At 48.3% G+C, this 122,085-nt stretch overlaps 1 protein-coding gene and 2 pseudogenes across 1 annotated transcript; 2 read left to right on the plus strand and 1 right to left on the minus strand.

Moving 5' to 3' along the window:
* The first annotated feature begins 10,868 nt into the window (after positions 1-10,868).
* On the plus strand, positions 10,869-12,700 carry LOC114710551 (annotated as a pseudogene).
* A 2,189-nt stretch (positions 12,701-14,889) lies between these two features.
* On the minus strand, positions 14,890-118,161 carry LOC114710533 (annotated as a pseudogene).
* On the plus strand, positions 66,045-77,704 carry LOC114710522 (heparin cofactor 2-like). Its single transcript, XM_028894692.2, is given in 7 exon segments — positions 66,045-66,182; positions 71,153-71,330; positions 71,333-71,999; positions 74,395-74,668; positions 76,477-76,523; positions 76,526-76,620; positions 76,979-77,704. Coding segments are annotated over 6 exon segments (1,437 nt in total). The 5' UTR covers positions 66,045-66,182; positions 71,153-71,168; the 3' UTR covers positions 77,171-77,704.
* Positions 118,162-122,085: the final 3,924 nt, after the last annotated feature.

Consider the following 122,085-nt stretch of genomic DNA (forward strand, 5'->3'; position numbering starts at 1 on the left):
GCGGGGATCGCACTCCTGTACTGGTCACCGCTGTTGCCACTCATCACATTAAGTTTACTTCCCTAGAGTCTGGATGGATGCATTCAGGTCCGAGCTGCAGCTGTGCAGCTCTCCAGTGTCAGTGATTTATCCACGACTGATCTCTCCATTCAAAAGCGTGCAGTCTTAATGTACAGTGATGAGAAACTGTTATTTTATGATCTTTTCATTAAAAGCTTGATTGAAAACTGTGGTGTCTGTCTTGTGACTCTACCCTCCAGCAGAGTGACAAGGTCTTAAGAGAGAGCAGGATCTGGGGCGAAAGGATGGGGGGGTGGGGGTGAAGGGGGGGATTGCCTTTAGATGTGAGCATGGTCAGAACAACAATGGCTCAAGTTATTTGAGGCTGTCCAGAAAGGTTGGTGGAGATGGCCGGATGGTGGCTACCAGGGCTGGAGCACAGTTTGTAAAAGAAAGGGTCTGGGAGAGACTGAGGTGGGTTGCCTCGATCTGAGTGAAGACTTGACTAAGGGCTGGGTTGTGGGCGGGCAGTTATCGCACGCACGTCGCAGGACTCCAGAAAAAACGTGAATTTTAGAAAGGACCCAAAAAAGGTAGGTGTTCGCCACGTAGGAGCCCAGGCGGTGGTGGATTCTCAGAGGCACAGGGAGGATGGAGTTCAAGTAGCCTGGACTGAGGTGATTGCAGGACAGGCTCCAATAGCTACACAGAAACTTTTAATTATGGGGCTGGAGGATGGTTAAGAGCCACGGCTGTTCTTCAAGGCCCAAGGTTCTACAGCCAGTAGCAGCTAAAATAATTGTAGTTCCTCACCTCATCACACACATAATGTAGGCAAAAACCAATGCACATAAAATAAGAATCATTTAAAAAAATTTAAAAAAGAAAAAAATACTAATTTGTTCTGTGTGTTTGGTGCTTCTGTTAGTGCCATGGTGTGTGTGTAGAGTGTGTTAAGCACTCTGCTGGATGAATTATAACCTTTTTTTTTTTTTCCCGAGACGAGGATTTTTTCTGTGTAGTTTTGGTGCTTGTCCGGATCTCGTTCTGACCAGGCTGGCCTCTCAGATCTGGCTGCTCCCTCCCGAGTGCTGGGATTAAAGGCGTGTGTTGCTGCCACCGCCTGGCATATCCTAATTTCTAACTGATTCCTTCATCCCAAGCATGTGGTTATTTTAAATTCCCGAGGTGTTCTCTCCTCTCCCATCCCCTCTGTTCTTGAGGTACAGCTCAATGTAGCCATCTCTGCCCTGGAACTCAATCTCTTGTAGTGATAATTGTGTTAAATGTTGTGCACCAATTAATAATCTGGGTCAGAGAGAGAAGAGCCACTAGATATAGAAGTCAGAGAATGGTGGCACTCACACCTTTAATCCTAGCATTCCAGGTAGAGATCCACCTGGATCTCTGAGTTCAAGGCCACACTGGAAACAGCCAGGCATGGTGCACGCCTTTAATCCCAGGAAGTGATGGCAGGAAGCAGAAAGGTTTAGGCATGAGGATGAGGTACTAGGCTGGTAAGCTTTTAGGCTTTTGAGCAGCACAGTTCAGCTGATATTCATTCTGGATGAGGACTAGCTAAGAGGCTTCCAGTCTGAGGAAATAAGACCAGCTGAGGAACTGGTGAGGTGAGGAAGCTGTGGCTTGTTCTGCTTCTCTGATCTTCTAGCATTCACTCCAATACCTGGCATCAGGTTTGATTTTATTAATAAGACCTTTTAAGATTCCTGCTACACTCCTGCCTTTGCTCCCCATTGTTGTGATTAAACGACCATTTCCCAATGTCTATTTCTTTAAAAAATTTAGAGATTTGTTTATGTATTTGTATATGATGTGCTCTGTTATACATAACTCTTCTGTCATATACATACACTCCTGCAGGCCAGAAGAGGGCACCAGATCTCATTACAGATGGTCATGAGCCACCCATGTGGTTGCTGGGAATTGAGCTCAGAACCTCTGGAAAAGGCCATTGCTCAAACCCTAGAAATTAAATTTTGATGACCAGCTCAACTATCTTGCATGGCTTAAAGGCATTACCACCACCCAAGGCCTGGTCTTAGCTGGTTTCTGTCTAGGTTCCCTTTACAATTTCCTTTGGCAGTGCTGGAGGAGTGTACAGCATGCTACTGTGCACAGTCTAACCGGTACTGAGCTGTGCACAGTCCCCAGGCCCTGAGTTTAAAGCACCTCCTTCCCAGAGCTGTTTGAAGAAGCTTTTGACAGCTGGCTCCGGCACCTAAGGGGACTCTTTAGTGAGGATGGCTCAAGTCAGGACAGGCTGGTTTCCATTTACAGTGTCAATACCCATGGGGTCTGGCCTGGCACAGAGTCATCTGGTAACAGGAAGTGCCTCCTGGGTCGGACTGCACTGGTGATGGAGAACCCCTTTTTTTGTTGAGACTCACTGTATAACCTGGCTGTCCTCGAAGAGAACTGACTGCTCCTGCCTCCTGAGTGCTGGGATTAAAGGTTTGTGCCACCATCCCTGCAGAGGATCACTCTGCTTCTTAGGATCCCATATCACTCAGGCTAGTCTCTTACTCCATAGTTTAGGACAGCAGAATTCTGATCCCATCTGCACCTCCTGAGCGCTGGGGTGGTGTGTGTGTGTGTGTGTGTGTGTGTGTGTGTGTTGTGTGGCTGCTGTGTGCTGTGTACACTAGACTGGCTTCTAGGGATTCCTCCCGATTTCTCATAGGAATCCTGGGACTTGAGACAAATGCTACAATGTCTGGCTTTATGTGGGTTCTGGGGATTTGGACTTGAATCCTCACACTTCTCTACTTCCTGTTTCCCTAACCCCGAAAGGGAACTTTTGATGTCTTGTTCCCAGTGTCTAGCGCAAACCAGGCGGTGTTGGCGCCATCTTGGACTGTTAAAATTGACAGGAATGGCTGCTCCCCTTCACGGGCTGTTAGGTCATGTGTGGTGGTCCAGAGCCTGAGCAGGAATGTGTGGGCACATGTGAGACTTGAACTCCCATGGCCTGGGCAACTTCAGGCCTTTGAACCTCTTTCCAACTGTGGCCCGCGGGAGACAGGAGCCCCTGGAGCCAGGTGGAGCTTGGGTGTGTGGTCAGGCTGAGCAGGGCAGATGCACGCAGGGACAGCATTCAGGCTCAGGACAGATGAGTGCTGACCTATGGAAACCAGACGAGTTGGGTGTAGGGGAGGGAGGCTGGTTCTTCTGGATAGCGTAGGAATCCAGAAGGCACTGTTCTGTGCATGAACCTGGCCTGGGGCTGTAGTCCCCTGAAAATACGGAAAGCTTGTGAGGAAACCCTGAGTGACACTGAGTTCTACCCTGGCGATGGCTGAGCCGCTGGCCGGCAATTGAGAACAATAGCATTCAGGCCAGCACCAAGGAGCCATCAGGAAACAGGGCATGTAAGCTAGCCCAGAGGAGCCCAGGACACTTGCTCCTCCTCTGCTTGGGCTTCGCTTCTGGACGGGCAGCCGGGCAGAGAGATCAAAGCAGCTCCGGAGACCCAAGCTGCCGCCGGCCTCCTGTACAAAGCTCTGTGTATACTCTTCCCAGGGAATTCACTACCTTAGCCCGTGCTGTTGAGTCACAAGTGTCTCAGAGACACCATGACCCCAGCAACTCTTAGAAAGGAAAACATTTAATTGGGTCTGGCTTTATGGTTCAGAGGTTTAGTCTGTCTCATTATGGCAGAACATGGGGGTGCTGGAGAGGTACCCGAGAGTTCTACATCTTGATCCACAGGCCTAGTGAACTCTCCCCTAGTGGGCAAGCTAGAGGATAGGATTCCTCAGACCCACCTTCAAGGACAGACGCACTTCCTCCAAGGCCACACCTACTCCAACAAAGCCACATCTCAAATAGTGCCACTCCCTATAGGCCAAGCATTCAAATACATTCTGTGTATTTTTTTTTTTTTTTTTTTTTGAGACAGGGTTTCTCTGTGTAGCTTTGTGCCTTTTCCCTGGAACTCACTTGGTAGTCCAGGCTGGCCCCGAACTCACAGAGATCCGCCTGGCTCTGCCTCCGAGTGCTGGGATTAAAGGCATGCGCCACCACCGCCCGGCTGAGTCTATGTATTTTAAAACCACACAGCAAGCAGTGTGGGGCTCCACATGTTTTGAGCTCTCTTACAATACACTTGGCAGCCGGGACGATTTACCTGCACAATCTCTGTTTACCTGTTTATCTCTGAACAATGCACCTAGCAAGCTGTTAGCAGCTAGGACCCCTCCAGTGATGGTGTCTCCTTCTAAGACTATGAAACTTAGATTCTGTGCAGTCATATCAAGCGTTCTGTTGTTGAGACGGGCTAGCCTGGAACTCACTGTAGTCCTGCAGGGGTGAAAAGCACCTGGCCCGTATCTAGGAGGTCAGTGGGCCTGAGTTAGTTTTGAGTTCATGTCCAATATGGCAAATTGTGTCTTAAAGTGAACTTTTAGAGGAAAGTACCTTATTTAACATCTTAGCCCTAAGTTGTGTATTTGCATTTAAAATTAAAATAAGATGCATTATGGGAAGGTACATGTACACAAAGAAATGATTATATAACTTAACCTGTCAATCAAAATAGAGAACCGCCAAACTGTACCCCTTAGCCCCACTATGCAGACCCCATAAGCCTCCCAGGTTCCTGTCCTTGAAACTTTTCCCTCATCCAGCTGACCGTGAACATCAGATTCCTCTCCACTCTGTCACTTCACTGTGAATGGTGTTTGTGTCATTTTCTTAATTCATTCTGAGTAGGATGCTGAGACCCTGACCACCCAAAACAGGGTGGAGTCTCATATGTCACTCTGTAGCCAGGCTGGCCTCGAACTCACAGAGATCCGCCTGGCTCTGCTCCTGAGTGCTGGGATTAAAGGCGTGCGCCACCACCGCCCGGCTTTGTTGTTGTTTTTTCTGGTGTCACTATAGTATTAATGGGACTCAGAGTTGCCCCTTAGACAGATGTGGGACCAGTTGGGTTGGTGTCCTGGGCAAAGGACATTGTGTGCAAAGAATGGGGGTCGTTATCTAGCACTTGCTAGAATTTAGGGTGGTGTATGGGGCAGACACCAGCTGGCTCACGAAGTACTTTAAAAGCCAAATCACACCAATCACAGACTGGTGAGATGGCTCAGTGTGTGTGTGCCTTGCCACACCTTAGCTTGATCATTGGGCCTCACATGATGGAAGGAGAGAACAGATTTCCTGCAAGTTTGTGGACTGTGGACTGTGGATTGTGCATATCACACACACTTAAACACACGAATGATGTCAGGCTCGATTTTGGTAATCAAAGTGCCAAGTGTACACACACACACACACACACACACACCGCCATCATCATGATGTCCTCAAAGACCCGCCCACAGACGATGGCTGAGTGGCCGCTGTAGGCAGGTCTGGGGTTCAGTGTGAACAGATGTGACCCAGGATCCAGTGCACAGGATCATGGGTAGGTCATCCAGGCGTACGGCGGGCACCAAGTGCTGGCCTCCTGGCCTACAGCGGGATTCTTTAGGTATGGTGGGGTGCTGAAGAAGCAGGTCAGAGGAGTCGACCCCTCCCTCCAGTCTACCTTCAGCAATCCCTGCCTCGCCTCCATGACCTGCTCATGGGGTGGGGGCCAGGCCTTGTCAGTCAGCCCCCCGGGGGGGGGGGCTGTAACCGGCCTCTGGCCCTGGGTAGGAGGAGGGGAGCACTGAGGAGGGTGTGGAGTGGAGAAGGCGACAACTGCCTGAGGGACCTCACCTGCCTTTCAGCCAGCGGCCTGGTGGCCTTACAGATGCCAAGATGCATCAGTTAGGGGCAGCAAAAGGAAGCCGAGGAACACCGCTGATTGGTCGAGTTGGAATCCTGAGAGCCCGCATCTGCCTGGCTTTGGAATACAGCTTCTCCCTACAGGAAGGAGCCTGTGTCCTTGGTCACCATGCCAGGTTTCTGTAGCAGAAGCTTTCTGTACAAACAATGCCTTCTTACGTCCTGGACACAGTTCTAAGTGTCAGTAGATGCCTAGGGCTGAGCCCCAAGGACACAGTGACAACATTGGGCAGCATGGGTTGTATTTGGGGTGCCGGGGAGAGGGGGGAGCAGGGGCCTCTGGCAGGTAAGCCTGAGGAGCAACAGGTGGCCGCTTTGTGTGCCTTGCAGCCAGCGAGGACTGATTTGAACTTGTGTTTTGTGAAGTCAGCCATGGAGGGTTTAAGGTTTAGTAAGAGATGGGCAGGGGAAGTGGACCTTGGGGAGTTTGGAGTCATCCAGTCGGAAGCTGTGGAGGTGAAGGTGGTCAGAGTGGGTGGCACAAGACAGCCTTTCTCCCCCAGGGTACAGTGGGTGGCACTGTCTTCAAGACCATGTCCCCAGACCTCCTGCCTCCTCCTCGTTCATGGGGCCAAGTGGATCTCTCCGTGTTGGGCAAACAGTAGCCAAGTCACGCTGGGCCGAGGCAGGGGGCTTCCCAGTCTTAACCGACAAGTCCGGGAGATAGGTCTCTCGTGTGGACCTGGAATTGGGGACAGGCTAGTGTAAAGGCTGCGCATGAAGCTTGGAGGCATCAGAACAGGACCAGCAAAGGGAGGCCTGGGGCTGTGCAGGATCTGCAGAAGCTGTCCTGGGGATCCTCGTGAACTGAACAGTGAGATGGACAGGTTCAAAATGTTTGTCATGGTGGAGAGAGAGTTTTGGACCTTGGGTGAGGGGTAGAGGGCATGAAAAGCTCCAAGGGAATGTCCAGAGAGCAAATAGGTGCGTGTCCCGTTAGAGGTAAGCACTGGCCATTTCTTGGCAACGATAGCCTGGTGCATAGTACTCACTGGGGCACTGACCCCACCCCTCCCAGGCAGGAGATGGTCCTGGGTAGCACAGAGAAACCCTTAGGTCATCATAACTGTGGAGCCATCTCCCAGACCCCCAAAATGTTTGGTAAAACCTCAAGTCCCCTTTACACTGAGCTTGGTTGGATTCCCAGCACTCACAGCTCAAACATCTGTAACTCATTTTAGGAGATCTGATGCCCTCTTCTGGCCATCCTTCACCCTCTCCAGCTGAGCCTAGGACCAGGAGATCTGGCCGGCAAAGAGCAGTATTTTACAGCCTGTTTCTGTCCCTGAGTATAAAGTGTCTGTGTCCTGAGTCTGCAGCCAGGGAGAGGCCAAGATTTCCTAAGTTGTGGGCAAAGGTCAGCCAGGCAAGCCCTTAGGTAGCTGATGTCTTCTTGCATAGCTTTTGTCAAGGGAGTGAGGATGAGGAACCACTTCTCTGTCACGGAGTCTCAGGAGTCGCCATTCAGCTTTTAGGGAGCTCAGGCCATACATAGACTCTGGAATTTGACACAGAAAAGTATTGCAAGATTGCTCAGTGCAAAGTGGGCTTGAGGTTTCACTAAACGTTTTGGGGCTGGGGAGATGGATGCCCGGCAGTTATGAGCCCTTTCCCAGAGGAGTTGGATTCCCAGCACCCACAGCTCAAAACAACCTGTAACTCATTTTAAGAGAGCTGATGCCTCTTCTGGCCTCCACGGGTACTGCATGCACATGGTGCTGGTAAAACACGCACACAACATTTAAAAATAACACTGTTGTGTGTTGTCTGACATGTGAGCACAGCTTGTTGCAGTGCCTCACGGGACAACTCAGCATGCTTTCCTTTCACTGCGGTCAATAGATTGAACCCAGTTGCTGGGCTTGTCTGATGATTATGTCACTAGCCTCAATATTAGACGCAAGCATGAGGGGTAGACATGGCGAGATGCTCAGAAAGAAATGGCTCCCCCAGAGCACAGATGTGGACTCCTCAAGAAGCAAGACAATAACCAAGTTGTGGATGTAGGAGTCTCTGCGCGGGACTTATTCTGGAGATGAGAACAAGTCTTCTGACCAGAGATAGGAAAACTGATGACCACTACAGACGGTACACACACCAAAGAGAAAGGCGCTGAAGCAGTGATTGGAGTCAAATGCTTTTATTTGGGTTAACCCCCACCCTCCCAGAGCCAGACACCTGCACGTCTGCAGGCACTGCACAGTTGGCAGGGTTCAAGGAGGGTTAGTCAGAACTATTCATTCAGAGTCAGAACCTCTCTGTCTCCCAGGAAGATTTCGAGCCTGGTCAGCCGGGGACTTCCTGAGGCTTCTTGTTTTGTTTTTCTCGAGACAGGGTTTCTCTGTGTAGTTTTGCGCCTTTCCTGGAGCTCACTTGGTAGTCTGGCAGGCTCACAGAGATCAGACCTGGCTCTGCTCTCCCAAGTGTGGATTTAAAGGCGTGGGCCACTACGGCTTTGCTCTTAAAGTGGAGTTGAATGTTACTCTTTCCTGTCACGGCAAGACTGAAGCTGATCTCTCAAAGGCTGGCCCAGGAGCCTGAGATGAGAGCTCACAGGGAGGTCTCAGAGGGACCCATCGGATTACTGCTAAAACAGGGATGCAAAGGTTAATACATGTGTTGAGTCTCAGAGTGCGTCGCGCGCCTCTCTCTGTTGTGTGTGGGTGTCTGGTGCTGTGTGTGTGGTGAGAATACACAGGTCAACACATTCAGGCTTAAGCCTGTTTCATTGCATGTTAGCATCCAGTGTCTGTAGACGACATGTCACACCAAATGTTGACGCTGGTAAGAGACTCCAGACGGGGGTGGAGGCCCTTTCCTTCCCATGTCCTAATTTTGTTTATCTTGCTTGACTTTCACCTTTTAACATAGTACAGTGCTTTTCTTCTGTTTTTAGCCAGGGATGGTGGTACAAGCCTTTGGATACAAAACAAGGATTGACAGTTTGGAGGTCAACTAGGGCTACAGACAAGCCAAGGTTACTTAGCAAGAAATTATTATTATCATTATTATTTTTGGGTTTTTTTGTTTGTTTGTTTGTTTTGGTTTTTGTTTTTCCGGAGACAGGGTGCTTCGAAAAGCTTGGAGCCTTTCCTGGATCTCGCTCTGTAGACCAGGCTGGCCTTGAACTCACAAAGATCCACCTGGCTCTGCTCCTGTGCTGGATTAAAGGTGTGCACCCCGTCGCTAAGAATTAGATTAAATATTATAGAAAGCAACAAATACTGACCACAAGAGCACAGAGGTTCCGGCAAGAGGGGCAGTGCGTGGGAGGCTTGGGCAGTTCCATGGGAGAGGGTTGAAGTTTGAAGCTACACAGGACTGTATGACACCCTGTAAGAGAATAAAAGAGAACAAAGAGGACGACCTCAAGTCGGATAGTCAGTGAGACTCAGGTGTAGCTGCTGAGAGATGGCTTGCTGAGAGCCTGACTGAGGAAAGAGGAGGAAGTGAGAGGAATGGCTGACGTGTGCAGAAGGAGGAGTCTCACGGAGAGGCACTAAAGTAGGGTCTCAGAGGGAGAACACAGCAGGCTGCCGGCTCTTCAACACTTTCTACAAAAACAAGGTTCAAACACTTGGTTGGGGCCATGCCTATTGTATATTGTATAGACCCTCTCCTGGAAATCTGACATGTGCTGATGGTACTGAAGGTTTTGGATTTCTAGGCAGGCACATTGCAGACAGCAAGAGAGTTCCAGGTTAGCCAGGGCTATCAAATAGCACAGCCCCCCTTTAAAATAAATAATTGATGTGTGTGTGTGTGTGTGTGTGTGTGTGTGTGTGTGTGTGTGTGACTGAGGAATGGACCTAACTCCTTGTGTATGCAAAGGTTCTACCAACCAAGCAGTATCCCCAGCCCACTTAAAAAAAAAAAAAGAGAAAAGAAAGAAAAGAAAGAAACAGAAAGAAAGAAAGAAAGACAGAAAGAAAAATCTATTCATTGTTAGGTTTTGTTTGAGCCTTTGTAGTCGAAGTCCAGGCTGGCTTCAAATTTGCAGCCAAGTCCCTCCCTCAGCCTTCCTAATGAGGCTATGATGCTTCATTAAATATTCATTACAGCATCAGGAATGTCTAGCCTCCAAATTAATAAAGAAATTAGCTTCTTAAAATCTCCGTAAAGAACTGGATCACCGTAGAATGCGAAAAGCCACAGTGTTCAGTTAAGAGCACTTTGCTGCTCTTCCAGGCCCTGAATTTAGTTCCCAGCACCCAACTAGGCTCACAACTACCTCAAACTCTAGCTCCAGAGGATCCGAGGCTTCTGGGCTCCTGCACACGTGGTACATAAAGCACACGACATAAACGTAAGTAAAGACAAATTGGAGGAAAAAACTTGTATTGAACTGAGTGTAACAGTACCAGGGAGATGGAGGCAGGGGGATAGGCTTGAGTTCCAGACCAGGCTGGATACAGTGTGAGTGAGACCCAGACAGAACCAGAACACTCGATCATCCTTCCCTACCAGACACTCAAAGCCCGATCAATATGGGGTTTCTAGAGCTAAAAACATGGAGAAAAGAGAAATGCTGGCATTCTAGCATCTCAGACGCCGTTCCCTTCACTGTCAGGCAGACCTGTGAGCAGTCCGACCACCGAGACTGAGACCACATCAAGTCATCATTGTTCCAACAGGGGGTTGGGAATTAAGGAACTTAATTACAGTTACGGTGGGTTCATTTTTTTGTCAGTCAGGATCTTCTTGCTGTGTAGCTATGCTGACCTTCAACCTAGGATGACCCTGTTGGCCTCGGACTTGTGGGATGACAGGCATGAACTCAAGTTGGTCTTTCCTTAGAATTTTATCAACTTGTTATCGATCCGATCGTGATTTGATATTTTGTGTGTGTATTTTGAGACAGGTCCACATGTAGCCTTGCCTCAATTCGATATGTAGCAAAGGATGACCTTCAACTTCTGATCTCTGTAGACTGGGCCACACAAAGTCCCGCAGTGATAAAATGTCTATACCTGAATTGATTGGCCTGACCCCTCTCGGGTCGGGTCTGGCGCGCCCTGCTGCCCATTGACGCGCGGCCACCGGACCGCCCAGGCGGCGGAGGCCCAGAGGCTGCAGCTATGGCTGAGCCGCAGGAGCAGCTGCTGCAGCTGCAGAAGGACAACCGCGATGGCCGATTGCGGCAGGAGCTGAGGAGCTGGCGTGGGTGGAGGCCGAGAGCGAGAGCCTCACCGGGCGCCTGGACGAGCGCGCGAGCGTGAGCGCAGGTGCGAGGGCACCGAGGCCCGGGGGCAGGCTGGTGGGCAGGCTCGGCCCCGGGCGGTGCGAGCTCAGCCTGGAACTCTCAGGCTGGCGGGGGATCCCAGAGGATCCTGCGCCCGACTTTCATCATTGGCCAATTCGCCCGCCCGGCAGCCTGCAGCGGAGACGAAGCCAAGCGTCGCGGGCTATGCGAGGGGAGGCGCGCGAGGCGGCGCGGGAGCGCGCGGAGCGGCTCGTGGGCTGCTGGAGGCGGCGGAGCAGCACCGGCTGGACCTGGTGCGGGCAGGAGCAGGAGGCGGGGCCGGGGTGGCGAGGCGGGCGGAGAGGCATAGACAGCCTGGACCCTGTCCGCAGGAGCAACACAATCGGCAGCTGCAGGAACAGTGGGAGGAGCTGTCCAGCCAGGTACGTACAGAGGGTCTCAGGTCACGTCCTCGCCCCCAAGTCCCATAAGCCAGGCACTCACACGCTCCGTTCCCAGCTCTTCTACTATGGAGGAGAACAGCTGAGTCAACAGCGAGCAGATCAGCAACTGGGGACTCAGCTTATGGCCCTGCAGGTACTGGGGCGGGGCTGTGGGCGGGGCCTGGCTGTGGGCGGGGCGCGCTGGCGTGGGTGGAGCATCGGACCCGAAGGCTAGGGACCAAGCCTCGGGCACAGCGGTGTGCGAGGCTTGCAGGTTCTTGACTTCACTTGGATCCTCCCGAAGAAACACCTGGAGCTGGCAGAGGCCAAATTCACCATGCAGGCAGAGGGCCTGCGACAGGTGCGAACGGCGCTGGCCTCTGAGGGGAGGGCTCGTGGGAGAGCGTGTCCTGGTGATGCTTATCCAAGGGGTCCCCACCCTCTGCCGGCTTCTAGAGCGCGCAGCGTACGGAAGAGGCCTGGGCCAGCTTCCAGGAGCAGAGTGGAGTCCTGCAGGTGCGGCCCCGCGGTTCTGAGAACCGGCCACTCCCGAATGCCCCGCGGCCTCATCCTCCGCCCTGAGTCCCTGTTGCCCCCTCCAGGAGCTGCAGGGGAAGGTGATGGAGGCCGCGGCTGCGCTGGATGCTACGAGGAGGTGGCTCGGAACCGTAAGGGCTGAGATTAGGGGGGACGGCAGGGCAGCGCCGAGCCGGCCGGTGGCCCATCTCCGTGCCTGTCCTGCAGGTGGAACTTGCAGCCTCGTCCGGTGCAGGACTGCGCGGTCACTCATGGAGGAGGTGGCCAGGGCTGATTGTGTGAGCGCGGGTCGGGGCGGGCTGGAGCTGGAACCCACCGCTAGGGGGGACCCGCTCTCTTGGGGAGAGACTAGACTTGGCTAGAGCCTGGCCGCGGCCCTTTCTCTGCAGGAAAAGCGGCTGTTCCGCGGTGCGGGCGCGGGAGCATCAGGTGAGTGGCTAGCGGGGGGTCCGGCGGTCCGGGTTCGGGGTCTCGGAGCCAGCACCCACGCGTGCGTTGCTGGTTCCTCAGGCTATGGGCGCTGAGCGCACTGCAGACGCTGTTGCTGCTCCCGCTGGGCTTCCTGGCGCTGCCGCTGCTCTACGTGGCGCTGGCAAAGCCCGACTCCGTGGGCCCGGGGCTGTCCAGCGGTCTTGGCTCGGACGCGGTCTTCCGGCGGCTGCGCTACACGCTGTCGCCTTTGCTTGAATTGCGCCCACGCGGACTGCTGCCAGCCTAGAGCGAGCATCACGCTGGCTTCGGCCGCCTACCTCTGTCTCCCTTGTGGTTTCTGGGGTGCCTGCCTGTGTGAAAGGGGGCGGGGTGGGGCTCGTGTGTTCCTATGGCCCAGCGACCCCTTGTCACCCGGGAGCGGGGGTACCTGTCCGCAGCGGGGCTGCTCGGGTGCCCAGGCTGTCCTTTCTCACAGCCCTCGCTGCCAAGCGCCAGCCTCATCCCCTAGGGAGTCGTTTGCTACCGTGAGCCTGAACTTTGGGCAGGATGGATGGTGGCCTGTCAGGTCCCCTCCGTGTGTGTGGATTATTTTCCCGGGGTGCGCATTTATCCCAGATCCCCCAACATTGGGGTTCCTCTGGGCAGGTTCGAGTTCGCCAAACCCAAACTTCCTCACAGCATCTAAGCTCACTGATGGTGCTAGCAGTATACGAGGGATGTCCTGCTTAGCGGGAACGAATCTGGGTTGAACTTTGACCCTAGGCATATAAGCTTCAAACTACTTATTTGGAGGTGGGGTCTCACAGTAGGCGTCCCGGCTTTGAACTCAGTGTAGCTGAGTGATCTTGAACTACTCCTCTTCCTACCTCCACCTCGCCAGTGTGTGGATTGCAGCCATGAGCCACCCACCAGGTGTCGTTGATTCTGTCCTGGGGACTGGACTAAGCATTTGTGAGTGCTGAGCTATCACCATGGCATTTAAATAAACACCTTTTCTGATAAGTTTTTTGGCAACTCGCTTAATGGCCGACAAAATAGTCTATAAAGATGAACACAGAGAAAGCACTTGCTGTAGTTAAGGTTAACCACATCCAGCAGCCTATTAGTTCTATCCATTGGAGTCTTCAGCTCCTTGGCTGGGGCAATGGCTGTCTTGATCCCAAGAACCCATGTAAAAAAGCTGGATGTGGTGGTGGTGTCCGTGACCCTAGTGCTGGGGAGGTAGAGATGGGCATGTGAGTGAGCTCCAGAAATCGGGAGACTGTCTCAGGAAACTAAGCGGGGTGGCTGGAGAGAGGGTTAATGGTTGAGGGCATTTTGCTGCTCTTTTTTTCTTTAAATTTTTAAAATTTATTTTTATGTGCATTGGTGTTCTGCTGCATGTGTGTCTGTGTGAGGGTGTCAGATCTGGTAGTTAAAGACAGTTGTGAGCTGCCATATGGGTGTTAGGAATTGAACCCGGGTCCTCTGGAAGAACAGTCAGTGCTCTTAACCACTGAGCCATCTCTCCAGCCCCCATTTTCTGCACTGGGTTCAGTTTCCAGTATTCAGGAAAAAACACAGTTGTTTGACAACATCCTGTAACTGTTCTGGGGATCTGATGCCCTCTTCCGGACTCCTCACCGAGCACCAGGTATGGCCACGGTGCACAAACTACATGCAGATACTCATACACATAAATAATCTTACAAAAAAACAAAACCAGCAGGCGGTGGCGCACGCCTTTAATCCCAGCACTCGGAGGCAGAGGCCAGCCTGGTCTACAGAGAGAGATCTATGAACACAGAGAAACCCTGTCTAGAAAAACAAAACCAAAACCAAACAAAAAGCAAGCCTGGGAGTGGCCGGGTCACAGGCCCGGGCTGCTACTCTTTTTTTTTTTTAAAGATTTATTTATTTATTTATTATGTACACAGTGTTCTGCCTGCACATATCCTGCAGGCCAGAAGAGGGCGCCAGATCTCATTACAGATGGTTGTGAGCCATCATGTGGGTGCTGGGAATTGAACTCAGGACCTCTGGAAGAACAGCCAGTGCTCTTAACCTCTGAGCCATCTCTCCAGTCCTGGGCTACCACTCTTAGGCTCACTTTTATTTCTCAGTTTCATTCTTGCCCTACAAAGTCCGTTCCCATCTACTGATTGACACTTTCATTTTGGGGGCTGTTGGAGATGGGCCTAGTGCATGTCAGGCAAGAACTTGAACCACCAGACTACAGAGATGTGGAGACACAGGCCAGCCTAGTTAAGTCTCCCCTTGGAGATGCCTGAGGCATTAGTCCTGGTGGTCACAGCCTGGGGTTGTACAACTAGGGTGCGGTGTTTGCCCATGCACAGGCCCTGGGTTTGATCCCCAGCACCCAAGCCAGACTCCTCAAGTTAGGTGTGACTTGAAGGATCAGGAAGTCAAGAGCAGCTTCAACCACAGGCCAGACTTGAGGCTAGCTGACCAAGCAATGCAGCACATTTGGGATTTTTATTTTCTCCAGTTTACACAAGAAAATACTTCATGTACCTATGTAGTAAGACAGGCGAACAAGTAAGGATGTGTCCAGTGCAAACAAGACTCACACCTGTGCACACAGCACCACCACACGCGTGTCAGGCTCCGGAACCGAAGCTGCAGGTGGCGGTCCAGCCCCGTGCCCAGGCTGTGCTAACAGTACGAGCTGCTGGGCAGCCGAGGCGTCAGCTGCCGGCCCATCAGTAGGGGATGTCGTTCTGGTAGTACTGGATCATGTCGTAGGTCCGGCTCCTGAAAGGCCAAGTGAGGGAGTGAAGACCACCTCCTGGGAGCCCCGTCCCACATGCGCGCCCTCGGGAAGGCTCAGGAATGGCGGGTGACTTGCCTGTTGCTGAGGAAACAGCTCTGGATGACCTTCATGATAAAGTTCGCCGCTTCTCGCTCTGTCATGTTAGGGCTGAACCTGTGTCTGGGAGAGATGAAAGGGCATTTGTGGCAATCTGTTCCGCCAGGTCCCTTCTGGTGTGGCCTAGTGTGGTCCCTGACCCTTTCCAGAAACTGGTAGGCCACTTGGGGAGCTCAAGGCCATCTTGCTATCCAGGAGCCCTGTCTGCTTTGTGGTTCTAAGCGTCCATAAAAGGTTTCTAGGTGGGGCCCCAGCACATGGACGGCCCTTCCCCAATGGCACCTACTTCAAAAGCTTGATTGTCTGGCCTCGGAAACAGGGCAAGCCTGTGTCCAACATGAGCGTGACCAGGGAGACGACTGCATCCATGTAAGGCCTGTGGAGACAGCAAGCGGGGGAAAAGGCCAGCTTGAGCTGGGACCGGCTCAGTCTTGTGACCCACCTGTCACTTGCCCCCAGGCTGCCCACCGCCCTCAGCCAAGCTCACGCAGTCCTTCCCGTCCCCAGCACTCCAGGCTTCCAGCTGTGGTTTCAAGGATGCTGTTTGGTGTTAACCACAGTAGCATGTGGGATGTGGCAAAGTAATACTCCATCAACACCTAGTTGGTGCCAATCTCTACCATGTAGCTTTGGAGGTGTGGGCTATGGTGAAGGGGTGGCCAGGAAGTCGGGGGGCCAGGCTGAAGGGTGCTGGCAGATGATGATGTCAGCTATGGGGGACTACAGAATGTGGCTGGCACGTCAGACTGGAAGTCGCTCACAAATGTAGGTGACCAGAAGGCACCTTCTAAAGATTTATCACCAGGCAGTGGTGGCGCACGCCTTTAGTCCCAGCACTCGGGAGGCAGAGGCAGGTGGATCTCTGTGAGTTTGAGGGCAGCCTGGTCTAAAAGTGAGTTCCAGGACAGCCAGTGCTGTTACACAGAGAAACCCTGCTTGAAGAACAAACAAAAGCTGGGCAGTTGTGGCGCATGCCTTTAATCACAGGCAGATCTCTGTGAGTTCGAGGCCAGCCTGGTTTACAAAGCAAGTTCCAGGAAAGGTGCAAAGCTACACAGAGAAACCCTGTCTCGAGAAAAAAAAAAAAAAAAAAAAAAAGAAAAAAAAAAACAAACAAAAAAGTTTTGGTTGTGAATCTTGCCTTATTAAAGAGATGGCTGAGCCATCTCTACAGCCTGAGCTACACAGTGAGGCCATGCATGTCTCCAAACACAATTCATGTGTGTCCTGTGTTTGAGTGTATGCATGGATGTGCAGGTGCCTCAAGAGGCCGGAGTGGGCAGCGGGTCCTGGAGCTGGAGTCACAGGTGTCCGTCAGCCACCTGATTCTCTCCAGGGCGCATGGATCTTCTTTCCCACCTTGATGCCCCCCACATTGCCCACGGGCTCACCGCACAGCCAGGTAACCTCGGACACACATCTCCATGAACCACTTGAAGGGTGTGGCTTCCATCTTGCCCCCCATAATCATCACCATCTCATCTGTCAGCTTGATGTCGGGTTCCCAGCCAAGGTTGCCGCCCGGTGAACTCTCAAACATGAAGCCAAAGTCTGCAAAATCCCAAAAGGCTGCCTGGAACTGGGGCCCGAGTGAGGTCGGGTGGGTTAGTTCCTGCAGAGGAGGGCTCGGCCACACATGGCCAGAAGTGGGCGAGGAAGGAAGCAGAGCCACCCCGCCGGCGGGCTTTCCCGTCCACCAACAGCGTGGCTCCGTTCCAGTCCCCGGCTCCGAGGGCTGGCTACTCTACAGCACTCTAACGGGGCTCTGGGCACCCGTGCGCTCTAAGTGGGGAAGGGAGAGTGGTGTGGCGCAGCCGGCTGACCGATGTGGATGATGTGGCCCTTCTTGTCCAGCATGATGTTGCCATTGTGCCTGTCCTTGATCTGCAGCAGGAAGAGCAGGAGGCTGTAGGCGGCCATGCTTCGGATGAAGTTGTAGCGGGCCTGTGTGGAGAGGGCTGTGGTCTCACTCTGCGCCCCACCTTGGAGGCGGGGCCACAGCAGTGGCCCCGCTGTGGAGCAGGCAGCAGCCTCCCTGCACCCTGTGGCTCTAGGAGAAAGCTGTGGGGGCTGATGGGCTCCTAACAGAGGAAGACAGAGGCAGACAGTGAGCTGAGGCCAGGGGCCAGCTACCTGCTGGAAGGCTAGGGTGGACTCGTCCCATACTGGCGTGTGAAGTAGTCATACATGCCGAAGTCAGTCTGGCGGCCCAGCTGGTCTCGGGAGGTGCAGTCCGGTATGCACTCAATCACCACACTAGGAAGGGGAGGGGAGGGTCAGTTAGGTGGGAACTGTGGCGTGGCTGGTGACCTCTTTGCCTGTCATGCTCCAGGAACTCACCCCAGGGCAGTGGCTACCACCCGGTAAGGAAACACGAAGAGGTCCAGGCCAACCAGCTGGAAGATGTTCTTGAAGAGGTCGATGATCTGCAGGGCTAACATGTCCTGGACCGGAGAAGACACAGGATGCAGTCAGGGTCCTCCCCTCAGCCCCGGACCACTCAGGGACTGGTGGCCCTTGAGGCTCACACAGCAAGGGAGGGGCAGGCTGCAGTCTCACTGCCCACCGGGTTGGGCTGTCACAGATTGCCCAGAGGACGTGTGAGTGAGGCCCTCCTTTGGCACTAATGGCGCAGGGTGGCCCTGGGAGGAGGGTTCTGGGTCTGCTCTAAGGGCGCCACAGCACCTGAGTCGTAAAGTGAAGACGAGGGTCACGTTTCACAGCATGGGGCTCTTTGGTGTCACTAGGGAGAGCGCCTAAATAAGAGAGGCCCTGACAGCGTCAATAAGGCCAGCCCTGTCACCTGTCGGCAGTCATCCCCCACTTTGAAGATGGCTGCCTGCCAGCAGATCTTCTTGCCGTCAGCCTCCTGCCCACGGCACTCATCCTCAGCATCTGAGCGGCACTGCAGACCTGTGGTGGGGGAGGGGTGCTGTCTGTTAGCAGAGGGCAATGACGAGGTCCCTGGGGCCCGAGAGGACTAGGATCTTGAGAATCGCTTCTGCAAAGCGCTAAGGGACTCCAAGAACATGCTGTCACAGAACCACAGGGCCAGGAGTTTCCTAAGAACGTAAGGTTTACAAGGAACGGAAACAGAGCCCCCTGCAGGCCAAGCTGAGTACTCAGGGCTGAAACAGCCAGGCCACTGAAGACATACCCACATTGGCCTGTGTCCCCAGAGTTCATACCCCAAATCACAGCTGGGATCTCATTTGGAATAATTGAAGATTATAATAATTGAAGATGCAATCATGTTAAAAAGAGTCATACTAGATGACAAGTGTCCCTTTTTTTGGTTTTTTGGGTTTCTTGGGCCACCACCGCCTGGCGACAAGTGTCCTTTTAAGAGAGACTTGTAAGACCACACGAGACAGGCAGAGATGGAGTGACGCTAAGTAGCACCCCCCCCCCCCCCCATGGATTGCTACAACCACAGGAGGGATGAGCCGGAGAAGCCCGCCCAGAACGTCCCTCACTGGAGCACGCCCTTCACATGCCAATGTCAGCCTCTGGATCTGTGGGCTGCACACCTCTCTGGGTGTCACTCAGACTACGCTCTTCTGTACGAGCCTGGAGCAACTAGTGGGCCCTACAAAGCTCAGTGACGGCTCAGGATGGGACTTCTGGACTCCAGTGATGGGCAGCAGATGCACGGCAGCCATCTTTTATAGGATGCTCGTAACATGCCAGCACCAGTGAGCAGGGACACCCTCTACTGCAAGGGGCTCCTCACTGACCTTCCTTTTCAAGCTCGCTCACTCCACATCGCTTCACCTTAAACTTGGCCAGATACGGTGCTTTGGCAGCACTGAAAGAGAATGTAGACGTGAAACAGAGCCGGTGGAGGCTTCCTAGGGGGGTGGGCAGAGTGCGGGGCAGGCGGGCACTCACCTCTGCATCGGGGTTCCCGACTTATAGTCAATGTCTAACACAATTGCTTCAGGGTTGCTGGGCAGGTAGCAGCCTGGGTGGGAGCAGAAGAGAGGTACAGGGAGCCACACGTCACCACACATCACCACACGTCACCACACGTCACCACAAATAGTCCCCAACATAGGCTTCACGTGCAGAGCAGCCTTATGAGGACGCTGACGTGTCCTGTGCTCACTGTAGGTCTGCCCTTCATGACTCAGACACTTTCATGATCCATCGAGTCAGCTATCAAAGAACCCGTCTCCTCCCAGGAGGTACTTTTCCAGAAGGTTCTGGACCTTAGCTTTGTGGCAAGTGCCCTGGCTGCTGCCTGGTCAAGTCTCAATGGAGACTCCCAGAATGCTCTCAACACACTCCTCCTCCCCTGTGTGCTGTGCAGTCAGGTACTCCCTTTCCTCGGTGTGGTGTTTGAATAGGAACGGCCCCCACAGACTCATCTGTTTGAATGCTTGGTCACTGGAGTGGGATATTAGGAGGTGTGGCCTTGTTGGAGGAAGTGTGTCACTGTGGGGTGGGCTTTGAGTCTCAGAAGCTCAAGCCAGGCCTAGTGGTTCACGGTTCTCTTTCTGCTACCTCTCCAGCACCATGTCTGCCTGCACGCCACCATGCTTTTTACCATTACAGTAACAGACTGAACCTCTGAACTGTAAGCCAGCCCCAATTAAATGTTTTCTTTATGAGTTGCTGCGGTCATGGTCTCTCTTCACAGCACTCAGACACTCAGTAAATGTGTCCATGAAGCAGACAAGAGGAAGTTCATCCTCTGGGGTCTGATGATGGAGGCCCTAAGTGTGTGATGTGGCCGGTCAAGCCCTGTTTCCACACCAGCCCCACCAGGGAGGACGCCGCCCTCTTGCCTCACTGGCCCCCACCGCCAGCTTACCAGGCTGCACTTTCACCTCAGACAGAGCTGACAGACAAGCCTTTTTTCTTTCGTCCCCTTTAGGGTAGGGCCTGAGAAACAAGACAGAAAGACTCTGGACATGCTGGCACACAGCCGTGACCCCAGAGAGCCCAGGGTGCTGCTGCTGCTTCACTGACGCCCACCACATCTGGCTCCACCAGGCTCAGCAAACCTCCATAGCAACGCCTGCCCGCCCTGCATTCCTCGGAGAAGCCACATGGCCTGAGGGTGGTGGGGCTGAAGCGGAGCCCCCACGTTTGCGGGGTGTGTGCTGCTGCTGAGGCACTGAGAGCAGGTGGCTGTGGGGCGCCCTACCCAGTACTGGGCTGAAAAGGCCACCTCTTTTCTTTTCTTCTTCTTCTCTTTTTTTTTTTTTTTTTTTGGTTTTTCGAGACAGGGTTTCTCTGTGTAGCTTTGCGCCTTTCCTGGAACTCACTTGGTAGACCAGACTGGCCTCGAACTCACAGAGATCCGCCTGGCTCTGCCTCCCGAGTGCTGGGATTAAAGGCGTGCTCCACCGCTGCCGGCTGAAAAGCCATTCCTATAACTTACTGTCTGACCTTTGCTGGTAAGCCCCTGGGACCTGGCTCAGCTAGGGTGAGGTTGAGGTAACTGCAACTTTGTTATCAGGTCATGATTGCCCTGGAAATGCACCTCTCTGCAGAGTTGAATCTGGGAGTGTTCCCCAGAGGCCCACATGCTAAGGACAGTTCCTCACCTTTAACTCCCCAGTAGGGCAGGCATGGTGGCACACGCCGTTAGTCCCAGCACCCAGGAGGCAGAGGCAGGAGGATCTCTGTGAATTTGAGGCCAGCCTGGGCTACAGAGTGAGTTCCAGGACAGTCAGGACTGTATAGAAAGATCCTATCTCACCCCCCCACCTCCAAGAAAGAAAAAACCTCTCCAGTGAGTTTTAGGTCACTGGGGCCGCAGCTTTGCAGGGGCTTATGGGAGAAAGAGCTTACTCATTCTCTGTCTCTGCTACAGCTGTCGAGTGCGCTTAGCACACTATCACAAAGAAGACATCATATTGTTCCCCACTTCCCCTTGTGTGTGTGTGTGTGTGTGTGTGTGTGTGTGTGTGTGTGTGTGTGTTGTCTTTTGTTTTTATGTTGCTCTGACTGTCTGGGAAATCACCATGTAGGTCAGGCTGGCCCCAAACTCACAGAGATGCACCTGCCTCTGTCTCCCAGGTGCTGGGATTAAAAGTGTGCGCCACCATGCCCGGTTCCATTGGTCCTCTTACACTGATTGTCTCGGTGCTGTAAGTGACCTGCTTCCCCACCTTCTGTGTGTGGGTCAGGGGCCTCAGGGAACGCGGCAGGGAACAGCCCGCACACACCGAGGGCAGGTTAGGGAGTGGAGGGAGCCGGGAAGAACTGTGCCCAGTGCTCTTTTCCCTAGGTCACCTTGGGCAAATGTCAAATGCCAATGATAGTCTGCCTGTCTCATGCTAATAGGTAATGCCCCGAAAGCCACCAGAGTGGAGACCCTCGGCTAACACGGCCGGGGTAGGAGGGGGATGAAGACAAACATCTCAGAAGCTGTCTCTCAGCACTTACTTGATGATATAGCTGAGACGTTGGTGATCTTGTTGAAGAAATCAAATTCCCGTTGATAGAAATCTTTGCTGGCCCGAAAGGGACCCTGTGATTTCTTCTACTAACTGCTCCAGAAGGTCACCGATGTCAGCTGAGGAGACAGAGACGAGTTTTGAAAGAAAACCCTCAGCCAGGTAGTGGTGGCACACGCCTTTAATCCCAGCACTCAGGTGGCTATCTGAGTTCGAGGCCAGCCTGGTCTACAGAGTTCTAGGACAGAGAAACCCTGTCTTGAAAAAACCAAACCAAATAAACAAGAGCCCTTAAGTATTAAAGATGTTTGTTTGCTAGACAGTCCGGCTTGGGGCCCTCCAACCGTGGTGAAGGCCACAGCATGCCATCCTCTCCCCTCACTGTTGACACTGGCCATGCTGGCCCCTCGGCAAAGCTCAGGGTAGGGCCTGTGTGACTAGTTCCCAAAGCCCCAGGTAAAGCCATACCAACTGTTTGTTTGGAATAGGGTTGAGAGTAGGTCGGCCTTGCACTTGTGACCCCTGTGCCTCCACGGCTCAGTGCTGTCTACAGATGTGAGCCACACTCTCAACATACTTGCTGCTGGGATTTGCTCCTGCTGGCAAGCATTCCATCAACAGAACACATTCCCAGCCTGAATTACTTGTTCTTGTTTCCAGACGGGGTCCGGACAGCACTCAAGCTGCCCAGGAAGTCACGATCCTCTTGTCCTAGCACTGGGTGCTGGGATTACAGGCATGCACCACATCTGGTTACAGTTATTGCTTTATTTATACTCTACCTTGAAAGCATGCCTTTTCAGTATCGTGTGTGAGCAAACAGAACGTTCATGCAGGCCACTGGCACATGTGAAGACCCCACGGTTCTGAGAAGCAGCTGGCCTTCTGTGAGATGATCCTTCGTATGTGGGTTATTTATGCATGCACATGGGGCAGAGGTCAGCCTTAGCCTTGTCTGTTTTGGTTTCTGAGTCTCTCACTTAAGGTTTGGTGAAGAATCTAGGCTGGCTGGCTAGCAGCCCCAGGGACCTGGTGTGTCTTAGCATTCTCAGCTCAGGAATGCAAATCTCTGTCCCACTCCTGGTGTTCATTTGCATACAGGGGTGCCCACAGGCCATGGCACTTGTGTGGGTCAGAGGACAGTTTGCAGGTTTGCAGGAGCTGGCTTTCTCCTTCAACCTGGGAACCAAATCGAGGTCAGGTGTACTGGCTTTTACCCACTGGGTCATCTGGATGGATTGGTTGATTATTGATGTACTTGAGACAGTCTCAGTTTTCTAGGTTGGAGCTGAGGGTGACCTTGAACCCTTGATCTCCCTGCTTCTACCTCCTGAGTGAGAATGCTGTGACTACATGTATGTCCCTCCATGTTTGGCTTCATGGCTTTCTATTTTGTACTTTATATTTTTCTTTCTTTAAAAAACAAGCAAACAACAACAACCATGGAGCCCAGACTACACCACATGCTACGCAGAGGCCAGCTAACGCTTGTGGTTTGTTTCACGGAGCCCAGACTACACTACGTGCTACGCAGCTTGAAACCCCCGTTCTTCACGTTCGCCTCCGAATGCTAGGTCACAGGCACATCCACACCTGGCTTTTCGGATGGCAGGGTCTCAGCTCTCGCAAGGTGACTTTGCAGCTCTGCTCCTTCAGTCTCTACCTATTAAGTGCCAGGATGACAGATGCACACCGCCCCATCTTCTAGGGTCAGGTGGTGAGGACTGACTCTCAGGCCTGTGCACATTAGGCGGACATTCTATCCTAAGTCCCTTCTTAAAAGGCAGGTGTCGTGTGGTTAAGGCCGGCCTGAACTACTCAGATGCTGGGATTATAGGCGTGTGTCACCACACTCAGCTCTTTTTTTTTTTTTTTTTTTGTTTTGTTTTTGTTTTTCAAGACAGGGTTTCTCTGTGTAGCTTTGCGCCTGTCCTGGAACTCACTTGGTAGCCCAGGCTGGCCTTGAACTCACAGATATCCGCCTGGCTCTGCCTCCTGAGTGCTGGGATTAAAGGCGGTGCGCGCCCACCACCGCCCGGCGCTCAGCTCTTTTTTAAAGACGGAGTTTACTCTACAGTTCCTGCTGGCCTGGAACTCACTGGCATCAGTCTGCCTCTGGCTTCTGAGTGCTGGTATTAAAGGCCGTGCGCCACCAACGCCCGGCTTCTTTTCTTTTTTCAAGACAGGCTTTAGTCTCAGCACTTGGAGGCAGAGGAAAGCAGACCCCTGAGTTCAAGTCTACCCTGGTCTACAGAGCGAGTTCTAAGAGCCAGGGCCGTACACTGGACCCTGCTGGGGAGGCTGGTGTCAGTCTCCTGGTGTCAGGCTGGCCTCGAACTTGCCTTAGTATTGGGATTAAAGGACTGTGCCATCAGGCTGGCTAGAGTGATAGGAATTCAAACAAAACAAACAAACAAACAAACAAACAACTATAGGCCCAGACTGAACTTGAGCTGGAAGAGGCTAGTCTAGTCTCAAAATAGGTGTGGCTCTGGCCACTAGGAGGATGGACGGAGGCAGGCCACGATCCAAAGGAATCAGAGTCATTGAGGAAGCTGTTTACTGGTAGCCTGAGCTTTGAACCACAGATGACAGCTTAGAGAACATCCTGAGAAATGACAGCGTGGAATGAGAGACCTCAACAAAATGCCCAGGGTTTTAGTTTAAGAGACTTAAAAATCCTGTGCTGCAGAGGAGGATGTGGTTGGTGGGTGTGCAATGGAGCCAAAGGAAGTCTATCCAGAGAGGACTGGTAAAGCCTGGCGCCCACTTAACAGGGAACAAAGTGTTGTTGGTGGCCTCGAGGAGACACAGAAGGACATAATCTGAGAGGCCACTTTGAAAAGTGTGGCAAGTTCATTCATCAGGCAGAGGCAGGCAGATCTCTGAGTTCAAAGCCAGCCCTGGTCTACACAGCGAGTTAGTTCTAGGGCACAGAGAAAGCCTGTCTTGATGAAATTGTTCAGAATACTTTACTATTAATGGCATAATTGTGAAGTGCAGAAAGGCCCTTTCTAAACAAGACGTGCAGTCTGTGGATGCAGTCTGAGAAGATCTGGTCATTTTATGTGTCACAGAGGGAACTCCGGATGTGCCGGAAACTTCGGTGGAAGAGGAGGCTGTGGTGGTGTCCTGGCTATGGCAGCAGAGGAGGCTGTTGTGGCAGTGGACCCGGATATAGAAATGAAGGTGGAGGAAATGGTCACAGGAGATAAAGGGGGACATTTTGGTGGAGGTGACTGTCGTGGAAATCACAGTGACGACAGGAATCACTTCGGCCCAGTGAAAGGGCAGTGCCGGCGGATGACGCCCGTCTCCCTGTGCTGGTGCTCAGACCTGGTGCTGTACGAGGTGGATACAGAAGGTTTTGTTTTGAGACAGGCGTCTGTGTGGTAGCCTTAGCTGGCCTGAACTTGCTTCTTAGACCAGGCTGCCTCGAAGTCACCGAGATTCACCTGCCTCTGCCTCCTGAGTACTGCGATTAAAGGCGTGCACCAGCGTGTTCAGCTCTTTATTTATTTGTGTGTGGACAGACACACACTATGGCACACATGCTGAGGCCAGAGGACAACTTGCAGGAGTCTGTTGTTTCCTTCCTCCAGGTGTGTTCCAGGACTTCAGTTCATTTTACAGTTTTAATGGCAAGTGCCTTTATCTGCTTAGCCAGGTCTGGAGCAGAGGGCAGGAGAATCAGACTAAGTTCTAGGGCACAGCAAAGTCCTGTCACAAATGAGCAAGTGCACAAGCAAACCACAGAGCAGACGTGGGAGGGCTCACAGGTTCTTCTGTTTGGGCACGGCGGCCCGAGTCGGCCCTCTTTACTCAGTCCCAGCCCGTGACTGGACAGGTGCCTGGCCAGCAGGGAGTCCTCATACCCCCCAGGAGCTGCAAATACCATCTTATTCTAGCAAAGGTTCTACGAAGGAAGTCCCAATGCTCTGTATGTTAAGGGGAGAGGTGCCATGAAAGGACAGGACATGGGTGGTCCCCAGGCTGGGGCAGCACCCACACTGGGCCTGAGAAAGCCAGTGGTGATGGGGAGAGACCAAAGTACTCACGGTCTTTCTGGTTGCCCTTCTTCATCGAGGTAGATGTTTAGTTTTCATATTCCAGATAAACTGGTGTGCCAGAAGCTGGGACTTGGCCGCCGCCCAAAGAATGTATTCACGCACATAGCCCATCTGTAGGGAGGCCGAGACCAGTCAGCCTTTGCTCCTGGAAGAAACTCTTCCTAGCCTAGTGCGAGAGGTAACTCCCACCACGTGGCTGTGTGCTGCTCAGTTATGTAGATGTACCTGTTAGGGTCAGGGCTAAGTCTAGCCGAGGGGCCAGGCCAGCAGCCGGGGCTGGCCGCTCATGGGTCAGGGCTCAAGGCATGAAGTCCACAATACAGGCCTGGGTCTCCTGTGGGGTTCCCTTGTATGAAGAACAATGACCCTCAATTTCTACTGCTGTCAAATACAAGAAACACAGAGGCTAACTCTGAGATACCACCTTACACTGTCAGAATGGCCATGATCAAAAACACTAATGACAGTCAATGTTGGAGAGGATGTGGAGCAAGGGGAACACTCCTCCACTGTTGGTGGGAGTGTAAACTTGTACAACCACTGTGGAAATCAGTATGACGGTTTCTCAGAAAATTGGAAATCGATCTACCTCAAGACCCAGCCATCCCACTCTTGGGCATATACCCAAGGAATGCTGATTCATACCATAAAGCTACATGCTTAACTATGTTCATAGCAGCACTATTCATAATAGCCAGAACCTGGAAACAACCTAGATGCCAGTCAACTGAAGAACAGATTAAGAAAATGTAGTACATATACACAGTGGAGTACTACTCAGCAAAGAAAAACTGACAGCATGAAATTTGCAGGCAAATGGATGGAACTGGAAAATATTATCCTGAGTGAGGTAACCCAGACTCAGAAGAACAAACATGGTATGTACTCACTCATAAATGGTACTAGATATAAAGCAAAGGACAATCAGACTGCAACCCACAGATCCAGGGAGGCTACCTAGCAGAGGGGACCCTAGGATGACTGTGGCTTATAATAAGTTTTGGTTTTACCCAATCACTGGGCAAGCTTTAGCGAAACATTTCACTATTAGGGTAAGAATTTATACTGTATCAAGCTGATGAAAGAAAAAGCTGACCGTGGGGCTGGTGAGGTGGCTCAGAGGTTAAGAGCACTAGCTGCTCTTCCAGAGGTCCTGAGTTCAATTCCCAGCAGCCACATGGTGGCTCCCAACCATTGATAATGAGATCTGGTGCCCTCTTCTGGCCTGCAGGCAACATGCAGGAGGAATACTGTATACATAATAATCTTAAAAAAAGAAAGAAAGAAAGAAAGAAAACGCTGGCCATACTTTCAGGAGGGGAGGCTAAAACTTGTTAGATTATGGATTAGCCTATAGAAAAATGTCGGCTGTAAATCAAACAGTGAAGGGGAAGATGAATAGGAATCTCCTTACACAACTTAGTAAAACATAGCTCTCTGAACAGATAAAGATAGGTTTCTTCTGTATCCCAGAATCTAATCAATATTTATATGTATAATTCAGCTATCACTTGGCTTAAAAGGGCTTATTGGGAAATGTTATCATTTATACCATTTTCTACAGAGAAAATATTTTACTGTTTAAAAAAAAAAAAGAAAGAAAAACATTCCAAAACATCAACAACAACACAGAGGCTAGGGTACCAAAAGCTCATTTAGAAGGCTGTCTCCGTTCCACAGTGACAGGATCCAGAAGGCTCTGAGGGTGCACAGAGTAGCATGTAGCCAGCACACTGATGGCTACCATCTTACGGATCTCTTCTCTCTTTCCATGTCAGTGTTCCCTACCTCAATCCCCTCCACCTTAGTGTTGGAGATATGGTCTCTTAGCAACCAAAAGCTTGCTGATTTGGCTGGACTGGCTGGCTGGTCCCAGGAAGCCTCGCACTCCTGCCTCCCCAGCTCCAGGTCTACAGGGGATGCTATGCCTGCCTTTCACATGGATGCCAAGTTTGAATTCGGGTCCTGTGCATACCTGGCCATTGTTTACCTAAGCCTCTCCACATTCCTAGTAACCTCTAGTTTTAATGACCGTGTCTTAGGTTAAAGAGTGACCTGGGACTAGAGAGATGGCTCATCAGATAAGAACAGAGGTGTTCTTGGAGAAGACTGGAGTTCAGCCCTTATCACCACAGCAGGCTGCTCATAACGCCTGCAACTCCAGGTCTAGGGGATCCAAGATCTCTGGACTCCACAAGGACCCGAACACACACATACACATGACTGAAAAGAACAATAATAAAAATAAAACTTTAAAAAAATGTAAGCTGAAGGGGGGTAGTAGCTCATATCTGTAATCTCAGCACTTGTAAAGCAGGATGCACGTTTGAAGCCACCCTGGGCTAGAGAGAGAGAGAGAGAGAGAGAGAGAGAGAGAGAGAGAGAGAGAGAGAGAGAGAGAGAGAGAGGGAGAGGAGAGGGAGAGGGAGAGGGAGAGGGAGAGGGAGAGGGGAGGGGGAGAGAGAGAGAGAATGTTTAAAAAAAAAGTCTCCCAAATTTAAAAAAAAAAGGAAAGGCAAAGAGCAATAATAGCATTAATATGAGAAATGGCAGAACTTTTTCCAGAACTGCCCTGCCCTGTATAGTCCTTCACCTTTCTCACTGCCGTAGCTCTGTGCCCCAGCCTCCTGCAGTGGCCTGTCTCCAGTTCAGCACCTTAAAAACCTCAGTCTAAACCGGTAAGGCCCCTTACCTGGTGGTGAGTGGGCAGACAAGCCTGTAGGTGTTACTGACCCTGGCTAATTAATGCGAGGGACAGTCTCCATGAACATCCTGCTTTGAAAGGACTTAAGAGAACCAGTCTGATGTCTTGGGCCTGAAGACCAGGTAGAGGGAACAGGAAAGTGGAGAGCCAGAGTATATTAGGCCACTCTACAGCCTAGCTTGGCTGTCTTAGAAACTGTCTCTGTAGACTGTAGTACAATATTATTGTAAGGTGTGTTACTTTTGTTAATGTTGCATTTGTTTAATTCTGTGAAGCTGTGTTACATTGCCTGTCTAAAACACCTGATGTCTAATAAAGAGCTGAATGGCCAATAGCAAGGCAGGAGAAAGGATAGGCGGGGCTGGTGGGCAGAGAGACTACATAGAGGGAGAAATCTGGGGAGAAGAGGAGAGATGGAGAACTGAACAGGAGAGGAGACAGCCACCCAGCTACACAGCAAGCTGTAGAGTAAGAAACAAGGAAAGGTATGCAGGAATAGGAAGGAAAAAGCCCAGAGGCTAAAGGCAGATGGGATAATCTAAAGTATAGAAGCCAAGCTAAGGCCGGGCATTCATAATTAAGAAAAAGCCTCCATGTGTAGATTTATTTGGGAAGCTGGGTGGTGGGCCCCCTAAAAGAGCAAAAACAAACCAACAATAGTAGACCACACTGGCCTCTAACTCAGAGATTCACCTGCCTCTCTCCCAAGAACTGGGACTACAGGTGTGTACCACCAGGCCCAGCTCGGTGAGAGTCTTAGCTGTGGAGGTGGAAATGAGAGGTTCTACATTAGAGGTTCTCAGACTTCATAATATGACCCTTTGTACAGTTCCTCATACTGTGGGGACCCCAACCACAAAATCATGTTTGTTGCTACTTCATAACTGTGATTTTGCTACTGTTATGAATTGTAATGTAAATATCTGTGTTTTCTGATGGTCTTAAGTGACTTCTCTGAAAGGGTCGTTCAACCCCAAAGGGTCTCAATCCACAGGTTAAGAAACAGCTGATCTAGGAATTTAAGTCCAGTCTTGGCTCATGGTTCAAGGCCAAGTTTGAGCTACAAAACACCTTGTCTCAATAAACAAAAACAAAAATGTAATTAGAACAAATTAAGTTGTCCAAATTCACAAATTTGTTTTTGTTTTTTTTTTCTTTTTTTGAGACAGGATTTCTCTGTGTATCCCTGGCTGTCCTGGAACTCACTCTGTAGACCAGACTGCGCTTCAAACTCAGAGGTCTACCTGCCTCTGCCTTCCTGAGTGTTGGGATAAAAGGCGTGGGCCACCATCTGTCAGTAAACAGAATTTTACTGGGTAAAGCTGGGTATGGATCACATTTATAATTCCAACACTTGGGAGGCAGGTAGACTGTTATGAGCTTGAGGCTAGTCTGGATTACATGGCAAGACTCTGTTTCAACAGCTACCCTTCCAACAACAAAACACACGCAGCCTACTTGCTGTCCTGGCGCTGACATACAGTGGCGCCCCACTCACAGCTGACTGTAGCTGCCGAGTCCCCACGGCATAGGAAGTATGGTTACTGCCTACAGGTCACTACCCAGAACACGGGTGCCTGGGCAGCGGGCTCCTGCCCCCCTGCCCCTTCCTCAGCTCAGGCCCTTCTGCTGGGCCCACATGGAGTAGGAGCGCTAACCAGGCAGGACAGGGGGAAGGAAACAAGCTTCTGGAGAAGAGAGTCCTCACAGTAGTTCCAGAAACAACGAACGGCAATGAACGCTAAGTGCTGGCTTGCTGGCTGTTGGCTCTGTGTGCTACCAATGTGGTATCTATATGGTCCCACCACTCAAGAGTCGGGAGGTTGCTAGGTCTCTAGTTAGGACTCAGTTTTCAAGACAGTTTGCCGATGTTCCGAAGCACCTATCTGAAGACTACAGATCATGGCAGCCTGTGGGGAAGAAGGCGCCTGGGACAGCCAGCCACAGGGGCTAATGGAGCACAGAGGGCCGAGTCAGGACTCAGATCATCTAGATCATCATGTTGCGCTCACTTGTGGCTGTAAGTGGCTGAACTATCTCCCAAATTCACGTGTGGAAGCACCTCAGCATTGTGATATAAAGAGGTCACAGGATAGGTCCTGGTCTAGACTAAGGGAAGAATGGGCGAAGACAGGGCAGAAATACCGCACGCCCACTGAGGGAGAAGGCCAGGAAGCAGACCAGCCGGAGCCTCAATGCTGGAGCGCCATCCTCCAGACTTTAGTTACAACTATGTGTTACGGGTGTTTTGCCCTACATGCATGTCTCGTGCACCATGTTGTGTGTCTGGTGTCCACGGATGGTCAGAAGTGGGGTTGACTCCCCTGGAGCTGGAGTTCCATATGGATAGTTGCCAGCCATCATGTGGGTGGTGGGAACTGAACCTGGTTCTCTGCAAGAGCCAGCAGCAGGCCCTTAAACCACTGAGCCACATCCTCTCCAGTCCCAGGATTTATTTATTTTATTGTATTATTTGAGATAGAATCTTCTCTATGTAGTCCTGGATCCTGGAATTGTTTTGTAGACCCAGGCTGCCTCAAAGTCAAAGGTGAACCTGCCTCTGCCTCCCAAGTGCTGGGATTAAACGGCGTGCGCCACCACAGCTGATAAAATGATAGAACTTTTTTAAAAATTTTTATTTATTATTTCGTGTTGGTGTGAGTGCCACAGTGTGCATGTGGAGATCAGAGGACAACTCTACAGTTGGTCCTCTCTTCCCATCATGGGATCCGGATTGGACTCTGGGGTCAGGTTTCTGTGGCAAGCACTTTTATCCTGGGCACATCTGGCCTCCAAATTTATGTGAAAGTAAATGTCTTTTTTTCTTTTTCTTTTTCTTTTTTTTTTTTTTTGAGGACAGGGTTTCTCTGTGTAGTTTTGGTGTCTGTCCTGGATCTCGCTTCTGTAGCCCAGGCTGGCCTCAAAACTCACAGAGATCCGCCTGGCTCTGCCTCCCGAGTGCTGGGATTTAAAGGCGTTTACACCACCACGGCCCTGCGTAAATGTCTTGTTTAAGTCACCTGGTTGTTTTGCCACTTTTCTGGTCATGTGATTTCCTGCGCCCTGACCCAGAAAAGAGGCTCCTAGAACAGGCTGCCCACCCATAGGAAAACAGCTAGACGGTGCATCAAGCCCGCCCTCTCTGCAGTGAGGGGTCCAGTCTGAGGGAGCCCAGAGGGCGCCTGCTGGAGCTGTGGACTAGGGGCTGCGTGGCGGCTACACAGGCAGTTCCTGGCGAGGAAAGTGGAAAGCTGTGCCAGTACGTACCTTGTCATATATCTCAGGGCCTTGCACAATCTGGGGGATGTTAGAACAGAATTGGCATCCTGCAGAAGGAGGAAGGACGGAGGACTTTAGAGGTTCTAACAAGTTTAGAACAGTAATGAGCGCTGGACCTGCACACAGGACGCTGCCTCCTGCTGGAGCCTGGGGAAGGTGCAGGGGATCACAAGGGAAAGCGTCCAAGGCTTTGCGACACACATCGGTGAAAATAAACACGCAGAGGAGCCTGCCCGAGGTAAACAGGCTGAAGTTACTAAGACTTGCTGGTGCCGATGCTGTAGGAAGCAGAGCTCTAGAACATTCTACAGGCCCTCCATCATGGCTACAACATAGGATGTCCCCAAGAGTTTGCTGTTGGGGTAAGAGGCATGGGTTACACTGCTCACCTCTCATAGGAGGCCCAAACTCAGAGTAAACTTTCTCTTTAACCAAAAGATTCCAATTTAAAGCTAAAAAAGAAAAAAAAAAGCCACAAACTAGGAACACATATGAATTACAACTGATTTTTTTTTTTTTTTTTTTTTTTTTTTTGAGAAAGGGTCTCACTGTGTAGCCCTAGCTGGCCTAGAACTCAGAGATGTGCCTTGCCTCTGCTTCCCTGGTGTTTGCTATTAAAGGCGTAGGCGTGTGCCTCCACAGCCCAAATTCATCTTCTGCAACTACAGAAGCCACTAAGACATATTCTAGATGAGCCACACAGTGGGATGCATCCCAGGGCGATCTGTCTCACATCTGCCCACCTAACCATGCTGGGAAGCTGCACCCTCGGCTGCCCAGCAGGGCTCTGACTCACCGGGAGGGAAGGACCGCAGGACTTTCACCCCATACTGTTGCAGTGAGAGGGTGTGGCGGATACATGCTGGAGAAGTAGGAGAGGCCTGTGGGTGGTCGGTCGTGGGTGCCCAGCACAGGACATGGCTGAGCTCCGGGGCATCGGCGTCAATGGTGTGCCAGGTGACCAGGAACTAGGAGAGAGGTGGAGACAGGGTTGCCGTGGTCCTTTCAGCCACGGCCTGTTCAAGAACGGCCAGAGCAAAGGGCAATAGGGCGGGTGTGGTATGCATGTCTTTAATCCCAGCACTCATGAGGCAGAGAGGCAGATCTGTGAGTTCAAGTCCAGCCTGGGCTACATGGCAAGGTCTAGGCCCAAAAAAGAAAAGAAAAAGAAAAAAGTGACAGTAAAAAAACACTTATGATAAAACGGAAAATGTTTCTGACATGTATACAAAGTAGCATCATCATCATCATCATCATTATTTTGGTTTTTCGAGACAGGGTTTCTCTGTGTAGTTTGGAGCCTGTTCTGGAACTTGCTTTGTAGCCCAGGCTGGCCTCGAACTCACAGAGATCCACCTGCCTCTGCCTCCCGAGTGCTGGGATTAAAGGCTGCCACCTGGCCGATATTTTATTTATTTTTATGTGTATGAGTGCTTGCCTAAGTGCACATCTGTTGTTACCATGTGTGTGCACGGCCTGCTGAGAACGGGACAGGCTCGATCCCCTGGACAGGAGTTGCACACAGTTGTGAGCCGCCGTGTGGGTGCTGGAATTGAAACCCGGCCTTCTGAAGAACAGCCAGTGCTTAACCACTGAGCCATCTCTCCAGCCCCGCTTCTTCCTCCTTCTCTCTGAGACACAGTTCCACTCTGTGGACCAGACAGGGCTGGAACTTTGACCCTCCTGCTTCAGTCTCCAAGTAGCCAGGACTGCAGACCTGTACTGGTGACCAGGCTCAGCAGTGATGGTTAAAACCAACTTCATTGGTTTGAGAAATACCTAGGTTAATAAAGTACACCTTTGAGTATGTCTGTGAGGGTCCAAAGAGGACTGGATCCTGAGGGCTCTGACCTGATGAATAGAGGAATAGATTAATCTTTCTTTTTTTTTTTTTTTTTTCAAGATAAGGTTTCTCTGTGTCTTGGAACTAGCTCTGTAGACCTCTGTAGTCTCTGCCCTCCGAGTGCTGGGATTAAAGGCGTGCGCCACCACCACCACCACCCGGCTCAGATTAATTTTTTGAAGAATTCATACTATGGTGGCATTATTTTGCGGTGGGGCCTAGTGGAGGAAATGTGTCATTGGAACCATGTGTCTGATCTGTTTTCTCAGGATGTGAACAGCCTCCTGCACCTGCTCTGCCGCCACGGTGCTCTCTCAACCATATGAGGCCGATCCCTCTGAGACTGAGTCAGAATAACCCTTTCCTTCCTGAGTGTTCTGTGAGGTGTTTGGCCATAGTCATGAGAGTAACCAGGCCTTTCTGGAAGACGTTCTAGATGTAGTTGAACTTGAACTGTTGTGTGGGGGCTGTACTACCTTGATGGCTTCAGGGACATCACTAACAGCTCCTGGGTCCAATCGAACGAGACGGGTCACTTCGTTTCCAATGGCTTCTGTATTCTTGAACCTACAGTGCACAAAGGTTTGGGTTCCTTCACTGCCACAGAAGCGCCAGCAGGAACCACTCAGCTGGAGGGATTTAGTCATCAACACTGTATGACAGATCTCTAAATGTTGTAGGCAAGTAATAATAAATACATTGAAGTCTGAAAGGGACCCTTTGAAAAAATTACACCATTACAGCACTCACGAGGAGGTGACGGGTGAAGACACAGAACCCTTTCTCTGTAAGATGACTTAGTGACAAAGGCTGATGCCAACCTTGATGACCCAAGCTCACTTCCTAGTCCCACACAGTGGAAAGAGGACCGAGTGAGGCAAGCTGGCTTCTGATCACACACACAGACACACACACACAGACACACAAACACACACACAGACACACACACACACACACACACACACACACACACACACACACACACACACGAAATTCCTCCAAAACAAAAAAACCAACCAACCAAAACGAAAGGGAAGGACAAGAGAAAAGCCACAGCATTACTATGCTGTGAGGAAGTGGCTGGACTCTCTTCAGAACTGCCCCACCCTCTATGACCAGCCACCCTTCTCCTGTAGCTCTGTGCCTAGCCTCTGCAGTGGCCTGTCTCCGGTTCAGCACCTTAAAAAACCTCAGTCTAACCCGGTAAGGCCCCTTACTGGCGGTGAGTGGGCAGACAAGCCTGTAGGTGTTACTGACCCTGGCTAATGCGAGGGACAGTCTCCATGAACATTCTGCTTTGAAGGGACTTAAGAGCACCAGTCTGTTGTCTTGGGCCGAGGACCAGGTAGAGGGAACAGGAAAGTGGCCCAGCTTGGCTCGGGAGAAGGCTGAGAGGCCATTGTTGGCCACGGGGCCTCTGCAGCTCACCTTGCCCACGGCTGCCAGTGTGAGACTCACCTCGAGAGGCTTACGGTACGCTGGGCAGACAGCCACAGCCAGAGTGTCTGCTCTTAGCTTGAGCTCAAAGATGAAGTCACTCAAACACAAACACAATCCAAACTCTCCCAAATTGTTTCTGTGGACTCCCTCCCAGGAAGGAAGCCTTTACAAATTACACTGTGACTGTCCTTTTTTTTTCTTAAACAGTGCCAGGGATTGAACCAGGGTCTTGTGCGGTGCTAGCTAAGGGTTCTACCACTGGGCTACACTCCCTAGTCATACACGTGGTGCCGAATTCATCCAGACATTCCTTTCCTGGGCTGGGTGTTGTGGCACCTAGGAGGGGCTGACACAGTCACAAGGGTCACTGTGTGACCTCTGAACAGACCAGGTGAGAACCCCGAGTGTTCCTACAGGACCCATGTTAGAGACGGACAGACGGACGGAGGGAGGGAGGGAGGGAGGGAGGAAGGGAGGGAGGCTGGGCTGCCCGAGGCGCACCTGGCCGGCAGCTGCACAGCGAGGTAGGGAGAGATGCCCCAGGCGAGGTTCACGTTGTCCTTCCACTGCTTCTCACTCAGGCTGATGTATTTGGACCTCCAGTTGGCCACACTGCTCTCCCCCGCCTGGTCCAGCTCCAGCTCTGGGGCTGACAGCGGGTTGTACCAGGTGATGAGACGCTCAATTTCAGTGGCCTGGTGAGACCAAACAACGTCCAGTGTATCTTGCTGCGGCGTCCCCATGCGGCTCCCCCCACCCCACCCCACCCCCCCCACCCCACCCCCCACCCCACCCCGCTGCACACAGGGGAGCCGCGCGTGTGGCCTGAGTCTCACCAGCAGTGACAGCAGCAGCGTCCTGCGCTTCATGTAGTACTTGTGCAGCTGGGAACCCCGGTTGGTTTTCTTAGACATGCCTAGGAGCAAAGACGAACCACGGTCGCTGTCTTCGAGGCCACTATCTGCCCTGCCTTTTCCTTTGGTGGTGTGTTGGTGACTGAACCAAAAAACCTGGGCCACGTTTTAGAACTAGAAGAAGCTGCCTTCTGATGTTCTGTTCTGCCATTGAAGTGAGTGTCCACCACACCACCAGGATGGGAACTCAAGACTGGACAGAGGATGTAGGAGTCAGGCCTTGACCGACCTGACTTTTTGGAGATGGTAGACATGCCACTGGAGAGGGGTAAGTGTTGATCCAGCCCTGTGCGGCCTGCTGTCGAGAGCCCACGGTCACATCCAGGTTGCTCCGGGTGTCTTGGTTATCTGCGGAGAGACACATTGTAGACTTGGGTGAGGTGGCTCAGGACACCACAAGGAAGACAGCTCCGTAAGTCTTGCTTCGCCAGCACAGATACCTAAGGTTGACCTCCCTAGAACCTCCATTAATAACTTGGGTGTTGTGGCGCATCTTCCTGATGCTGGATAGTGGCCAGCAAACCCAGCTTACTTGCAAGTTCCAGGCCAGCGAAAGACCTTGTCCAGAAAAAAAGAAAGACAATATAGAGCTGGTGTGGTGGTGCACACCTTTTTAATCCCAACTCAGGAGCAGAGGCAGGATGATCTCTGTGAGTTCGAGGTCAGCCTGGCCTACAGAGTGAGTTCCAGGACAGCTAAGCTGCACAGAGAAACCCTGTCTCGAAAAGCCAAAAATAGAATAAAATAAAACCATCAGTTTTAAAAAAATCTTAGGTGTAAGAACGTTTTGCCTGTATGTGTGTACAGGTGCTCATGGAGAACGGAGAACAGTGTTGCATCTCCTGTTACAGATGCTGTGAGCCACCATGTGGATGCCAAGAATTGAACCCAGGTCCTCTGGAAGAACAGAGCTCTAACCACTGAAGCAGCTTCTCCAGCCTGTCACTGGTTTTTGATAAGCAAAGGCAGTTACTTGCTTACTGGCACTGTGGGGCAGGAACCTGAGCATCCGGGGGGCAAACTACACAAGCTGTCGGCCCTGCTCGCTGTGGAAGCGGAAGGAAATCTGGCTTTAATGCTTCTTTCCTCTTCCTGGAGAGACCTGCTACAGGAACAAACCTCTCAGGGAGCGTTCAGCAGCTCTCTGTTCAGGAGCGGGAACCTCCTTCTGTCTGCTGCTGCTGCTGCTGCCACGTCTGTGTCCTGGAGTGTTCTCTTTGCCTTGGGAAAGCTACTGGTTCCAGCATACGATGGCTGGCTGCACGTATGTCTGCACGCATGTTTGTATATGTATGTACACACCCATATACAGATATACTCTGCTTCCTTTCAGGCTCAGCTCAGAGGTCACTGTTTACAGAAAAACTTTCTTCAATGCCAATCTACCCTGGTTGGGCCGTGCGCCAGTCTGGAGGAGAGCTCCTTGAATCCCTCTACTGAAGTGATCTGACTGCCCTTATCAGATGACAATGGGTTATGATGAATTCATCTGGGTATACTGGCCTTCCCCTACTCAGTGGGCATCTGGGAAGTGAGCCGGTCCAGCAGAGTTGTAAGGAAGAGTGCCCTGTGCTTGCCATATGCATCAGCGAGGTTGGAGGAGAGGCAGCTGGCAGGCACAGTACTGGGTTTTTCAACACTGTAAGGCAGAGCCAAGGTCAGGGCTCACCTGGGCCCTGACTGTTTCTCGTCCTGCCTTCCCAGAACCATTCACAAAGCACCCCAACCCCCGTGCCTGCTCTCCACCCTCCCCTCCCAGGTTCGTCCGTCTGCTCTCCACACCCAGCAGCTGCTGTGCTGCTGAGGGCAGTGCTTACCTGGGGTTACAAGCTGGCTGGCGGTCAAGTACTTCTTATCCGAGAACATGGCAGTCCAAAATTTAATCATTATGCTTATGTCTTCACGAAGTCTCTTTTCTCCTTGGGTAGGAACTTTGGTGGACAACTACAAACGTTCACAAGACAGAAAGAGCTGAGCGTCTGCAGTCAGAGCCTAGGAAGCATTCATGAGGCAGCAAGAGCAGACATAAAAGTTCACTTTCTTCTTTGGGGGTTACCCTAATCATTAGCAAGGATGACCTCACTAACTCCCATGGGAAGTGTGGGTGTCCTGACAGCCTATGTACTCTGTTCAGCTTTACCACCCAGGTATCATTACATAGCTCAGACTGCCTGTAACTCCAGACACACACACATATACATATATATCCCTATATATTGCAAGGTGGCCTTGATCAATGATTTCCTAGATCCGTCAGACCGTAGGCATGTGCCACCATGCCTGGTTCCTATTGACAGCCTCTGTGGAAGTAGTGCGCTGTGGCAGATGGTAATTTAGCTATCTGCATACAAACACACAGCCTACATTTGCAAAGACTCATGCAGATATTTGCAGGATTTTGTGTAGCAATCATTTATATTACAGAAATAGTAAATGTATGCAATTTAATCTCCCTCTCTTTTATTATTATTTTTTTTTCTTGAGACAGGGTTTCTCTGTGTAACCCTGGCTGTCCCAGAACTTGATCTGTAGACCAGGCTGGCCTTGAACTCTGAGATCTGATTGCTTCTGCTTCCTGAGTGCTGGGATTAAAGTCGCATGCCACTACTCCGGCTTAAGTGCATTCTTATAGATTTTTTATTCTTGAAGATCCCAGACACGTATGCAGTATGTCTTGATCACACGCACCCTTTCCTCTCTCCGACCTGCCCCTTCAGCACTTCTCCCTAGATCAACGACTTGCCCCCTTTGGACAGGTCTCTCTATGTAGGCTTGGAACATGCTACGCAGACCAGGCTGGTCGAGAACTCAGAGATCGCCTGAGTGCTGGGGTAAAGGTGTGTGCCACCACACCTAGCTCCTCTTCCCGTTCCTATCACCACTGAATTCAATTAGTGCTGTCCACATATGCTGTCCACATATGCGGAGGTGTGTAGGGTCATTCATGGTTTTGTCTTTGATTCTCAAGTGCTCCTCTTGCATCCGGCTTCACAAATGGACTGCAGGTGTATGCCACTGTGCCTGGATGCTCTTAATTTAGACAAATAAAAACTTGGACTAAAATCTAGAGTTAGAGATTACTGTCACCTGAAATGGTGGCGGGAACTGAACTCAGAACCTTTGGGAAATAGCAAGTGTTCTTGACTACTGAGCCATCTCTCCAGGTTTGCTCCCAGCTCCTGCTTCGTGCTGTTAAATCTTGTTTTGACACAGTGAGTTTAGTTACAAAACCACTAAAGAAAAACACCTCGCCAGGAGGTGGTGGCGCACGCCTTTAATCCCAGCACTCGGTGAGGCAGAGGCAGGCGGACCTCTGTGAGTTCGAGGCCAGCCTGGGCTACAGAGTTCCAGGACAGGCTCCAAAGCCACACAGAGAAACCCTGTCTCGAAGAAACAAAACAAAACAATAAAAACAAAAAAACAAAAAAGAAAATATCTCTGTGTCTTCCAGAACTATTAACTACCTACCTGTAGAGCCCAGGATCAGGCCCTGTGAGCCCCTGCCCCAATCAAATGAACTGAACTTCAGGGACAATCTGCAAATACTCCATTGGGCACCTGGCTCTGAGCGCACACAGCTGAGGAGACTCCAGTCTAGTCATGCAAGGGCTAACGAATGAGGTTGTGAGCATGAGCCAGGCAAACTACATCCTATATAAGCAGCTTCCTGGGGAACAAGGGCGTTCTAGGCTGGACTGCAGCCATGTCTGGACATGTGCACAACACAGCTTCAAGTAATACCTGAAATAGTCAAAGGCCGTTGAGTAGATCTTCTCTCGAAGCACGTTTCGAATGGTTGCATTTGGAACCACATCCGCATGCAGAAGGGACAACCCCAGGGTGAGCAGTCTGCGAGAAAGCCACAGGTTGAAATCCTAGCCAAGGCTGAGCCTCAAGGGGTGTCTAAGCAAACAGACCAGACTCTCTGAATACAGAGAGCCCAGAAACATTACCAGTAGGGGTTTCATCACTTAGTTGTGTTTTCTCTCTCTCTCTCTCTCTCTCTCTCTCTCTCTCTCTCTCTCTCTCTCTCTCTCTCTCAGACAAAGTCTCAGATATTCCAAGCTGGCCTTCAGTTCTCTTTTGGAGTGTGAAGATAAACCTGAATTTCTGATCTCCTTACCCACATCTTTTAGGTGCCAAGATTAGTGTTAAAAATTAAATAAATAAAAATGATGATGGCGCACGCCTTTAGTCCCAGCACTCAGGATCTCCTGAGTTCCAGGCCAGCTTAGTCTACAGAGCTAGTTCTAGGACAGCCAAAGCTACACAGAGAAGCCCTGTCTCAAAACAAACAAACAAACAAACGAAAGAAACTAAACAGAAATCGTTCTATGGATGGGTAAAGGTTACTGTAGGCCCTACAGTTAAAAGAATTCATTTAGTTAACTAAAGTAAAGGTTTTTCCTGCACTAAGACAGCTCTTAGTCTAGCACCTGTGCAGCAGTGAGGCCCTGTACCACATAAAACCTGACACATTCTCTGTAAAAGCCTCCGAGTGAGTGGGTTTGGGATGTAGCTCAGTTTGTAGAGTGCATGCCTTATGCTGAGGTCCATCCCTAACACTGCATCAAGTAGGTATGGGAAGACTTTTTTTTTCTTCCTGAGACAGGGTTTCTTTATATAGCCCTGGCTGTCCTGGGACTCACAGAAATTTGCCTGCCTCTGCCTCCCAAGTTAGGACTAAAGGTGTGTACCACTGCCACCACCACCTGGCTGAAAGACCAAAAAATAAACAAACAAAAATGAAAAACTTCTTCATTTTTGTTGAGGAAAAGCAAATCATCTCTATGCTATTCTGACTGGGCTAAAAGTTCCAGTCTCATAAACAATCTGTAGCTTAGTCCTTGTTGGGACAGCGCTATGAAGGGGGAACATTTAATTCAATCCCGAGGGGTGGAGGGATTGTTTCCCTAGTGCGTGGGGTCTGCTGACCAAGCTCTGAGCGGGTGCTGTGGGCACAGGTGGGGCACCATTCTGCCAGTCTGCCGGGAGCTTAGAACCCTGGGGTGGGGATCAGGAGTTAAGCTGGTGGGTAAGACACAAGATCTCTGCACAGCGAAAAGCCACAAAATCCCACAAGCAGATCAGGTTGCATTAGGGTCCTTCTCAAGGGACAGACCCCAGCTACAGCCTGACAGTGATATGGGCCCTTTGGAGCAAACATCTTCACGGGTAGCAACCAGGGTAAGAGGCTCTAGAGGCCCAGCGAGGGGTGCAGGGGCATCATGGGCAGTTAGCTGGGCCTAAGGGGTGCTGCAAGATGATCAGAGTGTAGCACAGCCGCCCCAGAGGCAGGGCACTACCCTACGCTGCCAAGGAGCCCTAGGGGATGGCCTTGGTGGGAAGAGAGAAGCAGACAGGCCCTTATCTACTCCAAGTAGATAAAGAGGTCAGACCCACCATCCGAGGGAACCAGTCTCTGTATGTGGCTACAGGGATGGCAGAAGAAAGAAGGACAAACTGCCAGTGGCGACTTTTCTGATTGCATCTATGAGGCCGCTGATCCTGCGGGTGAAGGCTGCTCCAGTGGGTGGTACAGACAGACAGGGGGTCTGCTCCTGTCTATGACAGCTGCCCACTACTGGACAGGACCCAGGGACCACCTTCTAGTGTGGGTCAGTGGCAGACGGGACACTAGCAATAGGACTGGCTTCTCTCTGTATCTGGTTTGAGGAGTGAGTTCTAATGCGTGGTCAGTGGTGATGAGGTGACGGTCTGGAGTTCAGGGAAGAGGAAGACACAGAGCCTCTACCAGGCCTGGGAAGACAAACACATGGGTACTGGCCACAGGCCCCTCATAGCAGAGTCCATGTCCCAGTGAGAAAGACTGGACTAGGGGAACAGGGGCTAGAGAGGCTTTTAGCCAGCCAGAGGCCCATGCTCTCACGTTCTGCACGTTCTTCCTGATAACAGTACCCTAAGGATTTACTCTACATTGCACAGAAGCATCACAGGACACACGCACCCATACCATGATTCACATGTTACACACATGCCCCACATGTCAGTAACAGGACACCCAGATGCTCCAGAGGAAGAGAGCCCTTACTTGAAACGTGGCCCGATGGCTGCCACATGCCTGTTCATGCTCCCCTTAGCTCCACCGATGTTCAGGGACATGGAGCGCTGCAGCAGACTTGAGAAGATCTCCACCTGGTCAGAGCTACAGTACTTGGCGATCTCAAACCGCCTGTACCAGGAACTGGGTAAGAAGGCAAGCAAGCTGTTAAGTTGGGGCGGGCCAGTCTCATCCCGGTGCTAGCGAGCACAGCTCGTAAGAGGGGATCTGGGTGACAGGCAGGCAGGGAGAACCAGAGAGGAGTCTATGGGGCACCCATCCTCTCAGGCCAGGGCCCCCGGGCTGGCGGTGTGCCAGCCCACTGCAGGTGTCCCCGCGAGGCTGACCGGACAAAGCCCAGCAGAGCTTGGGAGGCACGCACATCGATCCAGATGTAGTGGGGTGTCACTTCGGGGGGGCAGGGCCTGGGCTGACTTGCTTCTGACGCTGCCAGGGGGTCTGCTTCCCTGGTTTCAGCAGAAAAGAGGCCGGACTTCTGCTCCACTGTCATGTGCCAGGCGCCCGCCATCTCCCGCATGAACTGCAGGCGGAAAGAAAAGTGTCAGCGCCTCCAGCAAGCACCAGGGCGGCTCAGTGTGATGGCTTGTGCCTGTGGTCCCAGCACTCAGGATCCTGAGGCAGGAGGACTGTAATGAGTTCAGGTTTGGCTGGACTACAGAGTGAGTTTCAGAACAACTAGTGCTACAGAATGAGGTGCCTTCTTAAAAAACAAACACAAAACAAACAATACTGGATAAATCTAGAAAGGTATGAAATAGTATCACATAACCCCATGTCCTGGGGCAGCTCCTATGTGTTTGGTGCATGTCCTTCAGTCTTTTCCCCAGACTGACCGTCACCCCAACCCACGGGCCCAGAAGGGCAGAGTGTAGGACGAGGCACATCTGTGATGTACCTAGCGCAGCGTAGGCCCTGTCCTGGTCCATCTTGGAAACAATTCTGAAACTATCTGTGCTAGGAGGGTAAGTACCGTATGCAGTCTTTCCAAGCCACAAAGGCAGGCCTTCATTAGCTTGTCAGATCTGGGAGTGGCTTTGGAAATCCAAGGGAGGCAGGCTGCAGTTGCCAGGGCTGAGTAGTCCCTTGGCCTAGCCACACTGATCCAGGGTCCTTTCTGCCTGGAGGTAGGAGGGCTGTCCAGGGAAAGCAGAGCAGTGGCCTGGAAGGAGTGGGCACTAAACAGAGGACTGGATCCATCTGACCCGGGGAAGCACCGGCAATGTGTGGGCTACACCAGGCACGGGTGAGGCGGACGCTCTAGCTCCCTTTCCAGCACCGATATTTACCATCTTGCAAGATGCAGTCCAGAGGCTGTGGATTCTGCAGTAGAATGCTTGCCTCATATTTGCAAGGTCATGGATTCAAGCTCCAGTTCCAACCACACACACACACACACACACACACACACACACACCACACACACACACACACACACACCATGTGGCCCTCAGGATGGCCCAGTGGCTAGTCACTGTTGTGGAATATTTATTTACACTGAAAAGACATGTCTCTGCCTAAGGCATCTTCTGATTGGTTTAATAAAGAGCTAAATAGCCAATAGCTAGGCAGGAGGAATAAGGTGGGACTTCCGGGGAGAGGGAGAACTGGAAAGGAGAGGTGGGGTGCAGCAAAACATACCTTACAGAGGACAGGTAGCAGAGCCACATAGTAGAACATAGATTAATAGACACATGTTAATTAGTTATAAGAGCTAGTAGGGAAAAAGTCTAAGCTGAGGCCAAGCTCTTCATAATTATGTCTTCATGTCATTATTTGTGAGCTGGTGGTCCACACGAGAAACTACTCCTACCAGTCACAGGGATTTTCACTCCTGCGCCTTGGGCTGACTGCTGGGTTCTCATGAGCACTGAAGAGCAAGATGGGGGCCAACCAGGCCAGGCTCGGGAAAAGCCCAGGTATGCTTTCTAAAATGGCATCTCAGTTCTCTTTCCCTCCTGCTGCCCGGAGCAGAGATGGCCATGAGGGTTGAAGACGACAAAGGCCACCTGTGCTGCGGACGGCACTGTCATAGGTGGGAACCAAGAACGCCAAGAACTACACCTGCCAGTGGCTTCTCCTGGAGTCCAGCCTCGGCCTACTGTTAGCACAGGGAGTCCAGGGCTGACGGGGGCCGAGGGAGCCACGCAGAGGCCAGACCCGCTCATCTAAGAGCCACTTCTGTGCTAGGGCCTCCCAGACTCTGGGGACAAACAAATGCACATGGTCAAGAAGTAGGCAAGAGACAGAGGATGCTAAGCTTGAGAAAGAAGCATGTGGAGCGTGGAGGGAGGATGCTCTAGGCAGGGAACACCAACTCAAATCCCGGAGACGCCAGCAGTGACATAGCCATCCAGGGAAGGGGACGACAGGCAGGTAGGCGGGGACCTAGCGCTCTGCCGCAGAGCAGCGGGAGACAGAGTCTGTCTGTCTAGATGGTGGAGAGCAGCAAGGGTCCGGGGACCAGAGACTCAAGCAGGGCGGGCTTTCCTGGCGCTCCTGCGGCACACGGGAGGACGGGGCAGGGCGCTCACCGGTGGTTTGAAGATGTGCCCAGAAGTCCTGGGCACTTGAACACTTGGCCCCGGTTAGCTGTTTGGGAGGGTACAGGAGGGGTGGCCTTGCTAGAGGAAGCCTATCACTGCAGGAAGGAAGAGGCCGTCTGTCTCCTGCCTGTGGTTTGAGATGTGAGCTCCCAGCTGCTTCAGCGGCCTCCTGCCTACTGCCCACACTCTGCCATCATGAACTCTAACCCTATGGAACCATGAGCCCCAAATAAACTCTTTCTTTTCTATGTTGCCTTAGCCATGGCGTTTTATCACAGCAACAGAAAAGTAACTAATTCGCTGGTATGGTGGTTTAAGGAGAGTGTCCCCAGTCTCAGGTATTTGAACACTTCGTCTCCAGTGGGTAGCACTGTTTAGGGATGTTATGGAACCATTACGGCGTGTGGCCTTGCTGGAGGAAGCACAGCACTGAGGGGGGGGCTTGAGTTTACAGCCTTGTTTCACTTCCGGTTCACTCACTGCCTTGTGTTTGAGAAGTCAGCCCTGAGCTCTCAGCTGCCTGCTCGGACGCCCAGCTGCCATGACTGTCATTTACAATTTACAGACTCACCCTCGGGAAGCACAGCCAAAATAAAGTCCTTCTTCCATAAGTTGTTACGTCACAGTCTGAGAAAAATAACACAACAATGGGGCTGCCTGAAGGTCAGGGGAGAGACAAAGGAGGCCGGGCCACAAGGGTAGCTGGAATGCAGGGTTGTGACCAAGTTCTGGATCTGTGTAAAGCTAGCAGGACATGGGGGGGCCATTTGTAGGAAGTGTGGAAAGGAAGTAAGATGCGGGGAGGAGTCTGGTCTACACAGAGAGAAGCAGGTATGCTATTGACCATAATGAGGCGTCCAAACAGGGAGCAACTGGGACTCAGCAGCCCAGGCTTTTTGTGCGACTGGAGGTTGAACCCAAGACCTCACATATACCAGGTAAGTGCTCTTCCACTGAGCTATATACATAAAGCTGGTGTTGGTTTTTTTTCCGGCTAAATAAAAAAAAAAAGATGTGTGTGTGAGTGCTTTGCCTACGTGTGTGTATGGGTGCCATGTGCATGTGGATTCTGGAATCTGAATGCAAGTCCTCTGTAAGAACATCAAGTGCTCTTAACTGCTGAGCCATCTCTCCAGCCCCCTTTCTCCAACTTTGGAGACAGGGTATCAGTAAATTTGTCAGGTGGGGCTTGAATTTTGGATATTCCTGGTTCAGCTTCTTGAACAGCTAGCTAGATTATGAACTTGGGCCTGTAGCTGACCCTGACTCTGTCAGCTGGGGCGCTCATCCGCTAACCGGGTGGCACTTGGTGGCAGGTGACTAGCATACACGGAGGCTGTGGTGCCAGGAATGGAGCTGCTGGCAGTTCTGAAGGCGACGCTGTGCTGGCAGGGAAAGGGATGTGGGGTGTGTATGCTGAGTGGTCCCTGCCAGCCCCTCACCTGCCCCCATCTCCTTCTTTCTCTTTTTAAAGACACGATTTCACTGTGTAGCTCTGGCTGGCCTAGAACTTGTTATGTAGACCAGGCTGGCCTTGAACTCACAGAGATCCACCTGTCTCTGCCTCTGCCTCCCGAGGGCTGGGAACAAGGGTGTGCACCCCCTCCCCCCCAGCCATGAAGCTTCTCTGGGAAGGAGTCTCTGGGAGAACAGTCAGGACTCACGGCCTGGGACGGGTATTATGTGAGGTCTGTGCTCTGCCACGTGAGACACTAAGGCTCCTTAGGTGCTCACAAAAAGGCGCCCTTAAGACAGACTGCAGGTTCAGACAATCGAGATGCACGGGAGGGCTGACAACAGTGGTCAGAACACTGCTCTGCCCTGTGACGCTGAATCAGTGCAGTTCTCTGCCTTTAGAATCTGTGCGAGGGGTGTGGTTCTACAAACCAGCGGGAGCCAGGACTCAGCAGGGAAGAGACCACGCCTCAAAGCCAAGTAGGTACATTAAAAACAATGCATGGGGGTAGGCCGGAGAGATGCTGGGGTTAAGAGCACTCGGTCCTACTGGAGAGGACCTGGGCTCTGTTCCATGTACCACGTTAGCTCCCAGCCATCTCTAACTTCAATTCCAAGGGACTCGATGCCCTGTTCTGACCTCCTCGAGGTTCTAGGCATACATGAGGTGCACAGACACGTGCAGACAGAACAAATTATACACACAAAATAAATAAGCAGATTTATAAAAATAGTGTATAAAAAATTTCTTCAGGCTACATAAGATATATACACGAACATGTACCTTGCATATGGGACTTGTGTTTCATAACATATATTTTATTATCCACATGCAAAATATTCTGAAATCTGAAGAAAAAAAAAAAATCCAAAATCTGAAACAGCTTCTGTAACAAGCATTTCAGAAAAGGCATACTCAACATGTATAATCTCACCTGGAGGCTTCATGAAGTAGTAAATCTAGAAATATGTGGCAGAATATTATTTCAAGGTTGTGTTATTTTTGTTTATGCTCTGGAACATTTGTTTAATGAAAGATGTGTTTGATTAAATAAAAATTCACCTGCGGTCAGGAGGCGGAGTCAGCAGCTGGCTGACAGGAAGTGGTAGGGAGGAGCCAGGTGAGAAAGGGTTTATCAGGCGGGGCGAGGAGACGCACAGGGGCTTTTTAGAGGATGGGAGCAAGGACAGGAGGTGAGCTACTTGCTATTCAGCCTCTGGAGAGCAGAATTCCACCTGAACCTTTGAATCCTGACTTCTTTAAGCGGGACAGAGGTTTAGTTAAGTTAAAGAGTCAGAGCCTGAGGGAAACAGAACTCCCTGGGCCAAGGCTCTGCAGCCTGCCTGCTGGTACTGGCAGGGCTGCAGTTGCTGCCGACAGCTGTGGCTTAAAAGGCAGCAGCAAAGAAGGGGACAGCAGACCTCGGGAGAGGGGTCTGATCCCACACTTAGGAAGTCAAGAAAGCAGTTGCTCGCAGTTGGATCTGGCATCAATGGGCACGCGGCAGACAGCCTGCTGGTCTCACCAACTGCTTTCCACCTGAGTCTCACCCTCCGTCATCACACCTTTCACACACACAACGCTCTTTCTGGAGACCAAGGACGTGGAGGGCTTGTCCTGGTGGCAGAGCCAGGGCGGCCTCTCCACCCTCACCCCCCACCCCCCACCCGCAGAGCTGCGCTGGGCTCCGTCTCTTACAGGCACTTCAATTCCACTCTTGCCAGCCAGCAGCCACTCCCAGCAGGCCAGTGCGTCTCCATGCCATGCTCATTGAACATCCGGAGGGGACCCCAACACAGATGATGGAGGAGCTGCGGGTCACAATCTGGAACCAAACACAAATTAGTCAAAGGCTCCTGATTCTGGCTGGGCCTGAATATGACTTCGTTAGGCTGACATGAGAGCCGGCATTAGCCGGGGCCAACAGGACCTTTTATTTACTGCTGGCTCATGAGAGAGGAAACAGATTTCTACTAGCAGAGCTCCAGCTCTTTCTTGGACAGGATTCCAGGTTATCAAGGATTTCTAAGCAAACACTCACTTAGAAACAAACCCAGAATCCCATGGAACTTCTGTGTGTTACCTTTGCTGCTAATGATCATTGCAGTCAGCTTGAACATGGCCTGTGTGTAGTGCTGAGGATTACTGTGGTCCAAAGCTGTAATCAGATCCTGAACCATCATTTTGTTCAGGTCAGATATCTGGCCTGTGGCTCCCGAGAACCGGATCATACCGTGTACCTGTGAAGAGGTGTGTTTGTTAGCAGCCTTGCCCATAAGCAAAAAAGTGGAGACTGCTCATCACTGCACACAGGGCTAACCTTGGCCAGCGCACAGGACATAAGCTAGATAAATAAAGTTCCTTCAGGTTCAATATGACTCAAACTACAAAGCCAGCTACACCTTTTTTTTTCTTACATAATTTTTTCCCCAGGAAAGCGTTACTTTATTACTCATATACCTGGCTATATAGGAGATAGGACTCTTTACAAAAAATAAACCTATGCCCTAAAGACAAACTTCCTGCTGTCACAACATCATTCAAAAGGACCTGGACTAAGCTCTCTCAGCAATTCTCAGCATGTGACCAGCACATGCTGAGTATAACATAGGATCTCTGCCAGGGCTCACTGGAGAAGAGCAGCCACTGGGTTAAGCAAGAAGCAGAGTATGGGGGGGTGTCAGGGGGGGAGGCAACTCTCAGAGACTACTCTGGTAAAGCCTGTGAGATGCCAGTCTCCACCTTCAGCATTACCCTGGGAAACCGTGGTTGAGTGGAGGCCACCGGTGGAGCCAGCAGACATGGTTCCCGAGCCTGCTTTTTGGCAAGTTATTTAATTCAGAAACCTGTTTCTTTACCTGTAAGACTAGAATATTGGTGCATCAATCTTAGCACATGTCCAGGAGAATGCATGACGCTCGGCACATGTTTGCTACCACTTAACAGAAGGCCTTGGAGTGCCTGAGTGTGTCCACATGACAACCACTTTCTGCAGAGTGCTAAGTAATTTCATCAATGACCAGAATGTGCCACTGATTTTGCTCAGACCCAGGTTCCTCAAGTCGCTGACATAAGTAAATTCCACATCATACAGATGCCTCATTCATGTTCCACTGTGAATAGCCAAACGGCATAAAACCAAGATGCTCGGAACAGCCTCGGACATAGGGAAGAAGGTACCTCGCCTGCCCATAGCGGTTGCGCAAATTCAAGGATGCCATGAAGTTGGAGTAATCTTTCTTCACACAGGCTGGCCGTTCAGTTAGCTGAGTTGCCTACAGACAAGTATAGAGAATTACTTTAGAAAGGCAAAACATCCATCTTTTTCTTATATTTAACTTGGTAAACCAAAGTCCAAGTAGGAAGTCAAGCTCTAACGCAAAGACATTCAGTCTTCAGCGCTGGCAAGATAATGTGACAAAACATTCACGAGCACTCTCTAGGAACTATATTGCCTCATGGAAAAACTAAAAAAAACACAATTTTTTTTTTTTTTTTGGTTTTTAAGACAGAGTTTCTTGTGTAGCTCTGGCTGTCCTTGCACTTGCTCTGTAGACAGGCTGGCCTTGAACTCAGAGATCTGCCTGCCTCTGCCTCCAGAGTGCTGGATTAAAGGCGTGCAGACCACCACCTGGGAATAACCATTTGAATTTTTAAAAACGTATTTTTCCAGTTTCCATGCAATATATATTTTGTATGTTGAACATCCTGTCTCCTCCTCCTTCCTGCTGCTCTCCTCCCATGAGTCCCTTGGCTCCCCTAGACAGCTCTACTTCCATGTGGTATCACACACACAGTTTCACGTGTTTATATCTTATCCTGGTGTTTTGTCTTTCTGATGCTACTCCATCTTGTCGGTGTGACCATTTCCTGTGGCATCAAACTCCTGTCCAATGCTATGGCTTCACTTGACTGAGCTACGGACAATGGCGCAGCCGCTGAAGTGTCTTGCCACGCAAGCACCAGGCCTCAGGATTCTGAGCTCATATAGAAGGCTGTGTGTTTGTGGCCTGTGGTCCCAGTGCTGGGCAGGCGAGACAGAAGCATCCTTGGCTTGTTGGCTGCGTGCCAGCTGAGCTTGAGGTTAAGTGACAGACCCGGTCTTGAAAAGTGAGGTGGGGCTGAAGAATGGTTCGGCACGCAAGAGCTAGCTGCTCTTTCGAAGGACCGGGATTCAATTCCAAGCACCAAAAAGATGGCTCACAACTGTCTGTAACTCTAGTTACAGGGTATCTGATGCCCTCTTCTGGCCTCTGCAGACACTGCACATATGTGGTGCACAGATACACATGTAGGTAAAACACTCAAACACATAAATAATAAATAATCCTTTAAAAATTATTTTTCAAGACAAGGTTTCTCTGTGCAGTCTTTGGCTGCTCTGGAACTCACTCTATAGACCAGGCTGGCCTCGAACTCACAGAGATCTGCCTGCCTCTGCTCCAGAAGTGCTGGGATTAAAGGTGTGCGCTACCACCAGCCAGCACATAAATAAGGTGAAGAGTGAATAAGTGAGACAACCTATGTTGGCCTCTCCACATATGTGTATGATGAGAGATGTCACTGAGAATGTGGAGTTGGGGACTACAGTCTGCTTTCACAAGACAGGCACCGTTAGTTAGGATCTCAAGCACAACCAACACACACAGATCGGAAGCATCTTTTTTCTATTTTATCTGGAGTCCACTCAGCTGGACGTGGTGTTGTGCTCGCCTTTAATCCCAGAACATGAGAGCCAGAGACAGGTGGGATCTCTTTTGAGGCCAGCCTGGTCTACAGAGGAGTTCCTACCAGCTTCATGAGACATTCTACAAAACAAGCCGCACCACCACCACCACCAACAACAACAACAAAATCCCAAGAGTCTTCTTACTTGTAACCTATAACTTTCTTTGAGAAACAAAGATGAAACTCTTTCACGCAAAACAGATCCATTGCAAGCTGGCTGGCTAGTGCCTAGAAAGAGCACTCAGCTTGTTAAGTCCTGCCCTCTGCCCACATGTGTTCTCAAGTGCCACGTGGAGAGCCAAGATAGATAGACTCTTGGGGACATGAGGAGGGAAGAAGCCCTTACCCTGGGAACTGGATGAAGTCAACAGAGCAAGGATTCCAGTGTGGTGTGTAAACAACCGCTTGAGGCTCTTCTTTCTAGCCGTGAACCTGTAACTTCCCAAGATTCCACCAGAGACCACCAGCCCTAGAAGCTCCTGGTTGACTTTTACCACCATGATCCCACTCAAGGCGTCTCTGGAGCCATCTCACCCGCCCCACTTATCCAGAGAGAGAAAAGGAGAAAAAGGAATCTTGAGATACTGTAAGCAGTGAGGGAGTCACCAGGATGCTCATGCCTGTGGAGTCTGTGGTGCCTGTGCCCCACACCTGGATGTGCCTTGCTTTCTTCCGAGAGCTGCTCTTCGTCCATTTTTTAATACCCAGAGCTACACAGTGAGACCCTCCTTTCTTCCTGGGGATGAAGACCGTGGCGCGTTACCTCTGTACCTCCACATAGCACATTCCACAGCCCATGCAGAGGGCTGAGCATCAGCAGCACATCTGTCAATAGTCTGGGTGCAGAGTGACTAAGTGTCGGGGAGGGTTAGAGTGAAACAGCCACAGTGCTGCAAGGCCATCATCACCAGGTACAGTTATCTGTCTGGTCCTGATTTAACTCTGAAACTACGGCTTTTGAATCTAAATTAATCTTAAAAAAAAATAAATAAACCAGCCAGCGGTAGTGGAGCACGCCTTTAATCCCAGCACTTGGGAGGCAGAGGCAGGCGGATCTCTGTGAGTTCGAGGCCAGCTGGTCTACAAAGTGAGTTCCAGGAAAGGTGCAAAACTACACAGAAAAACCCTGTCTCAAAAAACAAAAAACAAAAACCAAAAACAAAAAAAAACCAAAAAACAAAAAAAAACCCAAAAACCAAAAATCAAAGTGAAGCTAGGCACGTGTGTGTATTTGAACACCTGCAGGAAACGGAGGAAGTCCAGCGAATGGTCCAGATAAACAGTTCTCAACCTGTGAGTCACGGCCCCTCTAGGGCCAACACATATCAGATATCCTGTGCATCAGATATTTACATTATGATACATAATAGTAGCAGAAAGATAATTTTTGTAGTTGGGTCACCACAACATGAGAAAGTGTTTTAAAAGGTTGCAGCCTTAGGAAGGCTGAGAACCACTGCTCCAGACAAATATGACTATGATGTAATGCTGTGCGTGTCTTAGAGGCCAGTTTCTCTCTCTTTCTGGACACTAGAAAGTCAGATTTCATCAATTGAATCAAGTTTTACCTTCAAAATAATATATATTTCGGGGCTGGAGAGATGGCTCAGAGGTTAAGAGCACTGACTGCTCTTCCAGAGGTCCTGAGTTCAATTCCCAGCAACCACATGGTGCCTCACAACCATCTGTAATGAGATCTGGCGCCCTCTTCTGTGTACATAATAAATAAAATATATATATATATATATATATATATATATATTTTCAAGCTAGGTGGTGGTGATGCACGCCTTTTTAAATTTATTTATTTATTTGAATTTTTTCGAGAAAGGCTTTCTTTGTATAGTTTTTGGTGACTGTCCTGGATCTCACTCTGTAGCCCAGGCTGGCCTCGAACTCACTGAGATACACCTGGCTCTGCCTCTCGAGTGCTGGAATTAAAAGAGTGCGCCACCACCACCCATGATACACGCCTTTAATCCAGCACTTGGGAGACAGAGGCAGGCTGATCTCGGTGAGTTTGAGGCCAGCCTGGTCTACAGAGGGAGTTCCAGGACAGCTAGGGCTACACAGAGAAACCCTGTCTCAACTTCCCTCCTCCTCCACCCCCAGCTCCAAATATATATATATATTTAAAACTTAATCATGATAGGGAAATGTCTGTATGGACGGCTCCCCTTTTGGACCTCATTAAACTCCCATCATCAATAGATATCCTATGTACCCCACAAAATGTGTGGGTATGAGTGCCGGGGATCTTTCATGAAAGTCTATATATAGGCTGAGTCCTTCACCCTATGATATTGCTCTCCCAATTCACAGGATGTTTGCACATACTCCAAGAGTCGTGTTCTGCTTGTTGTAGCCGGCAAAGTGAAGGATGCTCTCCGTGGCCATGGCCAAGCCTGTGTGCTGGGACAGTCCTGACACCCAGTTCTGATGTTTGCTCAGATACCCTGAAATGGAGAAAACAAGTTACTTCACTTAACAGAAAAGTAAAACTCTAAAGTATAAAGCGGCGGGTCAGACTCCAGCTTCAGTGCCGATCCTGCCCTGCCCTGCTGGCTGAGGGACCTGGCGTCGGTAAGTCCAGCCTTTTCTGACTAAGGATGAGGCCCTGATCTCTGAGTGGCTGTCACACGGTTGGCAGGGTATGTCATTATCTACATGAAATCTGCCAGCTGCTAGAGGAGAAGCTGCATGGCCTCCACTGCTGTGAACATGCGGACCGCATGGAGGCCACGTGCAGCTCTCGGTTCTGCTACTGTAGTACGCCGCTCCTGAGCAATGAGTGTAGCAGACACTGGGATCCCAGAACAAGTATGTGAGCATGTCTGCTGGTGAGCAGGAGGGCACTGGGCAAAGAGATCCAAGCAGAGCAAGAGCTAAAAGGAAGGTTTTCACTCTTGGGACAGCATGGCCTCGTAACTACAGGGCAGGAACAGAAGCATGCATATTAACACACACAATACTGTCAATTGTGGTAGGGATTTCTGTAGCTGGGGAAATCCATCTGGACCAGACTCTATGGTGATGGGGACTGAGTAATGGTTACATTTAAAGACAAATCAGGTTTGCCACTAAGACTGCGACCACTGTGGCGGACACTGAGGGAAGACTTGAGAGGCTGAGGCTGGGGATGGGAGGGGCAGGCAGTGAAGCTGGCCAATGAGCATTGCATGAAGTCAGGGGCTCGGAAGGGATGGAAGAGACTGGGTGGCACTGCTGCTGGCTTGTGGCACTGTCCCTGCCCCCATATCGCCCCAACTCACCTTCCAAGTAGCCACAAGCCCTCCCACAGCACTAACACCTTACCTAGTGTAGTGGTCAGACCCAAGCCCACTAACTTGACAAGCATACTCAGCCCACAAGCTGCGCCCAACAGAAAGATCCCTGAGCACCCAACTACTCTCAGGCTTTACACTGACGTTCTTGGTCTCTGTCTATCCACACTAGTGTTGTTTACACTCTGACTGTGTTTTGATATTTGGAGAAAGGTACCTGTAGGTGGGACTTGGTGACCGTGGGTGCCCACTTCATGGCTTCCTGCAGGATCATCCACAGCGTGCGGCAAAGTCCTTCACGATGCTCTACAAGTGGAACAACCGAAGTCAGCCTATCTAGGTTGTTGTGACTGTCACGGGCTGAACTGAGGAAATCTCAGAAGGAGGCCGCACTTGGAGACAGGCTTTGAGAGGCGATCACATTAAAAGGCCTAATGCAGCTGGTGTACTTACACACCGAAGAAATGTGGAGATATGAGGGGTACGCCCTCAGAGGGAGGGCCAAGGACAGTGACCTCAGAAGACTCCCCTGTTAACACTTCATTCTTAGACTTTTTATCCTCGTAACTGTGAGGAAATAAATCTCTTTCTTAAGCCACACAGTATATGGCAATGGATACGGATGCTCTAGCAGAGAGCTTGCACTAACACCAGAGCTCCAGGAACAGGAATTGTGACCAGACTATGGACCATAGTTCTTGCATAAGGCCGTGTGGCAGAACCTACAACATCAACAGTGTATCTTTAGGGCCACTCTGCAACATGTCCCAACTCAGTGACTAAAGGGAAAGACATGTTCCAGGTGGAAAAAAATCTCCACAGGTGCTATTTCACTATGTCTGGGTTCTCACTACAGACAGCTCGTCCAGCCGGGGAGGCCAAGTCAGGGCAGGAACCTGCTGGGCTGGAGGAGTGCTGAGTCTGGCCCCTGTTCAGTCCTCTGCAGCAGGGGCTCCAAGTCGGACTCAGTGGGGAGAGGAGCATCTTCCGGGACAGCTTCCTCGTCTGGGGCTATTTATTCTACCCATTTGCCAAGGGCAAGGCAAAGCTGGAGTCGGACATTCAGTTCTACAGTGAAAGAGTTGGCATGCCTCAGAGGGCTGAGCTCGGAAAGCCATGCTTGCTCAACGCATTTCTGAGGGCTAGCAGCTGACTCGCAGCTGGAAATGCCTTTGGCAGCTAAGGCAGGAATGAATGTTACAGAGTCTGGATGGCCAAGAGGAAGCACAGGCCTGGAACACAGACAGGCTTGGGAATTCAGGTGCCCTTCCTGCAGTGGACAGCGCCAAAACCCATCATACCACTAAATGCTGGGGACTTGGGGACCTAAGGTATGTTGAGCACCTGTCTTGACATTCCCAGGGAACCCCTCGTTCTAGAGGACGAGGCGGGACTTACCTCTCGGGCTTCATATGTGTCAGGAACTGTGATCCGATATGGGGCATCAGGAATGTCGTAGTAAGGTTGGTCCTTGTGAATATCCTGGAAACACACAGACCCCTAAGCCACGGAGGCTGCGTCTGCCTAGTATGGGGCATAGGCAACAGTGTGTTTACTACCCCTGCCCATCACATGCCCCACATGGACTCAAAATCTGCTGCAGCCTAGCGGGAGACATTAGGGAAGAGTGTGGGCACCCACTCCATTTCCCACGGTAGCCTAGGTGAGGCTCGGGTATTACGGGAGGAAACACGTCAGTACGACATGTCGTGGACGGACAGCTCGTGTGTCCGGCAGCTCCAGGTCACTGGGACACTCACGGCACTCAGTGACAGTGACAAGGTCTGCAGGATGTCCAGCATGGTCTTCAGCACAGTCCCGCTCCAGAGCAGGTGTGAAACCTACAACAGGAGGAGGCTCTCAGGGCTAAGGAAATGAACTTTCTAGGAAGGTACACTGTCCACCTCCGTGCCTCCCCTGCACCAACAGGAGTCCACTGAGACACGGCACCTATCTGCCTCGGGTTTTTCACAGTGACGACGTGTATGGAGACTGGTCAGAAATGTTCTCAGGCCCAGTCCGTTCTACTCCTGAGGCCAAATACAGGCTACACGTCCTCCTTTCCAAAGCAGTTCTTAGTTTTTGATGCTAGCTGCCCAGTATTTCTCACATTATGGCACCAACAGAAAACAAGAACACTGGATGAAGTAAAGCAGTTGCCTGGTCCTAAAAGGAATAGGTCACGGGTTGATGGCCCTAGGATTGGAAGGGCTCTACCTGTGTGCAGTGCTCATCTTACATGTGGCTCACTGTTCAAGAGGCCTGACTGAGATGCATGCTATAACGTGTAAGGCTTGTTCTCATAGTCCCTGGCTGCCTCTTGCCCTATCCTCAGATTCTGCAACTGATTAGACCAGGCACATAGCCCCTGTGACAGGCTCTGGAAGCCCTGGGCATTCTTGGGAAGCTGAAGCAGGCTGTGTGTGTGTGTGTGTGTGTGTGTGTGTGTGTGTGTGTGTGTGTCCCAGCTTACCGTGTAAAGGTCTCAGTACACTGTCATGTTCTAAACCTGTGTTGTCTCTCAGCATGAGCAGTAGGGAAATGCTCATGTTCTGAGAAGCCCATAGGATCCTTATTCTACCTGGGACTTCTAGCTAGATCCCGGATTAGGAGATGGTAAATTCAGTCTTATCTGATTATTTTAGGTAATACCAATGGCCCAGAATGAGTATGCTTCTAGGCTAACTCACTGACATTCTTGGGGAGGCTGCATCAGCATTGAGGTTTTTTTTCTGCTTTGTTATTTTCTGGGCTGATGATGTAACGATGTTTTTCTCTGTGCTCCAAACTACTAACATTTACACAGAAAGCCTTAGAGGGAAATCAGACTCACTTATCCACCAGACCAGACAGGTATTTATCAGCCACTCTCCTTATCCTCTTGTGAATGTGGTTGAAGTTCACCAGTAGAAACTGGGCATGGCGCTCCAGCTCCTCTTCGTTCTCCTTGGTCTTAGCCTAGACAGAGAAGACAGGTACTGTAGGCTTTCCCGTGTGCCTCAGCAGGCATGCATAGCACTCTGGTGAGGCTTACCTTATCTGCCATCATGTTCAGGAAGGCATCAAACACTTTGTCAGCAACAGCAATGACACACTGCATCATCCCTGAATGAGACGGTGGTTCCCAGGGGTTAGGTATAGTCACAAAAATTACCAATAACCTCAAACTCACAGAACTGCAGAGTAGTACAGTTCTTTTGTACTTTCCTTGGCTTCCTGGGATACTAACATCTGTCATAACAAGTCTGCATTTGTCAAAACTTGGAAATGGACAACTGGTTCAACATCACCACCTGAAACTTCAGCATTTCCAAGGGTTTCCCAACTCATGTCCCTTTCTGTTCCTGGAGCTAATGCTGGACACCACACAGAATTTTCTCATATCTCTTGGTTTCAATCTATTCCTGGACTTCATGACCTTGGTATGTTAAGGATACAGTAATTTATAGACGGTCCCTCAATTTAGCTATCAGATGTTTGTGTCATTTAGGGTAGGATTTGGGAGACTGAGAAGGAATACAGAGGTAATATGCTTTCCTTTTCTGGGTTTCTTTTCTTTTTTAAAAATAACTTATTTATTTTATATGCACTGGTGGTCTGCCAGTGTCTATGTGAGGGTGTCAGATCTTGTAAGTTACAGACAGTTGTGAGCTGCCATGTGGGTGCTGGGAACTGAATTCATGACTCTGGAAGAGTAGTCAGTGCTCTTAACCACTGAGCCACCTCTCCAGTCCCTCTTCTGGTTTCTTCTTGAGACATGGTTTGACTGGCTTGCTACTCAATGTGTAGCCCAGGCTAGACTTGAACCCAGGGCAATAAATACTCTTACCTCAGACTTCCCGGGGCTGGATTATAGGTGTGTGCCACCGTGCCTGGCTGTCTGTTTTTCTTATCTCATCCTATCAGGGGCTGTGGTATCTCTTATCATTTCTGAAGTGAATTGTCATCACATGATCTGAGTGACTTCTCCCCCTTTCTACATTTATAAAACTTACACTCTGACCTGAGGAACTAAGTGATACTCTGGAAGAGGAGTGGTGAGCTAGTTAGTCTGTCCCACAGATAACACATCTTTGGGGAGAAACTTGCAATTATGTAGCTATCTAATTTCTCTTTCAAGTTTTGCCATCTTCAACGATTCTCCTGTAGTAAGTACCGTGGCTGCCATGAGGATTTTTCTCCATCTCCATTTCTTCTACTTTCCAGTAATGGAGTTCTTTAAGAAAGAGTTTGCATCTCTTTCCCTATTTTGTATTTATTCAATAATTAGTATGGACTCATATCTTTATTATATATATATATATTTAAGGGGCTGGAGAGATGGCTTAGAGGTTAAGGGCACTGGCTGCCCTTTCAGAGGACCCAGGTTCAATTCCCAGCACCCACAGGCAGCTCACAACTGTCTGTAACTCCAGTTTCAGGGGATCTGACATCTCCACACCAAAGCACATGAATTAAATAAATTATTTAAAATATATTTTTAAATATATATTAATATATATATATGAAATGCAAGCTGAGGATGGTATCTCTGTGGTTAGAAATATTTGCCTAGTATGTGTGAGGCTTTGGGTTTGATCCTCAGCACCATCAAAAAAAGTCAAAATGTGAAATGCTCCAAAACTGGAAACTTAAAAATTGTTTTTGTAAAAATGATTTACTTATGGGCATGTCTCTGTGTCTATGGCACGTGTCTGCACAGGTCCCTGGAGTGCAGATACACAGATGTGCTGATGTGGGCGCGGGCTCTGAACTCCAGCTCTTTAAGGAGCAGCAGGCTCTCCTAACTGCTGACCGTCACTCTAGCCCCCAACTGAAAGCCTTTCAAGGGCTGCCCTGATGTTCCAGGACTTTGGGGAATTAGAGCCGTCATGGCAGACCCTCCTTAGGCAGGGTCACAAGCTGAAACTCAGCCCTGTGTGACATGGCAGTTCACTGCCATCCATAATTTCAGTCCAGGGGATCTGACACCTTCACACAAGCATAATGCAGGCAAAAACACCAATGCATGGAAAATAAAAAAATAAATAAATAATTATTTAAAAAAAAGAAGAAGGGCCAGGCGGTGGTGGTGCACGCCTTTGATCCCAGCCCTTGGGAGGCAGAGGCAGGTGGAATCTCTGTGAGTTCCAGGATAGCCAGGGCTACACAGAAAAACCCTGTCTTTGAAAACCAAAAATAAATTAATTAGAGTTAAAAAAAAAAAAAACAAAAAACTTCCTTCTTCCCACTGCGTAGGTTCCAGTGACGGAGCTCATGCGGTCACGACTGGAAGCAAGTGCTTTGAACCTGCCGAGTCATTTTTTTTCCTTCTCTATTTTTGGTTTTTTGAGATAGGGTTTCTCTGTGTGTGCCCCTGACAGGCTGGCCTTGAAACTCAGAAGATTCTGCCTGTCTCTCTCTGCCTGAGTGCTTGGGATTAGAGGCGTGTGCCGCCATCACCCAGCTACTTCGAGCCATCTTGATGGTCCACCTTGCAGTATTTTTTTAATGTTATATTATTTATGAAGATGTTTCCAATAGAGAATGTAACTTCATAAAAACTGTTTTTCTCTATGTGAATAGAAATATGAAATATTCTTTCTTTTTCCTACTCAATTTATCATGAGAAGTACCATAAAATAATAAGCTTAACCAGATTTGTCTTTCTGAATAGACTTTATCCTCAAGTAGCAGAACATTACCTGGAAGCGATCAGGATCTGTAGACCGCAGCACCCTAACGAGAAGAACAGCTGTGAACACAGTTCAGAACCTGACCCTCCAGCAGAGACCTCGCACTATCCTGGTTTGGCTCAAAAGACAGCACCTCTGTCTGTTGTACCGGAGCACGACTCCTGAACTTTCTGCAGGGTGACCTGTACCATCTAGTATCACATTCTCTTATCTTTTTCAATCCAGCAGTTACACCACTAGGGACATATCTTGAGGTCACAAGAACCAAGACCCTTAATAAACGCTGCATTACCCAAGACAGAGCTAATCTGAACTCCTCATCACCAAGGAGGTGGGGGAAGTAAACTGAAACACACCTACTTAAGGACACATCATCACCTGCCAAAAGCAGAGGCAGCTTCACACACACCGTGGCCGAAACATGCCCACAATCTACTGTTAAGTGAGAAGAATAACATGTATGGAACAGGGGCTGTACAACCCACCGACAGGTTTTCTAAAGGCTGATTTGGTGTACGTGGTGTGTTGTGTACACGTGTGTGTGTGTGTGTGTGTGTGTGTGTGTGTGTGTGTGTGTGTAACACGTGTTGTCTGTGCAGGGGACACTGAGGGGAGTGAGCAAGTTAACACGGCATCTCTGAACAGCAGGAATGAGGGAATTGGGGCTAAGAAAGTAAGACCTGATTCTTTTTCTAAAAGACTGGGTCTCACTATGTAGCCCTGGCTTGTCCAGAAATTACTATGGCTGGCCTCAAACTTATAGAAATCCAACTATTTCTGCCGCCTAAGTGCTGGGGATTAGTCATGTGCCACCATTGCCCAACCTGAGACCTGCATTCTCTTTTTTCTTTACCTTTGGTACATTCTGCCATTTTGGGGTTGACTTGTTTTTTTTTTTTTTTTTCTTTTTAAAAAACGTTTCATTTACATTTATATGCATCTGTATGCCATGTGTGTGTGGGTGCCTGCAAGGCAGAAGAGGGCTTTGGGTCACCTGAGCTACAGGCGATTGTAAGCTACCTGACGTGGGTGCTGGGACTTGAAACCCGGGTCCTCTGGAAAAGCAGTCAGTGCTCTCACAGCAGAGCCATCTCTCCGGCTCTTTTTCATTTTTTTGAAGACAGGGTCTCAAAGTAGCGCAGGCTAGTCTAAATTCATACCAACCCTCTGCCTTGGCTCCACAAGTACTGGGATCTTACTTTGTGATAAAAGAAACCCGTCTGGGCCAGCCAGATGGTTCAGTGGGTAAAGGGACCCGCTTCGTCGTCTGCCAACCTGGTGTGGCCCCTGGTCCTGATGGTAGAAGAAGAGCACTGCTTTGGTACGACACTTTTGGGTTTTGTTTTTCTGTTTTTTTGAGACAGGGTTTTTTTTCTCTGTGTACTTTGTGCCTTCCTGGAACTCACTTTGTAGCCCAGGCTGGCCTCGAACTCACAGAGATCCGCCTGGCTCTGCCTCCAGAGTGCTGGGATTAAAGGCGTGTGTCACTGCCCACCTCTTTCTTTTTTTTTAAAGGCCAAGATGTCTCACACGCGTGTGACGAGAACTCTGCTACTGAGCGACATCCTCAGCTCTGGCTTGTTTTTCTGGAAGAAGGGAGGAGCTACAGGCACACACTACAGGAGGTGGTGATGGGTAGTGAGCTGATCGTTGTCTTTGCCACTAACCATTTTATTTTATTCTTTAGATCTATCGGTGTGTGTGGAGGTGAGGACAGCTTTCAGGGACTGGTTTTCTCTTCCCCCTCATGCAGTCCAGACTGAGCTCACAGTACCACGCTCCTTTTGTCCACGGAGCCATCTTGCCAGTCTTGTTTGGTTTTTATTCTTATTTCCTATTTATTTATTTTGAGACAGGGGTTCTCTATTACATAGCTCTAGCTGTCCTGGAACTCACAAAAGATCCACCTGTTTCTCGAGTGCTGGGGTTAAAGGCATTCGCCTTTCCCAGCAGCTGTCTGTTTTTTAAATGCTTTAGGTCTTGAAAGGAGTTGAAAAAGCCCCATGTCTATCAAGACACAAAAGTTAAAAATGTGCTTCAGTGTGTGTGAGGTGAAGGCTCATGTACCTCATGTATTCCAGCCGATACACCAGACAAGAGATAGGTAGACATGGCAAAGTCCAACTTGTTGATGAGGGCAGAGACCTCAGGCGGGGGTCCAGCAAGTTGATGATGGTGCTCCGGAGCTCACTCAGCTCAGCCTGGAGGGAAGGAAACACTCGGAGGCTCATGAGGGCGCCCCCCAGAAGGAAGCCAATGGTTAGTAAGGACTGGAAGGATCTGCTCTAATCTCTTTCTGGACAGTCTAACGAGCGTGAGAAGAGAGTGCTCACGGGGGTGACTGTGTCATTTTTCATGGCTGAGTTGTACTGCAGGACCGATCGAAGAGGCTCTTTGCTGGGAAAGGTGAGCAGAGGTGACTTGGTGGCTATTTCAACAGACGCCCTCATACCATTCTTCCGGCCAAAGTCCTGCAGGAGAGTGGGCGTGAGTGAGATAAGGGCAGGCGCAGACCAGGAGGCCACCTGACCGACACTCTGGAGCGAGGCCACTTTCTAGCATGGGGTAGGTGGGGGGAGAGAGAAGAGAGAGAGAGAAGGAGGGGGAGGGGAGAGGAGAGGAGAGGAGAGGAGGCGGGAGGGAAAGAGAGAGAGGAGAGGAATATATGAGACTATGGGGTACCTAGTCGAGGAGGTCTTACATCGGCACTGACTCTGGAACCTCTGGAGTCCCGGGTCCCCTGAGACAAACCATCCCCACAATGAGACACAGAGACAAGTCTGCCCCCAGCTTTCTACGGTCACGCGGCACACTCAGTGGAGGTGTGATGCTTTGAAGTACAAGTGGGAACGAGCAGCTACATTTAGGCTCAGGACTCTGGGTGGATGAGTCTGACCGTAGCTGCTCCTACTGCGCACCCAGCCTTCCCTGGGGAGAGACGGCTCCCACCTGAGCCCTCCACAGCGAATCCCATCAGTACAGAGTAGAGCCAGAAGTCCCGGAAAAGCTTCTGTAGCCGAGGTTTAGCTTCTTTGATGGGCGGCAACCGTCGGGTGAGCTGACGGAAGGAAGGGAGAAAGGTTAATTTATTTTTATTTTTTTTTTGTTGTTGTTTTGTTTTTCTAGACAGGGTTTCTCTGTGTAGCTTTGGAGCCTGTCTTGGAACTCACTCTGTAGCCCAGGCTGGCCTCGAACTCACAGAGATCTGCTGCCTCTGCCTCCTGAGTGCTGGGATTAAAGGCGTGCACCACCCTTCCCGGCCCGAGGAAGGTTATTTGTTAGTAAAACTCTAAGTGTAAAATCAAGCACACATTCTCCAAGAGTCCATCCAGACTTAGCCAGTCAGATGGGTGCAAACTGAGCAGTGGCTGATGCTCCCAATTATTTTACCCATCAGCAGGTTCTCTCACGGGGCTAGGCACCGTGCTTGGAGCTCACTCAGGGCGAGCTGTCTGACTGGGAGGAAACAACTGCAGTGGACAGAGTTCCTGGAAGGGTGTCGTGGGTCTTCACAGAAAGCTTGGCCAGGCGGAGAACAGAGAGCAAGCCTCAGGTGCTGTAAGAAGCCTCAGACCCCAAGGCTGGGCCTGGGAGGGCCCTCCGAGAAGGTAACACAATTGGAGTGGCAGACTGAGCAATCTTACGGACAGAGTACAAGCAGCAGCTTTCAAATCCTTTCCACACACACTCTCTCAAACGGCAATCTTGGGCAGGCTCTTGACATGCAGTAAAAGCAAACTGGTTTGAGTGCAGGCATGAGAAGTCAAACCCCGACCCCGCTGGGAAGGCAGCCTGCTGCTCTAAGGCCTGCGGCTGCAGGGCGTTCTATGAAATGGCTCACTCTGTACAGACCACTCCACTGAGCACACTGGTCCTCACAAGAACCTTGGGCGACACAGCTCCTCTACAGTGATGAGATCTGGTCCCGTATTCCTGCAGTGTGGGGCTTTGCCACCCGCACACTAGCGGCTTGCGGGGCACGGGTGCTGAGCCAGGAGTAGAGCGGGAGAGATGACACCAAATGCCAGGAACAGGGCACAGGCATCCTGCAGGAGGTGGACCGGTGTAACGCTTACTGGGGAGGGGGTGGCAGTGTGCACTAAACACCAAGGGAGTGTGATGAAGCACACCTGTAATCCAGCACACAGGAGGTGGAGGCAGGAGGATCAGGAATTCAAACTCATCCTTGGCCACACAGTGAGCTTAAAGCCAACATGAGCTACAATAAGATCTATCTTGAAAAAAGAATCTTATTTTCAGTGATCATCTGTTAGTATAGGTAGAACTCAAAATGTCAAGTAAAATATGCAAAATATACAAATGCATATTTCAATATACATTTTATATACGCTATATATTTTCAGTATACATATATTTCAAATATATTTCCATGTAAATGTATAAGTACAGAACAAAGATAGGAAAAAACCCCAGGTGCCTAACAGCAATTACTTCTGAGCAGTTGAGTAGTCAAGGACTTCTGCTCTCCTCTCTGAGACTGTATTTTCCGGAATTCTGTTGGAGACATCTCTTGGCAGGTGCAGGGAGAGAACAGGGGCCGGTCTGGAGCTTAGCAGCTGGTGTGGCAGGTGGTCTGGCCCCCCCCTTTAGAACTGCCAGGGTACTGTGGCCTGGGGAGAGTTGGCTCGGGCAGACTTTGGAGGTGGTAAGGAGACAGGGTGCAGCAGTGGACGGAGGAGCGCAGCACAGAAAGCCCAAATGCTGCAACACCAGCACCAAGGACCAGCGACAACTTTGTGCTTCCGGTCTGACCAGTGGCCAGGGTGGTGGGCTGAAGTGGCTGGGGGGGGGAGCCCAAAGGGACAGCAGACTTCAAGGTGAATGTTGCTAAGATGGTCTGGTGACAGGCGGATCTCTGTGAGTTTGAGGCCAGCCTGGTCTACATAGCGAGTTCTGGACCAGCCAGAGCTAAACAGTGAGACCGTGTCTTCCAACCAACCAACCAACCAACCAACCAACCAACCAACCAACCAACCAACCTTTAGGGGCAGAGAAGTGCAACAGTTTTTGACAGGCAAGAGAAAGCAGTCACACCTTCTGTGGTTTGGGACCCTGCTCTTCACCCTGGACCTCCCCCCCCCCGCCCCCTCCTAAGGGCTGGGCTCCCCCCTCTCACTGCTCCTGCCCACCAGGATGCCTAGGAAGGGAAGATGGAGGCAGCTGAGGAAAGGAAGCAGCAGGTCTTTGATACGTTCTAAGATAAAGACAAGGCACCATGGCAGGTTAGGGCAGGGCAATACTCCATTCTTCAAGAAAGATGGGGAGAAGCTGGGACATCCCAGAGAAGGGCCCCTAACACCGGACAGGCAAAGGCTACTAGGCAGAAGACCTGCTTATGCTTAAAAAGAAATCAAAATCCTAGGACAAGTGGGAGAGACAGATCAAGGAGTCTAGAGTCACGACAGACAAATGCAAAAATGGTTGGACCACTTTCAGGTGCTTCTCCCTGTTTCCCACCTCCACAGGAGAGCTGGGATTACAGATGTGTGAGCCAGTTCCAGAGGCTGAAACTGGAGGCTCAGGCTGGAGGAGACAGTGCTGTTCACTGAGACATCCTCTTCCCACTCTTTAAACTAAGGCTTTAGGGGCTGGAGAGAGTTCTGCAGTTAGGAGCACTTGCTGCTCTTCCAAAGGAGCTGGACTTCATTTCCAGCACCAATTTGGCAGCACATGTCAGTAACTCCAGTCCAGAGGAAATCTGATGCCCTCTTCTGGTCTCCATGGACATTGCATGCATGTGGTACACACATACTATATATATATATTCCAGAATTGAGGACCGAACCCAGGGCCTTGTGCTTGCTAGGCAAGCGCTCTACCACTGAGCTAAATCCCCAACCCCCACCAAATTTTTTTTTTTTAAAATAAAGAAGCCGGATGGTGGTGGTGCATGCCTTTGATCCAGCACTTGGGAGGCAGAGTCAGGAGGATCTCTGTGAGTTCAAGGCCAGTCTGGTCTACAGAGCGAGATCCAGGAGAAGCACCAAAACTACACAGCGAAACCCTGTCTTGAAAAACCAAAAAAGAAAAAAAAAAAAAAAAAAAAAAGAAAAGAAAAGCTTTAAGAGTCATTTCAAAAGATTTGTTTATATTTATATATGGACCTGCATTAGTTTAAATGCACCATGTGCATGCATGTACCTGTGGAGGCCACAGGGTATTGTACCCTCTAAGCAACCCTGCTCCTAGATACACTGAAGAGTGCCTCAGACATGCTTAGCTTCAGCTGCAGACAAGCTGACCGTAACATCCAAAACTTCAGCGACAGAGGGCTGCAGTTTGGAAGCAGCTTGTCACCACACAGTGATCAAAGACACAGCTGAAAGGCTTTCTGCTGACAAAGCTGGCTGGGTGGCGTCTGAGTTGGGACATGTTTGCTTTGGAAGGTACACACAGCCCAGCAACAAAGTTCACACCGAAACCCTGCTGGTGGCCCTTTCTGATTTCATCTCTGTAACGCCAATGCTCAGAGGCACACAGGTAAGTTTGGTTTCTAACATTTTTTGTCAATTGTAAGTTTCTGTTTTTAATGTTTTGAGGTAGGCAATTGGTTCCTTTATTGAAGTACAAACTGAGAAAAAGAAAATGCTATTCCTTTTAAAGTCCAGCATGCAACTCTACCAGCTGCACTAGCGGACAGCTGACAGAAGTGGAGTTAGAAGAGACAAGAGTATTGAATCTTTGATACTGTAACTGGAAATCCAGCCCTGGAGGGGCTGAGACCAGAGGATGGGCTTATAGCCCCTGTGCACCTATCACTCAAGGGCAAAAAAACATTTTCTTTTCAAATTAGATAACTGTCTAATGTATGAGAATAACCTTGTTCTTAGGAAGTTTTCCCTAAGCATTATTATGAAAGGTTAGAGGAATGTAAGAGATCTACCTCAAAAGGCTTAGAAAATATTTGTACATGTTGATATATATACAGGCACACACACCCCACCCCCACCCCCCCAACACACTCACACACACACAAATACACACATACCCACACCTCTACCACATACCACCCTCCCAACCTCCCCCACACCACATCTCCCCACACACCCCCACAAACACACACACAGTCCACACACATCCCATACCACAACACACACTCCACCCCCCATCCCCACCCCCCCCCCCTACAGAAATGTAAAATCAATGACAGTAAAAAAAAGGCACATCAGCTGCTCCACTATTCTGTAAGTTTGAAGTTATTTCAACATGAAAAGGTTTTCCAGCACTTGGGAGGCAGAGGCAGATGGATCTCTGTGAGTGTGAGGCTAGCCTGGTCTACAGAGCAAGTTTCAGGACAGCCAGAGCTGTTACACAGAGAAACCCTGTCTCGACACCCCCCCCCAAAAAAAAAGTTTCCATATTACTGGCAACTACTTCTCTTCTTCCTGCTCTGGTCTGGATTGATCTAGAGACATCAAGGCAGGAGAGAGTGTTCTCTATGACACATGACCAAAAAGGCCAATTCTACTCTATGCAACCCATAAGAACATGCTAGATGATGTTCCCATGAAAACAAAGTTTTGATGATTTATCTTAAAATTATAGTCCTTCAATTCAAAGATAGCAACTTGAATGTATATACAACTTAGAGGTGTTTTTAAATGCCTTAATGAAGATGAACAGAAAAATAGAAAGATTTACCGAGACAGGATTTCTCTGTGCAGTTTTGGTGCCTGTCCTGGATCTCACTCTGTAGACCAGGTTGGCCTCACAGAGATCCACCTGGATCAGCCTCCTGAGTGTTGGGATTAAAGGCGTGCGCCACCGCCTAGCTAGAGCTCCAATTTTTTAATGCATTAAAAATACCTTTACATTTTCTCCTTTCTCTAGTAAGAGAATAATGAAAATTATGGCTTACAGCTTTTGAACATACAATGCAGAAATAGGGTATATGATGTTTAACCCCCCTAAAACCAAACCAGCTTCCAAGAATACTGAGTGCCAGGAGAGGCTGAAGAAGATCTTTACTACGTGGCTCAGCCTTGTCTCCTGAGCCGCATGAGTTGAAGTTGGCTTCTGTTTTATTCTTTAACATTATTATTACTAACTACTGTGTTAGCTGAGGATAGTTTAAGTGTGATCATACAAAACACTTCCATTAAGTTGCTTCTGTGTGTTTCATCAAGATTTATTTATTTGTTTGTTTGTGTGTGTGTGTGTGTGTGTGTGTGTGTGTGTGTGCATTTGTCTGTGTATAAGCACTGGTGTGTGCCACATGCATGCAGATGCCCAGAGGATGTCAAAATTCCTTGGAGCTGGAGTTAGAGATGGGTGTGATCACCCGACTTGAGTTCCTATGAAAAGCAGGAGACACCGCTGGGCCACCTCCCTAGCCCTGTTCTTTTCTTTAATTGTAACATCAATGATTCTCATGCCTGATTCCATCTTGAAACTAGGTCCAACTCTACTTGCAGCTACATACATTAGACACCATTTCTAGAAATTATTCCACATGTGAAGACCACATGGCCACCAATCTCAGCAAAATGCTGAAGCGGGTCAGAAAAGATGACAGACATATTCCAAGTCAGAAACCATGTGACTCTTTCTCCAGAATAAGCAATTCAGAAGTCTCTCAGTGAGCTGAGATGTCACTCAGTTGGTAGACTGTTGGACTAGCACTGACAAGTCCTGGTTCATCCCAGCACCGTACACAACAGGTATGGTGGTACAGGCCTGTAACTAAGGAGGCAGAGGCAAAAGCATCAGAAATTGAAGGTCACCCTTGGCTAAACAGGGTTTTCAGCTAGCCTGAGATACACAATGCCTTTTAAAAAGTTCCTCAGTTATGACAAAAAATGTTGGAAATGCTAATTTTAACCATATTCTAGGGGACAGGCCCTAAGGACAAAGGCTGGCAGCAGCCATTGCCAAGCGTGGGTAGTTGTGAGTGTCCTGGCACTCTAAGGCAAGCAAGGCAGAACACCTTAACCAGCTCAAGTCTAGTCATTCAGTCATTAGGTCAAGTGAGCATGCAGCACAGTCAGTGGTGCCTGAGCCCTAGTGTGCAGCTGTGTCCCTAACTCAAACCATTGTGTCTCTCAGTAGCAGCGAAGGAAGGCTACCTCTCACCACAGGTTGAAATGGAGGAGTATTTCAAGTTGGGCATCCACACAGCTGGTCCCTAACTGTCCTCAGGCTTACCAAGTACAAATACTTAGACAGGAGCCAGGGACTCTGATCTGATCTAGACTGGCAACAGATCTTCTTCTTCTTTTTTTTTTTGGTTTTTTTGAGACAGGGTTTCTCTGTGTAGCTTTGCGCCTTTCCTGGAGCTCACTTGGTAGCCCAGGCTGGCCTCGAACTTACAGAGATCCGCCTGGCTCTGCCTCCCGAGTGCTGGGATTAAAGGCGTGCGCCACCAACGCCCGGCACAACAGATCTTCTAAGCACAGAAAGAGGCCTGTTACAGCACCGGTTCTTACACCAGCGTAGGATGCCAAACTTGATGAGAATCTGATAAGAATAAACACACAGCTAGTTAGTTCTGTGTGTTTCATGGATCTCCTGGGATCCGTGAGCCCCTAGACCAGTGGTTTTCAACCTTCCTAATGCTGCCACCCTTTAATAGAGTTCCTCAGGTTGTGGTGACCCAACCATAAGATTATTTCACTGATACTTCATAACTGTAATTTTGCTATTGCTATGAATCATAAATATCTGATATGCAGAATCTCTAATATGCAACCCCAAGGGGGTTTGCAACCTACAAGTTGAGAACCATTGCACTAAATAAAATTTTTTTTTAGATTTTTTTGTATTTATTTATTTGTATGGGTGGACAGGTTTGCCATGTTACATGTGTGGCGGTCATAGGACAACTTGTAAGAGTCACTCCTTCCACCATGTGGGTCCCAGGAATTGAACTCAGGTAGTCAGCTTTGGCAACAGGCACCTTTACCTGATGAACCATCTCATCAGCCCAATTTTTTTTATTATTGTGTGTCTACACACAGACACACAGACACACAGACAGACAGACAGACAGACAGACACACACACACACACACACACACACACACACAGAGTCAGATGTTTGGGTGGAGATAGTTCTCTCCTTCCACCTTTATGTGAGTTCTGGAAATCAACCTGGTAGTCATGCTTGTGTGACAAGCACCTTTACCTGCTGAGCTGAGGAGAGTCCTGACCTGAGAATCCATTTTTTTTTAATTTTGTTTTTTTGTTTTGTTTTGTTTTGTTTTTTCAAGACAGGGTTTCTCTGTGTAGCTTTGCGCCTTTCCTGGAACTCGCTTTGGAGACCAGGCTGGCCTTGAACTCACAGAGATCCACCTGCCTCTGCCTCCAGAGTGCTGGGATTAAAGGCGTGTGCCACCACCGCCTGGCAAGAATCCCTTCTTTAATGGAGTGAAGAAGAGGGAACTTGGAGAGTCTTAGAGTTCTTTTTTCATTTATTCACTAAACGCCATCACCTGTCTCCAGAAAACATATCTGGCACTAACGGCACTGAGGTTTTCCTACTGAAGGACTCATGGGACAGACAGGAAGTGAATTCAATGTGTTTTCAAAACAGTACTGTCCAGTGTGGGGCAGGAGAGGAGGGCGAGAGTAGAGGTACCCAGAAAGTTAAAGAGGTTTCGTAGACATGAGCTTGAATGAGTACCTGAGACAGGAGAGGAATTTCCAGTGGAAGGAGTGAGCCCCTACCTGTAAGCCCAGACCCCTGCTCAGCTGGGAGAAGGAGGTGTTATGAACGTTCATGAGCCAGACTTCTAGAAACGTATCTTGGATGGCTGTGCTCTGTGCAGTCATTTGGGGTTAATCTGTTTAAGATTTGGAACCTAGCAAGATTCTCTTAGACCTGCTGAAGGAGTGTGGCTGGGCGGCCTGTGTCTCCTGGCACTCTCAGAGGCTAATGGGTTATATGACTTGCTATAGGAGAACTCTGCTGTCAGAAGAAAGAAATCTTTCTACTTCCTGCTTCCAATCTCACTGTGCAGGCAGGGTCTGTGGGAGGTCAGAGGCTCACCCTTTATAAAGGTCTGTAGACAGTTAGGGACCAGCCGTGTGGATGCCCAACTTGAAATACTCCTCCATTTCAACCTGTGGTGAGAGGTAGCCTTCCTTCGCTGCTACTGAGAGATGGCGGTGGTTTGAGTTAGGGACATAGCTGATATTAACTACTCTCACCCACACTGCATGGACCAGGGCTCAGTCCCTAGCACCAAAATGTAGGGACTGATGAGTGGTGGGTAATGACAACTAGATGTGAATGACTAGACTTGAGCTGGTTAAGCCCCAGCTCCCTGATGTCAAGTGTTCTGCCTTGCTTGCCTTAGAGTGCCAGGACACTCACAACTACCCACGCTTGCAATGGCTGCTGCCAGCCTTTGTCCTTAGGGCCTGTCCCCTAGAATATGGAGATCCCATTGTCTGGATGTTTCAGCGGATGGAGCCAGGCTGCCTCTCACTGGTGTCTGTTTCTGTACCAGCTTTAGCTCTGCAAGCATGAAGCATCCACTCCACCCTCTTCTTCTTCCCGTCCTCCTGTCTGTGTGTGTTGGGAGCAATGGCCTTGCTGAGCAGCCAGCTAATGAAAACTTGAGCATGTCCTTCCTGCCTGCCAACTTCCACAAAGAAAACACAGTCACCAATGACTGGATTCCAGAGGGGGCGAGGAGGAGGAGGACTATCTGGACCTGGAGAAGCTATTCAGTGAAGATGATGACTACATTTACATCATTGATGCAGTTTCCCCGATAGATGCAGAATCAAGCGCTGGGAACATCCTGCAGCTTTTCCAAGGCAAGAGCCGGATCCAGCGTCTTAATATCCTCAATGCAAAGTTTGCCTTCAACCTTTACCGAGCCCTGAAGGACCAGGTTCCCACTTCTGAAAACATCTTCCTAGCACCTGTTGGCATTTCTACTGCCATGGGGATGATTTCCTTAGGCTTGAGGGGAGAGACCCATGAGGAAGTACACTCAGTTCTACACTTTAAAGATTTTGTCAATGCTAGCAGCAAGTATGAGATTACCACCATTCATAATCTCTTTCGAAAGTTGACCCATCGCCTATTCAGGAGGAACTTTGGGTACACGCTCCAGTCAGTTAATGACCTTTACATTCAGAAGCAGTTTCCCATTCGAGAGGACTTCAAAGCTGACATGAGGGAGTTTTACTTTGCTGAGGCCCAGGTAGGTGACTTCTCAGATCCCGCCTTCATATCGAAGGCAAACCAGCACATTTTGAAGCTCACCAAAGGCCTCATAAAAGAAGCTCTGGAGAATATAGATCCTGCTACTCAGATGATGATCCTGAACTGCATCTACTTCAAAGGTAAGAATTGGTTTTACGATCCCAAAGGAAACTCACAATACACCCGTCTGGTATACAAAAAGACAATGCTAAGAACTGTATTGTAGCTGTAATTTATGAAGGAAAATAAGACGCTAGGTCAACGCGGACACAGAAGAACACAATGAGATGGTAGCTACTAAACCTATCATTTTACACTCACTGGATTTCCATGTGATAGGTATCACGGTGTAGTTATCAGGATCCTTGTTTTACAGACAAATTCACCAAAGCAGAGAGGCAAGATGCCCTAAGGGAGCTGGGTGGTAGTAGCTCACACCTTTAATCCAGCACTCAGGAAGCAGAGGCGGATCTCTGTGAGTTTGAGACCAGCCTGGTCTACAAAGTAAGTTCCAGGATAGCCAGAGCCACACAGAGAAACCCTGTCTTAAAAATCCAACACCCCCCCCCTAAAAAAAAAAGATGCCTCAAGAGTAAAGACTAGTGTTCAGGATGGATCTAAGCTACTCCAATTTTTTTGATTTTGTTTTAATTTTTTCGAGACAGGGTTTCTCTGTGTAATTTTGGTGCCTGTCCTGGATCTCACTCTGTAGATCAGGCTGGCCTCGAACTCACAGAGACCCACCTGCTGGGATTAAAGGCATGCACCACCACTGCCCGGCCCTCTAATGGTTTATTAATTGGAAGAAATAATATAAGCTCCCCCCCCTCCACCTTTTTAAAATTATTTGGCCAGCGTGGATTAGGATTTCATTTCTCTTCCCAATTATCAGTGAGTAGAAATGTGCACAAAAAGCTAAAGAAGTTCTTCTGGAAACTGCTCTCAGCTACAGTGATTATTAGAAACACAACTTCTCAGGGTACTTCTTTTTTTTGAGACAGGGTCCCCCACGTAGCCTTGGCTAGTCTAGAGCTTGCTATGCAGAGAACTGAAGAGAGCGCTGTAAACAGTGAGCACATGAACTGAAGAAGCGTATATAATATAGTTCAGTATGACAGGAAGTGTGTGTGATATCGCAGGTAACATTTACTTTCATAAGCAATCAGGCTATGCTTGGGAATGGCTTCAGAACAGGCTGGTGGAGGACCACCAAAGCCCTCGGTGTTCAGTCTGCTGGTTGCCCACAGCCTCTACATCAGTCATACTTGAAATTCTGAACCAAGAGGCTCTTCTGTCCGCACTGGAGCAGGAGGGACACAGAACAGACTAGACGTGCTCACACTGTCTCTTCACTGCAGTGCCCACGTTACACTGAGGTGCCGGAGCGCCTTCCTGCTGTGCTGGACACTGACTGGACTCAGTGCTGGGAACCACAAGGCCACCTTCTTGTTCATGTGTTTGTTTTCTGAGACAGGGGTCTCACTATGTAGCCCTGGCTGTCCTGGAACTCACTCTGTAGACCAGGCTAGCCTCCAACTCACAGAGATCTGCCTGCCTCTGCCTCTGGAGTGTTGGAATTAAAGGCATGTGCCACCATCGCCTGGCTGAGAAGGATGTACCTTAAAGGTTAGAAAAATTTTTAAGTACAATTTAGTTTCTAATTCCCAAATCTCTGTCACTAACTTAACTCTATGAGTTATAACTGCTTTGTTAGAGCCTCTTCACATCATTGCTGGAAGAGCAGGGATTTCCAGAGCGTCTGAAGCAGATGTCTGTAGGCACTAGCAACTATTACAGCTTAAGCTGCTGCCAAGCTGGGAGGGCCTAAGAATGCTGTGAAAGCCTCACGGAGCACACAGTCCCCACACTGCAGCCAACTGTCTGGGTTAGAAACTCGGGGCGGGGCTGACTTAGAGTCAGCCAGAGCTGTCTGGTGTCTAATCGTCCTCCAAAGACCCCCCGCTCTTCTCATCTCAGCTGCTCTGTGTACCAGATGGAAACCTCGAACAAGTTACCTTACTTCATCGTGTCTGTTACTTTATCCAAAAAGTATGGATGAAAATTAAAAGCATCTATTTCATATAGCTTCTAGGAGCTGAACATGAGATAATACAAGAAAGGTGCTTATGCCTGGCACATGGCCTGTTGGCAACTAGTTATCAACATTATAATGATGAGTATCTTAGAGCTAAGATTGATTCCTGAACAATAGCTCTATACCCAACCAACATGGAAGGTTCCGAGGATACCACATATCAGATACGTGTCCTGCCAAATGCTAGAGAACCGCAGTGTGGGGCTCAAAGGGCCGCTCGCTTTACAGATAATTAGAGGCCCAGGCAAATCAGGTATCTGTCAGGGACAATTCATAAGCAGTGTCAGAATCTAATCCATAATGCCATGTGGTTTTTTACATTGCTCTTGTTAAGACCCTGGGAACTAGTCCTAGAGAGCCCTCCGAGGGCAGATGTTCAGGAGCAAAGGTCACATTCTAAAGGACTTTCTACCAACTGCCTGCTTCTTTTGACTTTACAGGAACTTGGATGAATAAATTCCCAGTAGAAATGACACACAGCCACAACTTCCGGCTCAATGAGCGAGAGGTAGTTAAAGTCTCCATGATGCAGACTAAAGGGAATTTCCTCGCAGCAAGTGACCAGGAGCTGGACTGTGACATTCTGCAGCTGGAGTATGTAGGAGGCATCAGCATGTTAATTGTGATCCCACGCAAGCTGTCGGGAATGAAGACTCTGGAGGCGCAGCTGACGCCCCAGGTCGTAGAGAGATGGCAGAAGAGCATGACGAACAGGTACTTAAGGACATCGCTTCTTCTCGTTCTTGGGCTGGGTATCTAACAGTACTGAAGCCATGGCTGATTTCTGCCCCTTCCTCCCTCCCGAGTCAGGGTCTCACTCTGTAGCCCAGACTGGCCTGGAACTCATTCTGTAGTGCAGATAGTGACCCACCCTCCTCCTGTCAGCCCGACTAGGGTCAGCCACCTGACTCAGTTCCACCAGTTTTTGTTTTGTTTAAAGGGGGACGTATGCAAAAGGACCGAGAATTGCCACCTAGGCCACACTTGTTTATTTCAGCCTGGATTTCTTGTTCGGGGGAGCACTGATGAGCAAGCCATCCCTCCACAAAGCTGTTTCAAAGGCAGGGAGAGGTAGCTTCAGCCCTCTTTAGGAATAACCTCCATCTACTTCCTCTACCACACTTGGTGGCTCCGAGCCCCGTTCAATCGACCCCAAGGTGAGAATACATAGAACAGGTGGGCTGACTGTTCCCACCCAGCTCCCCTACTCCCAGTGCTGGAATGTAAGAGGCTCTCACAAAGATAGCTCTCCTTCCCTGCCAGGAAATCCCAAGTTCCTTTTTTAACTCACTGAAGACTTGTCACTCATGATTTTCCTTGATTATTATTTACAGTTGAAACTGCTGATGTTAAACATTTGCTGAAGTTATGACTGGACCACAGCAGGAAGAACAGAGAAATGGGATAGATTTCTGTGTACTAGATAATTACTGTTAGGCTCATAATGGGAGGTGAAAGCTGTTGGACAATAAATACAAAAAGATGCAACAAAACTGAAAAATACTGCTGGTATAGTAGTGCACACCTGTAATCCCAGCACTGGGGAAACTGAGGCAGGAAATCCTGAGTACAGGGCCAGTCTAGGAAGAGTGAGACCCTGTTTCCAAAAACACAAAACACAGGCCAGCAAGATGGCTCAACAGGTACCGTACTTCTGCCAAGCCTATGTGCTGAGTTCAATCCCCGGGACCCACGTGGTGGAGGAGAGAAGACTCCTGAAAGTCGTCCTTTATCTGACCTCTACACACATACCACATACCCTGGGCAATATGCATGCATGCATAAAATACATAAATAAGTATAATACAAATGAAAACAAAATAAAAACCCTAAATATGAAACCTTAGAAGCAGATTTTTAGAGGAAGGTGGATTTCGCAGGTATGATGGTATTAAGGCCTGTGGATTTGTTACTTCTTGTATCACCCCTCATGGGTGCTGGAGTCAGTGAGGCCAAATCAACCCTGAGTTCTGTCCTGGTCCAGCACGCACTCCCATGCCCTCACCCTCCTCCTCCCTGTGGACTCCCAACATGAGGAGCCTGGCCAGCTTCTAGCTGGTTCCGAGTTTGCCTGGTTTTTCCCTCCCTTGGTCCTTCCCTTCGTGCTCTAGTCAGATCCAAGGCCTTCACGTTCCTTGTATATACAGCAGCCTAACACTTAGGTCTATCCTATGCACATTCCCCCACAGACCGTAAGTCAAACACACTGAATACCTGGGGAATATTGTCCTGCTACACCGCTCACAGGACGACGAGAAAAAAAGCTGTACATGCGCAGAGGCACTCTTCCTGGACGGTGGCTGATGACACTCATTGATATAAGGGCTGTGACTGGACTTACGGTGGATGGCTTTTCCAAAACCCTCACCGACAGTGCCAATACACACATTTTAAATGTCAAGAAATGCTAAGTCAGTTCCATGGTAAATGCAACCCACTGCAGGCCATGTAAATTTAGCAGGAGAAATGTAATTGTTCTGTCATTTGTATCCATAAAATTGGCTCCCTTCTTCTCCAACTAGAACTCGAGAGGTACTTCTGCCCAAATTTAAGCTTGAGAAGAACTACAACTGGTGGAGGTCCTCAAGTCCATGGGAATCACAAAGCTGTTCGACAAAAACGGCAACATGTCAGGCATCTCCGAGCAATGGATCACCGTTGACCTGGTAATGGCTCCCCTTGTGTGTCGGTCCCCAGACCCTGTGGGCACTGTTGCTGCCTCTTCCCCAATCTCCTGGTGGGCCTGGGACCAGCTTTAAGGATACGGGGCTGGGCGGCTGTTTTGGCTCCCAAGGCCTCTCAGACTATGGACATGGTCAACAGTGAATGTAGTTCTAGTGTTTAAAGGTGAGTGTATGTGATATGACAGACTCTAATCACAGCCACCAAATGGTCAAAGGTCATGCAAGGGCCACTTTGACTAGGTGTGACCTTTGTCTTCTGTAAGGTCTCTGGAACTCCCCTCCCCCTCCCTGCCCCATGACAGCCGACACAACTGTCACCTTCCCTTTCCGCTTTCAACAGTTTAAGCACCGAAGCACCATCACGGTGGATGAAGAGGGCACACAAGCCGCAGCGGTGACCACGGTGGGGTTCATGCCGCTGTCTACCCAAGTCCGCTTCACTGTCGACCGTCCTTTCCTGTTTCTAGTGTATGAGCACCGAACCAGCTGCCTGCTCTTCATGGGGAGAGTGGCCAACCCCACCAGGTCTTAACGGTGGCAGTCTGGGCACCTGCTGTAGTTTGGGGGACACTCTGTAATTCTGTTCTCAGTCTAACAAAGAGGACAGAGATATTTTGATATGATAACTTATGTGGTTTATGATAATATCTGAATTTAAGGCCCACATAGGAGACAAAAGTTACCAAGGCCTAAGAAGCTGGCACAGTAAACAGGGCCACAAGACCACAGAAGTTAATGCACTAACTCTAGCACAGCCATTCCCCAGAAGGTCCTGGCAACATGCAGACTGCCTCAGCCCCTAGTTCTTGCCCCTAAGAGCTAACCACAGAGTGTATGTGACCCTCTCTGTGGGCAGCCTCATCAGCTTTATTATTCAAGGCTTGTTCTCCCACAGTCCCCACTGAAGGCTGCTCAGGCTTCCCCCTCCCAGGGAGGATGCCCAAGCAGCATAGTTCCCGCCAAACACACCCGAGATGCTGGGACCGTCTCCTCTCCTGCTGCCTAGGTGTGACACAGGCTACAGATCCTATTCTAGAGATAAATAAACAACTATATTTACTGTGTATCTGTTAATTCTCTTTTTTTTAAAAAGGGGGTTTCACTATGTAGCCTTGGTTGGACTGGAAGTTGCTAGATAGACCAAGCTGGCCTTGAACTCAGAGTTCTGCCTACTTCTGACTCCCGAGTGCTGGGATCCCTAAAGGCACATGCCACAACACCCAGCATAATTCTATTTTTTTTTTTTTTTTTTTTTAGTTCAAACAACGAAGGGCAAGCTGAAAAACACCCTTAAGAAATAAAAGATGACAGAAAGTCACTCAAGTGCTGTGCAGTGACTAACACATTAAACAAGGCAGACTCAGGGTAAAGACGAGGTGTGAGTCCTAGGTACCAGTCTGATGAGATGGAATTCCTGAGACAAGTGCTCCAGTGTTACGAGCCAGAAACTCAGTCTTTTGTGAGCTGCACGCTTTAACTTTCATCTCTCAGATGTGGCCCTGTAGGAGGTCTAGTCCTATAAAGCTGGCAACATCCAACGAGTATGGTTTGGGATCATTCACAAGGCTCCAAGGGCTGCTCAGAAGGCATGGGCCAAGATGTGCCCTTAGTGGGGAGACTGGCGGCTGTAATAGGAACAGCAGCCATGAGCTCTGTGCATGCAGGCTCACTCACTGTAATCCCCATACCTTAGAGGAAGAAGCTTTATTTCCCAACAATGCAAGAGCTGGAAGGGTTCTAAAACATGCACAAAATACAGCTGCCAGGTGGGCTGGGGACCAAGGCCAGGCTTGCTGGACATGAGGGTCTTGTAGGGAGTTCAGTTACAGATGACTCGGACCACTTGAAGCAATACCAGCAATGGGAACAGCTGAGAAAGGCATGCTATCTCTAGTGCAACAAACGCACATGGACATGCATGATGGGTATGCTGCTGGCTTTGGAGGTCACACTCATACCTCCTCTTGACAGCCGAGGAAGTAAGGGCAACTTACAGAAGGGGAGTAACCTGACAGACCTAGATCCCAGGTAGGTAGGCTCCAGGATCCATACTCCTTGCTAACTATCTTCTATCTGCACCAGCACTCTATTGAGAAAAGACAGTAAAGGACTGAGGCAAAGTCTCCCCATTACACCTTTTCAGCTTCTTAGAAAGCCTGAATAATGATGGCCCATCACTTTCTCCCTCCAATTTGTTTGAACACTGTTCTTTTCTGGTGTTGTTGGCAATTTTTCTTGCTCCTTACATTTCTAAATGTAGTCATCTCAAACTTGTGTCCTAAAAAGCTGGATGGATATGTCCCTGTAATCCCAGTTATTGCAGAGGCTGAGGTTAGGATTAGTTGAGCCTACAGTTAGAGTCTGGACTGGAGGTGAAGTCCTGTCTCTAAACAAAGGCCTCCCCCGCCCCATCCTTAGCCCTCTGTCATGTCACTTCCAATCCCCAGCCCAGCCACAGCAGCCAGGCTGCTCCAGGTCCTGCACAGGCCAGGCCCCTCTCCCCTCCACGATCCCTGCTTACTTACATCTACTTGGAATCCATGGGCCCCTCTTACAGAGACTAGCTACCATTTCTCAAAGCAGTAGAGGATTAACTCACAGTACAGGCTCTGGGCCAAGCTTCCTGGACTCAAATCCGATGCCTAGTAGCTATGAGATGTTGAGCAGGTTTTATACCTCACTATGCTTATCTGTAAAATGGAAATAAAAGCAGCAGTGGTCTTGCAGTGCTGTTGTGAGGTAGTAATACCTGGACAAGGTCTAGACCAGGGGTAAACCCTTCTTGTTCTAGTCTAAGAAAGCACTTTACCAAGGAGCTCCTAACTTAGAGGCCCTGGTCAGTTTTTTCATAAGACACATTGTGAACAAAGATGTATTTCTTTCCTTCTTTTCTTTCTTTTTGGTTTTTTGAGACAGGGTTTCTCTGTGGTAACTTTGGAGTCTGTCCTGGAACTGGCTTTGTAGACCAGGCTGGCCTCTAACTCACAGAGATCCGCCTGCCTCAGCCTCCCGAGTGTTGGGATTAAAGGCTGCACCACCACCACCGCTCAGCTCAAAGATGTACTTCTGTGGAACAGAGGTACAAAGCTTGCAAAAGTGTCTCTGATCTAGAAAAGGATATAACCCGTCTAAGTCCATGAAACTACCTGGGGTGAAGATGAACTTGCTCTCAGTGGGACATCTCAATCAGCCGCCATGTTCTAACCGAGTAGACCAGGTGTCTAAGTGTCAGACGCCTTAAGTGGGCTCAGTAGCAGCAAAGCAATGAAGAAGTAAGTTTGCAAAGTCAGAAGGTAGGGATCGCCTAGCTCAGCAGGAAGGAGCCCCACAACCACATGACCCAGCTTCACAGCAACTCCAGCGCTCCAGTTTCCAGAGGTTACTGGTGTTGACGGATGCATTAGGAGCAAGAGCCAAGCTTTTGGCTCCAAATCCACCAGCCCTTTTGAATCATTAAAAGTCCAAAACTCTTGAAAAACAAACGAACAACAACAACAAAATAGTACAAAAGACTAAATATTAAAAAAAAAAAACCACACAAAACAAAACAACAACCCCACACCACCTTTGGAAATCAATCTCTCAGAAGGTACAAGAGGTCACTAAGAAGCAAATGCAAAAACCCCTGACCCTTTGGCTCTCTGTTGAGCAATTAAATCAAATATTTGTTTCCTCCCCATAATATAACCATTAACTTTTGTTAAAAATACAATACTCCCGGAAGTCCACACCCACACTGCAGTGTGTATAACTGTTCTTTGCAGTTAAGTGTGTGCCTGGCTGCCTGGCAATGTCCCCTGTCTCCTCTTTCAATACCATGCTTAAATCTACATTAAAATCTTTATCTTAACCCAATTAAAAATGATAGTACTCACGTCTTTAATCCCAGCACTTGGGAGGCTGAGGCAGCCGGATCTCTGTGAGTTCAAAGCCAGCCTGGTCTACAGAGCATGTTCCATGACAGGCTCCAAAGCTATTACAGAGAAACTCTGTCTTAAAAAACCAAAAAAAAAAAAAAACCAAAAAAAAAAAAAAAAAGATAGTACTCAACTGGGCATTGGTGGTGAATGCCTTTAATCCCAGCACTTGGGAAGCAGAGGCAGTTGGATCTCTGTGAGTTCCAGAACAGCCAGGGCTACACAGAGAAACCTTGTCTCGAAAAACAAGATAATATTCATTCTATTCATACAAAGTACAAAGGTTGGGGTATTTAGGAGTGTTTGTTCTGAGATGTCCTTCATCACAGTAATGCCTGTCCTGACCCTGTACAGAGAGCCTCAGACACTCAGAACCCCACAAACACAAACAACTAAAAGTTCAACCTTGGGCTTTGTGACCCTGAAACCTGGGTGCTCCCAAGAAACTTCACTCATCATTGCTACCCTCAAAGAGCAAAATGTCCCTTGAATATTTCTTTTTTCTTTTGTTTTTTTGAGACAGGGTTTCTCTGTGTAGTTTTGATGTCTGTCTTGGATCTTGCTCTGTAGACCAGGCTGGCCTCGAACTCACAGAGATCCACCTGGCTCTGCCTCCTGAGTGCTGGGATTAAAGGCGTGCGCCACCACCGCCTGGCTGAAGACTTCTTGAATGAACTGATTACACTCTAGATGAGCATTACTAGACAGACTTGAAAGTTCACAGGAGGGAGGCCAACAGGTTGAAGGTAACGAAGGGAGGCGCTGTGGTCAAAGCCATTATTTTGTATGCTAACCTAGAGTTACTCTTACTATTTTATGTTTTATTTTGAGACAGGATCTCACTGTGTAGCCCTGGATGTCCTGATACACTCTCTCTAGGACAGACTGCCTCCTAAGTGCAGGGTGTGCACCACCACAAAAAACTGAATGGAGGGCTAGAGATGGTTTGGCAGTTAAGAGCACTGACTGGTCTTCTAGAGTTGATTCCCAGCACACACTTGGCAGCTCACAACAGCCTGTAACTTCAGTTCCAGGGATCTGGCCTCTGTGGGCACCAGTAATTCGTGTGGTGCACAGGCACACATACAGACAAAATGCCCTTACACATAAAAAACAAAAACAAAAACAAAAAACAACTGTATTGGGCCAGGCATGGTGTACACACCTTTAATCCCATTACTCAGGAGATAGGCAGGTGGGTCTCTATGAGTTTGAGACTGGACTGTTACCTAGTAAATAAGGTATGTAGTGAGACCTCTTGCTCTCTCTTTCAAAAAAAAAAAAAGGAAATGTTTTCCAACCATTAAAAAAACTGAGTGTTGCCGGCAGCAGTGGCACACGTCTTTAATCCCAGCACTCAGGAGGCAGAGCCAGGAGGATCTCTGTGAATTTAGGGCCAGCCTGGTCTACAGAGCAAGTTCCAAGACAGACATCAAAACTACACAGAGAAACCCTGTCTCAAAAAACCAAAAAACAAAAACAAAAAAACTGACTGTTGCTGGTGCACGCCTTTAATCTCAGTACCCAGGAGGCAGAGGCTGGTGGATCTCTGTGGTCCACAGAGAGAGTTCCAGGACAGGTAGGGCTACACAGTGAAACCCTGTCTTAAAAAACAACATACAAACCAGCCCCATCTCCTCTGTTTTTGCTGGGAGTGGAGGAGAGCAAGTTCCCAAGAACATGGGTCATAGGACGTTCAAAGCCTCCGAGGCTCGGGCTGGAGGGCTGTCCCAAGCATCTACCCTGTCTACCTACGCTTTTCCATGAGCCTTGCTGACTCCTTTCCAACAGGCCGAGAAAGCGCCCACCGGGGTTTCATGCCCCCACCTTTCTCTCTAGGCCAAACAGAAGGCTTACATATGAGAGCACTTAGAGAGCCAAAGCTCAGCTTCTGCTGCTGCAACCCAACACACAGCCTCGCGTGTGCTAGCTAAGCTCTATTATTAAGTAAGCCTTCAGTCCGCAAAGACACTCCAAAACATAATCGTATACTGGATGACATTAATGCAAAGTGGAAGAATTTGTTTAAAAAAAAAAGTCAATAGGAAAAAATACCATTACAGAAAGGATCTTACAATCCTGAAAATCTGAGTTCTTTTGTTTTGTTTTAAATGTGTATGGGTGTTTTATATATTTTCGCACCATGTGTGTGCCTAGTGCCATGGAGGTCAGAAGAGGTTGTCAGCTCTCCTAGAACTAACTGAAGTTACAGAGGGTTGTGAGCCTCCATGTGGTGTTGTTAGGAATCAAACCCAGGTCCTCTGGAAGAGTAACAAGTGCTCTTAAGCACTGAGTATCTCTCCGTCCCTATGGAAATGTGTAAATGCGGTGAGAACCAGGGATGGCAAGTCCCAGGGTATTAAGGTCCTCGGGAGGAACACTCACTGTCACATTCCTACCTCCTCCCCTCACACATCCTCAGGAAGATGGAATGTCCTAGTACACAGTGTTCACTCGGCACCAACATAAACTCACAGGAGGCACAGGTCAGAAAACGAGCGCCTAGGCAAAAAGATGGCCAATAGTATGTATGCATTTTTACTATTAAAGAGCAATAAAAATAACCTGCCTAGAAGTCCCAAGGTTTGAAGAACACTCAAGAGTATGCAAACCATCTCACCAAGATGAGGGAGGTAAATCTGACATGGTGTTATATGCCTGCAATCTGAGTATGTGAAAGGCAGAGAAAGGTGGAGGCCGGATGACTGCCAAGTTCAAGGCCAGCCTGGGGTACACGGAGTTCTGCACTACTCCAGGCTACACAGTAAGACTCTCTCTCTCTCTCTCTCTCCACACACACACACACACACACACACACACACACACACACACACACACAGAGGACTCCACTTGCCTGTCCAACTCTCTGTCCTTAGCACCCCAGTGCTCAGCTAGGTGGACTCTGCTGATGCACAAAACTTCCAAGACCTGAAACTATGGCACAGGGTGAGGCGAGAACAAGAGAGGATGTGACTGTGTCGCTCAGGACTGCTGCTGGGAATGACCAAGAGTGGGGAAAAACCTTCACAGAAGTTATTTGCAGAAACTAAGTGTGGTGACCTACATCTTTAATCCCAGCACTCAGGAGACAGAGGCAGGCGGATCTCTGTGGTTCTAGGACAGCCAGGGCTACACAGTGCGACCTTATCTCTATTATTTTATGTACCTGTTGCTCTCCAGCACAGCTGCTGCATCAGGAAGGAGGCCCTGCGCCCACTGCACCCCAGGTTTCCAGAAGCGACAGGGCTGCTGCAGCTCCACTGTCTACAGGAGAACAAGAAGTTACGGGCTTCGTCTCACATGAGAGAAAGCCGAAGGAAGGGGGCAACGCAGCAGTGGAGCACACCAACCCAGGGCATGACGCACAGCGTGAGCAGGGCCAGACCTCGGAGGAAGTCTTGGCACAGAGGAAGAGTTGTCCCCGTGGGTTGTTACCCAGAGCTGGTGTGGTGACTGAAACAACTAAATCTACAGAGTCACTGGGATTTCATTCATTCATTTATTTGTTTTTGTTGTTTGTTTGTTTGTTTGTTGATATATAGCCCTGGCTGTCCTGGATCTCGCTCTGTAGACCAGGCTGGCCTCAAACTCACAGAGATCAACCTGCCTCTGCCTCCTGGATTAAAGGTGTGCGCCATTCTGCCTGGCTGAATTACTGAGATTTTAGAAAGCATTTGTAAGAAATTTGCTCAAACATGAGTAGCTGGAACTTAAATCATTTGACAAGTGAATACTCACCACAGCAATTACAGGAATGAGCACCCCCAAATTTCCCGCACTGCTGGAAGCCTAGAAAAATGGCAAAAACATTTCTTTTACAAACAAACAAAAAAATCTCAACAGTATTGTACGACTAGGATTCCCTAATCTAAGAGAAACAATGAGACACGCTCCTAGGAGGTCAGACACCCGTCTGTACAGTCTTTGGGTCTCGCACCTTTTCTGCGCTCATCATTTAAACCGTAAACCCTAGTCCCGCGCCGCCTAACTCAACGTGGTGCCGAGGCTGACCCTGGAGTTTGTACACGCTGCACAAGTACTCTGCCAGGGTGATTACAATGGGGTGCGCAGAGACAACTTAAATGTCAAACACAAATCATTAATTAATGATTGTATGAATAGTGGCAACTACATAATTGTGACACAGTCATTAAGAAAAACAACTTTCTGAAAAAAGTTTAGTTGCCTTGAAGAGTGCTGACAGAAATGTTCAATTATAGGTAGGCAATATATACATGCAGAGAAAATGTGCCAAAGTATTACCAAAGACTTCACCTAAGGAGAGGGACTATGGCTTTTTACTTAGTAAGTTTCTGCATCTTTTCTTTTTTTTCTTTTTTTTTTTTTTTTCGAGACAGGGTTTCTCTGTGTAACTTTGCGCCTTTCCTGGAACTCACTTGGTAGTCCAGGCTGGTCTCCAACTCACCCGGCATGTTTCTGCATCTTTTCAATAAGTTAGGAAATCCCAGAAAATTTAACAATGGTTAATTCTCTAGATAGGCCCAAAATATGGCTGAACTGCACCAAACACTTGTGGGGAGCTGCAGGAGCCCTGAGCGAGTGTGTGTCGTTCCCCTGGGTATGGCCCAGAGGGATCAAAGCCTCTCTCTAGTCTCAGTGCAAATGACGACGGAGAGACAACTGTCACTGTGACAACTGACTTGCAACAGCAGCTTCCTCCTCCTGAATGACTGCAGCCCGCGATGGCCCCACACCATCAACACAGGTTCTGGGTGCTATGTAGGAGCGCTCCACTGGGCAACACAGCCCACCTCATCTCAGCCTGTCTGTATGATGTGGCCTGCTTTTCTCCCTCACTGGTCCAGTCAGGCTCCAGGACCAGGCCACACTGGACTTGGCAGACAATGATGGCAAACTTTAGAAGAATGCACTTAGAATCTGTATTTAACAGTGATAGCAGATATGGGTGTGAGGACCCACTCTGACCAGGAACTGTTCTGAACGCTTCTCTTGCATTAACTTCTGGCAAGATTCACCGAAGATCGGAGCACCTTGCCAAAGCCACATGGTCACTTGGGGAGGTGCAGAATCCCACTCTGATTTTCCTGGGCCATAGCAGGTGAGCAGTGGTCCTCTTGCTCTGAACTGGAGAACCCAAAGTCTCAGGGCTGCACAATGAAATGGAACCCCCTCCATGGGTCTTAGATTAACTTTTTTTTTTTTTGAGACAGGGTCTCACTGTGTAGCCCTGACTGGCCTAGAACTTGCTATGAAGTTTAGGCCAGTCTTGAACTAACAGTGATCCACTCTACCTGCTGAGGGTGGGATTAAAGGCGTGTGCCATCACATCTGGCAGCTATAGGTAGTTATGAGCCAGCATCTTCCTCTGCTTCTACAGGCTCCCCTTCCCCAAGAAGGCCCTATTTCAGTAAATACTTGGCAAACAGTAACTACTCTACAAAGAACAGGATTCCTGCCTTTGTACTTAAGAAAAATGGAATTCTGGCGCTGCTCTTCTAGCCTGTGAAAGCGTTACATTCCAGGAGTCTTGAGACTCTATGAGAGAGTGTGGCAAGAGGAAGCAAAGAGGATGACCACAGGTCCCAGCAGGTCAGTGGCCCTGGGGCCCACTTCCTGTGGGAAAGAAGGTTCTGAAACATCAACACACCTCCTCAAGCGTCCAGTGCATCACCAGCTCTCCTCTCCCACCAGCCTGACACTTAGTCTCTCCTGAGAACTGAGAAAGTCACCATCCTGGAGTCTTGATAAGTTGGTCAGAAGAACAAGGCCGAATTATGGACAAGGTCTTTTATTTATTTATTTTTATTTCATGTGCATTGGTGTTTTAACCTGAATGTATGTCTGTGTGAGGGTGTCAGATCCCCTGGAACTGGAGTTACAGACAGTTGTGAGCTGCCATGTGGTGCTGGAATTGAACCTGGATCCTCTGGAAGCAGCCAGTGCTCTTAACCATTAAACCATCTCTTCATCTCTCCAGCCCCTATGGACAAGGCCTTAAACAGGTTCTTTTCTTTTCTTCTCTTTTTTTTTGCATCAGCTTGACCAAGATTTTCACAGGAAGGATTCCATGGAGATGTCAACTCATATCCTTCCACAAGGCATTCGTGACCAGCCCCGTCTGAAGTGCTCCCTGCTGGACTGCCCTGTTCCCACCAAGCCTCTCAAGTAGGGCACGGGTGCTCTCATCTTATTTACTTGACCCTCACCTGGAACAACAGCCGGGACTCAGCAGCCCCGGGCCACACCCTACCCGTTACAGTCTCTTGCATAGTTGAGCTGCTGCAACAGAAGCTGTCTGGATCCTGCAAAGCCTACGGTATCAACGGCCTCATGCTGTATAGTAAGTGGCTGACCCTGATTGGTAACAGTCCCTGGCACACACTGGGTGAACAGTGACCGGGAAAGAGGAAGAGGGAGAACAGTGTGAGAGCATGAAAATGGAAACCTGGAAGAAGGCTGGCTGTTAATGGGGAGATGATGTGATAAGAGAGTCTCCTCCTGTCTTAAACACCCCCAAATAATCTATTTGAGCATTTAAAAGGTAGCATTCTGTCTGTCCACGTGGACCTGCCTTTCTAGGACAGTCTGGCAGCAGATAAAGATGGCACCCCTTTTGTTCCAATGACAGCAGGTAAGGGCCTCCTCAGCATAGGTTCAGGCCCAGAACACAGGGAGAGCTGCCCAGGAAGAGGCCCATGCTGCTGTCACTGGGGCTGATACAAGCCAGATGCAGCCAGGTGAGGAAGCCGCTCCTCCCTAACCCACCAGCATTCTGAGTGAGAGCCCACTCTCCTTTTTCTTATTTCTCCAGATGTTCTTAAGCCATCTAACAGGTGACAGGTGTAACTCAGTGGTGGTTGGGCCCCAGAACAAAAAATAGAACACATTTAAAAATTAAATAATTTAACACAGAAAGCATCATATTTCAACCAAGACTGCCTCAAAAGCCGGCACCTCTCTTCCTACCTTCAGGGCGGGGCCCTTCTCACTGGCCCTCTCGCTGGCTCGTTTCCCCTCCAGGCCCAGCTGCACAAACAGTTCCAGCAGGTTCATCAACAGCTCGTCCACAAGATGCTCTTCCTGAATGTTGGCGGCAATGTTGGCCAGGGCATTGATCACTGCTAGGGAACAGTGCCTAAAAAAAAAAGGACCCAAGTCAGCCCCTCTGCTGAAGGCCCAGGGTGCTGGGACAGCTGGAGGGACAATACTGGCTCTAAGTGGGCCTGGCCTGCCTCACCGCGCACAAGGAACTCCATGTCACCTTCATGACAAACAGACCCTGAAAGTGAATGGCTGAATAAATGACTACGGACCTCTTATTTTTTTTTTTTTTTTTTTTGGTTTTTCGAGACAGGGTTTCTTTGCGTAGCTTTGCGCCTTTCCTGGAGCTCACTTGGTAGCCCAGGCTGGCCTCGAACTCACAGAGATCCGCCTGGCTCTGCCTCCCGAGTGCTGGGATTAAAGGCGTGCACCACCACTGCCCGGCTAGACTACGGACCTCTTGACCAAGGATCTGGTTCAAGGAGCTGGATATGGGGGACCCCGACTTTCCTCTGAACATTCAAAGCCTACTGAACATCAAGAATTACTCAGTTCTAGGCTTTTCTGTTTGAGTTCTGTTTTTCTTCTTCAAATCACAGAGAACCTAAACATCATTTCTCCTGATGACCAGCTTCTCGCCAGTGCTCCCCACCACCCTGGGACTGATGTTACTATCGGCAGACAGTGAACAGGAAGGAGTCCCCGGACAACCTGCCTCTGGATTATGGACATCCTACATAAACCCTAGGAGTGAAACTGATGCTGCCCCTTCAGCCAGAGGCAGTGGGCCAGGCCTCTGTAGCTCTGCAATCAGCAGCTCTGATACTTCCACAGTATGTTACCAACTGAGGCACGTAAGCCTTTGCGCCTTGGTTTCTTCCTGTGTGAAACAAGGATAATAATTCTCTCTTCATAAGCGGGAGAGTTAAGCACTGAACAGAGTCTGGTCCCTAGCAAATGCTAGTCACAGCCAAAGACACTCCTTTCCCAGGTAGGTAAAGCCTGGCAGTACAAGGGAAAATAAAAGTGATCAAATGTTCCCACTAGTAAGAAGACAAGTTTTGGAGGCTGTGTGTGTGTGTGTGTGTTGTGTGTTGTGTGCACATGCGTGGTGTGTAGGGGCTGGGACTAAAGGCCTTGCGCATGCCAGGCAAGTGCTCTAACACTGAGCTACACCCTCAGATTGACAAATCATTTAGATGGCAATAAGAGGCTTTATGGTGAAAAAGGCAATTTCAATCAGGAGCTGAAGAAACTGCAGCATGAGATTAGCAGGAACTATATACACTGAGTGAGGGGAGAAGTCAGAAGACCGCCAAAGGGCCAGAGAGAGGCCAGCAGGGAGCAGGACAGAGCAGGAGGTGCCCAGGGACAAGGATTCCTGACCCAAGTGTCAGCTCCATGCACAAACCAGGACAGACAGAAGGAGGTGGAGGCCAGTCTGGCTGGGACCCCAATCTAGTCCTCAGATTGTTTATAGACTGGTCACACAACAGTGGCAGTGAGAAAACGCTGAAGATCAACTGCTCCTCACTACCCACGAGAAACTGGCTGCAAAATTCCCAAGGGCACAAAAAAATCCTTTCATTCAAATAGTGTGGTAGCTGGGTGTAATAGCAAGCAGCGTTCACTTGTAATCTCAGCACTCTGATGGCGGAGGCAGGAGCATCATGGGTTTGAGGCCGGCCTGAGCTACCACAGCAAGATCGTATCTTAATAAACAAAACAAAAGTAAATGAACTAGGATAGTATTTGCATATAACTGTCTATGCACACATTCTTGCATATTTTAAATCATTTCAAAATTACCCATAGTACTTAATACAATGTAAATATCACAAAAAAGTGTTTTTGTTTGTTTATTTGTTTTGTTTTTTTTTAAAAGATAAGATTTCACTATGTAGCACAGGGTAGTTTGGAACTTGCTATGTGGCTCAGGCTAGCCTCTACCTCTCAGTTCTCTTGCCTCAACTTAAGTGGTGGTATTACAGTGTGTATTACCTCTTCCAGCCTAGAAGATATTTGATTATTTGGAGACTATTGATGAGGAAATCTGAACATGGACAAAATGGACACACGTCTCTGTTCCAACATTTACTACGTGTTGGTGGAGGCCAACTGTGTAAGAATGCCAAGAGCTCACACTAGTCAAGAACTTTCATGTATATATTCTCCACCAAAGAACTAACCAGACCATACCTGCCTAGCTTCCAGGATCAACTGAGACAGGGCGCATTCAAGGTGGTCTGGCCGCCAACAGAGCACATGCACAGTTCTGTTCACTCACACACCTGCAGATGCGCTCTTTGGCAGGTGAAGTAACTGAGGCACAGGTAAGTTTTCACTGAGGCAAGGCAGCTGTACCGCTGCCCACTAAACTGACATGGGGGGATCTTAGAGGAAGCTTGTACTTAATAATCGAAAACAGAGAAGCCTGATGACCAGGAACAGTAATGCCAACACAGGGGCTCTCTTCTCTCCACCTGTCTCACGGCTTCAACCTTTCTTCTGCCTTCTCCCTCTTCTGATCTGACAAACTCTTGTGAGATCCTTCAAACATTCTAGGTAAAGTCAAGAAGCATCTCTTAAGTCTGCCAAAGAAAACTGGCCAGGCTTTGCACAAATACAGAATGCTCAAAGATATAAATGGCTATTCTCTTGGGCCCTCCAAATTCCGATGCATCATCTCTACCTCCGCCCAGGCTTTTTTTTTTTTCTTGGTGCTAAGAACCAAACCTAGGACCTTCTACTTGCTGGCCAATTGCTTTCATTAAATCTCCAACCCCCAAATTCTTCTTTTAAAAATCTAACCTAAGAAAAGCATACTCATAGGTTGCTGGTGGTGGTGTACTACTTTAATCCACTCAGGAGGCAGAGTCAGGAGGACCTCTGTGAGTTCGAGGCCAGCCTGGTCTACAGAGTGAGTTCCAGTACAGCCAGGGCTATACAGAGAAACCCTGCCTTGAAAACAAACAAACAAACAAACAAAAAACAACAAACAAACAGAAACGCATACTCACAGAGCTTTTACACAGCTATTACACTGTTTATTCAATGTAGCCCTTCTGGTATGGAAACTAGAAAACTATCTAATATCCAGACCAGGGCCTGGTTAAAGTCTTGGCACAATATACAATGTGGTACTACACAGCTATTTAAAGCAACACACAGGGCAACATTTCAGGTGTCGCTGGCATGTTGCTTATGTATAAGAAGCAGGTCACTCAGATGTGCATTATGGGCCCATGTGGCAGAAGGGAGCAGAGCAGAGGGCCACAGGTGTAGTTCAGCAACGAGCTGCTGCCATGTGTGGGTCTTCATGCACTGCCTTGCCTGTACACTGATTTACAGCATACAGTTAGTAAGAAGACTAACACCACAAGCAAATCCTCAAACAGAGCTAAATGCTGCCAGGCTCTAAAGCAGCAAGGTGCAGAAGAATACCTGTAGCCGTGGTCTTTGTAGTCTTTGGTGGCTGAATACACAACTGAACTGGCCTTCACACTGATTTGCTGGAAGAGGTTCCACACTTCCTGATAGATGTATTGCTGGAAGAGAGCAAGATACTGTCACCATGCCTTGATTCCCGGGTCCACTCCAGACACGGGAGCCCCGTCATCACCCAGGGAGAAAGGACGATGTAGGGCATGTTTTTCACACATGTGTGCATTTGAGTGTCCTGGCGAGCAAACAAGGTCAGAGGAAGATTTGTGGGGTTGGTTTTCTCCTCCCACCACTCAGGTCCCAGGGACGGAACACACGTCGGCAGCTCGTCAGCAAGCCTCTCCCCACCGAGCCGTCTTTGCCCGCTGTGTCTACTGATTTACACACAGGGTCCCACGATGAAGCCCTGGCCGGCCTAGAACTCACTATATAGAGCAAGCTGCCTTTGAACTCACAGAAACCCTCCTGCCTGGATTTAATCCCAAGTGCTGGATTAAAGGTGTATACATCATGCCTGGCCTATTTTTTCTTTTAATATACATGTGGGTGTCTGCATGGGAGTATGTGCACGTGACACAGGTACCCTCAGAGGCCAGAAGTGAGCATCAGACCTCGCAGAGCTGAAGTCTTGGGAGGCCCTGAGCCACCTGACCGGGAGCTTAGGACTGAGCTCGGGTCTTCCACCAGGTAGTGTGCAATTCTAACCACCGAACAATCTTTCCAACTCTCTCTTGTTTCTTGAGACAAGGTCTTCTATACAGCAAAAAAATGAGTTTGAACTCCTAATCCTTTGGTCTCTGCTTCTCAAATGCTGGGACTATAGGCGTTTATCACGGCGTTTGCCTGAGGAGATTCATTTCTAGAACTACAAGAAAACCAAAATCAAAAGTGAAAGGCAAGCAGCTTTGATTTAGACCCAATTTTATGCTAGCTACATTGTAAGAAATGGGTTTAGACTTCTTCTCCTCAGAGCCGTACAGCCACCGTTACACTATTCTCACCTCCTGAGAGCCGTACAGCCACCGTTACACTATTCTCACCTCCCGAGAGCCGCACGACCGCTGTTACACTATTCTCACCTCCCGAGAGCCGCACGACCGCTGTTACACTATTCTCACCTCCCGAGAGCCGCACGACCGCTGTTACACTATTCTCACCTCCGAGAAGCCGCACGACCGCTGTTACACTATTCTCACCTCCCGAGAGCCGCACGACCGCTATTACACTATTCTCACCTCCGAGAGCCGCACGACCGCTGTTACATATTCTCACCTCCTGAGAGCCGCACGACCGCGTTTACACTACTCCCACCATGCAGCGTGGAGACCATTCGTGAGTCTTTAGCTCAGTTTCAAGCACATTGACAGTGCAGTCTTACACCACTTATAACCAAAGGTTTCCCGCTCTGGCCTTACTGCAGGTCTTCCTTACATTTCCCGTGATCACCAGCAGCCAGCTGATCGATGATGAGCACTCAAGCGGCGAGGGAGGCTGGCAGAATTTCTGCTGCAGGATCTGCAGGATTGGCTCATGACCTTCGGGGTGTCCCTCAGAGCCACTGCGATGTGTCCCAAGCACGGATGGTATGGTCAGGAATCAAGTGAGCATCCCTACGGTGGGGAGGAGGAGAGGTATTTGAAAAGCTCGGAGAGCAGGCATGGTGGAGCACGTCTCTAATCCAGCACTCAGAGGCGAGGCAGGCAATCTTTGGGTCCAAGGCCAGCCTGGTTGACAGAGTGACAGCCAGGACAGTCATGACTCCACAAAAAACAAAAACAAAAAGACGTTTAAAACAAACAAAAATCACCAAAAACCAATCAAACAAAAAAGCCTCCAAAAACATCCCACCATTTCAACTTTAATCCTTATAGTGTACAGTTTACAGAACCTAATAATCCAAGATATCCAGGTGTGCAGGATACTCTTGTGACTGAAGTCATGAAATGGCTGTAAAGCTCCTTCAGCAAAACTAAAGATAACAGAAAACTGTGGTGATATTTCGTTTGTACTCTAACAAATAAAATTTGCCTGAAGATCAAAAAAAAAAAAAAAAAAAAAAAAAAAAAAAAAAAAAAAAAACCAAAAAACAAACAAAACCCTCCAAAAGTCAAAAAAAAGCTGAGGCATGCAGCGGTTGAAACAAAACCACGAGACTCTAGCCTAGACCTTGATTTCCCTGTGGCCTTGAAGAAGCTTCTTCCGAAGGAACTGCTGTGCTCTCTCACCACATTCAGAGACAGAGACCCAGACTCTAACTCCAGCACTGTGGTCCAGAATGTACATTTGTGGGTTGGATTGACCTTGACCTTCCACTGACCAAGCATGGCTGCATGTGAGCAGGAAGAGGCAGACAGAGTGGCATGCACTGCGACAGCCTACAAAGCACGTCTGTGCTTCCAAGTGATAGACACATACTTGTCACTCTCCTGGGAGATGTAGAGCCTGTTGGAGAGGCTAGCAGGAAGGCCTCCACTATCACCGGGTCCACAGTCAGGCAGCCTTCAGGCACCTGTGCAGCAAAGAAGCCCAAGTGACATCAGGTGTTAAGACGACAGACTGGTTTTGTTTGTGTTCTGCTTGGTCTGCTCCTTGCTGGGTTGTACAACATTTTACAAAGCAGCTCTGAAGTCTCTACTCCAGAAATCTGAATGGAAAGCCATTCATAGCATGAATTTAAGGAATTATAGCGACTTCCCCACTTGGTAGTATCTATTCTGGAAACAATAACTTAAATCATTTTGCCTGTCCTGATGGATCAGCTTCCTTCAGAATAATGTGCCATGCTAATTTCAATTTCACACTTCCTTTACCATTTATAGCAACTGACTCAAAAGACAGATGTTCCCAGATAGCTGAAGGAACATCAGTACCAAGCCCCCACCCCCTGCTGATTAACTCCAGGGCTTTACACATTCAAAGCGCATGTCCTGCCACTAAGCTGCACCCTTGATTCCCACCAAGGGTCTTTTATTAGGGAAGTGCTTATGCTATAAAGAAACGGAACCTTAAAGCCCCCAGGACATGAACCTCCTTTTCAGGTGTGCCCCCCCCCCCCCCCGTCTGGCTCTTAAGCATGCTGAGATGAGGAGCCGGAACTCAAAGGGAGGCACACGCACTTCATACCAATTAGAAAACATTTGATTTCGACTGGGAGAGAAAGAGCACGCAGCAGGTCTCCACAGCAAAGAACACTTTAGTCTCATTGAAACAACGGCAAAAACTGTCACGGCATATTTGATCACACTGTGTGAAGATGTGTCTCTGCTAAGGCACCTTCTGATTGGTTTATTAATGAGCTGAATGGCCAATAGCTAGGCAGGAGAGGATAGGTGGACTTCTGGGAGAGAGGGGAACTGGGGTGGGGGAGGGAGACTCTGAGAGGCAGGGATTTGCCAGCCAGCCAAAGAAGTAGGGCACACTATACTGAGGAGAGGTAATGAGCCACTTGGCAGAACGTAGATTAATATAAACGGGTCATTTAAGTTTTAGAGCTCGTTGGGAACAGCTAGCTAAGGCCAAGCTTTCATAATTATTAAGAAGTCTCTGTCATTATTTGGGAGCTGGCAGTCAGAAGAGAGCCTGTAGCAAAAAGCTCTGACTTATCGATATTATAAAGAAAATATAATTACATGTTACTTTGGAAGATGAGCCAATGGATCAATCCTTTTTATATATTACAAATTTTATCTTAATAAGGATTTCTATTTTTCTGACAAAGAAAGGCAGCTTTAAAAGAAACAACTTTTTATACCTGTACAATATGCAGAAACAAGCTGTGAATGAGAAGGATTTCCTCGCTCCTTTGCACCAAGCTCTGCCCACTTGCCGTCCCTCCCCCTAAGCTGCATTCAGCTTGAAGCCCCACCTGCAGATAGTTGTCAATGGCGATTCCGGAGCTGCTCATACTGGACGGCTGGTTCTTCTACCGGCAAGACATTCAGGTGACTCAGAATGCTCATTGGGACACTGATTTTTATATCATTGCCAGCAACTAAAGTGAAAATTCAAAACTGGTGTCTGACTCAGTTCATTCATATCCCCTTTGTTCGATTATTGTTGAAACAAGCACCAAACACCAACCACATCTATGGCTTGCTTTCGTTTTCTTTTTTTTTTTTTTTTTTTTTTGAGACCACAGGATCTCACCATTAGCATGGCCTGCTTTGAATACTATGTAGATCATGCTTGCCTCCTTGAAAGCATGCACACATGCTGAGGATGTCTTTCTGTATCTATGAATACGTGTTGCTACACTGTTAATAAAGAAGCTGCTCTGCTATGGCAAGACAGGTTTTAGCCAGGTGAGAAATCCAAGCAAATATACAAGAAGAGAAGTTGGGAGATGCTGTGAGCTGCCAGGAGCAAGATATAAAAACACAGTAAAAGCCATGAGACACATGCAATGCACAATTATAAAATGGGGGTAATTTAAGATGTAATTAGTGCTAGCAATAAGCCTGAGCCATAGACAAACAGTTTTAATTAATATTAGCCTTGATGATTATTTTTAAGCTGCTGCAGGACCAAGTGGGCCACAGACAAGCTTTGTTACAATTGGCCCCAGACTTGGGCCACAGACAAGCTTCTGTTTATAATTGGCGCCCAGACTTTGCAAGAATTTCACATAAAACTGAGAGCTTTAAAAAAATGTTCTCAAACTAACCAAGAACAGCTACTAGTCCAGGTCTCATTATGGGCCATGGTACAGAACTGTCCCTGGCACAGTGGCTTCTGTACACATGGAGGACTCCCAGTTTATATGGGCTGAACAAAAGAGTTTCTCCCAGCTACTGTATGACAGTTTGGAGCACAGCCACAGCCTTAAAAACATAGGCATGCTACTTAATATTGTTTCCTAGAATTAGGGAGATAAGCATGACTCATTGACCTGTGCCATGTTGAAAAGCAGAGTGGCCCGCGTGGTGGCCACGCCTTTAATCCAGACTAAGGCAGATCCTGTAGTTCAAGCCAGTCTGTCTACAGAGCGAATCCAGGACAGGCACCAAAACTACACAGAGAACCCGTATTGAAAAACAAAACAACAACAACAAAAAACAAAACAACAACAACAACAAAAAGCAGAGTGGGGTGAAGCCAGCAGCCAAGGCTGCCGCTTTGGTCCTAGCCACACAGCTTAGCAGTTTAAAAACTCTCCTGGTCAGAAAAGGATTAAAGATATACAATAAAACAGATTCACATGGAAAAAACCTCTAAATGGTTACAGTGTGTTAAAAAATATACATAGGCTTGGAGAGAAAAAGATAGACAAAGTCCTTAAAAAGTAAATAGAATAATAATAATAAAAAAAGCCACGTAAAGATGGAAAATACAGAGAGTCTGGATACTGTATATTATTGTGTTGTCTTGGATTTCAACTGCAGAGAGCATTTGATTGTAGGGCTGCTAAGTTAAACCAAACATATATATTTTAAGGTATCTTGACTTCAAAATTTGGTCTAAGTATGTTGCTTTGGAAAAGAGGTTCTGCTTTTCTTTCACAGAAGACAGAAGCTTGGATTCTTCCAGGTTAATATGTTCATCAAGAAGACCCGAGAGTCTCAATGGATCTATGCCAGATGATCCAACATCCAAACAGCTTCAAGGCAGCTGGCTAACGATCCAGCTTCACAGACTACTACAATCAATACTAGACAATAATTCTAAATTTTCTCAGGATCCCTATAAGATTGCCAGCTCCCCAAATCAGCAGAAGCAGTCTAGAAAACTACACCCACATTCCCAAAATAAATTATGGATGTTTGCTTTGTTTAGGGTTAGTCACAATTATATTGGCTATAGTCAATCACTTTCTAAAAGAAGAAAGGGATATGATATAGAAATGATAGATAAACGGTAGATTATTAATCCACTTTAACACCCCCCCAAAAAAAAACCTGTTGTCTCAAATACTTTAAATTTGTATGGATTTTGTTTATTAATACAAATTTAAGTCAGTTTTGCATTATACCGTATGATATTCCTACTCTTGTTTAAGATATTATGTTTATGCAGCTCATTTTAAAATTATAATGTATAATTAAGAAATACAGATTAATAATTAGTCATCTATGATAATCAAACTTATATCATGTTAGTTAAGTTTTCTAGATATATTAAAGACATATTTCAATTAGTAAGTAATCTTCAAACACTTCAAGACCTACAGAATATGGCATTTAAAATATTTTAAGAACTTAGACTTTCTGACAGTGAGACATATCTTACGCAAGCACCAATTACTTCAAGAGGATGATGGCATCAAATTTGCTTTACAATATAGAAAAGGCCAGCCATATTGGTAAGAAACTGCTCTTGCCTGGACTGCTTGACAGTATGCATACAATCTGACATCCAGGACCATGTGAAAATGACCACTCAGCTTGCCAAAACAGGCAGGATGGTCCTTAAGTTCTGCTTTGCAGAAGAAACTGCCAGACATTCTGCAGGACACAAGGAAAGCCATGACAAACTTTGCCATTAGCAGAACAGTCCTTCAAATTTCTGCTTCTCTGAAGTCTGCCAGAACTCTAGCTGTAGGCCGAAGATGGATGCCCCAACATTACAAAGAATTTGGATGACTGTCCAGGCAGCCAGATGTCTCTGTCATTTCTAGAATTATGATGTTGCTTACAATGCACTTCCTGTTTACTCAAATAATATTATATACTTCTGGGTCTTTGATAGAGTTGAAACTTAGACAACTATAATTACAGTTTTCTTGGTTATGATAAAAGTTTAATTTGATATGAAACTTTAGACTCATAAATATAGAATGAATGATAGTGTTATTTTCTCTAATTTTATCAAATACAAACAGACTAGATATTGTAACTGTAATTCTTGCTTGATAACTGTTGTGTTATATGTAATTTGCTATGTTAAAGTTAAAACTTCCTTTTTGATTAGACAGAAAAAGAAGAGCTGTGGATGTTCTTTCTGTTGCTGTGAATATGTGTTGCTCTCATTCCTTAATAAAGAAGCTGCTCTGGCCTAGACAGTTAGAGCTAGACAGAAATCCAAGCAGAATAAAGGGAGAAGAGGTGGATCAGGAGATGTTTTAGAACACAGGCAAAGCCACAAAACACGTTCGATACATAGATTAATAGAAATGGGTAATTTAAGATGTAATAGCTAGTTTGCAATAAGCTTAGCATAGACAAACAGTTTGTATATATAAGTCTGGTTATTTGGACCAAGCATCTGGGACACAGAAAACTTCAATCTACACCACCGCGCCTAGCTTACTGACCAGACCAAACATTTTAGAACCAAATTTCTGAGACAAACAGAAAAAGTGAAGAACATGTTTAAATCAAAGTAACAGTGTTATAAAGTCTTCAAACTTGCTTAATAATAATGCTCAACAATTTCTTAATGAACCATTTTTTAAAAAATGACAAATCAGCATGGTGGCACACACCTTTAATCCTAGCACTCCAGAGACAGAGGCAGGCAATCTCTGTAATCCAAGGCCAGCCTGGTAAATAGTGAGTTTCAGGACACAGGTTATATAGAGAGACCCTGTCTCAAACAGCCAGCAACTATAAAAAAATAATGAATGGCAAATATCCACATGAATGCAGCTTAGATGCTCAGTGAGCACCAGTCTGTTCTGGACGCCAAGCCGTGTGCAACAGCAGGCAAAAGTGTGTGTGTTTGGGTGTGTGTGAATGTGACAGAAACCTGGAAGATCCTAAGCACAAACCTAAACATTTACACCATTCCTTAACAAAGTTACAATGATTGATTCAAAATAGTCCCTAAGCTAGAAAACATCTCAATCATAAATCAAGGGTTGTTTTTCTTCTGTTTGAGTGTCTTTAAGACTGGGGAGGCTTCTGACAGCTAGGTCTGGGTTTCTCCATCTGAAGGGAAAAGACAGCAGTAGAACTATGCATGACATCAACACATTAGTGCCTCACATCCACGAAGGCTGGGCTAATTAATTAGTTAATTAATCAACTTGCACTAATTACTATTACATGAGAAGATCTGCTCCGCGCCTGCATCCTCTTATGAGCAGCGGGACCGAGTGAGGCGGTGTACATGAGACTCCTGCCCAGCTCTGAGCATGGAGGGCTCCCACTTACTTCCTCAAGAGAAAATGCCAAACAACAAAACAAAAACCAAAGCCAAGATCTCAAGAGGTCTCCAGTGGAGGCAGAGAAAGCCTGAAACCTAGGGAACGGGGATCTGTAGAGAGAGAGAGAGAAGGAAAGACACAGAGGAGAGGACTGGCCCAAAAGTACGGTCAGAACTCAGACAATTACACAGCCCCTCTCAAGATCCAGAAGCCCTGAATGCTGAAGATGAGAACTTGTTTGTGGAATATTAGTTGAAGATGTGTGCATTTGTTTATGCTGTGGAATATTTGTTTAATGATGCAAAGATGTGTTGCATTCTTTGTTTTTTGGTTTTTCGAGACAAGGTTTCTCTGTGTAGCTTTGGCACCTTTCCTGGAACTCACTTGGTAGCCAGGTGGCTCGAACTCACAGAGATCCACCTGGCTCTGCCTCCTGAGTGCTGGGATTAAGGTGTGCGCCACCACCGCCTGGTGTTGCATTCTTTATGTTGCATTTGCTTAACTCTGTGAAACTGTGTTACTGTGCCTGCCTAAAACACATGATTGGTCTAATAAAGAGCTGAATGGCCAATAGCTAGACAGGAGAAAGGACAGCGGGGCTGGCTGGCAGTCTCTTTCTGGGAAAGAAGACTGAGAGTGAGAGAAAAGAGGAGAGGAGGATGCCAGGGCCTGCCACCCAGCCACACAGCTAGACACGGAAAGGAGGAAAGAAAAGAGAACCAGAAATAGAAAAAGTAAAAGCTCAGAGGCAAAAGGTAGATGGGATAATTTAAGTTAAGAAAAGCTGGGCGGGAGAGATGGCTTAGTGGATAAGAGCACTGGCTGTTCTTCCAGGGTCCTGAGTTCAATTCCCTGCAACCACATGGTGGCTCACAACCATCTGTAATGAGATCTGGTGCCTCTTCTGGCCTGCAGGCAGATATGCAGACAGAATTTTTGTATACATTATAAGTAAATGAAATATGAAAAAAAGAAAAAGAAAAGTGGCTAGCAACAAGCCAAGCTATGGCCAGGCATTCATAAGTCAAAGTAAGTCTCCATGCATTTATTTGGGAGCTGGAGGGCAGCCCTCAAAGAGCAAAGAGTAAAGAATAAAAGCCAACAACTGTAAGAACGATTACCTGTGTGGTACTGACTGTGGTACTTATAGAGCTTCACCAGCACCGGGGATGAATCACCAGAAAGTCTCTCAAAGATGGTGTCACCGAGTGTACCACCACTGGGAACCTTTCACACAGGCGGCCAGACCCTGCAACACAACATCAGTCATCATGCTGTCTGGAAAGGATCATCCAAAAGGCCTTCAGCCTTCTGATATCAGACCCAAACTTCCAAAATCAAAGTTCCCAGAGACTGCCTGCTCACGGGTTAAAAAAAGGAAATGGTACTGATTCTTCACCAATCAAGGCACATATATTTCTAAGACTGTTTGTTTTCTTTTAAGTAAACAAATTAAGGTACAGAGTAGGCTGTTAAGCAACGGTAGGTATGCATTCAATGGGTCTCTATCAAGGGAGCCTTAGCTAAGCAAAACTGAGCGTTATAACCAGATCATCTCTCTGCGAGGCCCTGTGGTCTATGTCTACAGCTCACCTGCTGGCCCTGATTACATATGAGCAGTGTCACATCAAGGAGGACCACAGGTCCTCTTTAAGCAAGCAGCTCTTGCAGAAATACATGGTCCTATATGGAACGGCCTGCCCTCAGTTCACAGCAGCTCTTTAAAGGACAACTTTGTTGCCTTTTGTTGACACTTAGAGAATCAGCTTCAGCCTGAGCCACAGTAAGGACACCTGTGAATAGGAGTCTATGGAAACTGACCTGTAGGCAGCAGATTAGCAAGGGCAAGTGGGCAATGATGACCTTGCTGGATGTCTTGGATTGCAGCTTTTCAGACAGCTTGATGCAAAGGTTTTCTGCACCTTAATTTAAAATCAGAAGCGGATACAAATGATCACCAAAGCCCAACATTCAGAAAATGTTCTTTTTTTTTGTCTTTTTTCTCACCCTCGGAGATGAGGACCGAACCCAGGGCCTACCACTGAGCTAAGTCCCCAACCCAGAAAATATGTTCTTACTGATTAATCACAGGACTTAGTAAACCAGGTATTAACTCTAAGAGCAACACTGGGAGTCTTGAAGCAGGCACCCACATGTTGTGAGCCTACACTGTCTTCTCTGTGGTGGGACCCCTCCTGTCTCACAGTGTTCTACTCTGCAAGAATGTTTCTCAAAGTCCCCCACCTCCTAGACCAGACTCTTACCCTCCAGCTATGAACCTGCACCTCTCAGACAAAGTCTAAAGAACCTTCAGAAAACCAGCAGGGAGAATGCACAGGCTTGGAGCCTTGGGCTTCCCCTCCTCCCAGGTCCACCGCCTCACCCTGCAGGACCGGGCAGCAAATGCCAAGCATTCTAGAAGTCACTTTGGGAACACACGGGGATCCTGGGGCAGGCCGGAGCTCAGACACAGGGACGGTGGCGTGGGGCTCACTCACCCTGCTCGTCCTTCACAGCCCACACCATGAGGTCCACACAGGCAGCATTGGCTTGGCAGCGCAGTTGAGGGGGCTCATCTCACTGTGGACCCTGTCTGTGTCATGTAGAATCTTCTGGAGCTCCCCTTGGCTCATGTTGAACTGCTCCAACACAAAAATCATGGATCTCTTTCACAAAGGAGGTGGGGAGGTCTGTGGGAAAGAAAGTTTGGGTGGGGGTAGTCACAGATGGAAATAGCCACACCACAACACAGGCAGCGGGGCCAACAGCTGAGGCTGCCCCTCTCAACAGAAACAAAAGGTGCCTTTGGGGCTGCTGTGTTTCTGAGAGCTGCAGGGCCGAGCATCAACAGTCCCTCACGGCGCTTCACAAGTCAGACCCAGGCTTTTGTTTTGCTTTGGGTTGGTTATTCTGATTCTGTTTTGGGGATCAGTCCAGGTGCTTATTCCTGTAGGCAAGTGCTCTACACTGACCTATACTCTAAGCTCACCGTACTGTCTTTTAAGCAGACAAAACTAGGACTCGGATATATGAAATACCAATAAAGGATGTATCATCAATGAGTTAGTTCACTTGAAAGATTAGAGACTTTCCAAATTTCATCCGTGGGCCTGAAAATTCCAGAACTACAGTGGTAGGCAGAGGTCAGACCAGTAACAGATAGCCAAGGCAAGAGGACTCTAGGATGTTAGGCGGGTTCGCCATCCCTAATGTATTCCTGAGGGAACACAAACCTTTGATGCTATGGTCCACATAAAAACTGTTTCTCAGGAACCCTCTTAATTAGATTAGGAATAGTTAAGTAAATTATAGTGTATCTATATCTTAGAAATCTATATAGTCACCAAAACATATTCAAGAGGAACATTTAATGTTATGAAGAAACAGAATGGAAAAAGACATGAGAAATTGGGAGGAAACGCTAAAGCTTTTATTTTCTACAGTGTCTAAACATGATGTGTGTGTGTGTATGTCCTACACGCACAGGACAGTGGTGCAGTGCGCAGAAGACATTAGGACACGGACCGTCCTTTAGCCATCATTCACACTATCAGCACAGGGATGGATTTTTAAAATTTCCTTATTTCCACTAAAGTTCAGTCATGCGATCATGCTGCTCACATGTGATCTTTTACTCTTGGAGATAGAGGGATCTTGCTATTGTCTCAACTGGTCTCAAACTCTCGGCTCAGCCCACCTTCGAGGAGCTAGACTAAACCCATAAGCTACATCTGCTTTTATGTGTGATTTCTAAGTTGGCACCAAGAGAAAGCAAGTACCAGACTGTGACAAAGGCCCGGACCCACCCTGTACTCACACCCACACCCACCAACACCCTTACCTTTCATGTGGTGCAGAGTGTCTCGAAGCACCTTGAACATGGTCAGGTACAGGCATCACTGAAGGTTGTGTAGTAGAGGTCAGCACTGGGATTGGCCTGCAGAGGAAACAGGCACATGGCCACAGGCAGAGACTCCCTGAACTGCTGCAATCTCAACTGAGCATCCACTTACTGTAACTCATGGCAGATATCTTTTATCATCTGCACTACAAGGCAAAAGTAGATGTGAGTCCATGCCCTGCCCTGATGTCTACCAGGCAGGAGTTATACAGTCCACAGAAACAACAACAAAACCACTAACACTTCACTGTCTTTGGTCTGACACAGAATAAAGGAGGTGGAAGATCATGGAAGTGGCCACCAGACCAGAGAACCCAACCTTACCCATCATTCTGAAGGAAGGCACTATAGCCAGACTGAGCCTACATTTTATAATTAAAATTAATTTGAATTACCCCCTCTCCGCCAGACAGGGTTTCTCTATGTAGTCCTGGAACTCACTTTGTAGACTAGACTGACCTCATACTCAGAGATCTGACAGCCTCTGCCTCCCAAGTGCTGGGATTAAAGGCGGCACCACTACCACCTGGCTTGAACTATTCTTTACCAATCTAATATAAATGTAGTACTTGGGAAAAAAAACCTCAAGACAAGGTCTTAGTGAGTTAAAATGCAGTCCTCAGTGTCTGGATATCAGCAACTAAGAGAGGATGAGGAAGCAGGAGCAGGGGTGTGGAGGGCATGCTAGGTTAGGCTGCTCAGTGGCAAGAGTCCTATGGAGAACACCAGAATGATGTGGAGGGGTGGGCGTCACAGAGCATTCAGGAGGGCACTGACAGGCGCTTGTAACCATGACCACCCCCTTACCAGTCCTCGTGACATTCTGTGTAGAAATGAGATGGCAGAGTAAGAGCAAGCTCAAGTCTGATCAAGAGAGTTCAGAGTTGAGATCAACTAAGGGTTTTCAGGTCACCCATGCCACACATCAACAGTCCAGCCACAACACTCACTAGCCACATACCCCAAGTTCTCAGGGCCTACAAGCTACAGTTTGTTATTGTTTATGTCTGAGGTCAGCATTTAAACTCTTTTTTGGGGGAGGCGGTTGAAATAGGGTCTCATTGTGTAGCCTGCTTTCTTGAAACTCACTCTGTAGCGCAGACTGGCTGCGATTAAAGATGTGTACCACTCGGCCCAGCCATTTAAAACTTTTTTGTGTGTTTGTTGGCACAAAACTATTTCTTCAAGTGGATATTTATTCTAAAGTCCAATATTGTTAACAAACAAAACTACCCTGGTTCATTCACAGGAAAAGGGCCCCAGGACTCCACCTTAAAGCCCAAGGGGCTGAAGAGATACGCCCATGTTCAGAGCACTTGCTGCTCTTCTAGAAGATCTGGGTCCAATTCCCAGCACCTTCATGCAAATCATAACTGTCTGTAATTCCAGTTCAGAGGATCCAATGCCTTCTCCTGGCTTCCATGGGCACCAGGCATGCATGTTTCACACAGACATACATGCAGGTGAAACACTCATACACATTAAAAAAAAAAAAAAAAGGATAAGCCCTAAGGGGATCTCCAGAAAGTCACAACTCTTCCTTAGGATCCATACTGACTTCATTATAGGTAGTATGTAGACCAAACAAGTTTCTAGATCAGTCATTCTCAACCTGTGGTCACAACCTCTTTGGGACTTGCATATCAGACATTTACATTCTAATTCATAACAGTAGCAAAATTACAGTATGAAGTAGCAATGAAATAATTTTATGGTTGGGGTCATCACAAAATGAGGAACTGTATTAAAGGGTCACTTCCGAAAACCACTGTCTAGATTTTAGACTGTCCAAGGCCAGTTTTCAGTCTCAGCTTTCCAGCATGCCCTCAGTCATTTATGACCATAGACTGATAAAAGAAACCAGGGCTGGAGAGATGGCTAAGGGTTAAGAGCACTGACTGCTCTTCCAGAAGACCCAGGTTTCAATTCCCAGCACCACATGGCAGCTCACAACTGTCTGTAACTTCAATTTTAAGGGGAGCTTAAAATTTTGGTCTCTGTGGACACTGAACAAACTGGTATACAGACATATACGTAAGCAAAACATCCATACATATAAAAAATAAAATTAAACCTCAACAAGAAAGAAAGAAAGAAAGAAAGAAAGAAGGAAAGAAAAGAAAGAAAGAAAGAAAGAAGAAAGAAAGAAAGAAAAGAAAGAAAGAAAGAAAGGGAAGAAAAAGAAAAAGAAGGAAGAAAAGACAGAAACTGAGAGGCCTCTGAGACCACAAACTCAACCCACAGTGAGTCACAGGAAGGACACCACTTGCAAAAGGTGAAGATCTGTAGCCAAGTACCAGACTGCAACTCGGAATTATGACAACGTGTCCCTTAGTCGGGACCAAGCAAGAGCAAACTACACGCACCACAAACGCTATCGTCAAAGTTTGCTGATGGCAAACGCAGAGCAAACCTTGGCTCCAAATACATTTTTTAAAAGTCCCTCAGATACACAGCACATACGCTTAAAATCCAGGGCTTGCATGTCCCTGTAAGTACACCTTGCAGCTTTGGAAGCAAGAAAGGAGCAAGAAAAGGACCCAGTCTGACCCAAGCTCCCTGAGTGTGTGGCACGGGCACACTCGTTAACCTTCCTTAACCTTCCAGGTGTGAAGCGGAGACACTGCCCACCAGCCAGAGCACCATGTGTGCGAGGAGCCAGGGTGGGCGGGCAGCGGAGGGTGCCGGGAGCCAGGTGGGCGGGCAGCGGGAGGGGTGCGGAGGCCAGGGTGGGCGGGCAGCGGGAGGGTGCCGAGGAGCCAGGTGGCGGGCAGCGGAGGGCGAGAGCCAGGGTGGGGCAGCGGGAGGGGAGGAGGAGCAGGGGTGCCGAGCGGGAGCGAGGAGCCAGGGTGGCGGCAGCGGGAGTGCCGAGACGGGGCTGAAATAAGCCGAGCACCGCAAGCCTTCACGCCACCCTCCTACACAGCTGTGCGCGTCAGGCTAACTCCACGGTGACGCCCTCAGGAGGTACGTACTTCCATCACGCTGGCTACAACTGCGTCCAAGGACTTGAGGACAGGCTCCTCAACAATCTTCTTCACCTGTTGGAGAGACACAAATCACATGCGGGCAGCTTACAGAGAGGGACGGGAGTGCTAGCTTCTTCCACCTGATGACGAATGCGATGACAGACAACACCCCTGAGAAGGCTGAGGCGGAGCTCAGCAGTAAGGGACACACTTAGCATACCCAAGAGGCGGGGTCAATCCTCAAAATTGTTAAAAAGAAAAAAGCCAGGGACCGGAGAGTTGGTTCAGTGGTTAAGAGCATTTGTTGCTCTTGTAGAGGATCCAGGATTGGTTCCCAAAACCACATGGGACTCACAACTCCGTAAGTCTAGCTTGAGGGGATCTGATGTCATCTTTGACTTCACGGGCACCATACATGCACATGATGCACATATATATGCAGGCGAAACATTTACATGCATAAAATAAAGTAAGTAACTTTAAACATTTAAAAGAAAAATGGAAAGAACTAATAAATTTGTAGTGACAAATGTAATGGAAAGTAGCTCAACAATATATCAACTGAACAACGATCAAGCCGTATGCAGAAAACGCCCTTACTATTCTAGCATCACTTGAGACCTTCCTTATCCTGAATATGAATGACAATAAAAGTAAAGGCAGTGACTGACCAACTCCCTCAGAGTTGCCAATGTTAGATTTCCTTTCTTTCCTTTTGTGTGTGTGTGTGTGTTGTGTGTGTGTGTGTGTGTGTGTGCGCTGCGCGCGCGCGCGCGGTTTTTCAGACAAGGTTTCTCTGTTAGTTTTGGTGCCTTTCCTAGATCTCACCCTGTAGACCAGGCTGGCCTCAAACTCAAGAGATAAGCCTGCTCTGCCTCCCGAGTGCTGGGAATAAAGACGTGCGCTGCCGCCGCCAGTCAGCGGCCAATGTTAGATTTTTGTTTTCAAGATGTCAGAGTGTTCAAACTACTCAGTTACCAAGCACATCTAAGAGGAAGATTCCTGCAATAAAACCGTCTCCTGACATCAGGAACTTTAGACACTGATGGCTTCCTAGTGGTCCTGGGACAGTAGCTCACTGGTTCTTCTCTGTAGCTAAGCTTGAGCACACATCATACGTCCTCTTCATTAGCTGGGACCACATTTGTGTACCATCACCAAGTTTTCTCTCTCTCTCTTTTTTGGGGGGTTGATTTTTTTGTTTTCTCTTGGAGATAGGGTTTTACTATGTAGCCCTGGCTGCCTCAAACTCACAGAAATTCTTCTACATCTACCTCCCTAGTGCTGAGATTAAAGGTATGCACCACCACATCCTACTTTATTTGAATTTTTGTTTTTGAGACAGGGTCTCTCTCACTCTAAGGACCCAGTTGGCCTTGAACTCACTAACACTCTTCTAAAGATCCACCTATTTCAGCATGTAAACAACGGCACCAAAGCCTTCTGTGACATATCACCGTCAGAGGCTACCCAAAAAACTCATATTCGAAACTCAGGTTTTATATTAACACAACAACTCTTCGAGTAAATCAAATATAAAGGAAAAGCACTGTTTTTAGTGGATTCTGAGGCTTAGACTGGCCTGTGCCTGCCCTCCATCTGCATATTCTTGGCAGACTGGACAATGGTCTCTTCTGAATGGACATGTAGAGTGCCTCTCCCACATACTCAGGCACTACAGAATGTGTCCTGAGTGAATGTGTTCAAAAGCCAAAGCAACCATCATCCGTAGATTCCAGCTGAGGTCACGGCAAACCCGCACCCAGCTTGGAGCAGGGCGCTCATCTCCCCAAGGAAGGGCTAGGCACGTAGAGACTGGGAAGACCGAGGTGGGGAGGGCAGGGAGCCTCACTGGCATTGGGTAAGGCTTTCCAGGTGTGGCGGGTTGGGGAGGGGCGCCCATACTCCTGTAAGGAGGCCCCAACCCCCTACCTAGGCTCTATAGGGACCCAGTAATTTCACTGGAGGAATTCTGCCTCGGTTCCTCCTTGGGACCCGGGAGGAACTCACATCCCCTTAGGGAAGGAATTGTCTCTCCTCTCTGTAATTGTCAGTTTTTTAGTCTATTGTACCTGGAAATAATGGTACAGGCTGAATACCCTATGCCAAAAATCTGAAATCCCAAATGTTCCCAAATCCAAACTATTTTTACATCAGTATGTTTGCCCAAGTGGAAAAATCCACATCTGACAAAATCATTCAAGACACTGCATAAATGCCAGCACATAGCAGGCCTGTGGTCCCAGACACTCAGAAGGCCAAGTAGGAGGAGCTTCTGAGCTCAGAAGTTTTGAGTTTGGCCTGGGCAACAGAGCAAGACAGTTTCAAATAAAATAACTTTCTCTGTGTGTAAGGTGCATAGATATGAAGAACAAACGAGGACTGGACAGATGCTCAGAGGTTAAGAGCACTGGAATGCTCTTCCAGAGATCCTGAGTTCAATTCCAGCACCCATGTGGTGGCTTACAACCATCTATAGTTGATATCTGCACCCTCTTCTGGCATAAAGTATACATGCAGATACAGCACTCAAGCACAAATAGATCTAAAAAAAGAACAAATGAACTTCATGTTTAGATTTGGGTTTCATTCTAGGATATCTCATGTGTGCATAGGAAAAAATTAAAATCTGTAAATGACCCCAAATCCTAACTATTCAGTAACTTTTTTGGTACCAATGATTCTGGAGAGAGATAGTCAACATAATATCCTAAGCTTTCCTGTTAAAAACAAAACAAGCAGCCACGGCGGTGGTGTGCGCACGCTTTAATCCAGCACTCGGGAGGCAGAGCCAGGCGGATCTCTGTGAGTTCGAGCCAGCCTGGCTACCAAGTGATTCCAGGAAAGGCGCAAAGCTACACAGAGAAACCCCTGTCTCGAAAAACCAAAAAAAAAAAAAAAAAAAAACAGCAGACAGTGGTGGGTGAAACACGTCTTTAATCCAGCACTTGGGAGCAGAGCAGGCAGATCTCTGAGTTCCAGCCAGCCTGTCTACAGATGAGTTCCAGGACAGCCAGGGCTACACAGAGAAACCTGTCTTGAAAAACCAAAATAAATATGCTGTGGATATTGCTCTATATAAATAAAACACTGATAGCCAATGACCAGGCAGGACGTAGGTTGCAGGCAGGAAGTAGGTGGACAAGGAGAAAGAGAATTCTGGGAAGCGAAGCTGAGGGAGAGACACTGCAGCCACTGCCAGGACAAGCAGCATGTGAAGCGCTGGTAAGCCACCAGCCATGTGGCAAGTATAGATTTAATAAAAATGGGTTAATTTAAGATAAAAGAACAGTTAGCAAGAAGCCTGCCATGGCATACAGTTTATAAGTGATATAAGCGTCTGAGTGATTATTTTTATAAGTGGATTGTGGGACTGCGGGGCTTGCGGAACCTGGAGAGAAGCCCTCCAGCTACATAAAATAAACAAACAAACAAAAATGAGAGCTTCTGGCGGCCTAGTGGCACAAATCTGCAACCCCAGCACTTGGGAGGCTGAAACGGGAAGAACTGATGAAGTTCAAGGCCTGCCTGGGTAAAAATTAAAAGTGTGTGTTTTCTGTTTTTGTTTTAAGCTAGGATATAGATCACTGACAGAGAGGCCTGCGAATTCAACCCCAGTACCATGTGAGCCAGGCACAGTGATGCAGGCCATCTCAGCACTCGGAGGCAGAGCAGAGGACCGGGAGGCCAGCCAGAGCTCAACAGCTCTCAAAACCAACAGCAGCCTTCTGCTGCTGCTCATCCCACCAGAGCCTGCTTACCAAGTTCAAGAGTTCCCGAAGCATTTCCAGTGGAATACCGAACTCCTTATAGGCGACGCCATTGAAGAGGGGGAGACAGAAAAGCTGAACTGATGGTGGAGAAGTAGTACTCGGGCTCCAGAGCAGTCCCATCAGGCAGGCAGGAGGCTGCCAGGAGAGAACGAAGTAAAATAAAAGACATGACCTAGGTCAGCCCATAACCCACACAGCTGCACGTCTCTGTTGATACTACAATTCCTTTTACCCCAGGCTTCTCCGAGTCAGCCGCCCAAGTGTTGAAATTCCAGGAGTGTGCCCACAGCTCTCCTTTTTTTTAAGGGAGGAGGCTTATTCTGGCTCATATATTTGAGGTACATTGCAGTGAGGAAAGTGTGGCAGTGGAAGTTATGGGGAGAAGAAAGCTTGGACGCTGCTTGATCACATCTGGGTGAATCAGGATGCAAGAGCCCTCCCTTTTATTTTTAAAGATTTGGAGAGAGAGAGAGAGAGAAGAGAAGAGAGAGAGAGAGAGAGAAGAGAGAGAGAGAGAGAATACACGTGTGTACGCGCACGCGCACGCACACACAGGAGCCCATGGAGCCATAAGAGAGCACCTGCCCCTTAGAGCTGGAGTTACAGGTGTTGTGAACCACCCAATCAGGATGATGAGAACTTAACTGAGCTCTCTCTTTCTTCTACTTTTTTCAGATCAGGATGTGAGCTCTAAGCTACTATTCCAGCATAATGGCTGCCTGCCTGCTGCCATCTTCCTGACATGATGGTCATGAACTCACCTCTGAAACTGTAAGCAAGCCCTCATCAAATGCTTTCTTTTTTCTTTTTAAAACTTTTTAAAGATTTTTTTTTTTTTATTTTATGTGTATGGTTGTTTTGCAAGCATGCACATATGTGCACCACATGTGTGCCTGCTGGATCCCCTGAAACTGGGATTACAAATGGCCGGTGAGCTACCGTGCGGGTGCTGGGAGGTGAACACAGATTCTCTGCAAGAGCAACAAGTGCTCTTACCTGCTGAGCCCCCTCGCCAGCCCCAAATGCTTTCTTGTGTAAGTTGCTTGGTCATGTATCTCTTTACAACGACAGTGTAAAGAACAGTGACCATGACAGATGTTAACTTTACACCTCTCTGAAAAAGTCACATAAGAATAAATATGGACCCCAAAGCAAATGATGGATCAAAAGTCATTGCCTTTCTTTATTTTTATTATTTCAACTATGTGTATGTGTGTGGCAGTGGGGGGGGGTAGATGCACATTGAATGCAAATGCCAGAGGTCCCGGGTGTCAGATACCCTGGAGCTAGAGTTACCAGCAGTGGTGAGCAACCTAATGTGAGTGCTAGGAATTGAACTTCAGGTCCTTGGAAAGAGCAGTATGTGCTCTCAACCCCTGAGCCATTTCTCCAGCCCTAGAAAATCATTATTAGAACATTTTATCAGAAAACTATCATTAGAAAATAAGTAAGTTCTAATATTGTCATATTTAAATAATGACAGACAGCCCAGAGTGTGGCTTATATATTTATCATTCTAGCTATTTGGGAGGGTGAGACAGAGGAATTGCAAGTTCCAGGCCAGCATGGTCATGTGCCTATAAGACCACACCTCTTGATAAACAACAGGGCCTGGGAAGCAGCTCAGTGGCAGAGCAGGAAGGCTCCATCCCCAACACCACAAAGTAAGTCACGGCAGACAGTGCCAGTCTATGAAGAACCTGCAGCCTGTGGGACTTCTCCAGGACGAGAGGGTTAGAGGGTTAGATAAATCTAGTGCTCCAACCCTAGTGGTTCACTGCTAGCTCTAAGGAGATGCCAACCAACCACAGAAGGGAATTTGAACCTTGAACTGAGAAGCTAGAGAGCTAACCTAAGAACCCGTGACAAATGAGGAAGAGGAGGAGAGAACAGTGGTTTAAAGAGGGAAGGGGAGAGGCTGTGATCTGGAGGCAGACACCGTCAGAGAAGAGAAAAGGACTCCTGAACGAGCTGGCGTTATGATGGTCAGACACAGCAAAAGCTCAAGGACAGCGGGACACCAAGGACCCCAGGACCCCAAACTGGGATGACATTATTTACAGAGCTGGGGGTGGTGACACATGCCGGGATTTGTTTATTTGTTGTTGTTCTGAGAGAAGGCACACTTTGCAGTCCCGGCTAGACTTGAGTCAGTCCTTCTGCTCTGATTCCTGAGCACTGGGACTGCAGTTCAGTTCCCCAGATCCACGTAAACAAACAACAAAGCAGATGCAGTGGCGCACATCTGTAACCCAGCATTCCTACACAAAACACAACTCCCAGCACACACACTCTGTCTGCTCTCGCTCCCGTCTCTCTCACACACACAAATTAAAAAAGAAATTCACATCACTCAAAAATGGAGGGGCTGCAGAATGGAGCTCCTGGTTTCCTAACCTATCTGATTTAATCTGATTAACGTTTCTCAAGAGCCAGACAGAGATAACCGTCCTTGATTGTGCGTATATGTCTGGCTAGCCAGCTTGTTTCTGCCTCCAGTACCACTGGGATTGCAGGGACACTGATGTGGCTCTGGGAGTCTCAACTCTGGTCCTCACACTCACACTCAAGCCTGCTGAGTCATCTCTCCAGCTGAGGAAATGTAGTTTTAATGTGTCCAATATTCAGGACAGTCACATGAATCAAAATCAGTAAATTATGGAAAGCATTTAGCAAGCAGCAAAGCTTCAAAGAAAATAGTATTACTACATTCTTATTTTTTTGTTTACTGTGTTTTGAGATAGACGCTGGCTATGTAGTCCAGGCTGGCCCCACATATGATCTTTCTTTAGTCTCTGAAGTTAAGGATTTGCAGGCCTGGTCCTGTCACCATAACAAACTACTGCATTTTTTTTTTTTTTTTTTTTGGTTTTTTGAGACAGGGTTTCTCTGCGTAGCTTTGCGCCTTTCCTGGAGCTCACTTTGGTAGCCCATGCTGACCTCGAACTCACAGAGATCCGCCTGGCTCTGCCTCCGAGTGCTGGGATTAAAGGCGTGCGCCACCACCGCCCGGCAAAACTACTGCATTTTAAACATCTCTATATTTAATGGCCTTTTAAAAGATAGGTCTTCTACTAGAAAACCCATGCTTTTACAAGTTAAAATCCACAGGGTAGCATTTGGGAGTCTGTGACTTATTTTTTGTAGTTTTTTCTCTAGAGATATTTAAAACTAAACTCAAACCAATTTCTGGGCTAGAGAGATGTTTCTGCAGTTAGGAGTGCACTTGCAGAGAGTCTGCATTTAAGTCCTGCAGAATGGTCAGACAGCTAGCTCATCATGCCTGTGACTCCGGCTGCAGGGATCTGATGCCCTCTTCTGGACTTCACAGGTATCTGCACATACATACACGTAATTAAAATGTTAGAAATAAATAAGACTCTGGCTGAGAACGTAGCAAGATGTAGAAGCACTTGCCCATCTAGCACAAGTCATGGTTTTATCTGGGTCGTGCGCACGCCTTTAATCCCAGCACTGAGAGCAGAGGCAGCGATCTCTGGAGTTCAAGACCAGTATGGGACCTGCCCCCACGTGAGGAGTGAGGATAAGATATTTAGATAGAATATAGGGAGAGAGACAGATAGAAACACGGATAGCTCGGAGGCCTGGATCCTAATCCACCGCTCTTTCTGTCTCTTCTAAGGGGCTTTTAAAGAATGCCAAGGGTGCAGCAAAAGACCTCCCCATAGCATAGCCAAGTGCAGACCCTTCCAAACACCCTGGTCAATCCATCCCCTTATGCAGCCCTGCTGTAAGCAAGCTCACATCTCACTAGGAAACCTCTGTGGCCTCCATAGACTAGCCTCGCCTACAATCAAATTCCAGGACAGCCAGGGCTACACAGAGAAACCCTGTCTTAAAAAACCAAAACCGGCCGGGCGGTGGTGGCGCACGCCTTTAATCCCAGCACTCGGGAGGCAGAGCCAGGCGGATCTCTGTGTGAGGAGGCAGCCTAGGCTACCAAGTGAGCTCCAGGAAAGGCACAAAACTACGCAGAGAAACCCTGTCTCGAAAACCAAAAAAAAAAAAAAAAAAAAAAAAAACCAAAACCAACAAATCAAAGTCCTGGGTTTCATTTGTAGTATGTGGGAGTGTGTGAGGAATGGGGGGAAGAGTGTGGTGTTTTGAATGAGAAGGGCCCCCACAGATTCACATATTTGAGTGTTTGGCTCCCAATTGGTAGAACTGTTTAGAAAGGATTAGGATATGCAGCCTTGTTGAAGGTGGTTGTGTTACTGGGAATGGGATTTGAGGTTTCAAAGTCCATGCCAAGATCGGCGCGTGTGGCACACGCCTTTACCCCAGCACTCGGGAGGCAGAGCCAGGCGGATCTCTTGTGAGTTTGAGGCCAGCCTGTCTACAGAAAGAGATCCAGACAGCACCAAAACTACACAGAGAAACCTGTCTCGAAAACCAAAAAGCCATACCAGGCCCATTTTTACTCCCCCCCACCCCATCACCCCTCCCCACTCCCCGCCCTGCTTCTTGGCCTCTGGATCAAAATGTAAGCTCTTAACTACTGCTCCAGTGCCATGTCTGCCACACTTCCTGACATGATCATCATAGACTAACCTTTCTGACACCACAAGAAAGCCCCAGTTAACTGCTTTTTCTATACCTTGGTCTCACGGCCAACAGAACAGTAACACACACCACACACACACACACACACACACACACACACAGAGAGAGAGAGAGAGAGAGAGAGAGAAGAGAGAGAGAGAGAAGAGAGAGAGAGAGAGAAAGAGAGGATAGGTATGGAGAAATTACAATGAAAACAGAAATAAAAGCTCACCACTCTAAATGCCAGTCCAGCATTCTCAGCGTCACAGAAATCACTGTGAAGCTGTTCCGATACTAGACTCACACTTATGGTACGGAGGGGAACCTACCTTCAAAGTAGTGAAAGGCAGATCCTCCAGGAGAGCTGGGAGGGGCATGCCACGCTCTGGGCTAACCTGAAAGCCATAAGATAAGATCAAAAGAGGCTCCAGAGAACCAATCCCTCATCTCAGAGGGTCTCTGCCAACCTGCTGTCCACACCTGAGTCCAGCTTACCTCCTCGCTGAGTCTGCTGCTATAGCAGCACTTTTGCTGTATATTGTAACACCAGTAACTATATAGTTTGTATTTGTCTACTAAGCTGAATCTGCCTCCCACTTTGTTTTGGGGACAAAGTCTTGCTACCTAGCAATAGCCAGACTGGAACCTGCCATGCAGACCAGGTTGGCCTCTGCTTCCTGAGTGCTGGGGTAACAGGTGTTGCAGCCCACACCCAGATTGAGCTGAATTTTCTTAATATTTTTGTTATCTTTTTTCCACGAGTCACACATACATACATACATACATGCACACATCCATGTATGGAGGTCTCTGAGGAGAATGGTGTTAGCTACAGAACAGCAGGTCTTATGTGTATGAACTTACACCTCACTCCTCAAAATGATATACTACTTTCTTAAAAAATGAAATAGCAGCTGGCGGGTGGTGGCGCACGCCTTTAATCCCAGCAATTGGAGGCAGAGGCCAGCCTGGTCTACAGAATGAGTTCCAGGACAGCCAGGCTACAGAGAAACCCTATCTTGAAAAATGAAGAAAAAAAAAAAGCATCTTGCTATGTAGCCCAGTCTAGCCTCAAACTCATGATCTCTGCTTCAGCTTGATGAGTATTGGGACTGCAGGTATGTGCTACCAAGCCTAGTACAATCACACACTTCCTCATTTTCAAAAGATAACACTTTTTAACATGTTCATTCATTATTTCCATGTGTGGCTGAGTGTCCCGTCTGACTTGACCTGCACCGTATGTGCAGAGGAGCTCCTGGAATCCAAAGAGGAGATCAGATCCCAGGAATTGGGAGTTACAGGGCTGTGAGCTGCCGACACAGGGTCAGAAACTGAGCCCAGGTCTTATGTACCAACAGTGAGCACTCTTAACCGCTGAGCCCCAGTTACGCATTTTTTGCTGGTGTGTGTGTGTGTATGTGTGTGTGTGTGTGTGTATGTGTGTGTATGTGTATGTGTGTGTATGTGTGTGTATGTGTGTGTATGTGTGTGTGTATGTGTGTGTGTGTATATGTGTGTGTGTATGTGTGTGTGTATGTATATGTGTGTGTATATGTGTGTGTGTGTGTGTGTATGTGTGTGTATGTGCATTTTCATACAAGTGCACTTGTGTGTATGTGGAGGTTGGAAGACAACTTTGGGGGGGGTTATCTGCTGGAAAGACATCCATTTTCTTTGAGACAAGGTCTTTCATTGGCCTAAAGCTAGCCAGCCAGCACAGGGATCCCGATCCCATGCTAGGATTACAAGCATACTCCACAAACACTCAGCTTTTTTTTTGAGTTCTGGGGACTGAACTCAGGTTCTACAGAGCAAGCACTCTACAAACCAGCCATCATCCTAGTCCTCAATTACATACCATTTTTTAACTTAAATTTTTATTCCATTTTTTATGTATGTAGGTATTTTGTCTGCATGTATGTCCGTCTGTACCACATATGTGCCTAGTGTCCCCAGAGGCTGGAAGAGGATGTAAAATCCCCGGGAACTGGAGTTAAAGAGTTAAAGATGGTTGTGAGCTACAATGTGGGTGCTGGAGCCCCTCAATTACATACTTCTTATAGGCACCGACTATCTCAGAGTAAAGTCTGGGTGGTGATGGAGCTCAGTTGGTAGAGTACTGGCCTACCATGTAGGAAGCCCCGAGTTCAATTCTCTGGTGGCTGTTCTCGGTTGTCAACTTGACGACACAAGGAATTAACTACAACCCAAGAGCTGGGTTATCTAGAAGGGTTTTTTTTTTTTTTTTTCCTCAAGACAGGGTTTCTCTGTATAGCTCTGGCTGTCCTAGAACTCACTCTGTAGGCCAGGCTGGCCTCAAACTCAGAGATCTGCCTGCCTCTGCCTCCCGAGTGCTGGATTAAAGGCGTGCGCCACCACCGCCCGGCGGAAAGACCCATTTTTAATCCAGATCTTTTTAGGTGGAAGATCCACCTTTAATCTGAGCCACACCTTCTGGTGGCAGCCTATATGAAGGACACGGAAAAAGGAAGCGTGCTCTCTTTGCCTGCTTGCTCTCACTCTTGCTGGCAAGGCCATTCCTTCTTGGCACTAGGGCCTACTTCTTCAGGGTCTGGTGGATCCTGAAGCCCAGCTGAGACATTCAGCCTCATAGATGGAAAAACTACTGGATTCTTGGACTGTATGTTGGTAAACAGCCACTGCTGGACTAGCTGGACCACAGTCTGAAAACTATTCTAATAAATCCCCCTCCTATATAAACACAGAATCATCCTATCAGTTCTGTTCCTTCAGAGAACCCTAATACAAATCCCTAGTACTGCAATATGGCGGCACATACGTAATCCTAGCACTAGGGTGATAAAAACAAGTGGATCAAGTTCAAGTCATTCTCAGCTCAAGAGCAACTTTGGGCCAGCCTGGGCTACATGTCTCCAAAACAAAACAAACAAACAAATACCCCCCCATCCCACAACTATGAGATCACTGACAATGGTAAAAAGAAGCTGCTCGGCGGCATTCTCCCACGTTCTCAGCACTTGGGAGCGGAGACAGAAATGGAGCCTGAGGCCAGCGTGGATGTTAGCAAGATCCTCTTCAAAACGACGTGTCTGCGCGTGTAAAACCCTACGTGTGCTGCTGCGTCCCTGGAGTTCCAGCACAGAGGAGGCTGAGGCAGGAGGATCAGTGCAAGATGAGCCATTCTAGTCTGCTGAGTGAGTTCCTGATCTTAAAACGGAGGCTGGGCAGTGGTGTACACACCTTTAATCCCAGCACTTGGTGGGGAGGAGGGTAGAGGCAGACAGATCTCTGTGAGTTCAAGACCAGCCTGGTCTACAGAGTCAGTTCCAGGACAGCCAGGGATACACAGAGAAACCCTGTCTTGAAAAACCAAAAAAAAAAAAAAAAAAAAACAAAAAAACAAAACAAAACAAAACAAAAAAAAACAACAAAAAACCAAACCAAACCAAACCAAACCAAACTCTTAAAAGGATCAGTCTTAAACAAGTACAGTGGCCCCCATCTGTAATCTTAGCACCTAGAGGGTGAGGAAGGTGGCCATGTGTTTTAGTTCATCTGGTCACATAGTGAGTTCTAGCAAGACCATCTCAAATACAGAAAAAAAAAGGGACAAGTTTTTCTCATTATAACAAGAGAATTCTAATGAGAACCTCAAACTACACACGGTGTTTCTTTGCATGAACACTTACTAAAGTTCTCCTCCCTGAGTGCTCCCCTGGGCCCAGGCTGACCTGAGAGATGCTGGACACACTGCTGGTTTTCCTCTTCAGTGTGCCCTCCTGACACACAGTCAGCAGATTGCTGGGGAGGATGGAGCGGAAGTCATTAAAGGACCGCCTTCGACACCTTCTAGCTCCTCCGGATTCTCAGGGAATGAGGAGGGCTTGGGAAAGAGCTTTGAGAGGAGAGACTCCTCGGAAGTGCTGTAACGTCCGAAGGATCTGGAGATTCCGATCAGGCATGGGATTGCATACTTGCAAAGTATTCTAGAGGAGCAAGTGGGAGTTATAACACAAAAGAGAGTTACTTAAGACAGCCACACTGAAACGACTGTACCACTGGCTAACACTCTACAACCCACTCCTGATAACTGTGAAGGCTGAGAACAAGCCGCAGTTACAGGGTTAACTGCAGTTACAGGGTTAACTGGTGACGTTTCCAATCTCATTACCAGTTATGTCAGACTGTATCTCTATCACATTTGCTTTCCTTGGGAGTCTTGATCTATTCCTGGCACATCCCAATCAGTAACATAGTTGAGTCATGCTTATGTACTGTGACCACCTCAGATCACACTGATGGCCCTGTTTACACTATGGGAAAAGTGACCTATAGAGAGAAGTCAACTAAACTACCCCCATACTATACTGGGCAAAACAGAGACTCCGAAGAGTGAAGTTACTTGTCAACGACACCTGGCATTTGTATACACAGCTATCTATGCTCATGGTCCCATGGGCCTCTCAGGATACAAGCACACAAATGTAACCTAATAGAAAAGTTTCTACTCATCAGGTAGATACAAAGTACAAACAAACAAAACAAAGAAACAGAAAACAAAGGATAAAGGGAAGGGAAAGGAGAAACAGAAAACAGCTTTGAGGGCCAACCAGATGACTCAGTGGGCAAAAGCCCTACCCTTGCAACCCGAGGAGCCGAGTTTGACTCCTGGATCCATCCCATGGTGGAGGGGAGAACCGACTCCCACAAGTTAGTTTTCCTTTGACCACATATATGCACTCCTTTGAGCCTGAGTACACACACACACACACACACACACACACACACACACACACACACCCACCCCACATTATACACAGACACAAATAACAATAAATAAAAATTTGAAAAATTGAAGATAAAATAGTCTGGAAGGTTTAGAACCATACCTTTTTCTTGAATCTCCAAGGCCTGGCACATTCCCAGAAGGACATGCATAACCTGCAGGAGTGCCTCTAAAATCTGTGACAGTCAAGGGCACAAGCAGTTAACAAAACCAGGTAAGTATCACAGAATCCACTCAAACCTCGCAGAGCGCGCGCTCTAGAGAGTACCTCGACCAACCCTGTGCATTCCCCACAAACAGCTGTGCCAGGGCCAGATGCTAACACCACAGCCAAGCTTCTAACCCTGGACCAGTGACGTCCTCCTGGGCTCGCACCCACTGCTCTGGACCGTTTTTCCTTCATTTCCTCTAAGGAGGTCTTCAAATCATCTCTTTTCCTGGCTAAAAGGCTTAGTTCTTTTCAGTTTCACTGTATGATCATAATTTCTTCATGATACTATGTTATCTGCTTACCACTGTACAACAGACTAATTTTTCTACATTTTACAGGAAGTGTGGGACTCAGAATACACACATGAATATTTTGGGATGCAGGAACTCACATTCACGGGAGTCTAGACTTCGTTGTGTGAGCCATTAGTCTTTCTTTTTTTTTTTTTCAGTTTTTCGAGACCAGGATTCTCCGTGTAGTTTTGGTGCCTGTCCTGGATCTCTCTCTGTAGACCAGGCTGGCCTCGAACTCACAGAGATCCGCCTGGCTCTGCCTCCCCAGTGCTGGGATTAAAGGTGTGCGCCACCGCCATCTGGCTGGCCATTAGTTTTCAGTTTGTTTGTCTTTTGTAAACACTTCACATAGTCGGCTATGTAAGACATTTAAATTCTCTTCACACATGTTGATCCTTTTTTTTTTTCTTTCTACATGTTGTTCTTAAGCTATAAAACTTATACTTATGCAGTTCGTATTTTAACTTTTTGTTTGTAGTTCATTGGACTGGGATGCAAAAAAAGAAACAGATGTGACAAGATTTGTTCATAAGTAGTCAACATTCCTATATTTTCCTAATATTAATAATACTACTAAAAATGGTGGATAAGAAATAGCTCAGCAATTAAGAGCATTTTCTGTTCTTGCAGAGGAGTTCGGTTTGGCTCCCAGCACCCACATGGCGGTTCACAACTGTATGTAACTCCAGTTCTAGGGATCCAAGATCCTCTTTTGGCCTCCAAAGGCACCAGGTAGAGGCATGTGGTAAACATATATAGATCCAGGTAAAACACTAATACACATAAGATAAAAAATAAATGAATCTAGTGGGCATGAAAGTCATCTATGTTTTATACACTTTATAGACATTGCCTGATACAGTTTAATTCATTTGTGCTTTATACACTTTATACTCATAGCCTAGCATAGTTTTATTCAATGTTTTAAATGAGTCTGCATTTGAATGCAACCCATCACATGCAGTGAGACATAGAATTTTCTACTTGTAGAGTGACATTAGTGATCAAAATTTCAGATTATGGATTCTTTGTTTTGTGTTGTTTGTTTGCTTACTTATTGTTTTTGTTTGTTTGTTTCGGGACAGGGTTTCTCTGTGTATCCCTGGCTGTCCTGGAACTTGATCTGTAGACCATGGTGGCCTCCAACTCAGAGATCACCTGCCTCTGTCTCCTGAGTGCTGGGATTAAAGGTGTGCACCACTACTACCACATGGCTTTAGATTTTGGATTCTTTACTAGAGACACTCAATCTGTACTTTTTCTAATTTCATTGTTGATCACATTATTTTGGCAAACATTATTAATAGATAAGGCCTTATTGTTTAATACCTTTAATTCCAGCAACCAGGAAAGAGGCTGGCAGTTACCTGTGAATTCCAGCCCAGTCCAGTCTCCATAGTGAGAACCAGACCAGCCAGAGCTACCTAGAGAGACCCTGCTTAAAACAAAATAAAACAATAACAACAAAGCCAACCAACCAAACAAACAAACAAAACACTATGGGGATGGCTATTCTTGCTGTCAACTCGACTACACTTAGAATTAACTAAAATTTAACTAAATTAAATTTAAATTAAATAAATTTAATTAAATTAAATTAACTAAAAAAGCAGCTGAATACACCTGTGAGGGATTATTCATAATTAAACCATTTGAAATAGTACGATCCACCTTGCATCTGGGCCACACCTTCTGCTGGCAGCCTATATAAAGGACAAGGAAGAAGGAAGCTCTTGCTCTTTGCCCGCTGCCCTCCCTCCCTCCCTGGCAAGTCCATTCCTTCATGGCATTAGAACCTACTTCTCTGAGATTTGTGGCCCTTCTGTTGGCAAACAGCTACTGTTGGACTAGCTGGACCACAGCCTGAAGGCCACTCTAATAGATGCCCATTATTATATATCTATTCATTCTATCAGTTCTGTTCCTTTAGACCAGTGGGTCTCTGTTGTTTTTGCTCTTTGGGGGGTCCACCACCCAGCTTCCAAATAAATCATGTATATGAAGGCTTATTCTTTATTACAAATGCCTTAGCTTGGCTTGTTTCTTGCCCACTTTACCTAACTTAATTATCCCATCTAGCTTTTGCCTTTGGGTTTTTACCTTTCACTAGTTTTGTATAGTTTTCATTATTTCTTACTCTGGAGCTGGCTGGCTGGCTCCTTGCATCCTCCTCCTTCTCTCGCTTTCTTCTTCCTCCTTCCTCCTCCCAGATTTCTCCTCTATTATCCTCTCTGCCTGCCAGCCCTGCCTATTTCTCTCGCCTGCCTCATTATTGGCCGTTTAGCTCTTTATTAGACCATCAGGTGTTTTAGGCAGGCACAGTAACACAGCTTCACAGAGTTAAACAAGCGCAACATAAACAAAAGTAACACACCTTAAAATATTATTTCCCAACAGTTCTCAACCTTCCTAATGCTGCAACCCTTTAATAAGTTCCTCATGTTGTGGTGACCCGATCATAAAATTATCTTTATTGCTACTTCATAACTGTAATCTTAC

The sequence above is a fragment of the Peromyscus leucopus genome, unplaced genomic scaffold (genome assembly GCF_004664715.2).
Source record: "Peromyscus leucopus breed LL Stock unplaced genomic scaffold, UCI_PerLeu_2.1 scaffold_841, whole genome shotgun sequence".
NCBI classification, from domain to species: Eukaryota; Metazoa; Chordata; class Mammalia; order Rodentia; family Cricetidae; genus Peromyscus; species Peromyscus leucopus.